The 121896-nt window shown below is 35.3% G+C and overlaps 1 protein-coding gene and 1 non-coding gene across 2 annotated transcripts; one reads left to right on the top strand and one right to left on the bottom strand.

The window, feature by feature from the left end:
* Positions 1 to 375: 375 nt before the first annotated feature.
* LOC106664355 (O-acyltransferase like protein) lies at positions 376 to 67606 on the bottom strand. The gene is made up of 13 exons (XM_014390024.2): positions 67461 to 67606; positions 28652 to 28798; positions 9280 to 9485; positions 8233 to 8441; positions 8093 to 8166; positions 7836 to 8029; positions 7618 to 7778; positions 7387 to 7555; positions 3803 to 3996; positions 3602 to 3731; positions 2901 to 3090; positions 602 to 747; positions 376 to 538 (listed from the first exon to the last, which is right to left on the bottom strand). The coding sequence occupies exons 1-13, from the start codon at positions 67549 to 67551 to the stop codon at positions 395 to 397; spliced, it is 2055 nt and encodes a 684-aa protein (XP_014245510.1). The 5' UTR covers positions 67552 to 67606; the 3' UTR covers positions 376 to 394.
* A 49298-nt stretch (positions 67607 to 116904) lies between these two features.
* On the top strand, positions 116905 to 116977 carry Trnay-aua. The gene has a single exon. It is a non-coding gene; the product is annotated as a tRNA-Tyr (tRNA).
* The last annotated feature ends 4919 nt before the right edge of the window (positions 116978 to 121896 follow it).

Raw genomic sequence — 121896 nt, 5'->3', positions numbered from 1 at the left:
AAAATAACACCATAGAAAGAAAATTGTATATTTTCATAACATACAGGAAAATAATAACATCACCGTATTATATTAAACGTATTATGCTCGTGTGGTAGATTAAATAGGTAAATAATTAATTATTAAACACAATTTGAATTATTCAAAGTTCATGCTACATAATTTTTTGTCTCTTATGTAAACTACTCTTAGGAAAAATTACCTTAAAACTAAACAATTATTTACAAAAGTTTAAAAATGTTTCTTAAATACGTCGTATTTTGTACAATGGTAGGAAGGAATTATAAGGCAAATAATCAAAATCACAGTCCAATTAATATTAAAAGTAATCTAACAGCTAAGATCTTCTTTTTGTTCTTAAATAAAAAATTTGTCGTGCAGTCTCGAAGGAATATCATTCGATCTTTTTTTCGATATTTTTGAGTTGGGCGGGCGGCTTTTTCAAAATAACAGACCTAATGTTCTGGAAGGGCATCTCTATGAATAGAGTCAGGGCGATGGACGCGAGGACGACGCACGCCGTCTCTTTGATGTCGAACTGGAAAATCAAATCGAAAACAGTGAATTAAAAAAAAAAAATCACTGTGTCGAAAAAAGTTACCAGCAGTTGTATGGAGTAGTAGTCTGTGCTCCTCACCCTGCCGACGTTATAGAAGAAGACGGGGAACTGCGTCAGATAAAAGGTATAGGATAGTCTGGTCGTGATCTGCCAACCTTTCCATGTGCTCAATTCAGTTATAAAGCTCACTAATAAAAAATATAAACAACCATTAATTCCACGTGTTATTTCTTATGATAAAAAAATACAGAAAACATAATATGAAGTCTATATATGGACTTGGTATTCGTTGAGTTCTATGGTGGATTGAAATTGAATGTCTCAGGTCCGCTTGTCCTAGCTGTCCGTTGTTAGACAATCCATATCCAATAAAGCATATGCAGCGAGAACAAAAAGATCAGAAAGATAACAGACGATCGTTCATCCGAAATTATTATTTTTATTAAATACATTACATTTAGTGGTCTGATTGACCAAATTACTTTTTTCAGTTAATTATTCTTTGCATGTAAGGTCTTGGTAGAAACGAAAAAGCTAATGACACGAGCGGGATTCGAACCCACGATCCTCGGCTCAATACGCCTCTGCTACTTGAGCTATCGTGACTTCGATCCACTCGGACACCAACTCCCCATCTCAACCTACAATGGGGGTAACCTTGAGATGGGGAATTACCTTACACACAAAAAATTATTTTTTATGTTTTATTCTATTTCTTCGCAGAACTTATACTAAAAAATCAGGGCTAAGGCTACATAAAAATAAAACATTCACATATATCATTTACAACAGTCAATGTAATGTTGTTCACTGTTCAATGTTATCTACCAGAGGTACCGACAAATATAAATCTCATGCTAAACCGGTGGAGGGTCAATGGGTCCGTCTTCGCTCGCGAGTTTTGCAGGTTTTGTGTACCTTTGAAGTAAGGTAGCCTAACTGGTTGTGTTTGAGTTGATGATGAGTATTGATCTGCGAGCCGGTGAACTCATAGTCAACCGGCATAGAGTTACTTATTGGGTGGCTTAAAACCCGCCAAGACGTACCCAATTATGAGTCAGCATGCTTTTACTGACTAGGAGACCAACACCTATAGTCAAATCTTAACGTGACAAACGTACCTCACCCCTTAAGACCATATTTTTGAAAATTTAAACGAGTTAGTACAACTTACTGTCGATACATGTTTCCTAGATGTGTAACTCTAAGTAAACCTGCCAACAATGTGGAAAAAACATATCCGGTTACATCTTGATAATGAAAGCCTGCAGATTATATCTCAAACAACCGCCAAAGCAGAAACCGTATAACTTAGTTTAGGTAAGTAACCTTCTGCCTTATTGATAGTTCTTCCTCTGACGGCAGATTGACCAGAATCATCTTCCGTTTCACCCAAAACTGTAGAGTTTCCGCTAAAGAAAATACAATTTTTGTGAACTCTCGAAACTACGTAAAGGTTCAACCTATCTTTATACGTCAAAGGGACTTGATATTACAGAAGATATCAAGGCAGGCCAGGATGTTCGGTAACGACGAAATTATGGGTTTATCATCTCGCAGATCACTGTATTGGGTATTTAAACAAATTGGACGATGTGTTTTTAAATTAAACCATTTCCGTCATCTATTACAGAGAGGTCCAAGTTCAAACAGCATATTCAATAGCAGATAGGAAGTCATGCAAAGGATATGGCTTTTCAACTTATAAGTTGGGTTTGTTATTCCAAATTCTACATGAAAATACAAATATCTGATTTCAGGATGATCTCCCGAAATGGAGTTTTTTGTAATACAACAGAATGCATCTAAAGCTTGCATCTAAACACCGATACCCAGGGGGTGCAGATAACCTCGTAGGATCCACCCATAAACGAAATGCGATTTTGAGGCTGCTGAAGATTGGCTATTAGTCCAGAAACGTCCAAGAACAATGTAGTGCCAGACAAAAACTTGGTTTATTTACATAAACTACAAATGGTGAGATGTTTGGTTTAGATCTGGGAAATGAGGTCGTGTAGGTCAAACTCGGTGTCATGGTTTGTCAGATTAAACCAGGGTAGGTAGGCAGACCAGGATGATCGGAAATAACCAAACGATAAAAAATCAAAATTTTGGGATAAAATATCGATATCTATGTTAAAAGCTCACTTCAAGTTTAATATTGATATCATGCAAAATGTTCTCTTATAATTTTACTTTGGTATGTCTCGTTGGATAATATAATAGAAGGCATTTCAAAGCGGCAGCGGTAAATGATCGGACCGGAGGTGATAAGTTTCAATGAAAAAATTACTTTCGTTGTAAAACCAAACGCTTAGTTGTTCAAAGCGTTAAATATTACCTCCGTTTCCCGTGTGAGTTGTAAAAATGACCCAGGAGAAAACGAGGCACCAGGTGATCGGCGCGAACCCCGCGTACATCACAGCGTCCGTGGTGTCGTAGACGTAAAACCTATCGCCCATTTTCGACGGTTGCACGACGCACTGGTACAAGCTGCAAATAGCCAGCATCCATCCCAATGCCAGCTGGCTCTGCATAAAAGACAAATTACAATTAAAAATTTGTAAATTAGGTTCAGACTGGGGCTTCCCAAACTGTGGTCTGTTGGCTTTAACTAGGGGGTCCGTGGTGAACTAGGAGAGAAATTAATAAATACAAAAATAAACGTAGCATCAATAAATAAATTTTAAAAAATAATAACAATGAGTACTGAAAACGAAAGTTTTTTATTTTTTCAATCTACGGTTTATTTTTGCACATGTAAGCTAGAATTCTCTCGCGAGTACACTGCATATTTGTGTCATCCTCATTGATCAGTTATTTACTTTAGTATGGATCGGTTGCTGAAGTCAGGATATTGTGTGATTTGCGAGCCTGCACTGGCTGCTTGTCAAAACATCATTAAAACTCATGCAAAACTATTAATGACAACTCACTAAAACCATCTTACTTGATCAGTTATAGAGTGGTACAGGCAGATAAAGCTCATAGGAGATGGCTAAAAAGTTTGATAAAGCCCTGGTTAAGATGAAAAAGACTTACATTTTTCAATTTAACGTCTCTTCCCCATTGCCTGAGTACATAGCCAAGTGCGATTCCCATCACGTAAACCGTCGCTCGATGCGTAGGCAAAATGTAAGAGTAATCTGCTGTGTCGAACATTTGGGATATCCTGAAATAAATTCCTTATTTGATAGAAAGTTTAAAGATTAATAAGTAAAATATATAAAAAAAATCCATTACGAGTTTCCGAAGTAAACGTATAAATTTAGCTGCCTGTAATAAACAGCATAGAGCCTGAGCAACGTGGAAAGTACGCCAATTATCAGAAGGGTCAGCAAGCCCTGCTTAGGCCATTTGTTCACGATGTAGATCAGAAGAGGAGAGACCAAGAAAAGTTGGGTGTCTATTCCGATGTGATGAGTATGTGTTAGGCACTGTAAAATAAAAGATTGACGCATATTCAATATTGTGAGATTCATCATAAGGTTTACTGGGTGATGAACCAGTAGTTGTTCGTTTCCTTTCGTGGTATCCACCCTCGTTTTGTCTGTAGTTTCGGCATTTTGTAAACTTCAGCGTGGATTTTGGGAATATACTGGAACGAAAGTGGGTTGGTGTTTTGCCTCACCGTATTTACACGCCTTATATATGAAAAAACGATCAAGCTCACCAGGGGATATTATGAGGATGCACACAAAAAACGATCTCTATGTAGTGGAAATAGTTAGCCCCCTGTTCAGGGTTATAAGCAGGGTGAGGTATGATACAAGACTATAAATTAATTCATAACTTCATAAAAACGTGATTTATCTACATATAACATAACTTGTCTAACGCCCAAGCAATGAAAAAAACCATCATCGGTAGCTGGTCAGGGTTTTAACCAGGGAGAGCAAGACACAAAATTAATTGGTGAATTGCTAACTTGATGAAAAATTGTGTATTTTTGAGCTGTCCGATAACCTAATACTCGTGCGATACATGACATTTAAGAATTTATGTCTCACTTAATCTCTATATTTGACTTATTTTGATATCGAAGTAGTCGAAATGGTATGATTAGTGGCTTAATTTTAAGCAGGGAGATAATTTTAAGTAAGGGAAGATACAAGAGTCATATAGATTTATATATATATATATATATATATATATATANAAAAGTATTGAACACCACACTCACTCCATCATTTATCATTTCTAAGTTCATAGATTCATACAGACAATAGATTGATCGAATCGAAAAACGATCATCAGTGACTCAACAGGGGCATAAGTAGGGAGAAGCTAGGCACACAGCAAAAGATAATTGATAGCTTGATTGAAACGTAATATCTAAGGACTACTTAATTTCAAAATAGTCAAAATAGCATGATAAGTAGCAGGTCAGGGATATATTCAGGATGAGGTAATACACAGAGCTATAAATTAATTGCTACTTTGATTAAAAAAATGCACACTACTTATTTCATGAACCCCTATCTCTTTTTCCACCGTCACAATCTTTTTCTCATTTACCATAAAGTTTATGCTTTTTGATTCGATATCAAAAGAAAATTGTATGCATCTAGAAAGCTCATTAAATGAGACAGTTGTTATGAAATTTGCCATTCTCTAGAGCGAATTTTTCCAACGATTTTGTACCTTTTTTCCACATTTTAGATTTAGCAGTTTTTGAAAGATTTAGTTTTTGTTTTTTAGCAAAAATTAAACAGTAAGTTATAAGAGTGCCTTCTTAAAAGAAATTTACATGTACTTTTTAACGCTTTTTTTTGGATTTCTCTAAGAATGTATAGTTCAAGAGCTGCGAGTAGATTTAGACGAAGACCATAGTTGAAAATAGCATAAAATATTGAATATCTGCGAAAGGATTGACCATTTTTCATATGAACTGTTTTGGAGCATGTGAGGTGTGAAATTCACTGCCAAGGTTATGACGCCTGACTCCCTGTATTGATGACCAATCGATTACACAGCTTTAGATGATTTTCTATGACTAGGAAGAGGGGTGTTTTTTCCCATCAATTTTACTCGCTTATTTTAGAAATGAACTCAGTTTTTTGATAGAACGTACAGTTTTCTCACAAATCTGAGTTCTCCCGCAGTGATCGTTTACAGGTAATGTCGTTTAAAGATAGATCGTGTTTACAGGTAGACCGTTTACGGGATCGGAAACCAAAAAAAAAAAAAAAAAAAAACGTCACCCCTACAACTTCACATGGTAGGTAATTGACACACCCCTGAAAGACCGGAAGCTAGTTTTGCATTTAGAACAAGATGGCCTCAGAGAACGAAGTTTATTCCAGGCACGAAAAACATCAAACATAACCCCCTTGTGCACCCTCAAAAAATACTCCTACCTCCATTACACATAAAACTGAGCCTCAAGGAACAACCTTATCTAAAGAGAGTGAGTGCTTTAAATACCTGGCTATAAAAGTTTCCTGCGATCACTGCCGAAAAAATAAAAGCAGGCATTTTCATTGGCGCTCAAATTAATCAGCTCTTCCGGGATGAAGGGTTTATACGCCAATGAAAGAAAAACTCGCATGGAATGGATTTAAAATAGTCGTTGTAAACGTTTTGGGCAATTTTAAGCATCCAGATTTTAAAAATAAGGTGAGCAATATGCTAAAGAGCTTTCAAGAACTAGGATGCAATATGAGCGTGAAAGTACATTTTCTACACTCACACGTAGACCATTTTCCCGAGAATCTTGGTGACTTCAGCGAGAAGTATGGTGAAAGGTTCCACCAGGACATAAGAGAAATGGGAAGGAGATACCAGGGAAACTGGAATTCGAGCATGATGGCAAACTACTGCTGTATGCTGAAGCGAGACTGGAAGGATGATGGGTCAACATCACGGAAAACCAAGAAAAGAAAATTCAAAACCTAACCTAGAAATGAAATTGGTTACTTTATACATGACTGTAAAAATGTATTTATTTTACTTACATAGTAATATAAAGTTTATAGTGTTTCATCTCTCAATTAATTATTCAAAATTATGGGTTCTCATTGATTCCGATAATAAAATTTGCTGTTATATTGAATTCGATTGAAAAATCCTGAAGTGGTAGAAACATACTGAAGTCATATTCAGAATCAGCTCTGAAAAATCATTCAGAAACACCTGATATGATGAAATCATCAAAAAAGTTTCATTTGCATACTGGTCTTATCCAAGTAATCAGAGAACATGATTAGGGGTCAGGGATTTAAGCAGGCTGAGTCAAGTCACAAAACGACTATTTATTAATAACGATCATAACTAGATACAAATGGCTTGCCTAATTTCAGTCGACAAGCTGTATAATACTGATGATGGATTAAGGTAGTCACTACAAATTAATTAATAGCTTGATTCAAGCTCATAGGTTGAACTTATAGAGCTTGCTTAAGATCCAAGTAGAAGAAAACCTATGATAAGCAGCAAGGTACCAATCTACTTATAGCCATATTTTCCACCGCTGAATAGGGCGAAATGCCGAAACGTGCTGACAGACAGCGCGTCCAGAACAATCGGAAACGACAAAACTACGTATTTTATATTTAAATTAATGCAAAAACGTGTTGAAACAACAATGAACAAGGAACTTTAAATTGTAAACTGATATCGCAGAGTTCATTAGCGATGTATTGTACTTCACTTGCCATTATATTTTTCACACAATTAGAAAGAACTTGTTCTGTCTGTCAAAGTTTTCTCAAGGATTGAAACTAATTTTTATTAATTTTATAGGCATTTTGTCTTGAGTGAACGGTTTGGCAAGGCTAGAAGTCAAGGCCTTACTATTTATTTGGACAATTGATAGGATTGATTACCATATTTTGGAAACCGAAGTAGTTATGGATGAGTAGCATGTTTCTCCACCAGTACTGCTTGCAGAGTGTAGCGTGATGTTCGATGACGAGCGGCCATTGAGGGCCGGATCCCAGATACGGAAGGATGAACGTGCAGAACAAGATCAAAGCTCCCAGAGTCGGCAGCAGCCTGTGCCAAAAACCACGTATAAACGGATTGCAAGATGATTAAAATTTGAAAATTTTATTCACCTCATAAATCTCGAAAGGAATTCTCTCGGGACGTCGATTTTCTTAGTCCTCTGATATTGTTTTCCGAGGGAGTGGGACGTGAGGAGGCCACTCATCATGATGAACGGGTCGGTATAAAGGCTCGCCGCCCTCGCGACCACCGTCCACGGTTTTCCAAGCGCCTGATACATAGCGTCAATTAAGTTTTCGTGAATATTATCAAATATTATTAAATTTACCTCAGCCATTATGGTTCGGTTCATGTAAGGGTTGTAAAAAAGCGCCATCGACTTGTGAGATATGTAGAGCATTATAGCATTTAAAAACCTGATTCCGTGTACGCTTGAGATATCATCGGGTGCGACTTCTGTTGAAAAAAGCTTCTTGCAGTTTTTCTTGAGCGAAAAACATATAAGCAAATCCATTCCTATGCCTAGGAAATTGCATTATTTAAATTTACTATTAAAAACGTTTCAAAACAGTCTTTGCTACTCACTTGTCTCTTCTAGCTTGAAGAAATCAGCTCCAGTCGCTAAGAAGCAGAAGCCAATTATGACCAGGAATAAAGTTCTAAAACAAAAAATCGTTATTTTTTATTAATGTTGATTCTTTTTACTTGGGATATAACTAACTTACCCGACTACCCAGGCAGAAGTCGCCACTTGTTCAGTAGAAGCGACTTGACACATCTCTGGGAACACTTTGACCGAAGCTTTAAGTCCTGTACCGGAAGAAAGGTCGTCGGCCACTTTTGACATAGAATCTTCGACGTCGGTGGTCGAGCAGCTCTTCGGCACGCAAACTGCCCAGTGGATGCTGCTGAACCTGGGAACTCTATGACCAGGCTATGAAAAAAAAGCAAAACATTATTTATTAGAAAAAAAATTCTAATTTAATATAATTTTTATTTGAATTAATTAATCTTTATGTAAGATATTGGCTGAAAGGAAAAAGTTAGTGTCACGGCGGGATTCGAACCCACTACCTTCGGCTCAATACACCGCTGCTCTAACCACTTGAGCTATCGTGACTTCGTGAGCCGATGGTCGTGGGTTCGAATCCAGCTCATGACACTAACTTTTTCATTTCATACAATCCCTTACATAAAGATTAATTAATTGAATGAAGTTATTTGGTCAATCGGACCACGAAATACAGTGGATTTAATAATTTTCATCCCCAAATTTATAGTACTATTATTGTTATTGCTCTTGTGAGACAATAAGAAAAATAAGCGGGCTTTCAAAAGTTGTACAGTGAAAAGTTCTGGCAGATAGCTATATAAACCATTGATATGTATAAATTATTATTATAAACCTTTTCTACAAGTAAAATTATCAATTGAAATTAATATAAACTTTATTGTATTCATTTTATTCGAGCTCTGACAATTTTCGCAGAATTTGCCTATCAAAGGGTTACGGCATCTTCAGTAGTTGATCTGTTATTTTTTCCCTGTCGAAGCTCTTGTATAAGAGTTTTAGTTAGTTTTACAAATGAAATAGGAAAAAGCAGAAAGAATTGGACCCGGTAAAGAAAAAATAACACACCGATCAGCGAGATTAGTCATGCCCGGATAAAAGTGATCAATTTTGAAAGGTTCATCACAGTCTATTTAATATGACAAGTATTACATCAATATAATCATTAATTTTATTTTACTATTAACATGGGTTTTCTTACATCTTTGACTGTTCCTCGGAAGGCGTGATGAGAGTGGATGAGAGTGTGCGCTTCTGTGAGGGCGTGGAAGTCCGTCCCGGCCAACTTGAGGTCGATATAAGTCAAGCAGTACTTACCCTCCGCGGATAAGCATAGGTCAAAGTCGCCGAACTGGTTGACGTTACCTCGGAGGAGGCCAGATGGCAACTTTGCCGTCGCGTCGTACACTAAAACAAGAAAGTGCATTATAAAATGATATTTGATTGATAATTTTGGTAATTCTGTTGTGTTGTATGTGTTTATTATATAAGTGGTGAAAGTTTAGTTTTAAATAATAACTTGTGCAAACAAAGGATTTTTATGGGTTTAAAATTACTTATTTCTTTCTTGTACGTGCGAAAACATAAAGCCTTGAGTCTTTCAAATAATGATACAATACACACAAAAAATTTAAACTTGGTTATAAAAGTTCCGCCTGTAAAATTTTCTAGTTAGTACATTGATCTATATTTCGTGTCTGAATTGCATAAAATAGACAAAAATATTAGCCATACATAATCAGTCTCAAATGTAATTTTCATGATCTTTCAAAGTGTATATGAATTGCCTGATATCCAACCAATCTTAAGAAACATCATCAGTTATTGGTCAGGGTATAAGCACGGTGATGGAAGGCGCACGATAAAAATTAGTTAATAGCTTAATCCAAACAAGAAACATGTCTTACTTGGCCTCCAAGTAGTCGAAATAGTATGTTAAGTGGCAGGTTATGGTTTATTGTTAAGTTGATAAATTAATTGCTACCTTAATAAAAAAAATGATATATTTAAACGTAAGTATTCTAGAAACTATGAAGAGAGGCTGCTCAGAGTTTTAAGCAGTTTGAAACAAACCGGACAGACTTAAGAAAAACTTGAAGTATCTATGTTGCTGAATATTCAAGTTCAAGTATTCGAACGATTGGTGGCTTGTCAGGGTTATAAGCAGTGAGAGCAAGACACAAAACTAATAACTGATTGCTGACTTAGTAAAAACTTGAAGTATTTATGACCAGTGTAATGTTTAAGTACACATTCGAAGAACCAGGAATCAGGGTTAAGAATTGGGCGAGGCAAGACGCAAATCTATAAATTAATTGCTAGCTTATAAATTTATTATGTTCTTTTATATACTTATTATCTGTCTAAGTAGTATTAACCAAAACAGGCTGTATTCGACCTGATGATGCCTAAGCTATCGAAAAGTCATCAACGGTAGCAGGTCAGAGTCAGCTGGGCGAGGTAATGCACAGATTTTTTAAATCAATTGCTACATTGATCAAAAGATGATATATTTATTACCTTTCTAATGTCTAAGTACTCAAAAAACGATAATTACCGGCTGGTCTGGGTTTTACAAATTTTTTGTTACAATACTTGAACAATTTGATTTTTTCTTCATTAGTTTCAATTGATTACAGTAATGTAGAAATTAGTCATCAAATGCTACTACAAATTCATATACAAGTCAAGGTGAATTTACGGCATCTATTCAATATCAAGTTTTGATATAACAAACAAACTCTCAACACGACACGCAAGAATGGCACAATTACGCAGAATATACACTTTGAGCCCTGAAGATGATCTCAATAAAGATCGAAACGTTGGCACGATAAAGAAAATGTTTTTCTGAAACTACGTCACATCAGACCACCATTTTCGACCACCATAATCACCACACATTTGCTATAAACCAATTTTCGAGTTTCTTTTAGAATATGTTTATTATAAAGACTTTTGATATTATCTGCCACTGTACACCCTTGGGCGAGAGTGCCTTCTATTTGGTGTAGGGTACCTGCAGCTGATTCTTTCTCTGGTGTCATTGCAATGAGAAAAAACATTTATTTTATAAATAACCATATCCTCGTATACATGAAAGCATATGGACAAAATCATAAGAAAAAATAATGCCAGACATTTTAAAATAATCTGCACGATGTCTTCAGACTACATAAGAGAAAAAAACCGTCCTCCATTCGCGTGGTCTTTCCTCTGCAAATGCAAACCATATCATCTTGCACACATTGCAACTTCGAACATTCTCTCAAAGTGAAACGTTAGACACGTCCATGATGTAACAGTTAAAAAGTAGAGGACCCAAAATTGATCCCTGAGGAACTACATTGTCAGTGTGAGCAAATTTTGAGTTAAAAGTGGATAATACTATCACATTTAGTTTCAATTGAAACACAGGTGATTCTGTCGGATAAGACAACTTAATGCACTTTAGTCCCACTCCTTTTACACACACTCGAATTCCTCCATAAAATATCTAATTGTAAGTCCAAAGAAGCCAAAGCCTTAGATAAATCATATTAAGTTGATACCGAAGAATATTAAATTCGCCACGATCTTTTTGTAGAGAAAAATCCAGAAGGATGTTTAAAGCAAATTGTCTCTAAGACTTCAGCTTTTTTATGTAAATCGTAGTCAGAGTTTTTTATGCCTTGGTTTATATGAAACATTTTTATGGAATAATTGCAAATTCGAATGTACAATAATTTTAAGCTTTACAGATCTATTTTGTAAATAGTTTGTGAATGAAATTAGTATTTAGAGGGGCATTAATATAAGTAACTTGGCTGAAAAAGAATTAATAAGAACATTCATTAAGGCTGTTTTTGTTTTAAAGAACGGCCTTAGTAAATTTTATTTATATTATCACAATTAATAAAAGTCTTCACAAAATGCCTGGATCTGGCGAAGATGGAAGATTTGGTTTATTCCGTCTTCGGTTAAAGACAGGCGACAGAAAGATCCTTTGATTCGCCAACGGCTCAGTGAATCGGCTCTTAATTACACGGTGGAAAAAGGAAGTCGATATTCACCTTGAAATGCACAAGACTACGTTCATGAGAGGTTTTGATCAGGAAACGTGCATTTTCCGTCTCCTGGATAATGCCAGACGTCGGAGGAAATGAGACGGCTCCGCGCCAACCTAGTCTTTACGAATCGTAAATTTAAAACGGGGCATTAGTTCTAAGAGAAGGATGGAAATTTCTTATTTAAAACTTATTTTTCTTCCATACCGTTCCATCGGGTGTCGGTCGAATTTTGATTTTGTACATTTTTACCGATTTTCCAAGATTTTTACTATTCCATAAATTTAATGAAATTTTAGCATTGTTTATACTGATTGATATGGAATTGCAAAAAAAGCAAAACATTAACTAAAAACAAAAATCAAAAAATTGGTTGATCTGGCGAGTTTTGATAATTGGGCCAACCACCATCAACGGGCTGTAATCACAAAATAATTACACCAGAAAAAATATTATGTACATAAAGGATACATTTTTTTATCTTTTGCTATTATGTCGCGCAAGAGTTCTTAATTCAATTTTTTTTATCCAATTGAAAACTTTAAATACAATAAAAAAATAAAATTCATTATCATTATTCTTATTTATTCATTTTAAGGGGCATCCGACAGCTTGGTCATTTCAGCTCCGAGCGGTATACACATAACACACATTCAATACGCATTCACACAAATAAATGCAGTCACATCTATATACATTGCATTCATTCTATTAGAAAGTACTGAATATTCCTCCATCGGCCTGCATACAATAACAAACTAATCTAGTAATTGGGGTCGATGGGGTATTTTCGTAAATATTCCGCCATCGACCCAAGTCACGTACACAGCTCGGGGGGTGATCGGGATGCTATTCCATCATCAGTCCCTCCCCATTCACTCTAATAAATACTACTTCAAATTTTGAAGGCTATATACAATAAAAAATTCCCATTTCCCATAAAAAGTGGAACAATGGACCTTGGAACCATTGTTCTTATTCTATTAATTTTCTATTGCCTTTTAAATTAGAAAATATTAGAAAATTAGAAATCTTGGTGTTTTGTGTCAACAAATCTGTCCTTCAATATTTCCAAAGCTTCCCAACGAACAGAAGATATTTTTACAATTAATCGACAAAGCTCTATTTTTGTTCGATCGGTTTTTTTTATTTTTAAGGAGTGAATATCCTTAGCTCGTTGTAGATAACGTGATTTTCTGATAAAAAAAGCAAGTTTATGACATACAAAAGAGACACTTTCCAGACTTCTGCATGATTCAAATTCTGATGAATACGAAGGTTTATAAACAAATATCTGAGCTTCTGATCAAATATCCTTGTATAAGGAGAAGAATAAATTGGATTATAGTCCATCAAAATCAGACTTTTTTACAAGCACCTTGTTATTGGGACGTGAGACGAGAAAAAGTGTAAAATGAGCTCCTGTTGGATTTCAAATCCTCATGAACAGGAAAGTTTACAACCAAATAATATGAGATTTTTTTTTGTGCTGCTTTATTTCAGCTCCTGATACGATGTAGTGTGTAAATAAGCTTCTATGCAAATGCCACTGTACAAAAGCAAAAGAAAAAATTAGATTATAGTCCATCAAAATCAGACTTTTTTACAAGCACCTTGTTATTGGGTCGTGAGACGAGTTAGTATGTAAAATGAGCTCTTGCTGGATTTCAAATCCTCATGAACAGGAAAGTTTGCAACCGAGTAATATGAGAATTTTTCCTACGCTGCTTTATTTCAGCTCCTGATACGATGTAGTGAGTAAACTGAGTTCCTACACAAATGCCACTGAACAAAAGCAAAAGAATAACTTGGATTATAGTCCATCAAAATCAGACTTTTTTACAAGCACCTTGTTATTGGGTCGTGAGACGAGATAATGTGTAAAATGAGCTCCAGTTGGATTTCTAATCCTCATGAACAGGTTAGTTTACAACCAAATAATATGGAATTTTTTCCTTAGAGATATAGATATAATGTAGTGCGGAAATCTTTTGTGGATAAATGTTATTAAGCATCTTGAAAAGAAAGGTTTACAACAAAATAACCTGGGATTTGTACCTTTGCTACTTTATTTCAGCTCCTGATAAATAAATGGGTAAACAGAGCTCCTGCAGTTAATTCAAATCCCAATTCAAAGCCAGATTAGTAAACGAATAATCTGGATATTTGGGTTGTTTTTTAAGCTGCTTTATTGCAGCTCCTGATGCAATGTAGTGGGTAAAAAGTGATGCTGCGGTGGATTCAAATATTCTGATTCACAGATCCATAAAGCCATGACTTTTTTGAAACCTCCTGCTAGGCGGTCGTAAACTGAGCCCTTGCAGAATTCAACTCCTGATGAATAGTGAGGTTTAGCCAAATAATCTTGATGTTTTCTAAAACTTCTAGATGCCAGAATTTTATTAGGGACGGTTAGCTTTGATTAGCTATGATTAGTGCCGTGGTTTTAAATATCCTGTTTCAAAATCTGTGAGATCCAGGCCTTTTTACATTGGATGTTACCTCTAGAGACGAGGGAATTCATACGCTGAGTTTCTGCTGGATCTGAAATTTTGATAAAACGGATGCTAGTAATCAGATAACCTGAGCACTTTTCCTGTAATGCTTTGTTCAACAATGTCGTGAGCATGAGTTCCTAGGATTTGGTCATAACCTATAAATCCAGCGCTTTTGAATGTGTACACTAAGATTCACAAATTTATTATATTTTTAGAAAAGTCGGTAATTTGTAGCATGAATATTCGATCAAATAAATCTTCCATTAACTTGTATTATTGGTCTGGTTTACATTTATCCTAAGTGTGTATTATTAATAGAAGTAAAACTGCAATATAGTTTTTATTTTTATTTTTGATCAGATAAAAATCAAGTTTAAGCATAAATTAATTTCGTATAATAACAAGACGAGAATTCAGAATTTGCCGCCTTGAACTTAACAGGATCTTGGCATTGAAAAGGCCGGTCAAAGTCGATTTGGTAACTCGTCGGACAGTTATGAACCTGTTTGAACGTATTTAAAATAGATTTTTTTCTCTTATTACTAAAAAAAAATATTTACATTTTTATTCCAAAAATGACAGCCTGACTAGAACAACAGCAAGTGTTTTTTATGTCCAGTTTCAACATTTTTACAAGCTTTAATTATGCTGGCTCTCAATTTAAGTTATTGTTTAAGAACTAAGTAACTATGTTTCACTATTCTAAATGTATTTACGATTTTAAATTTTTTAATTTTTATCAACAAGTCAAATACTCTTTCTGGCCAGGGGGATTATGGTTTTTTCCATAGAAAGCATCCCTGCCCATGAGAGTTTATTTGTATTTTTATCTTCCCATAATGATTACAGATTTTCACTAAGTACTTTATTTTTATAAAATGTCCAAATCAATTAGATTTATAAACTGTTCAAACTGTGTCCAATGTTCTTTCGTCAAACGCCATCCGCTTCCTTCCAGAGTGAGATGGCGAATCAACGAATCTCTAGGTCGAACATCTGGCATTGGTAAATTATGTGGTGCCAAGATTGGGGTGTTCCACAGCTTTGGCAATTAGAGTTATCAATGATAATCACATGGTAAAGATACGTCCTGTCCTTCCAAGTGCCATAGCAGTCTTAAACTTGTGAAAATTTAAATTCATGCGTCGTTCAATAGTTCAATGCTTTGGTGTGGATTCCTTTTATCACCTTCCTCCACTTATTTTTTCGTTATTGATTTCCGATTAGCCCAAAATTTCACGTAGGTTATTGGTACCCGCGAGAGGTTGATTGCATTGCTTTCCCATATACTCGGTCGTCCTTAAAAGGACAATGAGGATCTTACGTCCGCACCTAGCCTCCCGGCCTTATCGGACGTTTTGATTTTCAAGATGAGAGCTGACGCACCTCCGCATACGGCAGAAATGTGTTACTGCCGCAGCATTGGTGTAGAGGCAGCTTAGCTCTGGGGGGCCAAGAAAACCTCGCTCCCCGCTTGCCCATTCCGAGTGGTCGGGTCCGCATTAAGCATCGAACCGTATGCCGCGCGCAAAGAGCTACCTAAGCCGAAATACATCAGCCTGGTCTCCCGCGGACTCCCAAGATCCGGCCACTCTATATCCCAGAGTATTGGGGCTTCCCCGGCGTAGAAACTTCCGGATTCCCTCCGTCCGCGGTTTTGTTTAAAGTGGAATTGCTAACCACCCCCTAGAGGAGACCGCCTACGGTAAAAGCCTCCAATCGAGCTCGGCCTACACCTGCGTGCAAAGCATACTCGAATAGGAGCAACCGATTCACTACCCATTTCCATCCGCCACTATTCACGCATTCGAAGGACTCTGTCAGCGTAATCATAACGTCCTCAACGCTTATACGCTTCGGTCCGATCCGTCGTATCCCGTGAGGCAGGGTGAAAAACGATGGTCATACGCAAGTTTCGTGCGAAGGTTACAGATAGAAGACAGCCTGTTCTCCAGGTATCCGCCAGGGGTGTCGGCCACGGCCAACTACGAGTCCATTCCCTGTGTAACAGGAGCTGAACCTTGGAACATTTCTGTTATGCCGTAGTACAGATGGTTATGCACCCTCCCCCGTCTATGCAGACAGGATCCCCTAAACCCCGTGTGCCTCTGATAAAGCACCCGCCACCCCATGCCGACCCGAGGCCGACACGGGTACAGCTTGTTCTTCAGAGTGGTTGCCACGCCCTCAGGGCTACACCATTATTTTGCGCCCGGACACCCCCTTGTAACCAATGGTTGAGAGGGGTCGCAGGGAATAATGAAGGAACCTGGATTGAGAAAGGGACGTGGATGAGGACACGAGGTACACCTTTATTGGGCCCCGAGCCTTAACCAATTGAACCACCCGTCGTCGTTGTAGTTCCACATTAAATGCGCTACAACCCCCTAGGTGAATTTTGATCAGAGGCAACATCCTTTGCTATTTTATCCGCCATTTCGTTGGCATCGTGTACTTTAACCCAGCGCAATTCGACCTGCCATCCCAATTCTGCCTGCAGTTTCCTAAGCGTTACACGCATTTTCTCCACGGAATTATTATGATTTCGGAGTTCCATGAACATGATATGATCTATCTATCTGTGTATATCTTAGCAGTGTTCTTAGCTGGAAATAGGCGCATTTCTGAGGTCCTTTCTAATAACCATTTTGCTGCATGCATCAACAGAATTTCTGACTAGTTCGAACACCACGTCGCCAGTCAATGTCTATCAATAATAGGTGAATACCTATCTTACTTTCATTCGTAAAAATCTTCATCTGGCTTCTTAGACTATTTTCCAACTCGGCTGGATTGTGCTGGTGGTAAAGGATTGTCAATTATTTATTTGGGCCTAAGACAAGTGTATTCTTGTTTTTGAGTATATAAATTAGCAATATGATATGTTTGCTGTCAACTTATTAACATTTTAAAAATATATATCTATAGTCAAAAACACGTCCTCGAATTGTACAGTTTATATGAACTTTGAAAAGAGCAATAATTTAGATTTAGAAGTTTCTTTTTTTTATATAATTTTTGAAAAATTACTATGCCCGATTCGCAAATCATTGGATTTTTAAACTTTTTGAATAAAACTAGTTCGAACGTTTACTTTTATTTATCACCGATTAAGATCTCCCTTTTCGGGCCCAGAAAGGACAATTCACGCCTCGTCCTTGTGGCTGGATCCCGATGAAGTGCAAATCTCAACAAAAAAAAGTTATACGTTTAATTTCGGGTGAGGAAACAAATAAATTCGTAGGTAAAATATTCAAAACAAAAATCAGTGTTTGTCATCCATATTAACCAGTGATGATCAGTTATCAAATCTGATTATTAGATTCTGACAGTCAAAGCCGTACGAATTGTTACCAATGTTTTTCTTTATATCCTGATGAAAATGAATAAACAATTTCTTTTTATCAATTACTTGATTTTGTCTTTTACAAAACGCAATCTTTCTAAATCGAGTGAGAGGAAATAGAAGTACTTCCTAGTTCTGATTGATGATATGTGTATTATTTGTGACTTTAGATGTTAAACAAACGGTAAACGTGATATTTGAATAACGTCAAGATGAAATTATGTCAACAAAATCAAGTCACTTGTCCGCAGAGTCATTGTTTGTCTTACCCACCGATATTGACCAGTCAGAATTCGATGAAGGTCAGTGATGTTTGCTTTGTTGTAAAGTTCCTGGTGAAAATGAATAAAGAATTTTTCCGATCAACTACCTGATCTTGTCTTTTCCACAACACAATCGTGTAAATAAAGAAAGAGGAATACATGGTATACATAGACAATTTCTGCTGATCAACAGTAATCATAAAATCATGTTTTGATTGTCGATCTGTGTTTCTTTGTGACTTTATAGCAAAAAATAATAAACCTGATGTATGAATAATGTCAAAATGAAATTATGTCTGCAAAATCGAGTCCGCTGAACCGTTTAACTATCAAGATTATTACATTCTGACAATCTGAACTCAATGTAAGTCGATCTCCGATATCTGTTTTTTTTATTGTATAACGTTCCTGGTAAAAATAAATAATGCCTGCTGATCAAATGCTTGATTTTGAACTTTGCGAAACACAACCTTTCTAAATCGAACAAGAAATAGAAATACATACCTCCTAGTTTTTATTAATGAGGTTTGTTTTGCTTGTGATATCTGGAGAACGACTAGATGAAAGTATATCAACAAAATCGAGTCACTAGTCAGCAGAGCAGTGTTTTTTAACTCACGATTTTACCCAATAATAGTCAACAAATTTGATAATCAATTGTCAAGTCTGATTATTAGATTTTGACTATAAGAAGCCGATGAAGGTCTATCTCCGATATCTGTTTTTTTATAACGTTCCTGGTGAAAATAAATAATGTCTGCTGAAGAAATGCTTGATTTTGTATTTTACGAAACACAACCTTTCTAAATCGAACAAGAAATAGAAATACATATCTCCTAGTTTTGATTAATGAGGTTTGTTTTGCTTGTGATATCTGGAGAACGACTAGATGAAAGTATATCAACAAAATCGAGTCACTAGTCAGCAGATCAGTGGTTTTTTAACGATCGATTTTGACCAATGAAAGTCAACAAATTTGATAATCAATTGTCAAGTCTGATTATTAGATTTTGACTATAAGAAGCCGATGAAGGTCTATCTGTGAAATTTGTTGTGTTATGCCGTTTTGCTCTGAATATTTTTGTTGACTTAAAGCTAAAATCTGATATCTTGATAATGTCTAGATAAAATCATGTTATCAAAATCGAGTCACTATTCCGCAGAATTGTTTGCCTAACTCACAGATTGTGACCAGTGATCTTCAATAAGTATGATAACTATTAGTCTGATTATTTGAGTCTTGACAGTCGGAATTCAACGAAGGTCGATCTCTGATATTTATTTTGTTAAAAAGTTCCTGGTGAACACAAATGAACAATTTCTGCTGATCAACAATAGTCATAAAATTATGTTTTGATGGATGATACGTGTTTTGTTTGTGACTTTCAAAGTTAAACGAAAGACAAACCCTCTAAAAATAAATAGTAATAAATCAAAACAGGAACTTGTCAGCATGGCGTTATATCTGCATAGTCTGCCGAGTCATTATTTACGCTCTCCGGTTTTAACGAGTGGTCGCCAGCAAATATGGTAATAATCAAGTCTGATTATTATACTCTGGTGTTCAAAATCTTTGTTTATAATGTTCGTGCTGAAAAAATAAACAATTTGACCTAATCGAGTCATTAGTCGCACCGAGTCATTGTTTGTCTCTTTCAAGAATTTTGTGCGATTCGTGAAGACCCGAATAATTAATTCAGTCTCTGTATTTTTTTTATGTCAATCTTTTTTTTTATCTTAAACGACTTTAGCATAAACATCAACACCGACAATGAGACGGATTGGCCGGTTGCGTCACGGCATATTCACGGCATTTACAAATCTCATTTGAATGCGCCGCAGTTCCGCGGGCTTGTAAATCGGAATTCTTTGTCTGCCTCATGCCCATGTTAAAACCATTTTATAAGAACTCCAAGCAAAACATTGTAAAAATTTCGACACACAAAAACAGTAAAACATCTGTAAGAAATCGAGAAAGTACAAAATTATACTGGGGTGACGTCCAATTGTCTACTACGACGATTTGCATCTTTTTAGCATAGTAATATGTTATATTAATTTAAAACTGTTAAGAAACAAATTGCCACTACTTTGTGTTAGACTGCTTGTGCGGAGACAATAGTGAGGCATGGCGTGGAATAATTAGACGTTCTTGTACCTGCGAGTGACAAGAAAAAGCTTCTTCGTCTTCAGGCCGAACCGAACGTCCTTGTAGTGTTCCGCATTCTTAATATGAATCTCAAATGACACCTACTCATCCGTCTTGAAATGAATGATGAATTATAATTTTTTCCATATAGGTATTACGATTATGACATTAAAACGTTCCTTTTTTAAAGACAAACTTGCCTTGAAATCTAACTCATCCAGCGGAGAGATGCCTCAGTTGACTATATTTTACCAAGTTTTCAGGTTTTTATAAATGTTTCAATACCATAAACCAATCCTAATAATTATCCCGGAGTTACTGAACAATTTCCTTTTTTCTTTACACTGTAAGTCTTTAGACAAGCTTTTATGCTTTGCAAGGTTTCCATGGGGAGAAAGTTTAACTTCTAAAAGCACTTAATTGATAAAATAAGATAACCAAATGACAATAGTCAAACACACTACTCACTTCTTACTAATTTCTCAATTAAATGGCTTAAATGGGCCGAGTCTGGTATAGGCAAGACCGAACACTTCGCCTTTCTCAAAAATTTACCTCTTCACTTGGACTTACAAAACACACAACTGCTCTTTTCTAAAGATTTCATTCAAACGAAAACAAACATATAACCCGTAACCTCTCAAATAAAATAAAGCTTTGGATACGATTTGATAGTAAGGAGCGTCCTTCTTCAACTCCTTATCGAACTTTTCCTGATTAACCTTTACAGTGCAGTCCTCAGGACAACGCATTTATCATTTCTTTTGTAAATACTCTACCGCCCGTATGATCCACAAACCCAACAGGTGAGAGTAATGAGATAAAAACTGCGATTGACTCCCTTAAAAAGAAGAAGGTCCCGGGTTACGACTTAATTGAAAATAAAATGATAATGAAAAGTGAATCAATCGTCCCAATACTAACCCGCCTCTTCGACGAATGCTTAAGACTCGGCTACTTTCCGAAATTGTGGAAAAAAGCACGCATCAAAATGCTACTCAAGCCGGGAATCAAACCGAGGGAAAACCCGAGCTCTTACAGACCGATCTGCTGTCTGCCCGCTCTCGGGAAAGTGTTCGAAAAACTTATTCTTTCGAGGTTGGCCCCCATATTTGAAAGAGAAATATCAGCCAGACAGTATGGAGCGAGAAAGGGGCTTTCAACTGTAGATGCTGTCCTTAAGTTATTCGAGGTAACTGAAAATAGCGAAAATAAATACGTTTTGGGAATATTTTTCGACATCCAAGGCGCCTTCGACACCGTTGAATGGACAACATTGTTAAACGAGCTCAAAAGAAAGGGCATCCCTAAAAACATTTTCAAATTGATCGTGAGCTATTTTAACGAAAGAAGGGCTGAGATAGCAACGAAGCAAACGGTTACGACAGACAATGTCACAAAAGGGTGCCCTCAAGGAACAGTACTAGGCCCACTTCAACGGCCTCCTGGAAAAGCTGGAGGAAATGGGAGCTCAGTTCGTCGCTTTCGTGGTTGACCTTGTCACCATCATAGAGGCCGATACGAAGAAAGAGCTAGAAGAAAAATCAAAAGCAATGGTGACGGCGATCAAAACATGGTGCGAAGAGGCCAAATTAAAAATTGCTCCTGACAAATGGCAATCGCTATTGCTAAAAGGCAAATTAAGTACAAGCCCCGTGATTAAGATCGAAGGGAAAAGAATCAAGCTGAACGAAAAGGTAAAGTACCTAGGCATAGATTTGGGAGAAAGGCTAAGTCCTACAAACCATGCCATCAAGATCAGAGAAATGACGAGATGCGTCTTCTCGAAACTAAGATCGATCGCGAAATCAAAATGGGGGCTGAGTCCAAGGGCGCTCTCCATCACTTACAAAAGCGTATACCTGCCCATTGCCACGTACGGAGGAGCAGCTTGGGGAACAAAATTGCAAAGCTGGAGTAGAATCATCCTCGAGCAGAGTCAAAGAATAGCGCTCCTGAGAACGACTAAGCTTATAGGACAGCCCCTACTCACGCCCTCCAAGTCCTTGCTTCCGCTGAACCAATAGACATTGTCCTCCACAGTATAATTGCAATCCGGCAGCTAAGAGATGGAAAGGAGCCAACAATGGTAAATTTGAATGCGTCAGATAGGGAAAGGCTACGAACTGCACCTAGAAAGCAGATCCGGGAGATCCTTACAGTTTGGATAGACAACTTGTGGCAGGAAAGATGGAACAGAAGCACCAAGGGAAGGTTAACCCACGAGTTTCTACCCAGTATTGAGGACCGAGCAAGAGCAAAGTGGTTTCAACCAGATTTCTGGATCACACAAATAATGACAGGTCACGGAAATTTCAACGCTTACTTGCACCGATTCCGTAGAGCTAACAGTCCACTGTGTCCCGAGTTGATGACAGTGTCCAACACAGATTATTCAATTGCCCCCTCCTTGGGAGTGTGAGGGAACCACTAAAGCTTCCGCCACACTTGGCCACCGACCCTCAACGAACTGGTTAAAGAAAAGAGGACGTTTGAGGTCCTCAAGCCTGTTAGCCGAGCTATAGTGGTTAAAGTACCTGATTAGTTTTTTCTTACTTTCTTTTTTCTTCCTTTTCTTCTTATGATAAGTTACTTGTTAGATCTTAGCGTTTCCGTGAACTTTTAATTCCGGGCTGGTTACTCCATGTACCCATAATTATTATTTATTTATTAAAATATTGTATTTATTAGAAAGTGAATTCAAAAGGATTAACCAGCAAGTGGGAGACCTATTAGATTAGATAAATTAATAATAAGAAAAAAATTTCCCTTCTTCCTTGGGTCTTCCTTTCAGGGCAAGGTCGAAGGAAGACGTTAAGCACAATAAGATCCCCTAAACTTGCATCCCATTTGAATTAGTTTAGTGGCCGTGGTCCGCCGGTATGGGGTCTCCCTTAGGTACGGCGGGGAGGTGGATGGGGAAAAAACCCAACAGGTCACTTAAATCACTCGATCATGAAGATTCTCCTCTTACATCAGGCTTCCTTCAATATTACTCCACCGAGTCCATTACATTATAGACACCCTCGCTACCGTCCTAGGTTTAAAGCTGTACTGTACGGGTGACTTAATAGCCATCCCTCCAATACCGACCGGGTATGGCACTTAAATTGCTGTGGAAACTTACACAATACTTCCTTCCATAACCTCATCCGCAAATCTTACGTATCCGATTGTCCCTTTAACGAGCCCAAGGTTCTTCTTCATTTATTATTTATCCCTCAACACATTCTAGGGACACCAAACTATCGGTATACAATTTAAACGGTATTTATACATATTATATACACCACAAGAATAGCATCACACTTTATGCCATGAAGATGATCCGAACAAAGGTAGAAATGTTGGCCAAAAAATGAAAAAGGTGTTTTTCTAATCTACCTCATTCTTGACCGCTCCTCGGGACTTCAAGAAATAATATACAACAAAACTACCCTGTTTCCTCTCAGAATTGGATCAGGGGAACCAGATACTCGCTGCCGTGCTCAACACGGTTCTCATATCGGGTGGCATTTCTTCACGCTCTCTATATAGAGCCAAGAATCAACCCAATCGGGGAGCAACCTTTCTCTACATGCCGTATGCATACGCCGGATTAGGACTAATAGGAAGTGTCCGTGTGTCAACCTCGCACGGCCTGTCCTAAATCGGATGAGAATGACCCTTCTTTTATGAGTCAGATTCTCCTATGTCCACCTATCGGCAACGTGTTCCATAGTTGAGCGACACAATTATTTACCCGATAGTGTAAATGTCAAACAGGGCACCACTGGAGGACACTTGCAACCTGTATATAGTTCTTTACTTCAGTTATTACTTTTCTTCAAAGCAGTATGTATATGTATACACTTTTGACGTGTCATCTGAGAAAGATATAAGTGAAAGAAATGTCCAGTAAGATTGAGAAAGCCTCCTTCTTTTTTTAGCATGTTAAAAGTTAATTTTTTCCGCAATGCTGCATATAATGACTGGAAGAACTAAAAAAACCTTATAACAGTCCTGGAAGGCTTGTTGTTGTTTGTTTTGGTTTTCTTTTGTGATAAATTGTAAGATGCCAAGTTAATAAAAAGGAAAATTAATCAACTCTTTCATTCTAAATGCTATCTATGCAGTGGAAAAGTACTAACAAATGACACGCTTCAATTCGTGCCGACATATCTAACTTGTATCCTAAGGTCTAACAGCCTGCAACTGTATAGGATATGGGATGTGTATATTATGAATGAGAGTATAAGGACAGGTCAGAAATTAACAAAAGAAATGTATTGGTCTGATTTAATTAATGCGTATTTAAGAATAAAACCGCGTGCAAACCAAAAACAGCTGATAAATTCATGGCTGCCATGTTGGTTACCTCCGCCCTAACGGATAGCAATGTGACTACATTTTCGACCTAACACCTAACATTGGCCCTGGCCTGTTAGATCGGGCAATGTAAACTAGCAGATTCTTACAAGTCTAGGTCATCATTTTTGTCGACTTAACAGAGTCAACAGAGTTAACACAAAGATCGTGAATACCCCAATAATAAAAACATATAATGTGTTAAACCTTCTGAATTATTTTATATAATATTCACTAATATTCACGACCGAATATTAAATTACGTATAATTTTGAATTTATCCTGATTATTTTTTTTAAAAATAGGGATTCAACAGTTATCGGCGGGATGATGATCATAGAACATCAATTTTTGTTCAAATTTGGCAGTGATTCCTGAATTTTGCTGTAATTTTATAGTTTTGTCCACTCGAGTATTCACAACTCGTAGGATAATCAACAGCTGGAAGTTATTACCCGCTCCGTGATTCCGAACGTTGGCAAAGACCGTTTCAGAAAAAAAAAGTCGTAACCATTTCGTAATGGTTATAGTAGTAAAAAGCCGTTCTCAATTTCTGAAAACGCCCAGTGAAAGCGGCGTTTCCCGTTGCCTTTTGCCAACTGACCGATGGCCCGAGATGCAGGAGTACGTTGGAACACCTTGAATAAATAGACGTTCCTATGGTAAATAATAGCCGACGTAATGACAGACGTGATAACCGTTTTTTGTGATTGTTCGGCGTGAACAATCAGTAAATAGCTGTGCTCGCACGGTTCAATGTTAACGATTCGAAAATTTATTTCTCCAACGGGTAATTGACGATATCGACAATTTCCGCCGGTCTGATCGTTTCCAGACATTGTACGTGATTCACGAGGATGATCTCATGATGAAGAATGGAACTTCGATTTGGAATTAAATCGTCGTGCTGTGCAGGTTTTCCGTGCGCCGTTTCTAAACAGGTTCATACTAGAGTATCATCTATATCTCAAGATGAACCAGATTAAACCATTTACGTTTTTAGTGGTCAATTGATCAAGTTACTTCTTTCAATTAATTATTCTTTTTTATGTACGGTCTTGGTTGAGATAAAAAAAATCATACAATTAAATTTAAAAAAGACATAAAATGTCAAGATCATTGAATATTTTACACTGCCTACAATTGTTAAAAGTAAAATATATTTTTATTTGAATCTAAACAGGTTAAAACTTAAAATACCATCGATATCTCTCAAGGAACCAAAAAAATCAAATAAAAAATATACATAAAAAGCCAGGATCTTTCATTATTTTATACTGGTCACAATTGTTAAAGGTGAAATATATTTTTCTTTGTAATCTAAATAGGCTAAAACTTAGAAATACCATTGATATTTCAAAAGGAACACCAAAATGTAGTAAAAAATACAGATAAAAAGCCAAAATCTTTGATTATCTTACACTGGCTTAGTATTTAACTTAATATTAATATATTGTAATCCAATAATAAACATCCCTGCCCAAAAAAAAAAAATAATAATAAACAAACCCGACCACATGGTTTTTGAACACAAAAATTGCTAATTTTGGAAACGCCAGTTTTGGTAAAGTCACATACCTGCGGTATGTCTCATTTTTTAGGAAATTTTACGCTGAACAAGATGGTTTTATTAAATGTTTTCCTAGCTTCAGACATTCAACAGTGAATTCCAAAATTCGGGAACATCTTAATTTTTGCACTTTTTACGAAAACTTCACGTTGAGCTGTGGAGCCAGTAAGTCCTCAGAACACATAAAGAGTCAGGAAGATCATTGATTATATTACACTGATTACAATTGTGTAATATATTTTTCTTGGTAATCAAAACAGGTTAATACTTAGGAGAACCATCGATATCTCAAAAGGAACCACAAAATACAAGCCAGTGTAAAAAGCCAAGATCATTGATTATTTTATACGTGCTACAATTGATAAAATTGAAATATATTTCTCGACTCGTTATAATTATAATGTTTGAACGATTGAGAAACTTTTATACATAACTTAATATTAATACATATTCATTAAATGCACTAATTTCGTGGTCCGCTTGACCAATTAATATATTACGATTAATTAAGGTTTTTAGTTGAGGTAAAAAAGTCAATGGCACGAGCGGGATTCGAACCCACGATCTTCGGCTTGAAGGACGCTGCTCTAGCACTTGAGCTATCGTGACCTCGATCCACTCGGACACCAACTTCCCATCTAAACCCCACCTTTTTTAAATTTTCCCTCCTTTTTGCCATTTTTCAAATGTCGAGTAATCAGCATTCGATTCTCGGCGACAAATGAAATAGCCACGGAGGCTTTAGTGAAGATATACTTCATTTTATTTATTAAATCCATTAGATTTCGTGGTCCGATTGACTAAATAACATCTTTCAATTAATTAATCTTTATGTAAGGTATTGGTTGAAAAATAAAAAAGCCAGTGTAACGAGCCGGATTTGAACCCACGGCCTTCGGCTAAATCGCCGCTCCTCTACCACTTGAACTATCGTGACTTCGATCCACTCGGACTATATTTAAAATCTTTAATGCATAGTACAGCAAATATTTCAACTGTAATTGCATATAGCAAAAGACATCTCAAAAATTTTGAAACCGACTTTGACAAACTTTGATACATTCAGGACTAATGAACAAATAAGCACATCACTCGGCGACAAATGAAATGGCCACGGAGAGCTTTAGTGAAGTATACTTAATTTCAAATCATTAAATTCACTAATTTCGTGGTCCGCTTAACCAATTAATATATTACGATTAATTAAGGTTTTTAGTTGAGATAAAAAATGGCAAAAAGGAGGGAAAATTTAAAAAAGGTGGGGTTGAGATGGGAAGTTGGTGTCCGAGTGGATCGAGGTCACGATAGCTCAAGTGGTTGAGCAGCGGCGTATCAAGCCGAAGATCGTGGGTTCGAATCCCGCTCGTGCTATGACTTTTTTATCTCAACTAAAAACTGTAATTTATCGTAATTAATACATATATTGTATTGTAATAATAAATAAATTATATACACTGCCCATAAAAAATTATTTAAAAAACCGACTACCTATTTTTGAACGAAAAAATGACAAAGTTTTGAAACCCATGTTTTTTCAGCCTTTTAAGTCCTAGACCTGCGCTAGGTTTAGTTTTCTGAAAATGTTACACTGAACAAAATCGTTTTATTAAATGTTTTCCTAGCTTCAATGATTCAACAGTAAATTCAAAAATTCGGGCATATGTTAATTTTTGCACTTTTTACGAAAACTTCACATTGAGCTGTAGGGCCAGAAAATCTTCACAACACTTAAAAAGTCGAGAAGATCATTGATTATATTAAACTGATTACAATTGTCAAAATTGAAATATATTTTTCTTTGTAAACTAAACTGGTTAATACTTAGAATTACTATCGATACCTCAAATTGAACCACAAAATTAAATATAAAAATGCCCATAAAAAGAGCCAAGATAATCTTTGATTATTTTAGACTGACTACAATTGTTAAAATTAAAATATATTTGCTAGATTCATAATTATTAATTAAATTGTAATATAATAATAAATACTTTATATTTATTTTATGATGCTTAATAAAATATTATTCCATTTGAGAGAGTACAAAAATTATTCGAGAGCCTAATTTATACCTAGCTTAACTGATGACACAAGGTTAACAATTATCCAGACATTTCTTTCCTGTATTCGAACTACCAGATGTTAAATGAGAAAGTGATTCTTACAAAATTTACAATCGTTATAAATGATGCGCTGTATTTTATTATTTTTTTTAAACCGTTTCGAAATGTAACACCGGATTTTGCAAACTTCAAACGAAGAGAAGCATGCATTAACGTAAGTCTTTTATTTATTTAATGACACTTATTAAAATGCAATTATTTTCTGCACATGTAAGAGTGTTGCGTACTTACTCATCACGGCGTTTAAGTCGAACCTGTACAGGTTTGTTAAGTATGTTAAGCTCTCGTTTCTGCATGCTTCGTTCGAGCTGTCGATCGGTGCGAACGGGGGCGAAAAGGAAAAAAGCTTCTTCGGCAGTGCACTCGGTGCTCCGTCCTCTGAAAACAAATAATTAAACAATTATATTAATTTCGAGGTTGCAATTTAGGTTAGGTGAGTAATGGAAGGTTGGAACAAATGAAAAAAGGATGTTCCAATCAGCTTGGACATTATTTCGCAGTAAGGTCTTTCAAATCTTTCCACGAGGTCCTTGATGTTTCAGGTGAGCAATCTAACTGTAGAAAACTACGAAGTATGGTCTTTAGTTGGTTTTTTATTTTGTATGACAAAGTACAATTGCCGCGTCCTTAATTATTTTCTTTTATTTTTGTAAAGTTAATCGTTACTGTACACGGAAGAGGAATTCCCCGGTTTTTATCACACTTTGTCTACAAATCAAGGTAAGGAAGTTTCATACTCGCTCAAATTCTTTCTACTCTCATTACTAATAGTAAATTTTTGTTCGATTGTTAATACAAAAATTATTAAAAATTGTTTAATTCTGCATTGAATTAATAAGAACTGATCAACCCTGGAATTTGAATAGGAATAGACTAGGAGTAACCGGAACAGTTCTACTTCTATTTGAAAAAAAAAGATTTGAATATTAAGTTTAGATAAAACTACAAGAAAGAAGTAGAGTGAAAACAAAAATGATTTTGATAGAAGATTCACAATTGGAAGCAGAGAGAAGGAAAGAAGGAAAATATCTGAAGGTTCCTTTTTTGTACACACTTGTAAATATAAAATCAATTAGGTTTCGTGGTCCGAATGACCAAATAAATTTTTTTCAATTAATTAATCTTAAAGTAAGGTATTGGTCGAGATAAAAAAGTCAGTGTCTCGAGCGGGATTCGAACCCACGCCGTTCGGCTAAGTACATCAGCTATCGTGACTTCGACCCACTCGGACACCAACTTCCCATCTCAACCCCACCTTTTTAAAAAAAGGCAAAAAGGAGGGAAAATTCAAAAAAGTGGTAGAGCAGCGGCGCATTTAGTCGAAGGACGTGGGTTCGAATCCCGCTCGTGACACTGACTTTTTATCTCGACCAATACCTTACATAAAGACTTATAAATGTTATTGGTCATTTTGGTCTTGTTATCCATTTTGGATTGGTCTGTCAGTCGCTGAGTGATAGTGAGAACGACAATTTTATTATCAACACTGAAGATAGCGAAATGCCTAAGCGCGTATGACAGAACAACCCACAAGCTGATCACTGGGAAAACCGGGATAAAAAAATTTCATTGCTTATAAAATACATTAATTGTAAATATACTTTGTTTTATTAATGTAATGAAATAATTAGAAAATCACAAAATAAAGGGATACGCAATAATGAAAAAGATGGAAGGCAAAAATAGCTAAAACCAAGCAAAAAAGAAAGACGTTGGCGTTTAATAAGAAAATAATTGTTCGGTTTTCATCTCAAATATGATTTTTGAGGATTTTTGAGAAACTAAATTGAACGAGGAGTAAAAAATTCCCTTAACAACGAAAATATAATAGCAACAATGGTTTTGTGTTTGGACCTTTTGAAAAGAAACGGTAGAAAAGAAAAATCAGATGGCAAAAACAAAGAGATAAAATAAAAATAAAAAGCTAACGGAAAGAATTGAGAGGGCGTTGATGGAAGCCGCAAGAGTTAAAATAACGCATTAAGAGAAAAAAAGAGAGCAGGAAAAAATACATTACTGTGCAACTTTTCTCATAGAGTGAACCATTTTATTCAGACCGAATTTACCTTTTGGGAAAAGGTAAGTTTAGATGGCAATGATGAATGAAATAGAGTGAGAATAAAAAAAAACGGTGTTGATGGATGGCAAAAGGATTTGAAAAAGAAGAAAACAGGATATAGGTGAGATCTGTAAATAAAGCACACGTTTTTGTTTTCAACACGCATTGAAACAATTTGCGTAAATATAATTTGAATGTAGAAAAAGTGCAATTTAGACAGACTAAATTAAAAAAATAAATATAAACATTAACCAAACTGCCAATATGATAAACACAGAGTGACATAAAAATTAAAACTATAAGGAGCTGAAGAACATATCGGGTTGTCCGGAAAATAATGCAGGATTTTAAGTTTTCATTAAAAAAAATCTATATAAAATATTCTGTTTACGTTTACAGGATTACTCATTTGTATGAATGNGTATGGGAAATTATTTTGATTAAAGAACATTGCTTTAAAGTAACTAGTTTCTTTTTTTTTGTTTAATACCAAAATCCTGCATTATTTTCCGGACAACCCAATACAAGCAGGATATCATTGGGAGATCTAAATAAAATAAAAATTTTTGTTTTTATCCCCAACAAAAACAATTTGCGGAAATCTAATTTGAATATAGAAAAAGATGCATTTTGGCAAACCAAATTTAAAAAATATATATATATATATATATAAACATTAACCAAACTGCTGTTGTGATAAACAAAGATGAACAAAAACTAAAATTATAATGATTAAAGGCAACGAGCCGAAGAATAAGCAAACAGCAAATTCTGCCCAGAGCACGTTTTAAAAAACTGATAGACATAAGCCAAACTACAAATATGCCAAACAAAGAGGAACCTAAAATTAAAAAGATCTTGAATACTGGCAAGGAGTTGAAGAACAAGCAAACAGGATATATGTAAAAGCAGTAATAAAATAACACTTTAATTTTGATTTCTAACAGTGACAATATTCAGAAATATGATTTAAACTAAGAAAATGGTGCATACACAGCAAATAAAAAAATTGTAGATTTAGCCAAAATGCAATTATGGCAATTACAGAAGGACACAAAAATAAAAGGATGTTTATGGAAGACAAGGAGCTGAAGAACCAGCAAACAGGATATAATATCCCTTATAGTGACAATTTAAATTGAGTCTAGAAAAAGATTGCAAAAACATTTTGCGTAGAGAAAATTAAAAAAAACTGATAGCCGTTAGCCAAAATACAAATATACGAAACAAAGTATACAAGAGTAAAAAGATCTTGAAGAATGGCAAGGAGGTATAGAACAAGCAAACAGGATATATGTAAACGCAATAATAAAATAACATTTACGTTTTCATCTCTACTAGTGACCATTTCTGAAAATGCAACATAAACTAAGAAAATTATACATACAGAGGAAAACCTTAACCAAACTACCATTACAACAAATACAGAAATAAAAGGATGTTGATGTAAGACAAGGAGACGAAGAACAAGCAAACAGGATAAGAATAAGAAAATAACATTTTCGTTTTTATCCCTTATAGCGACAATTTAAATTGAGTCTAGAAAACGATACTTTTTTTACCAAAAAATAAAAAATAAAATAAAAATAAATAAATAAAAATACCATTAACGGTTTCAACTGTTTTACATTTCCAAAAGTGTAGATACCGAAAAATAAGTTTAGATACCAATGAATGATAAAACGAAGTGGAAATAAAACAGAGAGGCACAAGAATGCAAATGTCGCTTAAAGATAAAACGAGCTGAAAAAGCACATGAAGAGTACGAGAAAGAGGGTTGGGAGAGCAGGAAAGACGGACTTTTATATATCTTAGGCAAACATTGTTTAAAAAGCTTACAAAACCATCTAATTTATAATATATATCTTCTTATCAATTGCAGAAAGTGTATCATTGTACAAGTTATTTTTTAATTAAATAAATTAAGTATTCGATCACTTGGATCATTTTCTGCCGTGGTTTTAATTCCAAGGGGACATACCGGATGATAAACCCGAGACAAGAAGTCATGGAACCACCGCCCAATTCAGACGACAAAAGACAATTTTTTTCCATTTTTTCATTAGTTAATTTTAAGTCCTTACAAGATATGTACAGACATTATGCCATCACCTCCACATCCCTCACTGTTCTAAGGTAAATAATTTTACCCTAATTTACAATTTAGCATTAACATTTGACAGGTCTCGCACCATTTCATTGTCTTGCCTCTCCCTGCTTACATCCTTTTCAAGATGACGAAATTTCGATACTATTTTAAGTGGATTTTTTACACATGAAATCTCAACATCTTGAAACTTCATGATTGGTAATGTCTTTTGACCAAAAAAAGAGCAAGTATCTCTACTGGAAGATTTTTCACTAACATTCATATATTATTATATTCATTTATATCAACTCATGGACCAAAAGTGGAGGCATTAATTATCACATAATTAGTGAGATTACTTGTGGAAGACTGTCGGCACGCCCTAGAGGTTTTTGTCTGTCCGATTTACCTTCACTTGTGTATTTGTTGTCTTGCCTATTCCTGCTTATATCCCCGAATAACTTTTGAAGACGAACTGACCATACATCTAACACACCAAAATGATAACCGGTTCATACTCTCACAAACTGGAGGAAATCTCCCAATTTTCATTACACAACAAGCTTGGCATTTTTAAAAATGTATATTTGAAAGTTGATAGTATTGGTCTATTTACGCTGTTACAATATTGTCATCCTGTCTACATTATCACCCCTTGATAAGGAAACAACTCAATACTTTATACTTTATAAGTGTATATAAGTCACATAAAAGTAATTAATAACGACTTGTTTTGTTTTACATGATAGTTGAAGTTATTATGCATAATTTAAACAATTATTAAATGTTAAAGTTCAGTAAAATATTATGACAATGCCCAATTAACTGGAGCAATGCCTTTCGTAGACAATATTTAATGATAAAAGTTATGTCAATCTAACAAGCCTTACATAACATACAATGCTTACACCCCCCCCCCCCGGCGAAATATTAATTTTGAACACGGCAGTTCTAATTAAACTTCATGCTCCCTGTTTTTTTTTTCTAACTTATTCTTAAAAGGACAAAGTGCGCAATCCTCCATTGCTTCAGCCCGTAGATTGGGCGGGCGTCATTTTCCGCCTCTCACCGGCTGTCCCGCGTGGTTTATGACATGAAAGCACTCCCAGGACATTTGAATCAATTAATTTTGAAATTCCTGGGCTTAAGACACTTTCTAGATTGGTTTGCACTCCCGTAATTCATTCTATCACTTTTTTTAGCATAATTTTATTATAATAAGGATATGATGCATTCCTCAGTACATAAGATGTACCGTCTGTTTCATTTTTCATCTGCACTAGCACAATAACAAAGTTGATCAAAAAATGGTCCCTGGACTTCGTAAATTTCTTTCACGTGTATTTGTATAGCGGCTTGGAGTTGGTCCAAATTTTCAAAACCTTCAGGATTCCTACAAATTAAACTGGTTAAGACCGAGAGAGAGAGAGAGAGAGGGAGGGAGGGAGAGAGAGAGTGAGTGAGAGAGAGGAGAGAGAAAGTGAGAGGAGAGCGAAGGGAGAAGAGAGAAAGTGAGAGGAGAGAGAAAAAAGAGAAGAGAGAAAGTGAGAGGAGAGAAAAGAGAAAGTGAGAGGAGAGAGAAAAGAGAGAAGAGAGAAAGTGAGAGGATAGCGAAGAGAGAAAAGAGAAAGTGAGAGGAGAGAAAAAAGAGAGAAGAGAGAAAGTGAGAGGAGAGAGAAAAGAGAGAAGAGAGAAAGTGAGAGGAGAGAGAAAAGAGAGAAGAGAGAAAGTGAGAGGAGAGCGAAGAGAGAAGAGAGAAAGTGACAGGAGAGAAAAAAGAGAGAAGAGCGAAAGTGAGAGGAGAGAGAAAAGAGAGAAGAGAGAAAGTCAGAGGAAAGGGAGAGTGAGTGAGAGAGATGATGATGATGATGAACGCTTTATTTATCAATCACACAAATTGGTCTTAAGGGCCATGCTTACATTTAAGAGAGGGAGAGAGAGAGAGAGGGAGAGAGAGAGAGAGAGAAAAGCGGGTAAGAGAGGAAGAGGGAAAAGAGGGAGATAGAGAGAAAAGAAAGGAGAGAGAGAGTGATTGGGAGAGAAAGAAGAGAGAGAATGAGAGGAAAGAGAGAGTGAGTGATAGAGATGATGTTGATGAACTCTTTATTTATCAATCACACAATATTTGGTGTCAAGGACCATTCTTACATGTAAGAGAGAGAGAGAGAGAGAGAGAGAGAGAGAGAGAGAGAGAGAGAAAGAGAGAGAGAGAAAGAGGGAGAGAGAGAGAGAGAGAGGAGAGTGAGTGAAAGGAGAGTGTGTGAAAGAGAAAGAAGAGGAAGGAGAGAGAGAGAAGACAGAGAATAGAGAGAGTGAGAGGGGATAGAGTGAGTGAGAGAGAGTATCATAAAAAATATAATATATATAAAAATGAATTGAAATATTGACCACATATCAGGAGGAAAGCAAACGGTTTCTGATCATATGGGTACAAGAAAAATGGAAGGGAGAGAGAGAGAGAGCGAGCGAGTGAGCGTGAGGGAGAGAGAGGAACAATATTATGTGCTGTTGCGACAAAAAATGAAGCACATGGTATATCATAAAAGAAATTTTCAAAAATACATGAAATACTAATTAACAGAATTGATTAAAAGTATACATTAAACAAGTATAAGGACGAAACTGATAATTGATAAAAATCGACATCGAAAACTTAATCAAATAAATATCGTTTTGTCAAAAGGTTAATAAATTGTACCTTAAATTGTATTATTTTGAAATATACATTTTTAAACTTTTAAATATTACATTCTTACCCAGCGTTGTACCACATACTTATATACATTTTCGCTCAACATAATTTTCCAATTTTTATAGTTTTATGTTATCACGTTTCAGTTTATTTGTTTACACGGGTTGATATTTCCTTATAGTCGCAGGACGTTGACCCGGAGAAACTGGTCGGTTGGCTTTTCGAAATGATTCTATATCGGTGGAAGAGGCGTCCATTGATCAACGAGGATGGACGCGTTTCGACCTTCAAAAGCAGACAAAGACAATGAACAGCCAAGGATAAACGTACAAAGAAACCCAAGTTCGTATAATCAATCTAATCAGACTAAACTTAATAAAGCGAATCGTGTAAAATCATCATCATCATCTCAGATAGGTGAACGCTTTTCTGGAAATTGGACAGAAAAAAATACTGGGTAAAGAAAAGGCTTGTTGAATATATCAATAATACGGTATAGTTATAAGAAGATAAATTTTACAGATTAATAATATATAAATTAGATGTTTATAGGGAAACTCAAACGTAGTCAAAGTATGGAAGTACGGCAATAAGGAAATAACCTAATAAAACTACATCTTGTAACTGTTAACTGAAAAAAAAATTTTGTGTTATAAATAAAAAAACGTTCTTATTTCCATTTTAAACTTTTAAATATTTCCATTTTACGACGAGCAATCTTTCCTCCTGAACACCTCAACTCTCTTCTTCTACCCATGACAAATTACGTTAGCTATTTAGGACTATACGTCACTATCACGTGAAATCCCCATTCTAGACTTAAACAACATGCACTCATTAGGAGATAAAAACTTCTTTGTACGCTTAGACAGACGATCCTAACTATGCATTAACCATGAAAGACTAATCTACAGCATTCAAACCGACATGGTCTTGTATGGTAATATGGAGTAGACAAAACATCCAACTTCTAACGAATACAATCCTTCAACTCCAATACGCTTCTTTTTATTTGTCCGACCGTACCCTTCACCATAACCTCCCTTACGTCCCTCAAGCCAGCAAATCAATCAACAAGATACAACAAATTACACTCCTCACTCAATGGTCCTACCGAATAACCAAACTTTCCTCAGCCACACTTCCTGATAGTCCACAACGCCGACTGAAACGTCAATAGCCTCATGATCTCATCATGAGTGATAGAGAGTGACAACTAAATGCTTATATTTACTTATATCGGAGTCTCACTACTAAGCAACTATTGATTTCTCCGATCAAGACAATGCAGATCAAACATATTTCTCTATCGCCATTGTATTTGCTGGTTGCGATTAATTCTACAGTTATAAATTTCAAAATTAGGGATTATCATCGATAAAAGAATATCGATGGTCACCATCGATTAAACATACGAACCTCACCATCGATGGTTGTTCGACCATCGACTATATAGTCTACACATCGATGGATTTTTGAGTACTCATTACTCAGCCTACAAATTATTGTCATATGCATATATTATTTTTAAGTGCCACTTTAGAAACATAAGCCACTTTTTCAAACTTTGTCATTTCTGAACCTTTATTAGGAACTTGATTAATAAAATAAATCTTTAAATAAAGACGTCTATTATTAAAGTATTTTGTGCCTGTGAATTTTGTTCAAAATTAGATTTCGTAGTCCAATTGACAAAATAACTTCTTTCAATTAATTAATCTTTCGGTATTGGTTGATTTAAAAAAGCCAGTGTCACGAGCGGGATTCAAACCCACGACCTTTGGTTCAGTACGCCGCTGCTCTACCACTTGAGCTACCGTGACTTCGATCACCTCGGACACCAACTCCCATCACGACCTACCTTTCTCGACGACAAATGAAATGGCCACGGAGAGCTTTAGTGAAGTATACTTCATTTTTAATCATTAAATTCACTAATTTCGTGGTCCGCTTGACCAATTAATATATTACAATTAATTAAAGTTTTTAGTTGAGATAAAAAAGTCAATGGCACGAGCGGGATTCGAACCCACGATCTTCTGCTTGATACGCCGCTGCTCTACCACTTGAGCTATCGTGACCTCGATCACCTCGGACACCAACTCCCATCACGACCTACCTTTCTAATTTTCTCTCATTTTTGACATTTTTCAATGCAAAAAGGAGGGAAAATTCGAAGGTTGTAGGTGAGATGGGAAGTTAGGGTCCGAATGGATCCTGGTCACGATAGCTCAAGTGGTAGAGCAGCGGCGTACTTAGCCGAAGGTCGTAGGTTCGAATCCCGCTCGTGACACTGGCTTTTTTATCTCAACCAATACCTTACATAAAGATTAATGAATTGAAATAATTCATTCAAAATACCTCCCTGTTTTTCTTCTATACTTTGGGAAACATCCATATTCCACCCAAACCCAATTCCTCTCCCTTGCTCAAAAAAGGTAAAGGTTTAACATGTACGTAACTATAATCAACAATATACTTAATTTATTAGAATTTATGTATCCCAATTTTACAGTGAAACACTACCACATCTTCTCCGGAACGCAATTAAAAAAACGCAGATTTAAAGCCAATTTATCCAGTACGTGATTTCTGGTTTTGGAAATAATCTGTCCAGCTTTGGAAAATAATCGTTCAGAGGGGACAGATGCGCCACTATGGCAACAAATTGAACAACTCCTGACAGGTTCTGATACATCACTTTCGTATCAGAAGAATATGGGCCATTCCCTACTCACAAAAGTGAAATTAGGAAAAACTGAAAAGTTTATAAAACATCGACAGTCCACCATCAATGGTCGGATGGTCAACAAACGTCGACACAGTAACATCGATGTTGAAAACATCGAACATCGGTCGCCTACCATCCATGTTTTCTAAACATCGACCACCTATGCTCATCCCTATTTCAAATAAAAAGAAAACAATTAAATCCAGAAATCTGTTATAGATGGTAACCAGTTTATTTATTCTAGAAGAATTTACTTAATGTACTTTACCATAGACATTTTGTCTTTTAGTTTGATTAGTAATATATTTATAGCTACGTATCAAATATAAACAATTGTGAATATATTCAACATGAAATTATGGTAAAATTGTATTTATTCAGTACAGCAGAAATCTTTACTGCAGAGAAATTTTAGTCGTTTTGTAGTCGATTGTTCATTATAGAAACTTTCATTAGTTTACAGTTTAACATTGGTTATAGCAAGGCCGAAAATTCTGCTTTTTGATATATAATTGTTGATTTAAAAATAACTCGACGAGTCTTATTTCCAAAAAAACTTAATTATCGCAATTTGTATTCTTCTGAATGACGTCAAATCTTGTCTGCTGGCCGTTATTTTGACGATTTATGATACTTATGGTACGGCTTAGCATAACGAAAAGAGTTTCTTTTTGTTAAAATTTACTGTAGATCGTTTTTTTCCTTTTCAGTCTATTCAATGCTTGTACCCTTGCATCACCGGCCTTTCTAAGATAAAATTGTAAAGTTTACGATACAGTTGTTTTAATGGATTTTGTACGAAAGTTGTTGCTGATAAGTCATAAAATGTGAACATTTTTCCATCGTTATTTACAACTTCTTTACTATTTCTTCTTAGTTACTAGTTCTCGTACGTAACATTCAGTGGATAAAAAGCTTTTATTACCAAACAATCCAACTAGGGTTTCAATATATTTCATCATTGTTCAATTTATAAAATAATTACTATTTGATAAGTAAAATCCAAATTGAATAAGCGTACAACGAGGATGGTGCGGTTAGAATAACGATTAGTAACTTAAAGAACTTCCAAGCTTTCCGAGAATTGACCTCTGGTTTCGAAAAGGAAATAGCGCAATATTACCCGACATTCTTCAGTTCTTCATTATCATTCTGATGATTTATAGGCCATTCGGTTCATTTGATCAACAGCTATGATAATCACTTTTTGGAAAAGATAGTTCTACTCAAAGAAGTTTTGAGCGGGTATACTGATTTCGAATAATTAATACTCATCATCAGGTTACATTCACCGCCAATGATCAGCTTTTTCCCGTGTCACTCAATTTTTAAACGTGCAAAAAATGCGCTTATTTAATTTAATTTTGAAAATGGCAAAAGGAGGGAAAATTCGAATGGTTGTAGGTTGAGATGGAGAGTAGGAGTCCGAGTGGATCGAAGTCACGATAGCTCAAGTGGTAGAGCAGCGGCAAACCCAAAGGTCGTGGGTTCGAATCTCGCTCGTGACACTGACTTTTATATCTCATCCAAGTCCTTACATAAATAGAATAACTAATTGAATTAAATGTAATATTTAATTTGTATGTTGATTATTATTTATGTACATGTTTGAACTTGGTGGTAAATTAAAACCCATTATATTTTTTATGCATTACATCTTCATGTATAATTTTACATTTTTTATTGTAAATTTCGCAAATCAATGTAGCTCTTTGTTGGAACTGTGTCACAATGTTGTATTTAAATTTAAATTGAATTGTGTCTGGTTTTATTTAGATGGTCCCTAGATTCAGAAATACTGATAAATTTAGGTAAGTGTTTTCTAACTCTTGTTTTAATTTCTTTGTCGTTTTGTCCTAGATTTTTAATTGCAATTAAATTAAACCCCTACTTTTTGACAAGTTGTCCACTTTATCTTTAGGCTTTGATAGGATGTTTTTAAGTTAACTATCTTTTCCGAATGTGAATTGTCACCAGAAAAAATGTGCCCACAGTTGGGTCCGTGTAGCTTCGCTTCGTACAAGAGTCAAGAAACCGTTAATATACGAGGAAAGTCTAATAATAATTAAGAGTTTTAAGTATAAATGAGAAAGAATTTATAGCGGTAATACTTTAATTATTTTTATTGTACCTTCCACCATTTCCCTTCCTAAGGAAATACCTCATACCAACAAGACTGCGACGACCTATTTCGTGATTTTTGAGATTTTGGTATCTATTTTAAAGTCTCTTATTGGCCACGAAGCACAAGCCCAAGGAATGGTAAAGTTTTTTTTTTTTCGTTTTACTTATTGAATTTGTTTTATATATTCTAACAGCTCGCACCGATGCTCGTTACCCCTTAATAATAAACAAATGCACGTTATAATCTTAATGGAAAGAAGTGATCAGCTTGGAATTTAAATTAAAATTAAGAAAACTCTAATATAAACTACTCAACTATTACATGACTGCATTATTAGAGAAAGAAAGAGAGAGAGAGAGAGAGAGAGAGAGAGAGAGAAATATCTAAAGACAGATAGGCAGACAGACATATGAAAGATAATTCTTCTATAAGCCGTGCTTCTTGTTTTTTGATCATTCGTTTTGCCTTCCACTAACTAAAGTTTCTTATTAAATGAGATAGAGATATAGATAAATAGATAGAGAGAAAGATCAAGAGAGAGAGAGAGAGAGAGAGAGAGGGAGAGAGAGTGAGTGAGAGAGTTGGTGCAGATAGTGCATGGTGTTTTACTGAAATACTTCTACCTGCGCTTTTTACTCTGTTAATGGTTCATATTTTTTTCTAGAGAGGCTTTAAAAGCGTTTACACTTCTTTTTTTGTACAGCTTCTGTAATATGTTATTTGATAGTCAGAAGAAGTCTTTTTTCGTAAGGTGAGCTGTTTTTGGTGTTTCAAACAAGTTTCTAACCATCCTCAGAAAATTATATTTTAATGAGAAATCGGTGGTGTGGACTGTGGAGGTAAATGTGATATCTTCTTTTTTATTGAAAGAGTAATGCAGAGGTGTGTTGTTAGCCTTTTGCTTTTTCTCTTAATGTATAAAGTATTAAGCGTAAAATTTAATTTAAGAGAGTGGGTAGAAATAAATTATGGAAACGTCAATCTTTTAATGTAGGGCGTTGCTCTGGATCTCACTTCCTCAAACGCAGTTAAAAATGAAGAAAATGATAACCAAATTAGAAGCAACCTGCGACGTAGGGAACTTGAGTGTAAACCTGTCAAAGTCGAAAATAGAAATAAAATAGTTATGTAGAGTGGATAATCGATTAGCATCGGCTTTGACGTTCACAAATTGAAACTTGTGGTGACATCAGCCATGTGTTTAAAATTAATATTGTGTCTTTTTTTGGTAATTTTGCGCAAATTATCTGAGCCAATTTGCTATCCGAACCGCAAAAAGAGGAGCCAAAGGTGACATCATTCTCACTACTGAAAAGCTTCAGTACAATAAATTGTTTTCCTCATTTCTAAACACGTCCTTGGCTGTGTATATTTTCCTTTCAAAGAAGAATAATTGTCTAATAAATTGAAGGGGACGTCATCTCACGACTCGGAAAGATGCGTAACGAGTCGCAGGTCAGTATTTGCTCGATCGATGTCTGACTTTCGATCTCGAAACAATGGGAGAGAACTTCAATATTCCAAGGTCCTATTACATAAAAATGCAAATTTCCTTTGAACAAAACAAAATCTTGAGGCTGTTGAGAAAACTGGGTGGGTGTGTTAAGTCGATGTCAAATTTAGCAACACAGTGGAGGTTGAAACTCCTACTTTCAAATTGGTAAATAATCCAGGTGAAATTTAAAAAAAAAATTGTAAATTTTTAGTAGTACAATTACAACGGCTGCTTCTACTCATAAACTGTTTTTAGGTGCAATCCGGATTTCGAGCATTAAATGCTCATCATCAGGTTGAAATTTACAGACAGATGAATTACAGGAGGAAAATTAATTGGGAGACGTGTTTGAAAATTGTATGAGCCATAGCTCGAACAGTTTTTTGAGAAGAATCAGCTATTAAAAAAGTAGTCTAAAGCACGATAAAGAAAATGTTTTTCTGAAACCTACATCACACCAGACCGCATCTCACGATTTCTGAATAAGTAGTATAAAGCGTGAAACCCTTTTGTAGCTATACAATTCGAATGATCTTAACAATTAAACCTACCGACATTTTTAATATATTACTTTCTCTTATCCTCCACCCGCCTTGCATAAAGAGAGACCCCATACAACAAAGGATACTTGGCCCAAAATCACAATTTTTGTGGAGGGTTTAATTTCTTAAGACTTCATTTGGTCTCACCAAAATGTAAGGGAGATTATATATCTTTGAACATATTTAACTAAACATTTGAATTTGAACATATTTAATGTTATCATAGATTATTAATGTTATCATAGTATTATCACGGAGTACAGTCGTTTGGACTAGGTCGCTGAGAGTGGGCGGCCAATTACTGGAGTCTTTTTTGAGTACGTCTCGCTTTTTCTCATACTTCTTGTAGAAAAAGATCTAGTGCTCGATATCCTCTTGCACTCCACAATCCGTACACAAAGGGCAATCTGTTGTTTTTAACTTAAGGTAAGGAGGTAACTGGCAAAGTTGCCGTACCTTGTTGTCTGGCCCAATAATCGGGGAGGACCATTTTGCTTAGGTTCGAACTCGAACCGATGAGAAGTACCGAAAGGGTTAGCCTCCCTACAACGTTATTTTCCCATTTTCGTGCCATTTTTCTTCTACCCATCTGGCCAGAAACCGTTTGCTTTCCCGCGTAGGATATGTGGTCAGTCATTCTATTTCAATTCATTTTTATAAATTATATTATTATCTTCTTTTACGGCTCCCTCTGTTATCTTTAAGAGAAGCTATACGATGTCATATATATAAATCAGCTAACACTCCTAGAAAGCACTATATAGGTTTGATCACACTGATAAGTTATAAAAAAGTACATACCAGCAGGCAGTACCCTCCAGTGCTCTTATCACCTCTAACTGCTTCTAAGAGTGTTTTCTTAACATTAAAGATTACTATGGAGGGCATCACCAATGGGCAGAATGATGAAAGAGTTCTTCCTTTCTTCTTGTTTCGGGTCATGGATAAACGACAGTCTCTCTTCTTAGTGCTTAGTGCTTCATGCTCGAGCAATTATTCGTCACCACAGTTAGGTTAACAACTGCTTTACGAACGTGGCTATGTGACGGCAAAGTTTGATTCGTCACCACAGTCACTCGAACACATGCATTGTGCCATGTAGTTATGGTGAGGCAAATTTTAACAGAACAGGTGTTCAAGTTCACATGAAAACGACAGTCTCTTTTCATAGTCCTGCCTGCTCGAGCAACTATTCGTCACCACAGTTAGGTTAACAACTGCTTTTACGAACGTGGTTATGTGAAGGCAAAGTTTGATTCGTCACCACAGTCACTCGAACACATGCATTGTGCCATGTAGTTATGGTGAGGCAAATTTTAACAGAACAGGTGTTCAAGTTCACATGAAAACGACAGTCTCTTTTCATAGTCCTGCTTGCTCGAGCAACTATTCGTCACGACAGTTAGGTTAACAACTGCTTTACGAGTGAGGTTATGGGAGGCAAATTTTGAAGGAACAAGTGGACAAGGTCCCAGTAAAACGGCAGTCTCTCTTCTTAGTCCTGCCTGCTCGAGCAACTATTCGTCACCACAGTTAGGTTAACAACTGCTTTACGAACGTGGTTATGTGAAGGCAAAGTTTGATTCGTCACCACAGTACTCGAACACATGCATTGTGCCATGTAGTTATGGCAAGGCAAATTTTAACAGAACAAGTGGTCAAGGAAGGTCGCAGGAAAACGACAGTCTCTCTTCATAATCGTGCCTCAAGCAAACTACTCGTCACCACAGTTAGTCGAACACGTGCTTTACGAATGTGGGCATGGCGAGGCAAATTTGGACAGAACAAGTGGTCAATTTTGGCTTACCGGCTTGCCGAATGTGTATTCGCCTTTTTAGGCTCAGTAAATCCGAGGCCTCTAATGCCCATCAATTAAGCTGAACTCTATTTCACTTTGTTAATTACTTACTTTTACTTTTTTAATGTACACGTTGCGTTAACATGATTAGACATTATATGCGATTTGGAATATTCTGAAGAAATGGCCTTGTGAATTTAGTCCGTTCTATGTCGTTCCTTAAAGTATACCAAATTTTTTTAGAAATAATCAGGTCTCAGGTCTAGCCTCTTGTATTAACCACGGTAAAATCATAAAATAACGGTTTACGCAATTGCTTAAGAACACTGGCGGCAACCCAGGCACAAGGACGATTTTTATGCCGTCTGCTTGCCAATTCAACTCTGACCTAAAAACGTTTATAGACCGAAAAAAGGCGTAGATAATTTTGTAATATATAATTACGTGACATCGCAAAGCTGTGATTATCCCAGACGGTAAACTTCGCGCTTCGCGGCATATTAAGTATCACGTAAAGTGACAATCTGGTGAAAAATAAGCATTCTAAAATATTAAATAATGAATGACATTCAAATATATGATATTTTTGGGATTCATTACATACATTTTTGTCAACTATAATTATTTATAATATATGTAGTTCGTTCAATAAAAGTCTTGTAGAAGGCTTTAAACTCTCATAAAATCCAAAAAAATTATTTATAATTGTAAAAAATAAATTCAATAAGAAACATTCATTCTGTATTTCTGGCGTGATTAAGATGTTTTAAAATTCAACAGGAGAAAGAGTTTTTAAAGGGAAAGACAAATCGGCAACGTGACTTGTCTTCGTGGTCAGCCTTGCTAATACAGCCATCACACAGACCTGTTCTTTCAGTTTCAAAAAATGTCTGTCATACTTACATACGTCAAAGCCGTTTTCACCGTCTTCTGCCTTTGAAAAACAATGTTGTATGCTATGATTAGGAATATTTGACTTGATTAATAAGCCAGAAAGAACTAAAAAAGTCAAGATTTAGACGTACTTTTTCATTAATATGGCTAAAATTATTTCAGAAAAAAGATTACTAATAATTAATTATACTTTTTATCTAAAGTCTTGGTTGAGATGAAAAAGTTCGTGCCGCGAGCGATATTCGAACCCACGACCTTCGGCTCAATACTCCAATGCTTTGACCACTTGAGAGCTTTCCAGGTTCGAATCCCGCTCGAGACTAAGTTTTTCATCTCCACCAAGGCTTTAGATAAAAAATATAATTAATTGAAATAATTAAATAGTTCAATTATGACCGCTAAAAATATACGAATTACTAATAATATTTACAAACATTTAACATTTACGTGTGAACATTAGGAAGATTCAAACCAGCCTGAATAAATCGGAACGATAATACACCGGATTTGTTTATAATTAAAGCAAAACTATAGGTTTTGGTAGGTGTATAGAAAAAAATTTAAAATCATTGAGTGTAGCTAAGCTATTGAAAATTACAGATTTATTTTGTTTGATTACCATTAAAAGGATAGCGAGAGAATTTTTTATAATTAATATTTCCAATGGATTATGTATTAAGAAATTGTCTGGTTTTGAAGAAAGCGTTGGACACATCGTTTCGTGAGATAATTTTAAGTGATAAACGACAAGATTAGTAAACCGGTTCGAATATGAAAAGCATTCTTGAGGAAAATGAAGAGGTGAAAACGAAAATAATAAGAATTCTCTTTGGAAATGGCCATTTCAATTATTGATATTAAGAAAATAATTAATTTTGAAAGGGAACCTTTCGATTGTCTAAATTATTTGAAAACCTTTTGAAGTTGGATAACCCTTGAAATAATTCGTTCAAATTATTATTATTATCTTCTACTAACTAAAGTTTCCTATCAAAAAAGAAAGAAAGAGAAGAGAGAGAGAGAGAGAAGGAGAGAGTGAGAGAGTTATTGTTAAAATAGAAAAATGTTGTAGGTTGAATTTTTTGAGAGAATTCTCCTTGCTTTTTAACTAGGAGTTTCGTATTGTAGTAACTACAGTATCATATCCAATAAGCGAGAGTGAAAGAGAGAGAGAAAAAGAGAGAGAGCGAGAGAAAGCTTGATAGATAAGCAAATAGATAGGTAGATAAATAGAGAGAGAGAAGGAGACAGAAAAGAGCAACAGAGAGATAGAAATAGAAAAAGAGAGAGAAAAGAGAAAGTGAGTAAGCGAGTTAAAAAAAAGAGAAAAATTTAAGTTCAATTTTTTGAGAGCATTCTCCTTGCTTTTTGACTATTAGTTTCGCCTTTTACTAATGAAAAAACGTAAGAGAGAGACAATGAGAGAGGGAGAGGGAGAAAGTGATAGAGAGAAAGAGAGAAAGGGAGAAATAGATAGATAGATAGAGAGAGAGAGAGAGAGAGAGAGAGAGAGAGAGAGTTTGTGTACCAGTAATGAATAGAATTTTCAAATTTAAACAAAAATGTCCAACAAATTATAATATAGGTAGCAAAGCACAACGTTTCGGCCCCCAAATGTAAATAAATAGAGAGGCAAAACAGGAAAAATCTGGCTAAAAAACCATCAGATTAAAAACGAAAAAAGACGCGTCGTGCAGAGGAATGTCAAGGGCCGGATTGCAACACCGGTTACGTCGGATTACGATATCCTTCTCTGGAACCGATTGGCCACACCGGTCTCGGACGAACCGAGCCAGGTCGATTCGACCCAGTTTTTACATGACATTGGTGGTTCAGAGGCCCGAAACGGAAAAGCGTACAAATCACTCGGCCACTGTTATAAAATATCGATACGATTGGGCGGAAACAGTGGAAAAACAGTTGATAATCTTGCAGATGTCGCATCCATTCCTGGACTTTCTGATAATACTCGAAAATACGACAATACCAATGCCATATCACATTTTGTATAAAATGGAATGTTTTATTATTTATATTTTTTAATCGCTAATACTCTCTAGGACAAAAAAAATATAGAAAAAATTGTATCATTTTATTTAACAAAAAGCTAGCAACTTTGAGATTTTTCTGAGAGATTTCTGTGTGATTCTGTCGGCTGATGAACCAGTAATTTGGTCGTTCCTGATCTTGTCTGCCTGTACTCGTGCCGGTCAATTATCCAACCTTGAAGTTTACGAAAATACTGGTCTACTCATTCCTCAGATTTTATCTGCAGCAATCTATTTTGTTCCATCTCTTAAGCGAGATTCGCTTATACAAACACTGATTTTAATCTTTTTTGTCATATCAAATTTGTGACACTTCTTCAAGTAGGGCAGAACGAAGTCCAAGACTTGGCCAGCTAAGTAATCGTGTTGATTTTAAAGATCAATTTTAAGCTTTCGTATTATTTTTTTTCGAGCAGTGGCGATACTGCAATTCATTTTCGTTGGTGATGTTTCAACCCATAAAAGGCAAAAACTGTCCAATGTAATCAGTAATTTATACTTAATTGAAGTTCTTCTCTTTTGAGGTATGTCGCTTAAAGTCATGCCGATCTCGCATTAAGAGATATTCAAGAAGAACTTTAGAAAACTGAAATAGTAAAGAACCGTCAGGGGGGGGGTATGATAGTTATGGTATATTTTTCCAGTAGATGAGATATGTCAAAGATAACACTGCTAGGCCAGGGTATACTGTGGATGTAAAACGACAATACCAAATATTGTTAATAGCAGAGAAAACGAAGTGTTTATATGCCATATTCATGTGGTTGTGCATCGGACCTCCTAGGCACCGAGGTCTGCTAGTGAGGTATGTCTAAATCAACACCATTTATACAAAGAAAGTATGAGTATATTTAAGAAAAAAACCTGTTGACGATAGAACTGTTGAACGTCGACAACTACGAATTGTGGCATGATGGAGGACAGATATGATGCCTATATGAGATGAGGCACATTATAACGCACTTAGTGTTTACCATGTGAGTTTGTCTTATTTGTCAATTGTTGCAATTATACAAGGACCCAAGACAAGAGCATACGGTCATAGGAATATCAACTAATCGACCTCACACTATTTTTTTTCTTTTTTAGGAGAATAGTAAGATGTCGATGTAGGTTTGATTTATAAAATCGCCAATTAACAAATTTTCTTAGAACATTTGATTGGAATTGACCCTCAGAGTTCGATACCATAAGTCCACATATGTTTGAGAACCATAGTGTATTTTTTAGTTAAGTGGATGTTTGGATCATCTGTGGAGTAGTGGTGAAAACAGTTTGTAACGAATGTTTAGTTCGTTTCGTTTTATTCTTGAGTGCGGATTCCAAATAAGTCGTTTGTCCAGGTGAAGTCCCTACAAACGTACATTTTTGAATGGGGTAGTGAAATCCCGTTAAACTGAACCGGTAGTAGTGTATACGGGTGACTGAATTTTTACGAGGATAAAGGATTGCTGTATCGTCAGCAAAAGTGGAGAGAATTATTTCAGGAATTATTTGTTTTGAACTGATGGTGCACATAAAGGGTTAGCAATATCAACTTTATATATCGTTTAAAGGAGAGGTCAAAACATGTTCCCTTGTGGGTCTCCAGCTTGGATAGGGCAAATAGAGGATATCGCTGTGCTCTGACTATTTCTAACTGTGAGTTGTTTTCCATGAGATATGTGGAACGATGATTGTCCAGTTTAGTCATATTACTATGATTTCATGGATAGGGTACATTCTCCGCTGACAGTTTCAATGAGACAGGGTTTTTTTCGAGTTCTTTGGGGTGATGATCGTAGTCTCAAAGCATCTGGTTATATTTATTTTTATAAGTAATTTCTTTTAACACTTATATTTACAGTTTTGTCATTCATGGCGACTGGTAGAGTGCATCGGAATAATGCTCATCCTTCTTCTGGCGACGCGTCCCTGATCTCCTCTGGAGGAACAGCATTTCTAAGATGACCGAATCTTATTATATTATTATATACAGACCTCCAGATGTAAAAATGACACATTGACAAATTGAACATAAGGAAATGTAACTATTTTTGGTTACTTTGACAATTTGATGTTGTGTTTGTTTAGCCGATTGTAATGAATTATAACAATTTTGATCTAGTAATGAGTTTTTCAGGATTGAGACTTTCTAACAATGACCACTATTCGATTTCAGCTAAATTTGGAAAAGCGTTTAGCTTAATGACCAAATTTGTAGTCATTATGTGATGTGAAAAGGCCGAGGGGATCCCCACTCTGCAGAAAGAACGGGGTCTTCGAGTCTGAGGAACGAGAAAGCAGTGCCAAGGCCGTCTGAGAAATTGCGCTCGCGGCATCGTGGCCTTGGCATTGGCGCAAAGCTTTCTCCTGGATATAGATGAAAGTAAAAGCGCACTCGGGACCACGGGCACGGTCCATTTGGTTATATTGACCAACATCTATCCGTTGAAAACGTACGCCCGTTTTACACGTGATCCTCACCAAACTATCATTTACCCTATAATCTAATTTTTTTAACACGTTTTGTGCTTTATTTGCGTTATTTATATTTTCAAACTGCAGACTTTACAGTAATGGCTTAAGCGGTAGAGACAAAACTGCATCTTTTACAAACATTTGGATTTATTTTTGTCATGTTCAACACCTTCCCAGACCACCTGTTTTATTTTGGCTCTCAATATTTTGTGAACCTTCATTCATGGGAACTTTCTTAGACGTGTCACAAGCGTTCGACTGCGTGTAGCACAAGAGTCTCCTACACAAATTAAGCACGCTCTTACCTTTACACAACACAACACCTTATACATAATCGTACTCTCCTACTTCACTGGGCGAGTCCGAGTTCGCCAAGGTTCGGACAACTTTGACTGCTGTCCTGTGGGAGCGGAAGTGCCACAGGACAGCGCTCTCGGGCCACTCATGTATCTCCTCTATGCCTCAGACATCCGAACTAAACCCTCTACCCTTCTTGCATTCATGGCCACAACCGTGCAATTGCCTCGTAGGAGCTCCAGATACACGACCAAAATTGCAGAATGGAGCAAACTTTGGTGGATAAAATGAAAACAAATGCACCCATGTTACATTTACCCTGCGAACCAAAACACCTCACACAATATTACTCAACAACATTCCTATTTATAAAAGCGACTGTGTACTCTACCATGGTAACTGGGTAACTGTTAACCTGGAACTGGCCCATACAAATAAAATTATAAAAACTGAACTGATGCTTCGCATGGAAATCTAAAATGTCGACATAAAACAAACTGACAATACCCTACTGAAACCGATTTAGACATATGGACTAGGACTATGGGACACTGGTAAACCTACCAACAAGCAACGAATTCACTTCTTCCAATCCAAAGTCCTCAGATCATAGACAACTCTCGCTACTATGTCTCCAATACCACCCTCCACAACGACTTCATTTGTAAATAAATTAGGTCACAGCAAATTTTCCATGTGCCACGATAAACGCCCATCCTAGTAGCCCAATCCGTTTTCCTAGTCTGACGCGGTGATGGGCCCGGCGGGATCTCCGGGTTTAGAATTGCGAGAACAAGGCTTGCTTACTCCCCTCGTACATAGTGTATTGTAAATATGCATGATATTCAATAAAATTAATAAATGTATTATTTTATAAAGATTAAAATAAATTTTTTGTTAGAAAAAGTACAACATTTGGGTGTTTGATGATCTAAATTTCATTAAATAGATAAGTCGATTGATTAGGTAAAATTTCTGAGTCTGAGTATTAATTACATTTGGGTCGCCGTCGGCGTGTTTTCCTACTTCTACCCCAACATCCTCTGATGATAGCAAAATGCCAAAAACACAGGATAGGCAGACCAGAATGGTCAGGAAACGACCAGACAACAGGTACATCTCTTGAGGAAGTCATATAATGCACATGATTAATAATTATAATTCAACTTAAATTAATGATCTGTAACACGAATCTAGCCGAAGGTCGTGGGTTCGAATCCCTCTCGTGCCATTAACTTTTTTTCATCTCGACTAAAAACCTTCATTAATTGTTATGTAACACGAATGTTTTTAGTGAAATAAAATTAAGTCAAAATTAAAGAAAGAAGTCTCAATATTAACTCAAAATTGTTTTAATTCCAAGAAATTAGTATGTTACATTTTATAATTATAAAAGCAAAAAGAGAAAAAAAATTTAAACTAGAACACACTTAAAACCAAATTGTGTCTATCAGACCACCCCACAAGGGGGATTGCTGGTCGAGTTCTTTACACATCCTCTGAAACGGTGGCTAAAACAATTTCATACCTATTTTTTTCTCAAAATCAAGAATCTAAAACAAGCCCCTTTAATTTTGGCGTAGAAATTTAATACGTAATCAAAACTAAAACTAAATCAAACCTAAAACAATTTAAAGTCAAAAAGTGCAGTTTATCTTAGACTTTTTTGAGCTTTTGATCATGAGTTCTCATATATTATCCAGTTTGTTCTCGGTACTGCTTTTTTACTATCGTAATTACTTTACTAGAGTAAAAGTCAATAAAGAATGGTGAGTTACTGGATTGCATCAGAAAACATACACGCGCCGCCCGCACACACTCACACGCACACGCACACACACACATACATACACACACACGCACACGCACACGCGCGCGCGCACACACACACACACACACACACATACACATACACACAGAAAAGGATAAAACATAAAAACTTATTGTAAATGTACTAAAAATTAACAATCTTGAACTAGCTAAAGGCGATATTGAAAAATCAGGACCCCAAAACTTCGTTTGGAACGTAAGCGTGCTAAATTGTTGCATGTCCATTTCTGCGAAACTCCGGTGCGAATCGGACGGCAATGGTGCATAACATGCCATCACATTGACTTTAGATTTCGCGATAGTTATATAATATAAATATCATTGTTTTAAATGATCATTATTGTCTGTTGAGGCTGTGACGATTAATGAAAAACCTGGACATATGCAGGAATCTAGGAAGTACTAAACGTGAATTGGCTTCATTTCATTCGGTATTAACCAATTGCACTTACAGATGGAGAAACACTCCCGTTTCCCTTAAAACTTGTAACAGAGGACAACCAACTCTCTTGCCCAAAGACTGTCTTTTTGTCGGCTGCCATGGCTACGCGCTCCCTGTAAGGAGGCAAGGCACTCCTCGTCTAAGTGTGACGCACTTCCTCTCATGCAGACTACCTGCTCAGAAATGGTCCGAAAAGCAGATGATCATGTACCAATCAAGTATGGCCCATTCTGAAACGAGCGATTACGATCCCTTCTTTGGGTTTCAGATCATCGCTTAGTCATGCTCTTGACACGCAAGAGCTTCTCGGCTCTTGACGCTGCCAACGTTCTTTTATTGCTGTCATTAATACTCAAAGTCAGATTGAGGTGGTTCTGTCTGGATGGCACAGTTATTGCTCATCTGCATTTTCGTTGCCCGTCAGCCCAACATGTCCAGGTTTGCCACTGTTTTTCCGAGGCGCTCCAACTCAGCTTTTCCCTCTAATAAGAGCAAGACTAGAGGATATACCGAGAATCACGAATAACCGAAATTGCCCTCAGGAGATAGACAAAGCTCCTTTGGCTCAATCACCGCAAAGAACATGCCGAATTGCATACAGCTCCGCCGTATACACGCTGCAATTACGCGGTAGCGGCACAACCTCTTTCAAAGATCAACTATGCGAATTTAAGAGAAATAAAAATTTATTTGAACTCCTTATTGAACCATCTATCATACGTTATCTATTTACAGCAACATTTGCATTTTCTTTCAATCAACATTTCCTATACAGGAACTGTAAATATTCTCATGTTTGTTTAATACATAAACCCCACGCACAGAGTGTTTCACATTCTTACTATAATCCTTTCCTTATATTCAATTGCGTATTTTTACAACCTTATTTGTTCGTGTCCTTAAAAGAAGGAAATAAGAATTTAATAAGATTGTATTTGAGCATAGCAACTCCAAGAGAAATAGTAAAATTTACGGTTTTTCCAATAGATAAATTCTTCACAAATTGCTTGTAAATAAAGACGAGGTGTGTAAAATTACCAAGGTAAAATAGTGAAATCAACTAGCGTGTCGGACTATAATAAAGTTGTTTTTTTGTTTTGTTTTTTGCAATGTTCGTTTTTTCAGACCTGAGTACGTTTTAAAAAATATTAATAAATATATTTTTTAGAATAATAATTTTATTTAAAAAATAATTGCTTTGTAAAAACGAACCAAGACGCAATTATTTTTAATTGATTAGCCAATGAGTTGATAAATTTGGACACCTTGAACTTCCTGGGGCTGATGAATCGCTTGAACAACCGATGAGGTACCGGTTTCTCAAAATTTTCAAAGTCAAATAAGGTCATCCTGAGGTTCTGTTACCCTGGAGTGTCCAGAACCGGGCCTTCTATGGTAGGACCCAGTTTCTCGAAAACAATTAACGGCATATCGCAGAGTTTCGTATGGAACTACAACGGCAGTAGCCGCATACCTGATGGAACGTCCATCTTCATTAAGTGCCACACCACCCGAAACATTCGCAGCACTAAATGGCATTTTTAAGTTCAAAAATTGAAATTAAGAAAACAAAGATGAAAACTAAACAGTGTATTGATTCAAATTAGACTGAATAAACAATTCAAATTCAGTAAAAAGTAAACATTGAAAAATCCTTTATCCTTGTTTTGGATTAAGGATTAAGTATTATTACCTCCAATTGATATTCCCAATGTAAAACATAGCATAAACAAATGTTTATTGATAAAACAATGCGACAAATTAAGAGCAAAATTTTCTTTTATCAAGAAAATGAAAAAAATCAATTGGGTGGAATTTTTTGCCTGTCAGTGTATATTACTTAATAATTTATTTCGCAAATGTTGGCTAAATTTATTAGCGTCAATTGTTTAAACTGATCAAACAGAATAAATAAAACTTGCCAGAATTAACGCGTTGTTAGAAATTTAAAAGCCAGAAAAAGCGTTTCGTCCCACTGAGACACTTCTGTAGATTTCGACGATTAAAACCTCTTTTCCGATCAAATCTCCAATCAAAATTCTTACGGTTGGTTTACATCTTTTTAGAAAGACCTTGACGGATTCCGTTGTTACGTTGTACTTCGAAATAGTCGATAAATCTTTCGAAACAGACCAAGCTTGAGTGCTGTTTCGAGTCCCCATAGCTTTTGAGCTTTATCACTTGTATTTATCGGTCTTTTTTGTCAATTTAAACCTTCGCGAGGCAAAAGGTTAATCACTATATTATTGTGCTAGTTTCACAAGTTGTTTTTAATAATGAAACTCTACTGCACTGCTGTGACAATCTTAATGGAGAACAACTGGCTGCTTTTAAAAATTAAACATCAATTATGAAAATTGATTGAATGTTTTTAATAAATATTGAAGAAGAAAAGATTAATGAAAACAATTTAGTGGATTGGCGTGTGAACATTTAACAAGCGTGATAATTGTTATACGATTACATAAAAATATTTACATACCCTGTTTAAATATTTATCATGAGACCAATGTCATATTCAGAATAATGCCAAGATTTAATGCAAATTTTTTTGGGGTTATTTTTTACGTAAAATTAGTTTATAGTTTGCAATTTTAATTTCGAGGTTAAACATAATTGTAAAATTGCAAATTTGTAACTGTAAAATTTTTTATGTCACTAAACAATAAGCTGAATAATTAATGTAGATCAATTAATTACATAAAAAATGTAAACAGATCTACTAGTAGAACCCATTTGTATAAATGACCTAAATAAATTCGTACAGTTACATTATTTTGCACAATTATGCGATATATTTTCATTGAAAGCGTCCTTGGATAATTTATTTGTTTATTTAATTTATTAGTCGAAAAAATACCTGATTTACCTGAATAAATAAATTTATGTTAATTAAGACGCTTTATTTAATTAAATACTACTATTTATATTATCAATTAAAAACGTCCATTGATAATTTATTTTTAAATCAAAATACATTTTCCTGGTTCTTGGTTTATAGAAGGAATAAGTAATAAATAAATTTATGTTAATTAAGAGGCTTTGTTTAATTTTGTATTGGTGTTTATAGTATTTTTACAGTTAAATTTGCACTTAGATTAATATATGCATTTCACAAGTTTTCGTCGTCGGCTTGAGTTGAGATAAAAAGTCAGGGTCACAAGCGGGATTCGAACTCACCACCTGCGGCTAGATACGCCGCTGCTCTACCACTTGAGCTATCGTGACTTCGATCCACTCGGACACTAACTTCCCATCTCAACCTCAAACTAGTGAATTTAATAAGTTAAAATGAAGTATATCTTCAATAAAGCTCTCCGTGGCCATTTCATTTGACGCAGAGAATCAAATAGATTACATGACATTTGAAAAATGACAAAAAGGAGGGAAAATTCAAAAGGTGGGGTTGAGATGGGAAGTTAGTGTACGAGTGGATCAAGGTCACGATAGCTCAAGTGGTAGAGCAGCGGCGTATCTAGCCGCAGGTCGAGAGTTCGAATCCCGCTTGTGACACTGACTTTTTTATCTCAACTAAAAACCTTAATTGATTGATTTTATATATATATTTCATTAGAAAGAACCGATAACTTCTTCTTTTTTACTAACGCTTGTATTTTTTTTACATAATTATTTATGATTTATGATTTAATATCGGTTTGAAATATTGTTAGTAGCAAATTGAGAACACGTGAACTGTACTTAAGCTGATTTATTTATTATGAAAAAGTTAATAAAATTTCAGTAAAATAATAATAAGACGATAATAATATTGAATGACCTAGCTTATAGAGAAAAATTTAGAAGCAAAAAGTTTTCTTTAAATAGTCAGATATGGTTGCGTACTAAGTCCGACGAGTCGTTAACCATCGTTTCGTTCATGACATCGCCGGATAATTTAGTCATTAAGCCCTCCTATATGACAGGACTTAACTTTATACTTGTGAACATAAATTCAGATCACTTCTGTTTAGTATTTAAATCCCGATTTGAAAAAATTCCATCAATAGACTCTCTTCGTGATTAGTGGGAAAAAGAGGGTATTGCACGATAAATCGCGGGAAAGTACGATAAATCGAAGGTTGAAATTAACGTTCATCAACAATTTTAAACACCCGATAAAAAATGTGCTATTCATCTGATGAGCTTCTTAAAGAATCCAACTCTGTAAAAGTTATTTTACGGTTGAGGAAACTGCCAGATCCTGCGCAATATTAAGAATATTTATTCAGATATTGTGAGATGCGGTCTGGTGTGATGTAGGTTTCAGAAGGACATTTTCTTTATCGTGCCAATGTTTCGATCTTTATTGAGATCATCTTCAGGGCTCAAAGTGTTTGTCTTCTGTGACATTGTGCCATTCTTGCGTGTCGTGTTGAGAGTGCCCCGCTACACAACACGCAAGAATGGCACAATTACACAGAAAACATACACTTTGAGCCCTGAAGATGATCTCAATAAAAATCTTTACCTATGTCTAGCACCTGTTGATTTCGTCCATTTCTCCTTTTGTGCTATTTGGAAATGGAGATGTCTATGTTGGATTTTGTTATCTCAATTATAGGTTCTGGGCCAAAAGTCCTTGTATATCCTCCTCTGTTAGGTTGTCTGTTTAGATCATTATTCAAACTTCCCCTGCGTCCTTGCACGCAAGATTATTATGTTTTCCCAGGTTTTAGTTTAATTATTTTACTTTTGATCTGACAATTTTACGTGTTCATGATTCTAGGGCCACTTGGCTCTCTGATCTTAAAAAGGAATTTTTATCACTTTAACATCTTTTAAGATTGATGGCATGTATTTCAGCTTGCTATACTGACATGTACTTCCCTATTATGGATATTTTCTGGCTAATTCCTAATCACCTCTCAACGCAACACCAATCCAATTAAAATAATTTATTTTACACGAAACAAGATCAACGTGCTCACGGACGATGTTTCGACCTACATTAAGTTGCATCATCATTTTCTTTCTATTTGTTTACTTGTACATAGTATACACGTCATTATTTACTTGCGTTGTTGTTTTGTCTCTAATTATTTATTATTATAGAATATTATCAGATGATTTATACCTTGTTTGATTTTCACTTCCCTTCATATTACTTCTCTTTTATTATGGTAAATTTATGTTAAATGAGTTGGAGTATTGACTTACTGTATAGGATAACAGGGTGGAGGTTATATTTCTGATTTAACTTGGTTTGTTGATCTTGTTCTTATTAAATTTTATTTGTAATGTCATTATATAGATTTCAATATTAGGGAACCGTGGCGGCCGAGTTGTTATGTTGCCGCATTTGTCATGTTAGCGGTTCTGGGTTCGAATCCCTAACGAGCCCAAGCTTTTTAATTGATAATAGTATAAAAAATGTTAAAAAATTAGAGCTGAAATTATATCGGAGATGCCTGTGTTTATCAGTTCAACAAAGTGATATTTTCGATGTTTTTTGGGTTACCTTATAAATAACTCTCATGAAATTAAATATTTACCTGTAAACCTTACTGCAATGGATATAATTCAATAATTATTTTGCTATATAACTTATTTAGCAGAAGTTTGTTAAAAGTCTTCAAAATTGTTATACTTCTGAGAAATTACGAGGCTCTTACGTTTCTTCGGCAATTATTTTTTTAATTATCTTCTCAACAGATATGACTGCTTGATTGCTTTAAATCACATACTCCGCTGAACCGGGACGAAGATGTTGCAATACTCGAGTGAACTTTAAATGATGAGGTATTTATGGTATATATGGTTAACCTTGTGGTAACAGCAGATGGCCGTGAATGATAAAAATATATTGTATTTGTGTAACTTATTTTTATTGTTAAAAATCAAGAATACTACGGGGGAAAAATCAACCAAATATGAGTATTTTCCACTCAGAGATTAGGAGAGAAGAGATCGATGGTTCACTTGGTAAAGATATGCTTAACTGTTGCCCTGTGCTAATGCTCACAGATACACAAACTATGTAATAAGGTTAAGTAATTCGTGGAATCTTCGGGTGTGTAAAAGAACTTTCCCATGAATATAGGGCATTACATGAACTTAGTGGATTTTTATTATCCTCCGTTACGTAAAACCAAACAGTTCATTTCAAGATAAATAAAAGCCAGATTTATCGATGAACAACGCCGGGATTGGACGAATTCACGAGAGAAAATCAAGTCAGTGAAACTGGTCACAAATGCTATGGACGAAGGAAAGAATTTCACGTAGTAAGAAGAAACACTTTCGGGACTTCGTCAAATAGATACAAGCCGGGTAAAAAGATGAGCAGTATCACTTTGAGGTTGCTAAGGTCAACGATCTGAATGGACTTCCTTTCCCTTTTACCAATAATAAAACCAAAACGAGATACACCATTATCGCGTTTCTATACGAATAAAACTAGTAATTTATGTTATACTTTCAGACATTCACTGACCAATCAATAATTAAATTGTATAGTTTAAGTAATTTATATTATTTTTCATCAATAAATTGTTGTAATGTTGGTAAACTAAGTCATACATTTTATCTTAAATTTGCTTGTTTTGAAAATAATAAAAATCGTTATTGATGTGATTCTTTCTGACATTCAATGGTTAATCAATAATTACCATTTTTAGTTGTTTTATAACTAGGAAATTTAAGATAAACTGTATAACTTAGTAAATTCACTAGTTTCGTGGTCCGCTTGACTAATTAATATCTTTCAATTAATTAAGGTTTAGTTGAGATAAAAAAGTTAGTGTCACGAGCGGGATTCGAACCCACGTTCTTCGGCTAAATACGCCGCTGCTCTACCACTTGAGCGATCGTGACCTCGATCCACTAGGACACTAACTTCCCATCTCAACCACACCTTTGAATTTTCCCTCCTTTTGCCATTTTTCAAATGTCGTGTAATCGGATTGGATTCTCGGCGACAAATGAAATGGCCACGGAGAGCTTTAGTGAAGGTATACTACATTTAACTTATTAAATTCATTAGTTTTCGTGATCCGATTGACCAATTAATATTTTTCAATTAATTAAGGTTTTTAGTTGAGATAATAAAGATGTATAACTTAGTACGTCTATATTACAACAACTTATTAATAGGAAATAAAGGAAATTCTTAAGACTTTCGAATTAATTATAGATTAGTCATTGAACGTCAGAAAGAACCAAATGAATTACTATTTTTACTAGTTTTATAACGAGCAAATTTAAAGTTTTGTAGATTTTCGACCTGTTTATGCAGATAATGTTCACTTAGTTATCAGGGATGTGGTCAAATAAAATATTTTTAATTTTAAATCTTCACCTATCGTTCGGAACTTTATCGTACCTTCTTCAGGGCTCTACAAAACAGCCAAAAGAATAAACACGCATTTAACTTCGAAGATGTTAAAGTCAAGACAAAAGAACCTCACCTGGGTCGAAAAGTAATAAAAGAAATTATGTGTATCTTCAAAGACGTTAATGCGTGTAATTTGCAGTCGGGTTAAGTTAAATATATGGAATGGGATTTCAATTAATTAAGGTTATCAGTTGAGATAAAAAAGTCAGTGTCACGAGCGGGATTCGAACCTACGATCTTCGGCTAGATACGCCGTTGCTCTACCACTTGAGCTATCGTGACCTCGATCCACTCGGACACTAACTTCCCATCTCAACCCCACCTTTTGAATTTTCCCTCCTTTTTGCCATTTTTCAAGATGGGAAGATCGTGAGATGCGGTCGGGTGTGATGTAGGTTTCAGAACAACATTTTCTTTATCGTGCCAACGTTTCGATCTTTTATTGAGATCATCTTCAGGGCTCAAAATGTTTGTCTTCTGTGTAATTGTGCCATCCTTGCGTGTCGTGTTGAGAGTGCACTGACACGCACAATTCCACAGAAGACAAACACTTTAAGCCCTGAAGATGATCTCAATAAAAGATCGAAACGTTGGCACGATAAAGAAAATGTTTTTCTGAAACCTACATCACACCCGACTGCATCTCACGATATCTGAATAATTATCGATTAACGGTCACTAATCTCTACACATGTATTTTTAGTTCTACTGTCTGTGATATTATATGAAACTAGTCCAGTCATTTCATAGTTTAGAAAGGTGAAGAAGAAAAATAAAGTTAGAGAAAAATTGTCAGTGTTTCAGTGTTTATAAAAATAAAACAATTCAAGTTTATTTACTTCAGAGTAAAAATAATGTTCTTACATATATTGCTTGGCCAAAATTAAAAATGTATAATATATCCTTTTGTAGAGCCCTAAAGAAGGTACAATAAAGTCCACCGGATCGCCGAGATCGAATCATGATTACACATTTGAAAAATGTCAAAAATGAGGGAAAATTCGAAAGGTAGGTCGTGATGGGAGTTGGTGCCCGAGTGGATCGAAGTCAAGATAGCTCAAGTGGTACAGCAGCGGCGGATTTAGCCGAAGGTCGTGGGTTCGAATCGCTCGTGACACTGACTTTTTATCTCAACCAAGACCTTACACGGAAAGAATAATTTATAATTTACAATGAACTTCGAGACACTTTTTCTTTTTAATGTAGCATTATCCTCCTGGTTTTACGTGATGTAACACCTAAAACTCTTATAGAATAAAAATGCTGATTGACGGTGTTAAAACAATAACAAATGAAAAAACGCACGAACTTTACTGGTTATCTGGTATAATAAATTATTAGAACTTCTGTTATTAGTAAAATTGATTTATGTTGGAATTTTCTCTCTCTCTCTCTCTCTCTCTCTCTCTCTCTCTTTCTCTCTCTTTCTCTTCGTAAAGCACACAGCAAAATAAACTCATTCTGCAAAGGATTCCTATGATGAACAAAAAGAAAGTTTGTTTTATTTGAGAAATTAAACAACGAAAGTCATGAATGATGCGTAAGAGTTGTTAAATAGTTTGTTTTGTCTTTTCTATGTGATGATGATAATTCCATGAATTGCTTTTTACAACTCGACGAAGAGTGTGATAATTTGCGGTTTCAAATTAATGTTACGTGAATCATGGCAGATGATGAGGCCATTTGGACGCAGTACGCTCGAAGAACGGAGAACCCGTAGAACATTATGTACCGGATGCGAAGACGTGATTCATATCGCACGGAAATGGAATTCACAGCTTTTATTTCTGAATGTTTTATTGTGTTTTTTTTTTAACAAGCCCCTCCTGCATTCGTGGATATGATAATCCGGCCTATTTTGACTTCATGCGAATCGGCGACCCCTAGGCATGAAATTGCCTCCGGTGTGATAACCCGCTTGTAATCGTTTGTAACTTCGTTTCTAATCAGTGTCCGTAATGGTTTTGCTTAAACGACGAATTTTCCCCCTGGACGAATTTCGCAATCTGAGTTGCGACGGCGTTTATGGAAAGCCGGGTTGTTTGCCAACGTGGCCATTGTGAACAAAGGTTATCTTATATAAAACAAAGTGTATTTCCTTTAATATATCAATTTGGGTATAAATCGCTGACGGAGAAAATAATTCTCAGGATGTACAATGTACAACGACAATTGGATTACTCCATTAACTCATAATGCCTGTTGTGGCCGCGGGCCCGCCAATTTTCGCTGGTTCCCTCAATTTCTCAGACGTGTTTATGTTTGCGTCATACTCAGTAAGCATCAACTAACGACGACTATTATTCTTAGAAATGGAAAAGTTCTGATGACCAAGCCTGATTTCATTTGATCCCACTGTCATTTCCCCCTGACTGTAATACATCATTGAAAAATATGAAAGATACTCCGGGAAAGATTTTAATTATAATTTTGTAAAGCATCAATTTTAATTACTTATTAAGTTTAATTCTTAAATATTAACACACTTCGTCTAATTCTGATGCCAAATTTTCCAAATCAAACTGACATTTCTTCAAACTAAATTCTTTTAAAAACTAGAATTTGGATTCCAAAAAGTACCCTTCAGCTGAGTGGCAGTTCAATTTGACTAAACGAAATTTCAATTTGATCTGAAAATAGTTAAATTAGACTTGGACATAGTAAATATCTAGGTGAATATGACAAAATCTAAATAGCAAAAACTCTGTTTTCCACATAGCTCTATCAATTTTTTAAAACAAATAGTTGAGCAACCAGAATTTTTTAAATTTTTATTGAAATATTGAATATATTAAATAAAAATATTAAAACCAGAATTTTTTATTGAGACAACACGTAAAGCACAAACTCAAGCTAAGAAAATAAAACTTACTAAATCCAGTTTGACATTTCTATAGTTATTTTTTTTCCACTCAGTTTGATAGTAAAATAATTTCTTCCTAACGTCCAACGAGGGACGAGGAAAAAATACTGCTAAAAATTAAAATGTTTAATTTCATTTCCATTTCATACATACAACCGTTTAGTTGATAGCTTGTCATACAAATCTTTAGCCAAATAAATCAGATAAAGCTGTTGATTTTATGGGGGAAATATATTTATGAGTGAAATAATGGAAAAATTGAATTGGATATGATTTATTTTCATTTAATCTATCAGCAATATAGTAGGTCTCAACCGTTCTCCAATATAAATTAAGTATAAAATAAGACTCAGGACTGGCCACCACTTGTGATTTATTTTGAATTGTGATTACATGCATTACTCAACAAAACCGGTTTTACAATTTTTTAAACGAATATCACTTCCAAAGGCAGATGTGAAAAAATATTAAACTTATGATAACTTATTCAGATATCTTGAGATGCGGTCGGGTGTGATGTAGGTTTCAGAAAAACATTTTCTTTATCGTATTGAGACTGTGACTCTCAACACGACACGCAAGGATGGCACAATTCCACAGAAGACAAACACTTTGAGCCCTGAAGATGATCTCAATAAAAGATCGAAACGTTGGCACGATAAAGTAAATGTTTTTCTGAAACCTACATCACACCCGACCGCATCTCAAGGTGTCTGAATAACTATCGATTAACGGTCACTAATCTCTGTCAAGATAGCTCAAGTGGTAGAGCAACGCAGCAGCTTAAGGATTTAGCCGAAGGTCGTGGGTTCGAATCCCGCACGTGACACTGACTTTTTATCTCAACCAAGACCTTACATGGAAAGAATAATTAACTGAAAGAAGTAAGTGTCACCAGCGGGATTCGAACCCACGACCTTGATACGCGTTTTATCTCAACTTAAAAAAACCCTTAATTAATTGGATGATATTAATTGGTCAAGCGGACCACGAAAAATAGTGAATCGAAAGAAGTAACTTGGACAATTGACCACAAAAACGTACATGGAGTAAATTATAAAATATTTTCTTTCTCATGGCTTCAAATTCCATAATTCGTACATGTTTATTGTATGAATTTTATGCTCGGTGCTATGGCGGCCGAGGCCGCTTGTAAAATCTGCACTGCGTTCGGTGATAAAACAATAAATGAACGCAGTGCACAAAAGTTTAAAAAAGGAGAAATAGTAAAGAATCTGAATTTAGGAGTGAGTGTGAAGGGAGACTACGATTACGGAGATGAAATGACCTAGCTGTTGATAACCCTTGGAGCCCAACCTCGGTGGATGGACGGAAGTCACCTCATTCTCATCCCGGACCCGTACACCCGGGTTGGGTGTTACTGTCCGCCGGTAATTTCTTGATAATTATAAAAGCTGGAATTACAGGTGGACTGTGAGAAATGGTCAACTAGTAATATGAGGGTCAGATAAAGGTTATTTAATTGTGGGATAACAATGAACATAGTAGGGCTGTAGGTTCTGTCTTTTATAGCAAAGTTAAAGTTGTATCGTTTTATATCATGTCTCACAACCTAAAATCTGAATTTAATGAGAAGAAAATTTTTAAACTGTTTACTCACATCAAAGTTAAATTGCTTAGTTTTTCCCATATGTTACGGAGATGTTTCACTTTTCTTTGCGGTTTGCGGCTATAGCTGTTGTGCTGGTGGGACAAATTCTCGGTCAATTTCTTTTCGAGGTGAATTCGGTGTCAAAGCTCTTGGAAAAATTAGACAAACTGCTGAGCTTTTGGGTCGAGGTGTTTTACGTTTTATTTTGACTTAAGGTGCTTAGTTAACGACTGGAAGGATCGACATCGCATAATTAAAACGATTCGTGTCGTGAGACCCTTTCATCATGAGAAGCTTCTTTTTCCCGTCCTCAACGAGGATGTTGTGCAACGTTGACACAATGGGGAATAAAAGCTGGGGTTTACTGGCCGTAGGGCCTACCGGAAAATTGGGATGGCGTTATGGCAATGGACGTCCGACGAAAATCCAGCGAGGATAAACGGACCGTAGATGATAACTTTTAACTAAAAGGATGTATTTTCTACATATCAAAATCAATGATGACAACAAAATATATAAAATTGTAAATCAGACGGGAGAGAGTTGAACAAATCAAAATATAATTGTCAGATCCGGCAGATTTCTAACACACTTGGATTTATGCTGAAGCAATTGGTAACAATTATAAACAAAATTGTCTAGAAACATTTACTGTCTTTGAGATAAATGACATCAGTTTTCCAAAATACTGAAGTGTTTTTTTATTGTATAAATGCTAATTGCCACGAAACAGAGTCACCTTGACTCGGTTCCTAAACGAATTAGCGCTCCGACCCATTTCTCGACGACCTTGCCTTGTGTTATGCTGAATCGGTCATTTACCCGGGTTACAGCTGTGGTCTACGAATCCAGGAAGACGGCCAGTCAGAACGGGATGGACGATGGGCCGGTATGGATGTGTCAGATGCCGGCTATCAAGGCTGGAGGGTTGTTTTGGTTGGATAATCGCCCTAAGCACGGCTAGCCTCAAAAATGACTGTCACGGGCACGAGTTCAATGTTTTATAACTAGCAAAATAATGGGAAATGTCACGGTTGCATTATATTAATAAAATAAACAATTAATAAAGAAACAAAAGAAAGTGAGGCCATAGTATTTCTAGAATAAACTTGCCCAGATATTTAACTTCCATGGTATTAAAAAGTTTAAACTAATCCAACCTAATCTTTTTCCTTTCGGGATTGTAATACAATAAAACAATGCCAGAAAAGGCCAGAAAAACGTTCAGCTTTTAAAGTCTACATACTATTTTGTCAATTTAACCTGATTTTTCAAAAATCTTCTAATATTCTTTTTCAACTCGAATCGAAAAAAATGGCAATTATAACAAAACTGAACTTTTTAATACGTTTTATAATTTTTCTTGGTATTCCGATTTCATTTCTTGTCGTCAGTTTGACCTAAATTTTCAAAAACCTTCTGTTATATTTTTTCGATATTCTTTTTTGACTACTACAAATTTAAAAAAATCTATAGTGTTTATGACAATGCTAGTGGCCAATTTCACCTGAACTTTCAAAAACCTTCTGGTTTTGTTTGTTTAACATAAAAATTGAAAAACAGAATCTACACTGATTGTGAAAAAATTGAGCTAGCACTTAGTGTCATCTTCTTTAATTGCACGGTTTGACAATATGACCTGATCCTACATAAAACCTCTATCTTTTTTTTTTAGCTCCTTAAAATTAAACCATGTGACAAGCAAAACTGAAATCTGTTGAATGTTGTTACTGGCGTTCTAATCGATGCAGTTTGACGTGATCCTTCAAAGATTTTCTTGTAATCATGTTAGCGTTTTCTATGGACTATGACAAAATTGTCGCTGGTTTTTAGTATATTTTTCAAATTATTATTGCTAGTGGCCAATTTTACCTGAACTATCAAAAACCTTCTGATATTCTTTTTTTAATATATAAATTGAGAAAAAAAATCTATACTGATTCTGACAAAATTGAGCTAGCTCTTTAGAGTCATCTTGTTTCTTTGCTCGTTGTTACAATATGATCTGATCATCCATAAAACCTCTGTTTTTTTTAATCCCTTAAAAAAAATCTGTAGTGACCAAACTGAACTCGTCGCTGTTTGAACGTTTTTACTAGTTTCCTAATCGTCTCAATTTGACGTGATCCTTCAAAAATTTTCTGTTATTCTTTTTATTTTTTATATTTTGTTATGACTGACAAAATTGAGCTTGTCACTGGGTTTGAGTATATTTTTTTCATTTCTTAATGGTTTTATATAACATTTCATCAATTGATCTGATCTTTCACAAATCTTCTAATATTTTATTTAACCTGAAAAATTAGATATAAACCCCTTTAGTAATTACGACAAATTTTAGTTAGTTACTGGTTTTTAACGGATATTTTATTTTTTGGTGGAAGAACATTTGCGAAAGAAAATAAAAGCTGGCAAAACTCAGAAATGGTCGATCTTATCAAAATTTTTCTTACAGCAAAATTAGCATAAAATCTGAAATGGAATTGTACAATAAAAATATGGGATTCTCATTTAAAATAACAAAGTTAGTGTTATTTCCCAGTTAGATGAGAGAGTTATGTATAAGACGATTTTTCGCTAATGTTAATCGTTTCCGAATTAAATTGGTGGATCGTAGAAGTTGATACATCCTGTCTGTATATTAAAAATCAAAAGCAAGCTCAATTTTGTTATACAATACATTGTTCGTTATATTTTTAGGGGTTAAAAAATCATATGAAAAGAGTTTTGAAATATCAGTTCACAATAACGACTAGCCATGAAATCACAAGAATGGTAACAATTAGAAAATCTGTGAAAAGTCAAATTTTGTTGTAATTACAATTTTTATTCGATTTTCGGGAGAAAACGAATACTGGAAGGTGTTTCAAAAATTAGGTCACATTTACAGCAAACAGAACCTAGACCCTTTAAAATAAAAATAAAAAAATTAAACAACCCGCAACAAGTTCAATTTAGTTGTAATTGCATTTTTTCGATTTTCAGGGGTTGAAAAAAATATTGCAAGGTTTTTGACAGATCGGGTCAAATTGACAATAAACTGCATCTAAACACCAAGTACGAATAAAAGAGTTAATAATTTTCAATTTTTTAAGGTTCATTTTTTCTTGTTTACTACTAATACTAGCATATTCACTGGATCTATTAGGAGATATCTGCCATTTAAGTTGCTTCATACATACAGTTTAGTAAAAGAAAAAAAATGTATGGGGGAAGGTGGAAAGAAGGACTTGAAACAAGTAAGATTTACCAATGTAAATAAGCTGAACAAATTCCATCGGTAATGCTATTTCATAGCGTATTACTTTTCAATTAAACTTGATTTTGATAGCAGTTGAGATTCTACTTAAATTAAATGTGAAAATTAAGTTAAATGTGTGGCTTAAGTATGAAAATGTAAATAGATACAATAATTTTTAAAAAGTGTAAAATTGAGTAATAGAATAAATTTTATCTATATATTTTAAGTCAGTATCCCCTCTGCACTTTAAGTAAAGATCAACTTAATTTTTTGACCATATTGAGCTAAATATATTAGAAATTTCTGTGACCTAAAGAAAAAATGGTCATCTCCTAATATTTTTCTAATATTTTCACATTTTTTGTGTCAGATGATTTCAATGTAAAACTTTAACACAAAAAAAAATTAAGTTGTGCATATGCAGTTTTCTTTTTGGTCTTGTGACAGTTAAAGTTTCTTTTGGCTTTTTTTGGTCCAGTTTGAACTCACGGTTGTCGGGTATGTCGTCGTGGAAGACTTCGGTGGCGTTGAAATCGACGGTGGCCAGAGCTGCCGGTATGAGGAGGTAGAGAAGAAACATAGTTGTGTCGCGTAACGCTCCTCCACCTAGACAAACTCAATTCCCTTCCACTTGGGTTCTTCGCGACCCCACCACAGACCCTATGTTACAAACTGGCCAAAACCCCATCTGCGGCCAACATCCTGCCGACCCGATGGTCCAAACGATGACTCGGCGGAAAAAACACCACCCTTGGAGGAAGTCGATTTAAAGGAGGAAGATCCAGAAAAGGATTCTGATCGAGTTGAAAGGAAAAAGCTTTAAAAAATTATGGTGTGTAACTAAAATGCAAGATTTATCGTTTTAGACAACAATGGAGAGACAAGAGTAAAATATCTCACCGCTTTTTAAAGTCCTTGATTAACTTACAGTAAATAAATTCCCTGGATCTCATCATTTAATTAGATTACTTTTGTTTGCAACTGCACTATCTCATCCTTTCGAATTTTTCTCACAATCTTTAAGATTTGTTCTTGCACTTTTAAAAAGCACAAACAAAATAAATGTTGCTTAAATTTAATTAGTCAGGTCCCCACTACAAATTCAATGAAGACGTTACACATCAACGAAAAGTTATATTTTATCACAATGTCATTCATTTTTTATAACTTCTTAATTAAGTAATTATAATGGATCTCATGGAAAGATTGTGTTCATTCACAAAGCTCAAAAAGGATATCATATTGTTCTAAAAAGTTCAATTCAAATTGACTTGGTCCAAGACCACTTAAATTTTAATAAAGACGTTACAAAAGCCTTAATCAAATCAATTTTTCTTGTCTCCTGGAATAATTAACTAATTTTCAGCTGCTCAATCTCACTCTTTTGCAAAATTAGTTTGCAGAATTTTGAAGTTTTTAAAAAATTCAAGAACAATCTTTTATGAAAGAACGAAGAGCATTGATAATAAAAACTGAAATCGGAAAACCGTTAAAATTCAACAATCATAGCTAACAATATTTTAAAGAGAACACAACACCCAGAAGCTGAGAAAGATTTTGGTTAGTATAAAAATACGGTAAAATTTAGAAACAATGTTTAGGTTTTTGCCAAAAAACTAATATTTTACTGTTAAAAAAATCTTAGCCATAAATTCGTACTGTACAAAGAAAAAACAAAAGAAGATTTTTCGGTAAGCAAATTGTAGCGATAAATGGGAACTTTTTGGTCTCTCTAAAATGTCTTAAATAACAAAATCTGGGACGATTATAGAGAGAGAGAGAGAGAGAGAGAGAGAGAGAGAGAGAGAGAGAGAGAGACAGACAAACAAAAGAAAGAAAAAAGAGAGAAGAGTGAAAAAATGTAAGAGAGAGAGAGAGAAAGAGAAGAGACAAAAGAGGGAGGAGAGATGGAAGAAAGAGAGAGAGAGAGAGTCAGAGAGGGAGAAAGATATAGAAAACTAAATGAGAGAGAAAGAACATGAAAGAAAAAGAGGGGGTAATAAAGTGGAAAAGAGAGAAAGATATACTAAAAATTAGAAAGATAGAAAGAGTTAAAGAGTAAAAGGGAGAAAGAGAATTGAATTGTTTGTCTTTGTTGTAAATTTGGCGGGTTCGAACGCAGGGCAGCTGGATTCGAACCCGGGACCTTTACCTTACAGTGATGAGCGCTGTGTCAACGCATAAACCGTTGCGGACACCGACGGCCCCAAATCGACGATTTGATTTTACACAAAGAAATGAATACAAAATAAACGAAAGGATTATGCAGATAGTTTTAACATTAATAAGTTTTACTAAACTTAATATGTAGTCTGTAATATACAATATATCGTACCTAATTTAATCGTAATATAAACAATTTCACTTTATAATAACCACAATTTAAATTTTAAATTTTTTTAATAAATATAAAATTTTTAAGTAGATTCATAAATAAAAAAATTAAAAAGTGAAAAATATGTAGTTATATAATAACCATTTAACAAGTGAATTAGTGAACGTATTGATCAAGAAGTAATTGGTCGAGAGAAAAAATATTAAATTTAAGTTAAAAACCAAAAACAACACGTAATAAACTAAGATTTATGTATGTAATGTAAAAGTATATATAAAAATAATGAAAAATATATAAGTAGATTATTAGGCACCGGAAATGATTATACATATTTTGAAATTGGTATTTCTTTTAATTTATTCTTGAATAATGTTTCATTTTTTAACTCTTTTATTGCTAATATATAAATTAATATATTGTTCGTGATTCATTTTGCTTTTTAGTACAAAAGATTTGCTAAATGATTTGTGTGTATGTGTGTGTGTGTGTGTGTTGTGTGAGAGAGACAGAGAGAGTGAGAGGGAGGGAGAGAGTTTGAGGGAGAGGGATTTGCATTTATTTATACGGTCGTTACCTCGTTATCACGTTTTTTCCTGATATTTGTTGACATAAATTGTCTTAAATAATAAATTCAGGGAGGATTGTTGTTGATATTCAACATGAATGACGACTAACGAAATTGAAACGTATTAAATTTTTTTTGTATAATAACAAAAATTTTCACTTTTTGTATTCATAAAACTAAAATTTCTCTAAAGTAAAATTATAAATTAAAATTAAAATTTTAACCATACAGACCAATCTTATTTCTTAAATCCTTTATTGTCCTCTACAATGATTAAAATTACTTGGATCCTCTGCTAACGCCGTGAATATTCAAACAACAAATCTATTATTTTTTGGTTACCATTATTCAAGGAGTAACAAAAACAATATTAGGCAATAATTTGTAATGCAAAAACAAGATCTAGACGCATATTAGCTCATGATCATAATAGGTAATCATTTTCAATCGGAATCGTTGAAGCATTTTGTAATTTTATAAACGATTTTAATACCAAACTTTAATTGTACGTTCTATCATTTAAGCAGCTAATCTGTGTTAGGATTTTATTTATTATTTTTCAGGAACGGATGTAATGAGATTAGAAAGGAAAAACCGTCTAATCGGTTGTTTCATTGTTCCCAACGATTTGGACAGTGGTGACAATTTCGTGAGCCTGTTCTCGCCGTTTCTCCTAAACAAAAATCACTTTCCAATCGAACCGTCATCAATAGCGATTATATCAATTGTTTTCCTTTCGTTTTTCTTCAAACCTTTTAAATATTGAAGGGGTATGGTTGAGGATCGGCTGTATGTTTGAACAAAATGGACTTTTATGACTTTCTCTTTTCTGACAGAGAAAAGTGGCAGTGAGTGAGTGATAGAGATAGATAGACAGATAAATACATAAAGAGATAGAGATAGATAGATAGATAGATAGATAGATAGATAGATAGATAGATAGAGAGATAGAGAGAGAGAGAGAGAGAGAGAGAGAGAGAGAGAGAGATTGTTGCATTTATTTAAAACATAAAATTTTTTGATTTTTTTAAAATAAGAAAATGATAAGCATTAGAAAGTTATATGTTAAAAAACGATCGGATATGAGACCATTTAGACATAAAACACTGTAAGAGAGAGCAAATAAAAAGCTAGAGAAGAGAGGGTGAGAAAGAGAATCTTAAAAGGAAGTACGAGAGATTTATTAATTTTTCGGGATATATTTCCTGGAAGGTTGACAAGTTATAGTGTTTTATGTCTAATTGGCCTCATATCCGATCGTTTTTTAACATATAACTTTCTCATGTTTATGATTTTTTTGTTTAAAAAAAAATCAAAATTGTTTTATGTTCTCTTTCTATCTTTCTCTCTCTATCTATCTATCTATCTATCTATCTATCTCTATCTCTATCTCTATCTATCTATCTCTTATCACAAGTTTGACTAGAAGTACGAGTGGAATCTAACGGTTATGAAATACTCAAATAAATTCCATTATTAAAAAATATATATACATTAACATAAATGAAAATGATTTGTTGCTTTTTAATTTTACGATGAATTGTGTATATCTTGTTGTACTAAGCTGCATTAAGCTATGTATTTTGATATGTCATGAAAATTTTGGTTGCAAACATTTCAATTACGGATGTATGAAACAGACTAATTTTCTAGTATAAACCGAAGCTTTCTATAATAGACGAAATGGTAAATCACCCCATGGATTCCATTTATTTCCAGATATTGGAAAGGGCTTACAAGGAGGCTTCTTTCCCACGGCGCGTTTCTTTCCTAGTTCGAAATTTGGATTAACACTAATAATTAGGCCGATTTTAGCTCAGGGTGAAAGTGCTTAGGTTTTAATCCTGCACATTTGAATATTTGCAACCTGACACAGTTATTTGCCGGTTTTTGAGAAATGTACTTTCTGGGTTTTCAGTTCTAAAAATAAATTTTAAAAAAATTAAAGAGGAACGTCCTGAATTGGGATGAATCATTTGAGAAAGACAGCATATCCGCTTTCGATAGTTTGGACTGGTATTTATTCTAATTTTTTGAGATTTAGGCAACGTTTTATGAGTGTCATAAATGGAAAAGTTCTCTCAAAAATACATTACCTTCGATCTATTGGAAAATTTTTAAAACCCACCGATGTCAGAATTGAGTTTGTAATTTTTTTGCTTTGCATATTGTGGGTTTGAAGAGGAAAACCACACGTGTTTTAAAGACTAGAATAAGGAAAATAATATCAAGCTTTCAAACAATTCAATTTATAAACGTTTTCCCGGACAACAGTCCTGTACCCTTGGGCCAGTTCAAAAAATAAAGGTTTAAAATTAATTTAATATTGTTGTGTTTTGTTCGTTAAAATAAAATTAATTATCGAAGTGTAAACTGTAGAAATATGCCAGTTATCAAGACGACATTATGAATTGTTATTAAACAAGCCAATTTGGCAGAAAATCGTTTGTCATTGTGGATTCTAGACTAAATACGAGAAAGAAAGACTTTCTTCATTTTAGGCATTTTTTCTTATTTGTTTTAAGAATGTTTTTTGATATATATTTTTTATTTCGGAATTTGGTATATTTATTAAATTTTGATGTCATGTTTTTGTACATTGTCCAAAAAAAACTGGTCGTTTAGTTTCTATGACAACTATTTAGTCGTTGTTACTTAAGATTACCTATCTAGAAACAAGTAGAAGGCTAAATATTTTGGACGTAGATCAAAAATAGATACTGGTACCTCTGAGGTAATCAATTCTGGAAATGAAGACTGACACCCAACAAAATGTTAATTGGATTCAAAAATAAAAAAATAATCACGGAAAAATCAAATCCAATTATATTGTATTCAGCTGGCTCTAAAACCAGGGAAGGGACTTAATCAGTTATATTCTGTACAAACCCAAAACGTGACCAATCAAAATCTCAACTCATTAGACTCACTTTGCTCCTTAAAGTTGAAATACACGCCTGTGCCAAAGAAAATCTAAAAAAAAAAAAAAGACAGCCAGAAGACCTTAGAAGCATTAGCACGTATTAACCGACACGTTCAAAATAGACGGTGAATGCATCACAAGCCTCCGAAACCTGGGAAAAGATGACAATCTAATAAAATCTTGGGTGCCAGAAAGGAATTTTGAATAATAACCAAGCCCCTACAGGCTCAGAACCTACAATTGGGATAACAGAACTAAATAGACAGCCGACAAAGAAAATGTTCCAGCTGTATAATACACACATGATAAAAGAAACCTCACCAATATTGACAAACACATTGCTACAGCCCGACAGGTTCATAATCGGAGGAATGATAGGACTCTATACAGTCACTAGTATCTTAGAAAACACCTATACATGATTAGTATATTCAACTATTTACCCAATTTATAGGTTAAGCATTGACCTTGGAAGAAGAAACTGCCACCCATGTTATTTTCAGATACGAAGTAACTGCTCAATGGAAACATATCCTCTAACAGACATATCAGCCTTTTCCCTTCCTTGTCGAAAATCCTTGAAAGACTAGCTATTAAAGCGCTTCTACCGATCCTAGATAATTCTCACCAATTTGGCTTCCGTCCTCACCATTCCACAGTTGTCACACTATCTCCTCTGCTCTAGAAAATAAAGAGTATTGCGTGAGTGCGTTCCTAGATGTAGCACTGGCTTTTGATACGGTCTGGTACCTAGTATTTATGAATTTATGAGTCACTTCGCTCCTGACCACTGCGCCCGAGTGAGGTGCGGTAACGAATTAGCGGAAAGCAGACAGATACAAATCGGAGTCCCAGAAGGATTCAAAAGTTTACATCACACATAATAATGACTTACCTATACCCAATACCATCATAACGGGCGATACCGCAAATTTGTCCCCTAACTCGAATCCTACTCAAGCTAAATCCAACACCCAAAAGTACCTTGAGCTTATAGAAGGTTGGTGTAAAAAGAGGAGGACAAGTCGGAATGAATATAAATGTATTCAGTCAATTTCTTATTGGAAAAATAGTTACCTCCTCTTATGTACACAAAGATATACCGACAGCCAGACAAGTCAAATACTTAGGACTACACCTAGACAGCAAACTGACGTGGAATCCCCACACAAGAATCAATGGGACAACAACATAACAAAAAACTTCGACAACTACAAACACTTCTAGGACTGAAAATCATGTTGACCGTCAATAGTAAACTAACCTGATACAAGACTTTACTGCGACACTTTGGACATTCGAAGTAGGCGTGTGAGGCTGTGCCATCCAGCGTCAATCCTTTCGATAAAAAGTCCTCAGACATATCTTAAAAGCTCCTTACTATGCCACTAATCTGTCACAAAGGTTTCACATCAACCTCACGAAATGGATCGATGTACGATGGCCTAACCCTAAATATGGAGCCCTCTCTATGCGCTCTCATCAAGAGAACCCGGCACGTTAACTTAATAGTAATAGAGATCGACGGGCGTCGGTGGCCGCAACGGATTGACACGGCGCTCATCACTGTAAGGTAAAGATCCCGAGTTCGAATCCAGCGGTCCTGCATTCATTCGAACCCGACATACTTACAAATGGGCTTTTTCTCAAAAACACCGGCACTCCGAGGGTTTATATGACCTCTGCTGTTGTTGCGAACCCTCGTAAGGATCCTCTCGAGATCTCCATGCCTCCTAATCCCTCACAATGTGTACCAGCATGGTATATGCAGCGCTGGAATTAGTGTTCGCGCTGTGACCGCATAAAAAAAAGTTTTCTGGTCTCATTTGTAAAATGTAATAATGAGTTAAGCTGAGTTTACTTCCAATGATCATACAGCAGCTGTATCTTTTGAATCAAGTGCTTATCCTGGGGGGAAAGGGTGAAAACATGCCATTGGCAACCATCAAATACAGAAAAAATTATAAACATCATACAATGAAAAACAGTCAATCAGAGTTATTTCTCAAATGTAAAATATCTAATAAGGATCTATCCAAAAATTACATGAGAAATGAACAATTTATACTAATATCTTAGTATCCAAATTTTAGTCACTTCCTTTGTTCTTACTAATTAAATTGTTTAATTATATCTATGTTTTTTAATTGAAAAAATTAGAAGGCTGGAACGTAGATAATAGCCTCAATGGACATGGAAGTATGTCATAAAGGAAAAGCCACTTTTGAATTATTTGACTCAGGTATTCGGTTATCCCCTTGGTCACATATTGAGGGCGTCTGATGTAAGGAGCGCATTAGCCAGACTCTTAATTAGCAGGCAACCTTGATCACTTTTCATTGCCGACTGGGCAAAGCTCAAAAGCTGAAACGTCGGGGCAGAAATGCGTTCCTCAGGGAGGAGTGGCCGGTCTATTTGTACTTGCACGCTCGCTCTTAAATCGGTCATACGTTCAATTGTAAGAAAAATAATCAATTGTTCACTTTCTCCTTATTAAAAGAATTATTTTGATCGGTTTATTATTTTAATCACTTTTTTTTTTAAACTGAATTATAGGCCATTCCTTTTAAGTATCACATGCCAGATGGTAATGCTGCTTGATATGCATATTGCACAACGAAAAAAAAACAGGGTGTAATTTTGTCAGGATACAATTTGGTGGCTGATTAAGCCCTCTTCACAACATCCATTAAAACCTCAACTTTCTACAAAAGAAAATGAGAATTCAGGAGAAAAACCATGATATAGTATACAGATGTCTCCAAAGCTCATGAAGGAATAGGATCTGGTTTTTTATACAAGCCCAAAGCATGCGCAAATAAATTCATTAAGGATTACCTTGGTCTTTTAAGCTGAAATATATGTCATCAACACTTGACATGATCTTGCATATTAGCCATGGTACGAATTCTTGTGTGTTCAAATTGGGGGTTATCGGGAAAAAAGGGCCAGAGGCGACGGTGGGAATCGACCCCACGACCGCGGCGTGAGAGTCTCTCATGCTAACCACTCGGCTACCGCGGTCCCCGTCATCAACACTTGGACTTTAGAAAATCTGAAAAGAGGTTACACCGGAAAAAACTCCTCTTATGATTGGATAGCCAAGCAGCTAATAAAGCATTAACATATAAAACCATCTAAACAAAACTAGCCAATGAATGCATCCAAATCTCCAGAACCTGGGGAAAAATGATAACTTGATGATACCTTGGGTAACAGGGCATAAAGGAATTTTTGGCTGATGAAAAAGCAGACACATTGACCACAGGAGGATCTGCAAGACCATAGGAGAACATATATAGGCCCTGGACAAATTCTCGGGATAACAAAAGAAACAAAGAATCCTCCATCGCAGAATGGATCCAAAAAAAGACAAAGGGAGAAGTGGGTAAATTCTAGAGGCGCTACAAAGTGCTAAAACAACTTTACCAATTGTCAAATTCACTGTTACAATTAGTGAAGGCTAAGATCAGAGGAGTGTTAAGGCTATTAACCGGTCACTAGCATCTGAGAAAACATACATAACATAGGTATATCCACAGATCCTCCTGTAGCCAGTTAATGATGAACCCATTTGCAGATTGTGTAATGAAGAGAAAGAAACAGCCACCCTTATCATCTTCGAATGCGTAACAACCGCTGAATAAAGACATAACTTGGGTTGCAAAGAAAACCTAGTAATTGGAATTGCACTAACGACAGTCGATGACATTGTGCATCTTAGAAGAATGAACTTGTCGATTCCACTAAACTAGGAATTTAGGAAAGTACAATAAGCCAGAATGCTGCAGCACTTGGGGAACGAAAAACCCCACTTCCTAGTAACCGTCATCATCATCATCATCAGGATAAAATTCTCAAAAAGAAGAAAATAGTTTTTTAACGATACGTTACTTAGAAAAAAGATAAAATTGCAAAATATATTTATATATAAACTGAGGACTTTTTATCGAAAGGATTGAGTGCGCTGGATGGTTGCAGAGCCTCACAAGACTACTTCGAATGTCCGAGTCTTGTATAAGGTTAATTTTCTATTGACGTTCTGTCTGATTTCCGATAATTCGTTACTGCATCTCACTTTGGAGCAGCTGTCTGTTATGTAGGATTTCAGGATAAGGTGATAAGAAGTGGGTAGGAAGCGTTTAAATTCATAAATACTAGGTGCCAGACCGTATCAAAAGCCAGTGCTACATCTAGGAATGCACTCACGCAATAATTTTCTAGGGCAGAGGAGTAAAGTCTTGTATAAGGTTAGTTTACTATTGACGGTCAACATGATTTTCAATCCTAGAAGTGTTTGTAGTTGTCGAAGTTTTTTGTTATGTTGTTGTCCCATTGATTCTTGTGTGGGGATTCCACGTCAGTTTGCTGTCTAGGTGTAGTCCTAAGTATTTGACTTGTCTACCTGTCGGTATATCTTTGTGTATACTGCACTCTGTACATAAGAGGAGGAAAGTATTTTTCCAATAAGAAGATTCACTGAGTACATTTATATTCATTCCGACTTGTCCTCCTCTTTTTACACCAACCTTCTATAAGCTCAAGGTGCTTTTGGGTGTTGGATTTAGCTTGGTAGGATTCGAGTTAGGGGAGAAATTTGCGATATCGTCCGTTATGATGGTATTGGGTATAGGTAAGTCATTATTATGTATGATAAAAACTTTTGAATCCTTCTGGGACTCCGACTGTATCTGTCTGCTGTCCACGTCAGTTTGCTGTCTAGGTGTAGTCCTAAGTTTTTGACTTGTCTGGCTGTCGGTATATCTTTGTGTATACTGCACTCTGTACATAAGAGGAGGTAACTATTTTTAAGGGAAAAGGCTGATGTGTCTGTAAGGGGATATGTTTCCATTGAGCAGTTGCTTCGTATCTGAAAATAACATGGGTGGCAGCTTCTTCTTTCAAGGTCATTGCTTAGATACCAGTGACTGTATAGAGTCCATCCTCTGACTATGAACGTGTCCGGCTGTAGCAATGTTTTTGCCAATATTGGTGAGGTTTCTTTTATCATGTGTGTACTATAAAGTTGGAACACTTTCTTTGTCGGCTGTTTATTTAGTTGTGTCATCCCAATTATAGGTTCTGAGCTTGTAGGGGCTTGGTTGTTATTCAAAACTCCTTTCTGGCCCCAAGATTTTATTAGATTATCATCTTTCCCCAGGTTTCGGAAGCTTGTGATGCATTCACCGACTATTTTGACTGTGACGGTTTTTACGTGCTAATGCTTCTAAGGTCTTCTGGCTGTCTTTTCTTTTTAAGATTTTCTTTGGCACAGGCGTGTATTTCAGCTTGAAGGAGCAAAGTGACTCATAAATTCATAAATACTAGGTGCGAGACTGTATCAAAAGCCAGTGCTATATTTAGGAACGCACTCACGCAGTACTCTTTATTTTCTAGAGCAGAGGAGACAGTGCCGACAACTGATGAGGATGAAAGCCTAGGATTGGTATAAGCGCATTAATACGTAGTCTTTCAGGGATTGTCGGCTTCGCATCTGAAAATAACATGGGTGGCAGTTTTCAGGAGGTTTTATTTTGAATATAGTGATCCCTAACTATCCCCTTAAAAATAAGTAAAAAATGTAACGATGAACTAGATTATCGACCTGCTGGATACAAGAAGTCTTTTCAGAGGATCTTCGGAAGAGGTCAAAAAAAAAAACTTCCTTACGGTTTTCGCCAAGCTTTCGACAGTTTTATACTGTAATCTTCAGGGCTTTAAAACCTTAATAGGAAATTAAACAACACGGTGTTTTGGGCACAGAAGTACATTATGTTTTTTCCGGCTCAGCATCTCATATATGTCTAAAAAACCAATAAAATCCACCTTTTTTAGTTTTTCAGGTACAAGTGATCACAGTACGTTTCCCAAATATATATATATATATATATATATATATATATATACATATACAATTAACTTATTTTAAAATTTAAATAACAATACAGTAGGATCACAGATCAAATCAATAAAAACCGATAAAAACAAAATCTCTACGACGAGGGGAAACAAGGGCTACCCAATCCTAAAGCCGTAGGATTTCGTACTTCTCGCCAACTTCAAAGATGCGTCCGTGTCTGTGCCTTTCCCGGCTTATATCCTTCATGTCCATTGAAGATTGTGAAGTGCCAAAATACATGATAACAAGATGATCGGAAAAACCTAACTACAGGTTCATAGCCTGTCGGACGTCAAACATCGAAAGGAAATCGCAGTCCCAGCGAAGATGATGACGAGAAGAAAAAATGCTTTTGACAGTACAGAACAAACAGGAAAGACAGACAAAATTTTTCATTTGATAATTTTTCCTGAAAGGTTTTACATGCTCAATAGTGGCAAACGTTACTGTTTATTGTTAAATTTTATTGTTTAAATGACAAGTAATTTTGTTAATGAAAAGCAACAGTATACATTAAACGACGTACGCGGAAAGGTATAAAAATAATATTTGTTTAGTACCGCATGGCCAAATGGTAACATTACTTGATATGCCCAAGGGCGAATCGTGAATAAAGTTTCTTTCATGGAGATGATTTTTTTTTCTTCTAAGCTTTAGGATTGAATGATGTCGCTTAATCGAGGAAGGGAAGTAAGGCCAATGGGCTTTGTCCGACTGTCAGCCGGTAATGCTCCAGCTTGGGAAAAAAAAATAACGCCCTTGGCAGTTCCAAAGGAGCCCGGTCAAGGAAAAATCGGCCTTTTTTTAAATATTGTGAAACCCTTTTGCGTCGTTTAGCCGCCAAAGAGGCGTATCAGCAGGACGACACGTTACCATGATATGTACAAATGCTTAAATGAAATTTATTGACTCCTTGACTGACATTTTTCCTTGTCACACTCAATATTCATATGGAAATTGCAAAAACTTTACACCTTTTACGAAGCATAATAATGTTAAATGTGTTTAAGCAAAGTAGATATCTTTCAATGATGAAAGCCTAGAAATAAACGCCACCAAAATAAACACAACGGATTTGACCAGGACAAAAATTACACCATACTTGTAGATACAAGAAATAAACTTGTTATATTGTCTTCTTCCTAAAGTTTTTCACCTTCTGACGTTCATTCTGCGATCAACATCTAAAACCATAAAAAGCTAAGGTTTTGATCTTATTATCTACAAATGAACACTTTTCCAAAAGCCACCGAATTCAGTACATATCAACTTAATTCTTTGCTTTACTTGGAAACACTTGCATATCCTAATGTTCCTTGAACTTGAACTTTTAAAGTAAAGTTTTAGAAAAGCTCCTATTGAAAATAATTCTTCCATTCATAAATTCGTAAAATTTAATCGTAGATTTGATTTTCGCCACGACTCAACTGTCCAAAAGTGACATCGCGTGGTAGACATCAGTTCCTCTCTTGAGATGGGACAGTACTCTCTGAGGACTTTTTTGACGTAAGTAAAGCTTTCGACCGATTTTGGTACCCGGCCTTGCTGTTCATGATCAAGGGCATCTTTCCCTCCACCTACTTACTGCACAGTTACCTCACTGACTGGTTTTTCCTGGTCATTGAAGGCAAGTTGCTCTCTGCATATTTCCTCATGCAAGCTGGTGTTCCTCAGGATAGCGTTCTAGCTCCGAATTATACCAGGTAAACAACAGACATTTCATTATTTCCTTAAACCACGCACTCACAAATGCAGACGAAGCAACATTTCTCTCTTGCAGGTTTGATCATTTCCACTCGAAACGTTAAAAAAAACTCACATTATTGGTGAGAAGAGAATAAAATAATTAATAATAAATTCATTTCATCTTTTTTCATACACTACCACTGCATATCCTTTGTTTCCATCACATTTGCTGCCATCAGTGTAAATTATCCATTATATTTAGTGGTCTATTGACCAAATTACTTCTTTCAATTAAATAATCTTTTTATGTAAGGTTTTTGGTTGAAATGAAAAAGTTAGTGCCACGAGTGGGATTCGAACCCACTACCTTCGGCTAAATATGCCGCTTCTCTACCACTTGAGCCATCGTGGCACTAACTTTCTAACTAATTAAATTCACTAATTTCGTGGTCCGCTTGACCAATTAATATATTACAGTTAATTAAGGTTTTTAGTTGAGATAAAAAAGTCAATGGCACGAGCGGGATTCGAACCCACGTTCTTCGGCTAGATACACCACTGCTCTACCACTTGAGCTATCGTGACCTCGATCCACTCGGACTTCCCATCTCAACCCCACCTTTTGAATTTTCCCTCCTTTTTGCCATTTTTCAAATGTCGTGTAATCGGATTGGATTCTCGGCGACAAATGATGAATGATTTCTAACTAATGATGAATGATGAAGTGAGTGCGGTGTTCAATCCTTTTTTAAGAAAGATAGTTCCTACTCACAGTAATTTTTTTTTTTAAATATGATTTTAGTACATTCTTCAACGGGGATATTTGTGAATAAATTAGTATAGTCAAATGACACTAAAACACAGTTGTTGGGTATATTGATGTTATTTAATTCTTTTATCAATTCTAAAGTATTGTTAATACCGAATGTAGGTTCGAAATCGGTGTGATTTTTAATTATTTTGTCAATTGTACTTGCAAGTTTATGGCATGGGGTATTATAAAAGGACACTACTGATCTTATAAGTTTGTTTTCCTTGTGAATTTTGACTGTACCGTACAACATTGGGTGTTTTGGGTTCATTGGAATTAGTTTTTTAACTGCATATCGATCATCTGAGAATAAAAAATCACTATGTTTTATACTACTACACTACTTACTGTGAGTAATAACTATCTTTTATAAAAAAGGATCTAACTTTTTCATTTCAATCAAAAGCCTTACATAAAAAGATCAATTAATTTAAAGAAGTAATTTGGTAAATAGATCACTAAATATAATGGATTTAATAAGTAAAACGAAGTATAACTTCACTAACAGCTCCCCGTGGCCATTTCATATGTCGCCGAGACTCGAATCCTGATTACAGGACATTTGAAAAATGGCAAAAAGGAGGGAAAATTCGAAAGGTTGTAGGTGGAGATGTAGTTGAGCTGGTGTCCGAGTGGATCGAAGTCCGATAGCTTAAGTGGGAGAGCAGTGGTGTATTTAGCCGAAGGTCCAGGGTTCGAATCCCGCCGAGGGCACTGATTTTTTCATTTCGACCAAAAACCTTAAATAAGAAGATTAATTAATTGAAAGTGTAAATTATGTATCATTTTCCTCTTTGTGCTTCTTTTATTTGTTATATGTAATATTTTAGACATATCAGGTACAATAACACCAGGAAGTCGTCAGCAAATGCAATAGTTTCCGATAGTTAAAAAAACCGTTTAGTATTTAATATAGCACGAAAAGTTGTAACTGTATCCGAAGATGTAAAAATAAGAAAAGCTGGAGGGTAGAGATGCCCGAATCCGGATAAAGTATGTACAGCATACAAAGTACCAAGGTCGACCAACTGGTCCACTAGTTTTCTTTAAGGGAACGGAATAACCTTGATACTTCCCCCAGGAAAAGTACTGGAAAATATTACAACATTGCTCTAGACGTAAATCGTATTTAATTCGTTGTCTCGTATTAAAACAAATTCCATTTATTTCACAATTATTTACCAAACTATGGATAATAACTTCACAGTAGAATGAAAAGGAAGAAAAAGATCGAAATTGATAGGTAGGGGACTTTTCTGAGGGTGTAGGAACCAGGGAATCGTTGTATTCATATTGCTAAATTTTTGTTCTTTACGATATCAACCTATTTGGGATAAATTAACAAGCGTATGTTAAAAAAAAAATTGCGTGTTTAGAACAGTCATAAACGGACAGAACGTTAGATAAGCCAAAGATACTTTCGCAATGTGAAATATGAAGTTCATCACAACTTACGAAAAACATTATTGGGTCACAATCTGTCACTTTATGCTTGAAACTTCGTTATGTAATGGAATTAGTACAAAAATGTTATTTGTATTATGTTTTCTCTAGTAAATTGAATATTGTGACTAAACCAATAATTTTACATTACAATCATGGAATTAGTGAATCAGTAAAAAGTTTGTTTTCAACAAGACAGCACAAAATGGACTGAATGAAGCTCCACCCGACCTTTACCCTTCAGTCTAAAACTTCATCGTACCAATGGAGCACATTCTTACATTTAAAAAATCGTAGAAGACTGTTGTCAAAAATATTAAATAATCCAAAATTCTCGCATCGCTAGAGTACGCTGCTAATCTACTTACACAAAAATTGGTATTTTTACAAAGCTTAAGCGTTGAAAGAATTGGGATAGGATAAAAGAGGCGTCCACGAGGCTATCTTCACCTCGACCTGAGTAGGTCTATTGTGCTCGTATATTTTTATAACTAATTGGCCACATTGCCAGTTGTTCCTTAGTGAAGGATCTAGCTTGCGATTAACTTTCCTGGTTGCAAGAATCTACACCTACATAGACCGTCACAAAAACATAAAATGTGTTCCGCATCTCCTCTTCTTCCTGGCAAAACCTGCAATGTGTTTTTTCTGTTAGTACTCATATCCGGTGCATGTTTCTTTTTAGACGGCAATGTCCTGTCGGGATTCCAATCAGAATCCTGGTTCTGCTGCAGCTACCCTCCAGCCATTGGAAGTCTTGCGCCCCGCCTATAAATCTCTTCGCGAGCTTGGGATTGTTCCCCCAGGTTTTGTACTCATTAACGATCAGAACAATTTGTGGACTTTGGATTTTGTGTCTAAATGCTAGACGACAATAGGGTTTAGAGCCTAGATACATTGGCTTCTTTTTTGGCCAACGTGTCCAATTTCCCATTGCCTATATGAGCACTGTAACCCAACTACGAAATTGTAACATATTAGCAGATGTGATTATGATGTCACGAGGCGCTAGGGGTCACCTACGGACAAGTTTAGGTGGGACAAATGCCCCTTCCATCACAGAAGGTAGGTCAATCAAAATTCGGGCTAATAAGACTCGGCTCCTGATCTCTGCAGCGGACTGATCCTAGCTTCTCTTACTGGTTAAACCATAAGTGCTTTTTGTCTCCACCGATTAAGCTCCTCCGTTCGCTCAATTATTAATTATTAATTATTAATTATTAATTGCCACAAGAAAGTTTGAGGCCTATTTATTTTTAGTTTGTATAAATTTTACCATTGAAGTAATAAATTTATTTTGGGTCAAGAAGGTTTTGTTTTATTGGGTTGTCCGGAAAATAATGCAGGATTTTAAGTTTTCATTAAAAAAAATCTATATAAAATATTCTGTTTACGTTTACAGGATCACNAAAAGTAAAACAAAACCTTCTTGACCAAAAATAAATTTATTACTTCAATGGTAAAATTTATACAAACTAAAAATAAATAGGCCTCAAACTTTCTTGTGGCAATTAATAATTAATAATTGAGCGAACGGAGGAGCTTAATCGGTGGAGACAAAAAGCACTTAGGTTTAACCAGTTAGAGAAGCTAGGATCAGTCCGCTGCAGAGATTAGGAGCCGAGCCTTATTAACCCGAAATTTGATTGACCTACCTTCAGTGATGGAAGGGGCTTTGTCCTACCTAAACGTGTTGTGGTTTTTCTTGTCTTAGTTGCAAGAACCTGCACCTACATAGACCTTCACAGATACATAAAATGTGTTCTGCGGTCTTCTCCTCTTCCTGGCAGGATCTGCACAGTATTACTTCTGTCTGTACTCCTATCCGGTGCATGGGCTTTCTTAAGTGTCAGTCCTCAGTCAGGAGTCGAACCAGTATTCTGGTTCGGTTGCGGTTGCCTTCCAGTAGTTCTTTTGTAAGTTTTGTGGTCCTTCTATGAATCTCTTCGCGTGCCTCATGCCTGCGGTATTGTTCCACCAGGTTTTGGACTCATTAAGGATCCATTTTAAGATATATCCTCTTTTGTGGCAGGCTGCTAGGCCGCAGTAGGGTTCTGGGCCCATAGAATCCATGTTGGCTCCCTTTTTGGCCAGCATGTCAACCTTTCCGTTGCCTCTATGCCCCAAATGTCCAGGGACCCATGCTAGGGTCAGTTGTATTACTGTCGCTGGCTTCCGTCAGGGTCTCCATGCATTTCCAAACACCCTTTGCCTTCGCCTCGCATGAGGCTAAGGCCCTGAGAGCTGCCTGGCTGTCAGAGAAAATGACTACCTTCCGGGAAGGTATCCCTAGCCTTTCTATTTCTCTGGGACATTGTTCGATCGCTATGATTTCAGACTGGAAAACTGTAACATACCTGCCTAAGTTTACCGCCAGTTCGGTCTTGGGGTTCATCCCAAAGACCCCAGCTCCGGTACCCTTGTCGGTTTTGGGGCCGTCAGTATACCAGTAGGAATTTGCCTTTAGTGGTGTTCCCTTGGCCCATTCGTCCCGTTCTGGTATCAGTACTTTGCACTTCACGTTGAAGTTGTACTTTGGAGTAGTGGCATCAGTTGGCATACCTAGAATGGCATTTGCCTGTATCTCCTCCCTTAGTTTCCATGGCCTAACCTAGCAGATGGTTGTCCATTTATGACCCTATGGGCTGCTGCTCTGTCTTCTCCTTGTATTAAAATGTGAAGTGGTGGGACGTTTAATAAAACTTCCAGGGCCGCAGTTAGCGTTGTGCTTATGGCACCAGTGACACTGATACACGCTTGTGTTTTGGTGCCACTTAGCAGACTTGTTGTTTTGGTCTGAAGAGTTTTGATCCACCTTACCACCGACCCTTATGTCATAATTGGTCTTACAACACAGGTGTATAGCCATAGGGTCCCCAGGCAATTTTCGGTCTTTGGGTAGTTTTGGTTAGATGTGAGTTCCAAGTGAGCAGCTGACCTATTGTAATCCCTAGATATTTGGCCTCCTTGAAGAACGGAATCAGAGCCCCATTTAGGATTGGAGTTTTTAAGCTTCCTGTTATCCTTTTCCTTGTGAATGAAATCATGGTTTTATGGGGGTTGATAGATAACTCCTCCCTTCTGCACCAAGGGCTCGTTGTATACGATCCATCACGATGTTCGCGGCTTAACTATTGCAATTGCTTCTCATTCCGTCTCTAGTTGCTGACTACGTTTGGACTGAAAGAAGTGTTAAGCTCAACTATATACGTGTTTGAGGGTACGCGCTTGTGCAGATTTGAGTTTGTTTAAATCAGTAATCAGTAATTACGTGTTCGCAATGGAATTATCTTCCACCAGGTTGGAGCTTCGCTTGGCCCCACCGTATTCCTTTGATATTCCAACTTCAAATTGTAACTTATTCCAACTCTATTAATGAAAAACCTTCTCTTCATTTGAGGAGTGCAGGTAACGCATGGAAGAGTTCATCAGTGGAAATTACAAAATTGAATGAATGGTGGCACTGGTAGGGGTTTATATATTGTTGATTAAGTTTGTTTACAAGTACTTGAAATTTTTATTGAATTAACATTTTAAAAACAGAACGGACATATTTTACGATCCGATATAAAAACATTTAACTCTTGAATCCGTCATCGTTCATTTTATTCTACTTAGCATTTCAATTTGTCGTTTATTATTGTATGTGTACAGATAGAGATCCCGGTTCATCTTGATGTATGTAATAAAAAATTCAGAAGATCTTATAACTATAATTAAAAATAAGCGAAGTAGAAGTCACAGAAGAATGCGGAAAATATACGTGATGTAATAAAAAATATGTTAATTCAACGGTTGAAAAGGACCTGGATAAATGGAAGAGGATTAAGCAATAATTTAGAAGACTAAGGCTGGACAATAACGGCGGGGAAAACCTAAGTTGAAGAATCAAAAGATGCCCTGGGCTGATCGGTCAATCCCAGCAAAGTTTACACTCATTCAGCCAATTAAAATTAAGTCTAGTCCTTACCGCCTTCTTTAGACACGTCTTTTTGCTTAAAACGCAAGTCAGAATGACGAGGCAAAAATGATTGCACAAGGAAATATTGGGAAATTAATGCAGTTTTTCGAGTTTTCTTTCAATTGCCCTTCTATATAATAAACGGTTTACGTTTGATGAATATTCTTTTGTACGATTGTCAACACTGTTTAATCCTCTTCCAAACAAAAATGTTTTTTTCACCTTAATAGCATTTCGTTAGGAATAATTTAGACTTTACTAAAATGTCAAGGTAAGAAGGGAAAGAAGAAGGACATGGAAGGATTTCTTCCCTAGATGATAATGTTCTGCGAACTTTGATTAATGAAAAACTCAGAGAACAAATGGTCGAGGACGTGCAGAGAATCTTTCACTTTGTAAATCGACCGTCGCTGACCACCTTAAGGCAAATGGAAAGGAAAAATCTCAAAAGTTGAGTTCTTCAGGCATTGAACGACAACTAAAAAATTCATCGTTAAGTACATTGCGCTACAAATCTTTGCGAAACATAACTGAACTGTGGTGGATACCTACGGTTACCACGATATCCGTTAGATGTCACTACCGGTTGTTTCTAGTCTCGCCCTCCACTCTGCAGCGAATCAGAGCAGAGTCAATGCATAGTGATTGGTGAGAACTCGTCTACCCGAGTTCTACCCGACGGGTTCTCACCAATCACTAATCGACCACGACTGCATTCTCGTACTCTCCAACAAGTTCTTGCTTATCAATAATGAAGCACCTACGGCGATGGCAAGGGTACTCTCAGCGATCGAACTCGCCTTCTCAACATAGCCGACTTGGCCGTAGGCTGCACTCGGCCAACTGCTGCACCAGGGTCCCTTCAACCGATATAGAATCAGCCGACTCACGGCCCCGGACCTGGGCTGACTGCTCTCTCTACCAACAGGCACACACAATCGGTCCAGGCCTCGATACATCGTCTCAACGCTATGCTTCCATATAACACCGGCACTTCTCTGGGCCACCAAAAAACTCCCAGTCACTAAAGAACTTTTCTGGATAGAATTTCACTTGTGTTGAAAAGGGGATTCTCTACGATAATAGCAGATTTTCTGGACAGTGTTTCGACAAAGGAGAAGAGGCACCACATTTTCTAAAGCCCCCAACTCACCAAAACCATGGTGATGGTGACTCTTTGATGAAATTCATTTCGGCTGATTTATTACAGCTTCTTGAATCCTGATGAAACAATCAATGCCAGAAATTGACATAATTGAGGCCATCTTTGGTCATTCGGAAAAGACCGATTCTTTTACACCACAAGCTCTCATGTGACAACACGTAAACTGGTGGATCTCGGTTATGTGATTATGCTTCACCCTCACTATTCTCCAGACCTGTCATTTTTTCAGACTCCTGGACAACGTTGTACAACATAAAAAATTTATTGATCAAAAGTTAGAAAATGCATTTAGAGAATTTGCTAATAATAAAGACTCAAAATTCTATTCAGAGGGTATAGAGAAGTTACCATCATTGGGAGAAGTGTATTGATTGTGATGAGAGTATTTCAGTTAATAATAATATAAAAGTTTAAAGATATATTTTAGTGGTTTTGTTTTATAACCATAAAAAAAAAATTTAAATTTTATCTCAACTGAAAACATTAATTACTTGTATAACCATAAAGCTCTATTCTTTTCCGGATAGCCCAATAATATGGAACTTACCATAAATGTTTCCGTCAACAGAAAATATTTAAACAATGATTCATTTTAAAATCTGTTTACAAAAAAAAATGTAAAGAATTTACTGAAATGACGGTTCACTGCAGTTATATTGAAGAGGTCAATAAAAATTACCGCTATAATTTAAAAAAAATTATTACTTCCAATTTTGTTAGAATATTAAATTGTTGCTGATTATTGCTTATATTAAAAATGTATATTGTTTTCTCCTTGCATTCTACATCAATTGCCTATCTTTAGAAAACCAGGTCTTAAGAGGATAGTGAATTTTAGAGCGTTACTATAGACAAACCCAAACAGGATTATAGCTGGAGACCCTGCAAGAGACAAGAGTAAACAGACATATTCTTGAGCTTATAAAAAAGTTTCTTAAGTGTTGGAACTTTTGGGTGAAATTTGTATACTACATGACCTTTGCAACAAGTCCAGAAAAAAAAAAAAAAAAAAAAACAGGAGTACCACAAGGATGTGTATTAGGTCCAATGCATGCCTCTAAAGAACAGTTTTATAATATTCACAGACTCATTGCTAGTAAAGAAGGTATATGTTTCTTGGGAATTTTTTAAGATCTAATTTCATGTGTCCAAATGACCAAGCATAATTGACAAGGTTCCTTCTTTTAGCGAGGTTAGAGTGGGTAAACAATAAACAAAAATAATTTAACATGGAAGGATTTTTCATTGAACTTTTGCTTTTAGAAATTGGTCGTCTTTTCATCTCATCATCGACAGCATGTCAATCCAGTTGGTGATCTTGGCTTTGACAAGGAGCAACCGCCAGATTTCCTGATCCAGTTCCTCACACTCAGGTATGTTCTCTTTAGCCTTCTAGCCTTGGGTGAGTAGCATGTACATTTTCATTTAGAAGTCTTTTTAGTACCTCTTCATTGCTCATTATTGCTACATGGCCCACCCATATGAGCCTTGATAGCTTTACAAATTTGATTATATCAGGCTCATTAAATAGAAAGTTCCTGATTGTGTCTATGTAGCTCTTGGTCATTCAGTTTTATAGGTCAAGCAACCGAGAATTTTCCTTTCATAGATTAAGAAGTTCCACTCGTTTATTTTAGAAATTGTCCAAGTTTCGGAAGTTTTATACTTCAACTTCATTATTCTCGTCAAGTGACTGCTTTTCATTTAAGATTAATTAGTGCAAACAAGGTTTTATTTGTAGAGGTTACTATTTTTTGGATTTTGGCTGACATGTTATCGGGGGTGATAAGAGTGCCTAAGTAAACGAATTTGCTATGAAATCACACCAAACTGCACTTCCCTTTGATCTAGTGGCCAGAGATCAGGTATTTGGTTTTTAGGGGTCCACTGATAGGCTGTCTTCTTGCTGCAACCTCCAAAGGTAAAAAAGCTTCTATTGGAGCCTTGGATCTACCTGCAATATCCAAATCACCAACCAAGAGTCTACATGTCTATCATGTAGTGTTGATGTACAAGTCTATCAAACATAGTGGTGGTTTGAATGCCAGGGCCTGGGGGGGGGGGACTTTTACACAGTCAAATCGCTTAAAAAATTCACTTTTATACATATCTATTTCTTGGTCTTTAGGTATTTTATGTGACATGGAGCAGGTTATAAGTAGTAGGGGTTAGTATCAGTAGTGGTTATGTTATGAAGAAAAAATGTAAAAGAGATGATTGTTCACAAGGGGTGCATCCTATCAGAGGAATGCAGTAAAGGTTATCTCACTGAGTATCTGTTTTACCTCAATGCTAACAAATAATGTATTGGGAATTTTGTTAGATATAATTTCACATGTCTAAGCAACCAAGCATCATCAACAGTTTCTTTAAGTAAAGTTAGAAAGGGTAAAAAATAAACAATAATAATTTAACAAGAATGTCATTATACTCTTTTAGTTCTATTGCTTTTAGAAATTTGGGAATGACCAAACAGCAGTTTCATCGCTCAGCAGACATTAACAAGTATTGTCAAAATTTAATTATTTTTAATTGATTTATTATTTTTATGCAAAGGGTAGCTGATATAAAAAGTTAGTGTCATGAACGGGGCTCAAACCCACAATACTCGGTGGGTTCAAGTCCTGCATGTGACAATATTTTTTATCTCAGCTACACTCTGCATAAAAATAATGTGACCCTCTGGACCAATATGGCCAGAAAGGGACTGTTTGCCTGGATCGACCTGTCCCCTAATTGAAATAAAACCGAAAAATACCCTTTGGAAATAATGTGAAATAAAAAGAAAAAAAAATTAAAGGAATATATGTTATGTACCCTGAACTCAACACCTTTAGAATCTACAAGCTAGCCCAAAAGTAATCCATCACCGAAATTCAGTTATAAACCAAAAAACTTTCTATTATACAAATAAAAATCAAATATTATTCAAAACCAATTAAGTCAAAATTAAAAGACACATATAAGAAAGTTATCTTGACTTTAAGAGAATCATTAAGAGCCCTTCTCTATTATCCAACGTCTCGAGAACAATTGAAGACCCTCAGTACCTTTCCCGATGATGGTCATATTGAGATGGGACAAATCTGCAAACATGACAACTGTGTTGACAGTAAAAATTGGCCAAAATAATGCACTAGTAGTAGTGGATATAAATTTATGGTGTTTTCTGATTCACTAATGGACACATATGCTTAACCTCTTCTACAACAGAGTGAGCTGCACATTTAAAGCAAATCAAGTGAATAATTCTCTCCATTTTATTAGTAAAATACTTCTAAATGAGTTATAGAATAATTATTGGCAGTAAACAAGTAATATAATTTATAACTAATTTACGATTAATCGAAGTCATGATAGCTCAATTGGTTAAAGCAGCGGGCGTATTCAGCCGAAGGTCTTGGGGTCAAATCCCGCCCCTGACACTAGTTTTTGCACCTCAACCAAGACCTTAGATAAAAAGTATAATTAATATAATCAATTATGACTACTAAATACATATTTGGGTTAATAAAATAAATATTTATATAAATATAGACTGTGGTATGGTTTGCAAAATAAACCTGCAGCTTGATCGTTGATGATGAACCTTGTCTGCCTATTTTTGTGAGTCCTCGGAAATGTTGGGACTGAGATGTCTTCAAAGAAATTTGAAAGCATCTATTAAAAACTTAATTATGTCACATCTTTAAGAAAGTTTCACCCTGATAATATGTTAAAATAGGTTAAAGTTGTTAACTGAAGTCACGATAGTTCAAGTGGTAGAGTAGCGGCATATCAAGCCAAAGGTCATGGGTTCGAATCACGCTCATGACACTGACTTTTTTATCTCAACTTAAAACCTTAATTAATTGAATGTTATTAATTGGTCAAGCGGACCACGAAAAATAGTGAAGTTGATAACTGAATTAATTTTTTCATCCAGATTATTTGAAAGAAAAAAAGTAGTTGATACATGTAACCCTTTAGAATGGGAGATAAATTTCAGAATTTTTATATTTTCAACAGTTAGACAGTATGCATTATTTTATAGTCATTTATTATGAGAATTTATTAATTTTAGGATCATAAGTATTATTTGGGTTGATGAAGATGCATCCACTGAAAAAATAATCCTTCGTGCAACCTTAATGCATCAGAAAATCAATATATAACCTAATTTGTTCAAAGAATTATTAACATTACAATTAATTAAGGTTTTTAGTTGAGATGAAAAAAAGCTAATGGCACGAGCGGGATTCGAATCCATGATCTTCAGCTGCTCTACCACTTGAGCTATCGTGACCTCGATCCACTCGGACATCAACTTCCTATCTCAACCCCACCTTTTGAGTTTTCCCTCATTTTTTTCATCTCAACTAAAAACCTTAATTAATTGTAATGATTTACTTGGTCAAGCGGACCACCAAATTAGTGAATTTAAAGAATTATTAACATTGAAAGTATCACCAATTGTCCAAAATCCAAAACGTTTAGTTTGTAGAAAACAATTGCGGCAAACCAGGAAAAATAAATAATTGAAAACTGCAGATACAGCTAAATAAATGTTATGTTTGTCAAATAATTATCTATTATCATAATTGATAATACCAAGGGTCACGCACTGTCAGGGTTCAGCATGTCAGTTGCACAACTGCAATAATCCAATTTTAAACAGTGGCAAAAGTGTTAAAAATCAATATAATACATCCTATTTTTCAACGGTTTTTGAAGACATATCGTACAACTTGCTGTTGTACAATTTTTATTAACAAATCAATAAATCAGCATTGGGAAAAATTTAATCATACCAACATTGTAGGAGGATATCAATGATAAAATATGTAAGTTTTTAATCAATCAACAGTTCTTAATATTTTAAATAACCTATATATGTATTAAGATAGTTTATTTTTTATTTATTATTATTTATTTTTTCATGCACACACGTGATACTTTTTTAAAGCCCAACCTTGTAATATCTCACTGAAAACCAGAAAAAAAAATGTATATAAAAAATTTATTTGAAATGCAATCAGATCAATGGTTGATCAATGCATACTACAATCAAACTAGATAGTAAGTAGCATATAAGTACAAATTTATATATTGAAACAGACCTTGTCACGGCCAGTGTTCACCATGTTTACCTACTCACAGATCAACACAAACCAATAAATTTAAGTAAATAACACATGCCTTAATTAAACAGTTAATACAAACATTAGTAGAACAATGAAAAATCATGATTTTAAGAAACAAATGAGAATATGTTGATAAAAATGCCTTGGACACGTGTTGAATCAGTGACTAGTTTGATTTTAATAAGCATTGAATAATAATTGATCTGTTTACATTTTAACATGAGTGAACCGGATTCTAATCATAATGGTATCCAAGAACACCATAGGTAGAGTGAAACATTGTGGTTTTTTTGACCGGTTCAGCATGTGTTCATTAACACACAAACCAACACCCACCATCATATTAATTGACCTTTATTATGCAATTAATATTAAGTTTAATAGAATAATGAAAAATTCATGATTTTAAGAAACAAATTAGAATATTTTGATATGTAATTATAAGAATGACATGTATTCAATGAAGTGTTGCATGTCTTTTTTTTTTTTTTTTTTTTTTGTAAGATTTGTAAGTTCTTGTAAGATTTCTTTATAAAAGCCTAAATAAACATGATATAAACATAATAAATATAAACATGCATCAAATATTGTTCTGAGACTTTCTAGCATGTGGGAACAGGAGGTAGAACATCAAATTTTGCATATTGATATACTGCCAAAATAAACAAAAAAATTTCATATAGTATGTAATTATTTTAACAAACTTATAATCTGTATTTTTTAATTTTATTCAATAATATCAAAGCGTATCAATATTTTCAGTTATATTTGAGGTTTCATTTTTCAATTTAATCAAAGATCTTCCTTGAATTTTCTTCTGAGTATAAACTTGACTAAATAAGGCTCGCTGATACAATTTCCAATTTTGCACAATTTATCCATTAATAATTAGAATTTGCCCACTAAATTTTTGTTGACATGCGGATTTGATTTAATTCACAACGTTGTCAGTAGATTGAGTGACGGTGGGAATCCAAGTGATGGATGGTAAATATCCTTTTGTACAGAAACTTTTGGATTTGAAAAATAAATCAACTGCAAGCTTCCATATTAAATGTAAAATTTTAATTTGGTTGTTTCCGAAATTTTAGTCGGCCTGTTTTTGCTGTACTTTGTCTGAAAGATGTGTTTCATTGTGCTAACTTCAGTGCTCAGTTCACTTAAAATGCCTGCTAGTTGTCATTTATGGTATATAAAGTATACAATGAAATATGTAAATGCAATGAATAACCAAATCATGGTCATTAACAAATTCCAGTTATATCACTCAGGACCTGTCCACTGCAGACATGATTCAAATCACTTAAAATAAAAATTATTTAATAATTTCATAGCGGAATGAGATCAATTGTAAGGGCTTTTGATTCTTATGGTCTGTTATGAATTTTGTAATGATTGGTTTTTCCTTCGATTTCCATCTATAAACCTTTTTGTATGGGTTATAGCCTCAGCCTTTTGTAAAATAACAACTGTTTATATTTCTGTTATTTGTATGTCCCTTTATATCACTATTTATTGTTGTTTATTTCTATGTGGTTTTATTGAAGTTTTAAGAAATAAATGATATTCCATTGTAGACAAATAAGCTGTTCATCCAATAACTTTGAATATAGTATGAATTTTAATTTCTGGAAAGTAAGGTTAACCGTAAGCATCGTAAAACCTTGGTTTTAAAATTTAATAAGCCGTTTGGTTAATCTTGGTTAATAATACGAAATAATTGGTTAATCCAGCTGATGAGGATGTGTTTCTGTTCATGGAGCATGTATTATTCGTCTTGACGCGAATTAGGAGATTCGGCAGTGTGGTTAAATTTGTATAATACGAGCGGGCCCTCCCACACGATTATAATTACTGCATTGTTTATTCAGGTAAGTGGAGTAGTTTACGGGATGGGCACCGTTCTAAAATAAGTAAGTCATGAATCCGCAAGTCTCTAGAAATCGCTTTGCGATCGATGTACAAATAGGTCTTGAAATCCATCCACCACTCATTGGCACTATTAGCAGGCCCGTACCGTTTCGATGCCGTGCAAAAGAGAAGTTTAGAATTGGAAACGATCATGAAAATGCACATTGACATCACTGCTTAAACAAATCTGACGTAGATGTTACGTCAGCTTAACGATGCCATGTCTCTAATGCCACGTGAAAGATAATTGCTTGAAATGATAGCTCCAACTTCTTCAAGCTTCAAATGAGATATTGGGAAATGAACCACTGGCTCAACATCCTCAATTAAACATTTTTATCTATAAAACTGTCAGTCTCCGAGGTGATGAACCATTACTTAACCTTTACAGATCATCCTTTAGACTAAAAATCTGTTAGTGTTTAATTTTCTTAGCCACTGTCCTGTCAAAACTAGTGAGAATAAGCAAAACATGACTCTAGATGACCGAGCTGCGAATTTATTGTACAAATAGTTTTAGTTTAGTTTAATTGCTGTCACAAATAGAGCATTGGATGGGCATAAAATTCTTCCATCTCTCTCTGTCAGCTGCACAACTCTCGACCTCTCTCCACGTCTTCCTGACTGTCATAAATTCCTTTTCAAATCATCGTCTCCGTGTTTGCCTCGGTCTTCCAATTTTGCGTTGCCCTTGCGGATTCTCGACGGCGCGGTCTCTTTTTATCAGTTTATGTTCTATCCATTTCCATTTTCTTTTGCATACTTTACATTACTTATATGTAGCAAATGGTTCTCAAAAACTGAAGACTTTACAAGGGAATGACATTCAAATACACAATTGGTTTTCATTTTTACTCTTCACATCGTTCTTAGTACCTCAATACTTCCAAATTTTGAAAACCACGTATCCTAGTTAAGTAAAGGAATCAACTGCTTAAAGGTTATCGTCAGCAGGCTGTAAGTTCTCATATTCTTTTTCTAACATTTTTTTAAGCCTACCCCTTTGGATGTAATGTTTAGGGCCGTTATTTTGGCTTGCGGACGCTTATCCTTGGCTTCAAGAGATAGATGTTGTCAAAATGATTTACAAATAGGTAATATGAAACCATTTTTTAAAGCTTTTTCGCTTGGCCTGCGGGGTGTGCCATCGTCGCTACTGATTTTTATTTACTACTATTAATTAACATTAATTGATATTCTAAAATAATTGAAAATTTTTGGGTTCATAATCAAGAGACTAACATACTATTTGCGAACCTATTTCTTAAAGTAGAGACCCAATACTTCATTATTAATAATTCGCAGTCTTTTTAGTTTATAACGATAGAAAAATATAATACCACAGACAAACGACTTCTCCGACTTCCATCGTAAAATTGCTCTTGTCCAAGTGCTCCATGTGCTTGCGACAAGCGCCCATTTACGCGCGATTCAACGCCCCATGTGTACTAAAACTTAAGTACGGAATGGGTGATTATTTACATATATTTAACTAAGAATTATTTTGAAATTTGTAGAAAACTAAAACCATTTATTTTATGAATGCTTCCTTCCACAAATTAAATACAGGAGAAACAACCAAAAAGCAAAGGCCAAAATTTATATTTTTACATTGTTAAATTCTATACATTTTTTTTTGTTCAAAAATTGGTTACCTCATCTTTGAAAAATTATTTGCTGGTTAAATATGTTTTTCTCGACAAGTATAAAGCGTGGAACAGACTTACCCGATGCAACGCCATGCGATGCTACCCGATGGTACCCGATGCAAATCCAAAGTCCAATTTTCCATAAGATTGTATTACCTTAGTTCACATCTGCCCGATGCTATGCAACGCTACCCTACTCTACGCTATGCGATCCTCACTGTCCAGATTTTCGTCGGGTAGTATCGAGTACAGTCGAAATCAAAAGAACCGGACACTCACATTTTTATTTAAACTATATGTATTATTGTCGTTATAGTAATTACTACATACTTATTTTAATATAAACCTCATATTTTTATTTCAAATTATATGCATTATTGTCGTTATATTAATTACAACTTACTTATTTTAACATAAACCAAATTAAGCGAGATCAAAAATTTATTAGGTTTTATTAAAAAAATAATAATTTTAACGGTTTGTCAGAAAATTTATCAAAACACCGGAATAACTTTATTTAAAACAATTAAATTTGCCTAACAATTTATTACATGGTTCTGCTCATAAAAATTAACTAACAATTTATTACATGGTTTTGCTCATAAAATTACATCATTTTCGTCGAGTAGCGACAGAACTAGACACTCATGTTTTTTGTAGTTTATTTCAAACTATGAATATGTAATTTTGTCATTATATTAATTACAACATTCTTATTATTTTAATATAAACTAAATAAACGATATAAAAAATTCATGGGTTTTTATAAAAATTATTTAATTATGATGGTTAGGGAGAAAATTTATCAAAACACCGAAATAACTTTATTTAAAACAATTAAATTTCCCTAACAATTTATTACATGGTTCTGCTCGTAAAATTTAACTAGCAATTTATTACACGGTTTTACTCACAAAATTTAACAAACAATTATTTCATGGTTTTGCTCATAAAATTACATAATTTTCGTCGAGTAGCGTCAGAACTGTCACTCATGTTTTTTGTAGATTATTTCAAACTATGTATATGTAACTTTGTCGTTATAATTATTCAGAAATCGTGAGAAGCGGTCTGGTGTGATATAGGTTTCAGAAAAACATTTTCTTAATCGTGCCAACGTTTCGATCTTTATTGAGATCATCGTCAGGGCTCAAAGTGTTTGTCTTCTTTGTAATTGTGCCATTCTTGCGTGTCGCGTTGAGAGCGCCAATTTGTCGTTATATTAATTACAACATTTTTATTTTAATATAAACCAAATAAACTATATAAAAAATTCATGAGTTTTTATAAAAATTATTTAATTAAGATGGTTAGTGAGAAAATTAATCAAAACACCGGAATAACTTTATTTAAAACAATTAAATTTAACTAACAATTTATTACATGGTTTTGCTCAAAATAATGCCTTAAGGACAAAAGACGCGTTGCGATTGTGATAGTGATTATTGTGATACACGCTGTGTGACTGTACGAGGCGTGCACTTAACGTCGTATAGATGCGCACACCCTACCAAAAAGAGACAAGGCATCGGGTAGCATCGGATACCGTCGCATAGCGTTGCATCGGGTAAGGGTGTTCTCCGCTTTAGAGTTGCAAAGAAGTATATTCGTGTTTCTAACAGTTTGTGAAAACAGACCGGTTTTTCTTTAACAGTACTCGACTTTAACTTGGCGAGATATCGCACTAGAATTTCATAAGCCGCGTCGGATGCCGGGCTAAATAACTAAAAGCGGATATTTGAGTTGCCCGGCGCATTGATGCTACTTCATAAAAAATTGTTCCCGGGAGAGAAGCCGATATCGCATTGTTCCAATTCCCCTGGGCATCGGAACGGTTCATCAGAAAATAATTGAATTTCTATTCTGCCGAAACTGGCCGTTAGGCCGGGATACCTTCGGTATCCTCCCATCGGCAATTTGTCGGCGGTTATTAATTCTTTAAAATTTTCGTGTCTTGGCTTGGAAAAAGCAAACTTTGGTTGACTCACTGACCTTATTAGACGCGGAAGGGTTAAACTTAGGTCGTCGGCGAGGCGATAAGCCCATGAAGGGATTGTCGGGCTCATGCCGTGAATGAGTGAACCGCATTGCGACCCGCTTTTAAACTATAAACCGTTCTTACGCTGATGTCCATTTAAATTGAAGAATGAACTTGCTCAGAGGATCATTCATGAAGGTAAAAAGATCTTTTATAGACAACTAGGATTGTGCAATTTCCCTGTATGGAATCCTTGGAGTTGAACATGTAATTTGGTCGTTATCGACTATCCGGTCTGCCAATCACCGCAGTTTTATTTTGTCAGACGCGCTTATAACAAAAAACATCTTTGATAAAAATGGGGACCTTCACGAAGACCATCGGGACCAATATAACAGACTTGATCCACATAAACAATTTCGATACACACACACCTCACGTCTAATAACTTGACAAGAAAATGAACCCTTATTTTATAAAGGGCGGTTGGAACTATTGACGAAAGGTATTCTTATGCTCACATTCAATGTAGAAACCTATCTCACTCTACTTGGAACTCTCTACTGTGTTTTATTCTTAGATCGAAATAACATACATATACAATTTTCCAAGAAACGTAAAAAAGAAAGGTTTGAAAGAGACAAGAAAGAACATATGTCAGTTTTAGACGCACCATTCGTAAAAAGCGTTAGTTGCGTCCAAATTCGACTGCCTGCCCTTTCCCTATGAAAAAGGTGAGTCCATTTTCGATCCACCATTAAAAAAACGCTTCTCAAGTTTGCAATTATAGATAACATATACCACTGTTTACTCTGCTTTTATATAGGAAGAGCATAGGTGAGTAAATATTGAACGCAACCAACGTGTTTTCCCTATGGTGTGACAAAAACTGACTCCTGTAGTGCCATCGCGTTGGAGGCCAACATCCCTACTGCTCTTGAGATGTCACCAGGAACTGCTGTGGAAGCTTAAGAAAGTACTCCGTTTTACCTATACATGATCCTAAATTTCTACCTAATCGACAGATACGTTCAAATCATCAGTGCCCCCGCTCAATCAGCCGGTTATCGCACAGGTGCATTGGTAGCTCAAGATAACATCTTAGGACATATCGTCCACAAAGTGCACACTTTCTGAAACGATCCTTATGCGGATGATACCGTCATTCTTTGCTCTCGTTATGATCCTGTCTTCTCATCCAGAAACCTGCAAAATTATGTCTCAGCCTTTGAGCAGTTTAAGCGGTACAAAATGACAATAAACATACCCATGTGCTAACATGTCACTTTCACCCTTCGGAGAATAACCCCTGATCCCATTTACTATAATAGTACTCATCTCCAACCACCTAATCTTGGGTTATACATCACGTGAAACCAACACCCATTAATCAAAGATAAAAACTAAATAGATGCTTTTGACTTCTTAAAAGATTGCTGAACAAACGATCCAAACAGACAGTACAAAAAACGACTCATTTATATTACTATTTTGAGATTCACGTAGGCATCCAACTTTGGGGTTCAACGTCTAAAATCCTCCAAATCATTATCAATACTCCTTTCATTTTATCCAATCTTACCATTCGTAATGTCCTTAATATCCAATATGCCCTTGAAATAGTAAAAAAAAAACGAAAATTTCCTAGTAGGTCCATTATCCAGTTACACCAACCTTTCATCCCGCACCCTTTCAAGGAATCCTCCTCGACGGCTGAAGAGCCATTGGCCTGGCGACCTCTTAAGTAGCTGTGAAAGCAATTAACTACAATGACTGGCAAAAAATTCTACCCAATTCATTTTTTTTTCATTTTCTCGATAAAAGAAAGTTCTGCCCTAAATTTGTTTCCTGGGTCGGACCTTAGAAGGCCCGTTTCTGGACGCCCTAGAGTGGAACCACAGGACATGTTTTTGACTTTGAGAATTTTGGGAAAAGAGTACCTTACTGTTCTTCAAGCGATTCATCAGTTCCAGGAAGTTCGACGTTTCCAAATTTCTGAAATCACTGCTCGAAGAAAATTAAATCAGCATGGACTGATGGCTTTTCGCCCCGTAAGAAGATCAAAATTGACCAGAACACACAGAGTTGCATTGCTTACATTGGGCGAGAACACAGCCATCGGTCATTGGACGATTGTTCTGCTGTACGTTTTACAGATAAGTGTAAATTTGCTCTACGATCTCCACATGGGCGTGAAAGAGTGTGAAGAAGGCGAAATGAAAGTTACGAAGCCTGTAAATTGTCCCAGAGCCAACCTTTACGCAGCTCAGTGATGATGTGTGCGGGAGAGTCAAAAGGAGTTAGCTGTTTTCGTGGAGGGTTTTGACTGCCACTCGCTATGTGATTAAAATTTGAAACATCATGCATTGCCTATTCTCGATGAAATCAGCGACAATCCTGTTCTAATGCACGATAATGCCCGTCTACACGTCTCTCGCGTAGTACAAACTTACTTTCAACCGCATAACATCAGGGTTGTAGCCTTGGCAGACCGTTCTCCAGACTTGAACTCCATCGAACATTTATGGGATAACCTCAAAAGACGAATAAGAGCTTGCCCATCTTGAAATGGTGGAATCTTCGTGAAGAATGGGCTAACCTCAGCAAAGAGACATTTCCAGACTAGTAGAAAGTATGCCGAGGCGTTTTCGAGATGTAATTAAGGCAAGAGGTGGAAATACGCGATATTGAAATGTTAATTTTTTTTAAATTTGTTGTACATTACAACAACCTTAAAGTAGGTAATAAGTAACAGTGAGAAAGGTAATTAAAACAAAACAAAATTAAAACCAAGAGTGGAGAAAACACCCATTGGTATTACTCCAATGTTACAATAATATTGTTTGTTCAATTGATACGTGTGTCATTATCACTTTCACTGTCATCACCATCACTTCCCAGGAGATCTAGCGGCCATTGNAATATGATGGCCTTTTTGGGAAGGTGTTGGAGAATTTTTGGGGTAATAAGATCAAAACCTGGGGCTTTCTTGGATTTTAGGTGTTGTATGGTAGAATGAACGTGTTAATTAAAAATCTAAAACAAACTTTATCTGTCTATCCATTTTCATTTTCATTTTCCTTAGACATTTACTTTTTCTTTACTTTTTGAGAGAAAGACTCAATTGTCAAAAGTTAAAAAACCTGAAACTGATTAATATATAAAAATATACTGATATATACTGATCAAGCTATATTACAAGTGGGTAGAATTTTTTGCCTACATATGAATTAAAACTAATGGGTAATTTCTCTCTTTTTCTTATTTATGTATTTTTTCCGTGTTAATTGTATTTTGTGTTCTAATTTATTGTTAAATTTACTTAAGGGCAGCGATTAGCTGATGTGTAAATAAATTTAAAAAATAAATACTCTCACCCTGAATGCATATATCACGATTAAGTAGGCATTGGTTCCTCTAACAGAATACATGTTGAGTGTGTATGTATATATATATATATATATATATATGTNGATATCACGATTTTCCGACGCCAGGACGTGATATCTTTCAAAATCGATAAAAAGCGAAATTACTCTGAAATGGTTGAGAATCGGACCATGGACAATATGAGCTTTTTTGTTCATTTTAGGGTGAAGAATCTACTGGAGAAGTTTGTAGCACGAGTAGCAATTCACCCTGTATATATATATATATATATATACATGTGTGTGTGTGTGTGTGTGTGTGTGTTATATTCTGAATGACTGACGGATCGAAAATCAAAACATAAACTTTGACTCTTTTTGTCATCGTCATTAATTTTTTATTGAATTTATGGCCGTTTATTCTCACAGTTACATAAATATATAATATATTTTATCGTTTATAGTCCTTGTTTTCCAGACCATGCAATCGGATAGCCCATTCATTTTCGTTTGCGCTCGGTCGGTATATTACGGACCTCGATGACCCAGTTTTCTTGCTGGTAGTAATAAGTTGGTGGGATCCTTTATATTTTAGTTGGTGAGTTTTGATAAACAGAAAAGCCATGGGCTTTACTGAAAAGGTTTCAATGTCGGCAATAAAATATAATTTTTGTTTTAAATCGACTGTCAACTGATGAAAGAATGCTGAAAATGAAAGAAAGCAAAGGGTTGCTGGGAGGTCTTTTGGACATTCTTCTACTTGGTTGGATTTAGCGCAGCTGTAGGATTTTCTTTGTTAATTTCGCTAATTTTAATTTGTTGCACTTTTACGCCGTCTGTAACTAGATTTTATGCTTTAAACATGAATATTTGTGTTTATTTTGAATTACGTCATATTTAAAAAGACGAGCCATCTATCATGTAAATCGTTCTCTATATTTGCTTGTATTTATGCGTTTAATATGAAATTATCGTATACGGGACAGACTTTTCGACAGCCCGGCAAAAAATCATTATCAGATATCGATTAAAGAAGGGAAAAGATTTAATCATTCACGAAATGACACCGTTGTTTAGGATTAATACATTTATTATCGAGCGGGCCGAGGTCGGCTGGAGGGTAGTATGGCGCAGGCTTTGTGTCAGCCGACGGCTAGTAGAGTGGCGTCGCTGCTGGATTCATACAAGTCTGCAGTCGAGTCGCAGACGCCCTACTGGCAACTGCCAACATGATATCATTTATATAGTCATACGCACACGGTGAGTAAGTATTGTGAAACAAGCATGAAAGCACACAAGCCAATGCTGCACCAAAATAAAACCTTACGATTCGTCCCAAAGCCTTTCTTTCGACAAAGTGTGTCTGTATACCCTCGCCTGGTTGCTTTCCTTCTTTTCGCCTTATTTCAATAACCTTTGAGCAAAGTGAAATCTTAAGCCTTTCATGCAACTAACCTTTTCACCCTTTTTTAAATATCTTCTTCCCAAAAAACGCACCAAATTTTAGCACAATAATAACAAATACACTTCGCTTAGGATGAATTTTTAGATGACCAAACTTTGAAGATGAACAGGGAAACACAAAAGGTTCAACTCTTAGGACGACCGAAGAAACTTTATAACCTGATTTAAGCACAGCACTTAGAAGTACAACAAAGCAATTCCATTCTCTTTATTGCAAACAATGTTAAGCCACTTCATTTAGAAAATTTCAATTGAAAAATTATAAATCGAGGCGTAATGATTTTTTATGACAGAGTATGGAAATTTTGACAACTTGATTGATGGCGGTAAACGCCGACAAGACGTCAATACATGAAAAATTGAGGTCGGTTCCGTTTCTTTACCGGGAACTAAGCACACGTCGAACCGACTCAAGTTTAATATGTCTGACTTTACTTAATCGCTCGGGTCTGAAACTTGTGTAGCAATGTACACATAAAAACATAACAGCATAATACTCTTTTCATAATTGAATACATTTAGTTCATTAACATAGTTAACACAGAATTTTTTTTATTCAGCAGATGAACCTACATAACTTATTTATCAAATTATGGAAAATTTAACGTAACAAATGTTCCTTTTGTCCCATTGTTATTAAAATAACTTAAAAAATGCTCAGTTCACGTGGATAATTTAGAACTGCATTGTTCTGGCGAACATGTCGAATTTTCAAACTGGAGAAAATAGTTTCCAGGAAGTTGGAAACGCAATGGCCCTAATCGTTTGTGGTTGAATTGTTCCTCAGCTACCTGTTTACCAACGTGTTAAACTTTAGGGGAAACGCAGTCCTAAGTCAATGTTCCATCATTAATAGTTATAGTCATGCCGTAAAATTGTCAACACAGACAGATTTTATGAATAGTCGTATATATGGTCAGACATGATTCATTTTTTGCCTTGTGAAAAATCTAAATTAATCATTTTATCAAAATAGAACATCCGGTATAACGACTATCGGTCCAAGTAGAAATTTGATACGGCGTCGTTCAAAAGAACTGGTCAAACTTCTCCAGATTGCAGAAAACAATTTTCCGAGGAGTTGAAAAGCACTGTACTAATAAGCTGTAATTGTTCCTAAGTTTCTACCTACTTACCAAAGTATTCGATCCTCAATTATTAATTTTGTGCCAAGAAATTTTTGAACTTCGAACTGCCACTTTTAATTAATGGCCCTGGTGGTGGATATGACGTAACCTATTTGTCCTATCTCATATAGAATACAGCAACAACAAACGTAGATTAATGTTTTGTTCAAATGAAAATGTAATACGGTATTGCTCAAGAGAACCGGCTGAATTTCTTCAAACTGCAGAAAACAGTTTCTCAGGGTGTTGGAAACTCTGCAATGCCACAAATAGGCAGAAGTTGTTTCTAAGCTAACACGCACCTGTTTGCCAAGGTGTGAAATAGTAAAGCAATATTAGATCCTCAATTATTCATTTCGATTCATAAAATTTAAACCATAGAACTGCAAAGCTTTTATGATTAGTCGCGTAGAAAGGTCTAACATAATCTATTAGTGGTTATAGACTAACTACACAGAAACTACACGTATTATTAAAAAGACCTGTAAAACGGCATACTTTAAATTCAAATGGATGTTTAGTACAGCAATTCTCAAGAAAACCTTCAAGCTGCAGAAAACAGTTTCACAAAATGTTAGGAAACTTTGTAATGCCATTAATCGGCTATAGTTGTTCGTAAGCTAACAAGCACCTTTTAGCCAAGATGTGAAAATTTGACGCAAATTATTCCTATGGCAATATTAGATCCTCAATCATTCATTTCGATTCATACAATTTCAACCACAGAAATGCAAGATTTTTATGAATAGTACTGTAGATGGGTCTGACATCCTATTAGTGGTATGTCATATATCGAATAACATACAATAACTAAATATATTGATTATTCGGAAATCGTGAGATGCAGTCTGATGTGATGTAGGTTTCAGAAAAACATCTTCTTGCCAACGTTTCGATCTTTATTGGGATCATCTTCAGGGCCTGGGATTTATAAACATTGTTTAAATTTTACAAATACAAGTAGGATGTGGAAAAAAGTGAATTTATACAATGCAATTTGTTACATTTAAACAATGTTTGTAAATCCCAGGCCCTGAAGATGATCTCAATAATGTTCGAAACGTTGGTACTATAAAGGAAATGTTTTTCTGAAACCTACATCACACCAGACCGCATCACACGATTTCCGAATAATTATCGACTAACGGCCACTAATCACCACACACACTAAATATATTACTAAAAACGACCTGTACAACGACAAATATTAGGTTCAAATGGAAATTTAATACAGCTATTCTCAACAGAACCTACGGAACAACTTCGAACTTCAGAAAACAGTTGCACAAGATGGAAACCTATGAAATGCTACTCTAATCCAATGTAATTGAACGGTCCCTACCCGTTTTTCTAAATAGATAATGATCAACTTTAGGCGACAATATTCGATTATCGATCCGTATAAATCTAACTGCAATTTTGATCCTGCGTATGGACAAAGTGACAGATTTACTTGGTCATTTTTAATCATTAAATCATTGGCACCCTTATTTTCCATTTTTTATGTGAAAAACCGGATTTTATGTTTTAGTTTTGTTAATGAAGCCTTTTTATAATTTTAATATAATCTACACACTTACAAAACCTTCAAAGACACACGAAAACTCGCCATATTACCCGGAAGCTGATGCTCCCCTTGAAATTTGTGCACATAATGTAGAGTTTAAATCTTCTTTAAGGTCTTTACTAAAGTAAAGTCTTTAGTAAAGATTTTAAAGAAGATTTGAACCCTACATTGATTATCTGCAGGTCGATCTACAAACATCATTTGTGTACATATTTGCCTAACCAACATTCCAGGTGCTGATTGTTTTCCAATATCAGTCATATTAAAGATTAAACAAGTCATATTTTAAATTCCAAAATAAAATTGTACGGTAATATACAAAAAAAAAAGAATATTGTGTGTTGTATATATTGTTTTTTGACTTTCATCATCTTGTCCCGCCTAAACTTGCTGGTTTGCCTGTCAAACTGTTTAGGGTGTTCGAGCTTCTTTCTTTGTAATAAGTTTAAAAAAAATCCTATTTGTCTGACCCACTATCTCCACATATCGAATATTAGACATCTTGAGTCGTTAAACAGGCACTCGGTCACTTATTAATGAGTTCAGTCGTTTAATAAAAATTGTTCCATAATTATTCGGAAATCGTGAGATGCGGTCTGGTGGGATATAGGTTTCAGAAAAACATTTTCTTTATCGTGCTAACGTTTCGATCTTTATTGAGATCATCTTCAGGGCCTGGGATTTATAAACATTGTTTAAATTTTACAAATAGATGTAGGATGTGGAAAAAAAAAGTGAATTTATACAATGTATTTGTTAAATTTAAACAATGTTTGTAAATCCCTGAAGATGATCATAATAAAGATCGAAACGTTGGCACGATAAAGAAAATGTTTTTTTCTGAAACCTCCATCACACCAGTCGGCATCTCACGATTTCCGAATAATCATCGACTAGCGGTCACTAATCACCACACGTTGTTCGACAAAAAAAGGAAGTATATTTATTGCGTTGAGGTCTGCGGGATACAAAAATTAATTTTAATTAAGTTTAAAAAATATCTATTTGCAAAAGTTTTCTCGTCGGCATTGCGCCAATGATAAAGAATAAGTTTAGGCTAATAGTTCTCGGTTGGGGTTACTGTTATATAAATAGAGTTAATCGATTTTGCTCTAAATACTTCCACTTTCTTTTTTGAATAACGAATCGATATATGATTTTTTCTAACACTAGACGATTGTGTGAACTGATTTGCTGTCAACCTATGACATTTAGATGATTTTAACCTATTCAAGCGGATTTTATCTGTTGTACGTGAAACTGTTATGAAATACGGCGTAATGTATGAGAAAAATATGTTATCTCCAGTTTGGTTACAATTCTACAATGTAAATTTAAAATAAACGAGGTATTTTCCGCTCCGAGGGTTGGAAAGGGGGTGAAAGGAGAACGGTGCCAATTGGTATCAGCGCACCTTATTCGTGCATAAAATGTAGCAATCAATTCCGTTTTCACGTCTGCATTTCCCAGTTTTTTTTATAACATCTGTTTAATATAACGTTTGCAAATAAATTGTCAAACTGGTAAAATTCCGTTTTAATTTGACGACTTTGAAGCAGGTCGATTGTTTCGAGGGTTGGGCGCTTTCTAAGCAGCCGTACTCTCCAATTAATCCTGCATATTAAACTAATGCAATTCTTGGCTTAGGTCTTTCAGTTATGCTCTTTGTACACTTTGTTCTCATTAACCGGATCAAACAAAGCGTATTTATCTTACTTGCTATGAAAATTCTTTAAATTAGCATAATTTTATGAAACAAAGCCAACAATTAAAATGTTTGCCTCTTAACGCTGTAATAAACTACTTATTTATATTCATTAAAATTAACTGCTTGCGAGATAATTTACTTACTTTAATTAAATATAACTTGGTAGGACATGCCATGAATAAAATATTAATAATATTGTTACAAAGGAGTATATTTTATTGTTAGAATGCCCCATATAAAAATGTATTAACACTTCAAGAATTATTGATTAAATAATTGTTATTCTTTGATAATTATTTTCGGCATCTTTAGTGATATAAATAAATAATATAAAGTTTCAAATTTAATTGTAAAACATCTAAATGGAAAAAGAACACGAAGTATTACTCCTGCCTATTTTCCCCCCTAAGTAACAAAATAAGAAATGGGGATTGATTTTACGACCCGGAAACATTCTTTACAACATAAAGACTCAACAGACAACAAAGAAGAATAAGAAGGCAGGATAAAATTATACGGTGTACAAATGGTTCTTAAAAAAATGAACGAACAAGAACAGATGTTTTTTGTTCCAAAGCAACAGTTACAACGATATGGTATACAGATTTCAAAGCTCATGAAGGAACAGGATCTGACGTTTTTTATACAAGCCCAAAACATGCTCAATCAAATTCGTTAAGGAAGTACACCTCGGTCATTAGAGATGAAATACTTGCCATCAACGCTTTGACCTTAGAAAAATCTTCAATGAGGTTACACTGGAAAAATCGGCTATTAAAGCATTAGCATGTAAAAAAATTACTTCAAAATTAATTAATGCATCCAAAATTTCCAAATCCTGGGAAAATGAAAACCTGATGATATCATGGCTACGAGGATACAAGGATGTTTTTGGTAACGAAAAGGCAGACCCGCTGGCCAGAAGATCTGAAAGTCCATATAAGTCCTGACCCTATTCTTGGGATAACAAAAACAAATATACAAACCTCCATTATAGAATGGTACCAAAAAAGACAAAAGGAAAATTGGATAAACTCTAGGAGGCATAGGCACAGTACGTTTATGGCCAACTGTTCTTGATTATCATCTGTCATATTGGGTTTAGGGTATTATTTTTATTATTAGAACCTCTTTCTATGGTTTTTATTACTTCTAATGACTAGAAATGTTTAAAAAATTCTATCCGGAGAAAAGAACCGACACAATTGCTTTTAGTAGTAAAATACATCGTATTATTAGGAGTATTGGTCACTAGAATATACCTTACAAAAAGTTAAAAATGTCTTGACTCAGGTTGAACAAATGTGTGTTGAATAGCAATAGAAGTAAGAAACATATAAACCCACGTTAAAGTATCAATCAAATCAAAAGTAGGCAAGGCTGGATGACCGAAAATAGACGAAAACAGTCACGAGATGAACAACCTTGAAAAGGTATACGAGTGGAGTTAAAATGTAGATTTTCCCATTTGTTTTTATAGATAGAAAAATTAAATTAAATGTTTTTAAATTAAGAAAAAATATTTTATATACTTTATTGAGCCGATAATTTTTTTTATTATTTGGAGATGGTGAGATGCGGTCTGGTGTGAAGTAGGTTTTAGAAAAATATTTTCTTTATCGTGTCAACGTTTCTATCTTTATTGAGATCATGTTCAGGACGTGGGATTGATAAATATTATTTAAATTTTACAAATACATGTAGGATGTGGAAAGAAGTGAATTTATACAATGCTAGAAAACTTTAGATTAAAAAAATGAATTTAAACAATGCTAGAAAGTTTTAGATTTAAAATTAATTTATACAATGCTAGAAAATTTTAGATAAAAAAATGAATTTAAACAATGCGAGAAATTTTTAGATTTAAAATGAATTTATACAATGCTAGAAAATTTTAGATAAAAAAATGAATTTAAACAATGCTAGAAAGTTTTAGATTTAAAATGAATTTAGACAATGCTAGAAAATTTTAGATTTAAAATGAATTTATACAATGCTAGAAAATTTTAGTTAAAAAAAATGAATTTATACAATGCTAGAAAGTTTTAGATTTAAAATGAATTTAAACAATGCTAGAAAATTTTAGATTTAAAATGAATTTAGACAATGCTAGAAAATTTTAGTTTAAAAAAATGATCAGTAGTTGCTTTACTGTCTTAAAAATTAAATTGTTAATTTTTTTAATCTTGACCGTATTAACACTTTTACCTCGATTGAAAATACTCCATACATTTTCTACTGAAGAATTTTTGATAGGAAAATGAGTCGAGTTTTCATGTGGTGCCACAACAAGATAAACAGAAAGGAAGGGGGAAGTTTAAAATATACCAAAAGTTTGCTTAGTTATATTTACGAGGATTTGCATAAAAAGAGCTCTCGAGCCTGGTTCGGCTGTTCCAGGGTTTTGAAGGCTTTAATAAAGCTTCGTACCTAGGTGGCAAGGGCCCTCCCAGCGGACGCCGTACAAAAATATTCCTTAAAATTTCCTTGTAAGATTCTTGTACTTTTATTTCAACTTTATAACCTTATTTTGGAAAAGCTCACTCATTAATGTGTACGAGCTCAGATGAGATATCTGAATGGGGTTAAAAGGGTAAATTTAAATTCATGAGAAAAAGTGTGAATGTTTGTTAAAGGGGTGTCGGTTTTCTAAAGAGGAAAATTACGCAAAAATATATCTACATTGTTTTATAAAATCTATAGTTACGTTGTATATAGATTACATTCGCTGATTATACTAGGTTTCTCTGATAAAACATTCGGGGGTTGTAATTCCAGGAAATTTATAGAAATTGGTTGCCAATCAAAATTAATTATAATATATGTAAATTATTTACCAATCCAACTGATTATATTGATTTTTGCATAATTGAAGGTGGAATATTATTAGAGTGAGATGAAATTAATAACTCTAATAATTAATTTACAATTAAAAATTGTCTAACAATTTGATTATTTTAAAATAAGTCCCTTAATTTCAAGTTTACTATTCAAAAAAGGAAAGACAACGAACGAACCACTGGAAAGGCTTCAGGAAATAGGATAACAAAGTAGAATTCCTTAAAAGTTTTTAAAAATCCATTGTTAATTTGTGACGACCTTTCCTGCTTATATCCCGAACCCACAGGTGAAGAAGGCATCAATCCGAAATTGGTCTGACAAGCCGTCTGACCGAGGCAAAGAAGCAAAGATGCAAAACAAAATAGGAAGAATAGGCAGACCAGGATGACCTGAAACAACCAAATTATAAATTATTAAAACGTTATATAAATCATTGTTAAATTTGCCACGCCTATCCCTGCTTATAACCTGACCAACAGCTAAAGAAGGCAAAAAATTCGAAATAGGTCTGACAAACCGAAATAGCAAGGATTGGCATATATGGATGTCTGGAAACGTCTAGACTAAAATGATAACAACATCGTATAAATCAATGATTTCTTTCTTACTCCTGTCCCTGCTTTTATCCCTGATCAATTACTGAAGAAGGCAAACGAGTCAAAAACGATTGGACAAATCAAAATAGCGAGAATAGTCATACCAAGATGGTCTAAAACGACTGTTTTTAAGATTTAAAATCCATGGCAAATCTGCCACCCCTCTCCCTACTTATAACCTTGCCTAATAGCTGTAGTAGGCAAAAAGGCCGAAATGGGTGTGCCAAACCCAAATACGAAGGATCAGATAACGAATGACTGGAAACAACCAAAACTAGTAAATATGAAAAAGTTTTAAAAATCTATGATAAATTAAGCACGCCTCTCCCTGTTTATATCCCTGCCTAATACCTGAAAAAGGCAAAACGCCGAAACAGGTTTGAACCAATATGTCAAAATCAATTTTATAATTTCCAAAACTATGCAATATTTTTTCAAAATATTTGTTATCATATATTAACCTTTGTTGCTCTCCGGGATACAATAATGCAACGTGCATATTGCACATATCTTAGTGCAAATAATATACAAATTCTATTCAAATGACGCAATTCTCTATACATGAATGTGAGCTTACCTTGAGATGGTCGATAATCCAGGGAAGGTCTTTGAAACTAAAGGTTACAACCGGCTACAGCGACGTACGTTGCCCTTTCAAACATTTTGCCTAAAAGTAGGCAAAGTTTAGGAAACGTGTTTCTAAAAACACTTCACCCTTCAACTAACTATTTGTCAATGGTATTTATTACTTCAAAGTTCTGTAATTTTATAAATAAAATCACAATTGCTTGAATTTAAGTAGATGTGCCGCTTGTAAATTAGAATAATTCTCAAGTTTTCTTATTCGAAGACCGATTTTCAAATGAAATTCTCGTCATGGGCAGTTGAGTATTGAGCCAAAGTTGTGCGGTGAAGTTGATCAACATATTAAGCTGTCGAGAGTAACATTACTTTTGGAAATTGAAGTGAAAGCATCTCTAAACCAAAATCGATTTTCATATCATTGGAAAAATCAAAGTGCTACAGGCTCGACAGATCAAAGATTCTTCAACAAATTACGTAACACCAACTTTATCCAATGTATACGAACAAAAGAAGCACCCCTGTTATTATTTTCAACCAATATATTCTGTTTGCAAGTCTTTCAATTTTGTCAGAATATGGCAAATCGTTTTCTTCTTATAGGATAAGATTCAATTCGACATGTTTTTCTTTGTAAACTCTAGCAGAGAAAACCTTGAAACTTTGATATTGTTGTTTTGTTAAAATTTAAGTCGTAATAAAAGCACATTTCTAAGCTCTAACATCGATTCACATCAGTAGATTTCCCCCAGGGGGTAAAAACTTTATAGGCCTCGATTTGCTATCGTTGCCGTGCATGCAATTTTTTCAACCACACATAATCTACTTAAAAGAATGAATATTAAATCTTACATATTATTTTGGCGTATTTTTGTTCGAGGACTTTCCAAGTTTATCAATATAAGTTGAGTTGGTTGGCTGAAACGTTGATAATTTGTTATCAGCTATTTATTAATGTTTATCATATAGTTTTCTATAAAACTAGCTAATTTAGGTGATCTTTAGTGGATCAGCGATACGCGTTGATCAAAACCAGTTCATTTGACTTAGTATTTCTCTTCACGCCAGCTTCAATGAGGGTATTTAGTATTTTTTCCGGCCCGTTAGAAGCGAGGGCTACTGTCGGCCATTTTGACATCTATCTTTGATGTTTAATTCTTCTACACGTGATTGAAATATTGTAAATCGATTAAAATACATATTCATTCTATTGAAACGATTATCTAACTTAAACTAACCTAAATTTACCGGGTACCAAAAATTTTTTATATACGGCTCCGTCCCCACCTCTACACCTAAACTAAAATTATGTACAGCCTAACCTACGGTTGAGAGCCTGGCAATGCGATTTTCACCTTGGCTGATTTCACCACAATAAATGCATTCAAACAGTAAAAGTACGCAACCATTATCAACTAATTGTGGATACTGGATATTCTACATACACCGTGTCCATACGCACTTAACCATTCACGCAAATAAATACATTCACACAGTTGGGTAGCCACTAAGGTTTTTGATATTACTCTAGAGACCTCCTCCCCTATCCAACGCAAAACATAAAACTAAATAACCTATACTACTTTGGTTTGTGGGTACTACATTTATATACTAGGCTATTACATCATAAATATACTGTATCGTTCACCCTAATAAATACATTCAATCAAAAATTATATATTGAGATGATATTTCGTTTGTGTTTATAATTTTGATATAAAAACGTTAACTCTTTCAAAAGTATGAACCTTACGAAACTAGATATCACCAATATAGTTTACAAAAACTGAAAAGGCGAAAGCCCACCCTCCAGATCGGACCAGCAATCAGGCCCCCTGACGCTAAACACGCAGTAAAAATATGATAAAAGAAAGATGGCAGTGTCAGTGGCAGGGTCGTCGGAGAGGCTGTTGCGAGTCAAGAGCACGACCGATAGATGGCCCTCAGAGAACCTGAGCAGGAGAGGAGGGATCGTCCTCACCCGACTGAGGATTGGCCATACGCGGTTGACACATTTTTGGGCCAAAGCCCGCGCAGGTGCCCGTTAGGAGGTTAAGGTTGCTCGATCTGTCCCACATAATAGAGGCGTGTCACGCCTTGGCTCCATACAGAGGGCGTGTAGGCATGCCGCCGGACTTAAGAAGAGTTCTTGAACACGGTAGCAAGTTTCAAAGTCCCCTGTTCCGCTTTTTAGGGGAAATTGGGTTTTTATTGTTTATAATATGTCTTATGTGTTGGGTCTATGTTTTGTCTGAGTGCATGCATTTATTAGCGTGAATGGCGAGGGGTGAGGGTGAAATATAACGCCATCATAGCCCCTCGAACGTTGAGAGCGTAAGAGTGTGTGTTCGGGGTCGATGGCGGAATATCCCCCAAAGTACTCCATCGATCCCAATCTAGTTTAGTTTAAGTATAGGTCGGTGGAGGAATATCAACTACTCCACCGACCAAACGGAATGAGTGTAGTGTATGGATGTATTTATGTGTATGAATGTAATTATTTTTATGAATACAGTGTTTGAAAGGGTAAATAGAATATAGACTTATTTGGGGGCTGAATGACCTAGATGTCACAGGCCCCATTCAAAAAAAAATAAAAAATAAAAAAATAAAATAATAATAATAACTGAAATGGGGCGGCGGTAGCGACAATGGTTAAGGTTTTGACACGGCACTCATCACGGTAAGGTAAAGGTTTCGGGTTCGAATGTAGCGGGGGAAAAAAGCGAGAAAAAACTGATTTCGTATATCAACAAATGTATTGCTTCTAAAATAACAAAATTGGTTTTTACAGTCTATTATTTTACATTTTAAATACACTTTAACGCAGTATGGAAAATATCGCAGTAAAGCTAAAAAGTCGGCAAATTGGCGCTAGAAGCTAAAAAACAAACATATTAGGTGTAAAAATGATCAAAAATTGCGTCCCCAAAGCTGCCACAACTGCTCACAGTTCTATCAATTTAATAAGTAACATTTTTGGTTTCTGGGTCCCATTAAACGGAACCCTCGGACACGGGTCTAACATTTTTGACTTATTATCACTAAAAAAGGTTTATTGAAATCGTTGACCCCATATCTGTAGCGTCACCTTGTAACTGCGCGCTATACTAGACAACATTCAGGAATCAGTGTTGCCTCCCAAAATATGAGATGGAGAGAAAACCGTGTTTATTGACGAAACGAAATTCAGACATGCAACGAGAACAAGCGAATCGAAATATTAGTAAAAGTCCATCAGACAACCTACCATTCTGAATAATTAGTAGTGAAAATTGTCACAGTACAAAATAATTAAGAAAACTGTTATACTGATTTTTATCGACTGGGAATAGCGCATGAAAATCTAAAATATTCGGAATGTTTGTATCTATTATATTTAATAACGTTACGTGACGGACAATAATAATAAATAGCTGGAATTTGTCGTGTTGAAAATATTTATTTCATAATGAATTCACAGCTAGTGGGCTGGAAAAATGTTGAAATACTGATTCTACCTGTCAACAAAGTCCACATTTGGATAGGCAATCACGGAAATTACGTATTGATAAATATACAAGCTGGTAATAAAAATAATAAATTGTTTATGTAACTATTTATTCATGCTGACCCGGCATTGGGTAAATTACAACAAAGAACTAAAAACAGTACGAACATACCAATAAACGGATACAAACAAGTACCAGAAACTACTAAAAAGACAACGAAAAACGAAACAGACATCAACAACAAATGGACAATATTTACATTCAAAGGAAAAGAAACCTACAGACTAACGAAACTTGTTCAACAAACTCGGGCTATAAGCAGCACTAAGGATGAACAATAATACGGGTGAATTACTAAAACGAAACATAGTCACAACTGACCCGCTAGCCAATAAAAGTGTGTAGTGTCACATGTCAATGGGGAGATACATTGAATAAGCTAGAAAAAAAATTAACAAGTCATTTCAAAGAAAATTTCAGATCTTTCAGAGACAATGGGGTTAAATCAAATTAAGCCGCACACTTAATAAAGCGTACCCACGAACCAAACACAATAGAAACAAGCTTTAACAGACAACAATAACAAAAACTTAGCGTACTGAAGAAACAAGAGATATACAAATAGATAACACTTAAAGACGGAAAACTTATAAATGAACAAACATTTACACACTACTTTCATACCATTAAAAATACTGCATATTAAAAACAAAAAAACTACGCACAAATAATAATCGAAAACGGAAACCATGACCAGAGGTCCTACTACAACCCCCCCCCCAGGACAAAGGGGCAGACAGTTCCTCACTGTAGATGGCGCATATTTAACGTCCTTCAAATAACGTTGTCGCTATGTGAAGACTTTTTACCGCCATGGTTGTTTCCTGGAGAGTTTGTAGTAGTTCAGGTTATAGTCGTATCTTGCAAGCTTGTAAACAAAGTCGCTGTTGATGGATGTTATGGTTATTTCTTGATTGCGAACGGTTGTAGAGGCTTTAACGTACAAAATAAGCAATAATTACAGAGAGTTTCGCGGCAAGTGAAGTTTAAATGAAATTGAAATTTTGATTAACTACGCGTATCCAATATGGGTACAGGCTTTAAGAGTCAAGAGCAATTTGACGGCATTGCAGCGAGTTCAAAGGCTTATTGCCATAAAAAAGATTAAGGGTTATAAAACAATTTGATACGAAGCAGCATGCCTTATGTTATCCCTATCGGTCTTAACGTCGAGCAACTTAGCAAAACATATGATGTCATCCACGGAAACGTTATAATGGAAAGCATCGAGGGTGAATATGATCGACCAGTGCATTACAGCATATCTGAAACGGTTCAAATTAGAAAACATTCATCATTGATTTATGGATAGAATGGCAAAAAAGGAGGGAAAATCAAAAGGCGGGGTTAAGATGGGAAGTTAGTGTCCGAGTGGATCAAAGTCACGGTGGTAGAGCAGCGGCGTATCTAGCCGAACATCATGGGTTCGAATCCCGCTCGTGACTCTGACTTTTTTATCTCAACTAATAAAAACCTTAATTAATTGAAAGATAATAATTGGTCAAGCGGACCACGAAAACTAGTGAATTTAATAAGTTAAAATCAAGTATATCTTCACTAAAGCTCTCCGTGGCCATTTCATTTGTCGCCGAGAATCAAATAGATTACACGACATTTGAAAAATGGCAAAAAGGAGAGAAAATTCAAAAGGTGGGGTTGAGATGGGAAGTTATGTCCGAAGTCACGATGGCTCAAGTGGTAGAGCAGCGGCGTATATAGCCGAAGGTAGTGGGTTCGAATCCCGCTCGTGACACTGACTTTTTTATTTAAACTAAAAACCTTAATTATTCATAGAGACAGCATGGTGGCAATCAGATCACTTAGGAGTCCGAAGAACCATGGTCAGTTATGCGAAGATATCAGGGTTCAGCCAAGAAACTGACAGAAGCCGGAAAACAATTGGCATTGCTTTGGGTGTGCTATGTCGTAATCCAAGGCAATGAAGAAGCGGAGCGACTGGCCAAAGAAGCTGCTGATGATATTCAAATCCCAATAGAGTATAATAAATGCTTTTCATCCCTATTAAAAAATGCCTCTTCGAAAATGCTCTTTCAAAATGGGATCATGCATGGAGAAAGTCAACCAAAGGGGAAGAGACGAGAACGTTTTTTCAAAAAATAAAATACAGGAGCGGATTGACACTCAATAAAAGAGCAAAGCTGATGAGACTCTCACTGGACATGGGCCCAACATGAAATATCTGCATAGAATTGGAGTGACAACATCACCGGCGAGCATTTGCGGCAGTCAGGTTCAGGACGTGGATCATCTCTTGTTCTACTGCCCAGTGCTGGATGAAAAGAGATCAAATTTGATACGACACCTCCTATTGATTGGTTCGGACTGGCCGCGTACCCGAAGAAACCTCCTCAGAGAAAACAATGTTTGAACAATTCGTTAAAAATTGAAACTTGCGGGACATGAACAATATAAAACCGTAATTAATTATTAAATTAAATTCCATAAAAAATATATATAATATAATGTAAATGTATCTAAATTACATGTAATACAGTAGTGGTTAATATAGAAAATGAATGAATAATTTTTTTTTAAATTAAAAATTATAAACACATTCTATACCCATCTCTTAGAAATCTAGGTTTAAATCGGCGGTTTAGCCTAATGGTTTGTTTTCCACAATGTTTTATTGAAGGAAAGATGTATACGGTTTCTGGTTTTTAGCTATCATTCTTACCTTTCCTTTTCTCTCCCATTTCATGCTACAAGATCAAGATAAATGCAAATTCACCGCACATTTGAAATCAAGCGTGTTTCATCAAAAAGCAAAAACATCAGTCGTAACACAAGCCAACAAGTATGAACATCTAAGAACATTCTAAACCAACAAAATACTTTGACAAAAAACTCACTAAAACTTTAAAATAGTAAACGGCGTTTTGCTTACTCGCTCTAAAAGCTTACGAAAAATCTACACCACCTGAATATAACAGCTCTTTTAAAAGAAGAACGGAGTTTTTATTCTATGAGATAGCGGAGAAGTTGAGAGGAAGACTGCTTGAAAGAAGTAGCTCAGGAAAGTCCCTCCATAATTTAGGGTCGGCTCAATGTCTAACTTGCCACCCCGCGCCCACCTTCTTGAGATGAATGGGGAACATTGCAATATTCACCGTTTGCGGAGGAGGAAAGATCCCCTTTCCAGCCGGGCCCAATTTATATGTACGTCCTAATGAATGTAAAGTCCAGCCTAGGGCATTCAGGATAATTTATTTTGATAGTATTGATAAAAGGGAAACGAGATAACGATTAATTTTCACAATATTAAAGGAGGCTGTTTTTGGACAAACAGCTGATGTCATCGCCGGCCCTCTGCGTGTTTTCCTTCTTTTCCTCATCTTTCGCGCGTATTTTGTTTTAAACTGCAGCCATTTGGTCTCGATCTGGTTACTGACTCTCTGCTTTTACACGTATACAACGTCGATATCCTAAACTGCTAGCCTCTCGTTTGTACCTCAGGTTGTCAAATAAAGAATAAAAACAATACATATAGATACCAGTAAATAGATGCCTTGTCACATTTTCTCCCGCCCAGAGTAATCGATATTCCTCGGTGTGGGGTTATAAGCAACCCCTTCCTTTCGCGCTAATAAATTACATTCTTCCAATAAATTAACATAAACACAACACTCGATAGAAACATAGAAGTCTGGTCACACTCACTCCCCCAGAGCACAGTTGGGCAAAATCTAACTAATTCAATCATGATTAAGAATTTTGATTGAAGTTTAATCATTTAAATTAATCATTATATAATTTAGTCATGATTAATTCAATCATGAGGTATGACTAAATCTTACATTTTGTTAGATTTTGCCCAACTCTGGCTACAATGACCAACTTACCAAAATCCAACAGACTCACGGATAAAAATTTTGAGATGAGAGTCGTGCTCAAGGCCAACCGTCAAAAAGTGTTATCATAAACGAAAACCAAAGTTACATAATTATTCTTCATGCCTATTTTATGAAAATCAAGACCCCTAGATGATTATTTTCCAAATAATGTAGAAATCTCTCCTTTCAAGTGGAATAAATTTTAATTCAAAGAAATATTTTTTCCATTGATCGGTTATGTAAACATATTTACTTTTCAAAGCGTAGCTTGTTCTAGGATATTTTTATTTTATTTTATTATTATTATCATTATCATTATTTTTTGGCTTTTCATAACGTCGTAGTTTTACTTATAATTGGAAGATTGATTTTTGTTAAATAAAGTGTTGAAGAATTTTCGTTTGAATGAAATAAATTTCTGTTGGAACATTTTTTTAAAGTGATGAAGTTGTGTATTTTTCATTTTTTGAGTACCCATTTGAACATGATTTATCGAAATTTAGTCATAACTAACTATATTGTGACTAAATTAGTCATGCCTCGTATTTAATTACTAGTCATGACTAATTTAGCCATCAATAACATATGGTGACCAATGACTAAATTAGACACTTACTACCAATCATGACTAACGGTCTGAGTGATCAATCATTAATCATTAGACATGACTAATTTTTGCCCAGCTCTGCCCCAGAGTAGTCGATATTCCTCGTGGCGGGTTCGAACCCACTTCATTCTCGCTAATAACTTACTTTTAATCTCCAAACGTCAGACACCCACTCCAGAGTACTCGATTTCCTCGTAGCCGATCCCTTCCTTACACGCTAATAAATTACATTCTTTCCAATAAATTGACATAAAGTCAACACAGATAAACACGAGCACACATAAACATTATATACATATTTCTGTGTAGTCCGTTTTTAGTTATTTTCTTGCAGTGGAAGCTGTTTTTTCCCCATGAGTTTTTCCTCAAAGAACACTATACTAAGGACAATTTTGTTCAATACACGGTTAACGTTAGAGAAAAATTTGTAACCTCGAGTCCGCATAATCTCGCTGTTTGTTAATTGTCAACGGGGCGTTTCGGCTTTGCTCAAATGAGTGTTTAGGAAAGTATGATTATTAAACCGATTAAATACAAATCCTCAATTGGACAACTGATTTGGCGTTTTAAAGGTTGACCTCTCGCTAACAATATAATCGAAGCAAATTCAAATTCGTTTTATTCCATTTCACGTGTTTTGTCTAATTTTTATTTCTATTTATTCGTTCGGCGTTGACTAAAAACACAAATTTCTCTCCATTCTCTACGGATCGATTACAATTGAACGAGAAGCCAAGATCTTGTTTTTAGAGAGGAACCAGGTCAAGCCAATCCTCAGGCCTAGGTGAACGGCAGAAATGTGTCTGGGCGATTTATCAAAAAAGGTGAAAAGGTACATCTTGAAATATTATCTTGGTTCCTTTTTCAACCACATTTAAGGCTAAAAACTCCTTCAGTAACACTATATATATATATATATATATATATATATATATATATATATATATATATATATATACAGTTATATATATACAGTTATAACATTTATCTTACTGTGAAAGTTTTTTTCTTTGTCAGTCAAATCTTATTAGTTTTATAAAATGATTAATCTACGCCCATCTCGTTTTTAATTTTTTTCTTCCTCGGGCCATTTATAAATTTATTTTCCATACAACGACAAAGGGAATATCGTTAGTAGGCTCTCGTTTTATTATGGCAAGGTAAATTCTTTATAAAGCCTAAAGGTTTTCATTATAAAGAGGCCAGCGTAATTTGAAAGGGGAAAAGAACGTCTTTTGATATTATTAATTCAATTAATCACTCGTTACAATAATAGCTGCTAAGTTGTTAAATATTTCAAAAAGGGAACTCATAAAATCGAATCATTAGTATTCAAATTCTGACGTTTAATTTTATTGTATACAAAGTCGGAATTGCGAATCTAGAGCTCAAACTGTTAAATGCTTTCTACGCGACGGCCGGATCGATCTAAAAGGGAAAAATTGGAGCAGTCGTTTCACCCCATTCGGCGGTATCTTTGCGTTTGAACTGGAAACATGGGTTCATGACTTACAAGCACGATACCTTTGCGTATAGAATACCAATGGCTCCTAACGCCATAAAAATAACTCTTTTATTTTACGGCGGAATGAGTGTATTTGTTTTTTTTTTTTTTCAATTTAAGACCCTCGTTATCGCCTTTCTTTCCAACTGAAATAAAACCCGCCGGATAATTGTTGGCGAACGAGCAAACTGAAAAGGTCGTATCATTTGACGTTGTGACTTTAAATTATTGCAATGACTACCGAGGGCGAGCGTTAACAGCGATGATGCAATTAAAGATTAATTTTTTAATTGAAGTCGACAAACATGACAAACATAGTCAACGTGTATTAAACACATGTAGATCAAACTTTGTGTTATTAAACTGTACACGGATAACAGCGAAATTGGCCTGACACGTGGGGGGTAGTAACTCACCATTGAAAGCCTCCGAGACAGTTTAATTACAGTTAGTGTGCTTAGCATGTTCTTGTTCTGTTTTCTTTAAGCCGGTTGCTCGGAAAGTCCCTAGAAGGGATTTACGGAACATTCGCTGGTAAAAGTCCTTTTGACATATGCCAAGGGGGGGGTTGATGTAAATCGTTCTCAGATGCCCAGTGAACCTGCTGACTATTATATTTATTTTTTTGTTTGCTCGTATTTATTCTTATTATTATTGTAAAATGCAACTATAGTCTGACTTTTATAAAGGACCTTTAGACAGATGTC

The sequence above is a fragment of the Cimex lectularius genome, unplaced genomic scaffold, assembly GCF_000648675.2.
Source record: "Cimex lectularius strain Harlan isolate CLEC.00 unplaced genomic scaffold, Clec_2.1 scaffold119, whole genome shotgun sequence".
NCBI lineage: Eukaryota > Metazoa > Arthropoda > Insecta > Hemiptera > Cimicidae > Cimex > Cimex lectularius.
The sequence above is the reverse complement of the archived record's forward strand: the minus strand, read 5'-3'. Positions and strand labels throughout refer to the sequence as shown.

Coding starts and splice junctions, on each gene's coding strand:
- LOC106664355 (XM_014390024.2), bottom strand. CDS start 67,551: ATGTTTCTTCTCTACCTCCTCATACCGGCAGCTCTGGCCACCGTCGAT. Junction 8,167..8,232: donor ACTTCTGCCTGGGTAGTCGG/GTAAGTTAGTTA, acceptor TTTTTGTTTTAG/AACTTTATTCCTGGTCATAA. Junction 8,030..8,092: donor CTTCAAGCTAGAAGAGACAA/GTGAGTAGCAAA, acceptor GCAATTTCCTAG/GCATAGGAATGGATTTGCTT.